We start from the raw sequence: 144,179 nt of genomic DNA on the forward strand, positions 1-144,179 counted from the left end.
TAAAGCACTTTGACTATCTGTGGATGAAAAGTTATAAAAGATCTATTATTATAACTCCTTTTTAAAAATGAAAGCTGAGATTCTTACATAATCACATCACTTAAAGAAAATCATCCGGTATCAAGAGGCTCATGATAAAAATCATTACAGCTGGCTATAGAGATACGGCATTGCTAAAATCTGATGTTTTTGCCTAGCCCATTCATAGTGTCGTCTATTGAGACTGATGGGTACCCTCTCCTACACACCCTTACTCGCATAAGCAGACCTTAATCATGTAAGTAACCCTGCTGAGATAAAAGGGATTTGTTGTTTAAGCATTTGTATGACTGGGCCTCATATTTGCTCTGGGGAAAAACATTTCGTTTTTGAAAATATTAAATATGGAGTAGTCTCATTCACTCTCACAGGTTCAAATATTGGTCTCCACAGTGACTCACCTGTTCTAGTACTTTAAGTGGACTTCATCCAGTGTTGAGTATTCTTTATTCTGTGAATGTTAGGTTCTAGAAAGTCTTACACGTTATCCCACCAAATGGTTTAATGTCCTGCTGGGAGCATTGCATTTTGGTAGCCTGATAATTCTAACCAAGCTAAACAACAGAGAGAAAGTATTGTTTGTTAAAATTTGTCTGAGGGCAGCCCTTCAGATCTGCATAAAGTAGCAAAGGGATGATTTTTCAATGGGATTTAACTTAAATCATATATGTTCGCAACTCCAAACCCTTATGGGGTGGTACCATTATCTTTTTTGATGGTGAAGGTGCTGATCCAGATTACATAAACCAGGAGACTAGGAGAACAGGTAGAACTGACTAATCTTACATACTTGCTAATTGATGAAAACAAAATAATTCTCTGGGGAACACTGGATTCCTACACAAGTAATAGGAGTTAATATCCACCATGCAACTGTTATCCATATTCTTTCTGAATCTACCTCTCCCCAAAGGGAAAATATAAACTGGATTTAAAATCTATTTGGATGAAACTGAGATCCTGATCTAGAGCCTATTGAGGTCAATGTGAGTCCTTCCATTGACTTTAATGGGTGTTTAGAGAAGGCCTTTAATCTTTTAAAATAACTACAGCCCTGTATGTACTGTTACCTGGGAAACACAGTCTCTTATTCAAAATGAATACTAGTGGCAGAGGACATACAATTCTGCATTCTTTAGTGCTGTAATTCTTGTTTTTATTAAATAGAGATCTGTCTGTGGATCTTCAAAGTTTCTGAGAGAACATTCACTCTTTTGCCCATCTGTTGTTCTTCTGGAAGAAACTTAATGTTTTTTAATACTAGATGCAGGCCTAACTTGGCTTTTTGGGGGGAGGGGGAGGGCAGGAGGAGGATTGCTATAGTAAAATAACTCCCATTTTAAACTAAATATGTTTTAAGCCCAACTTACTTGGCCTCCTTTTTGGAAGTCTCAGCAAAAGTATGAAGGGTGGAGTATGAAGAGCATGAAATTTAATTACTTACTCACTCCAAGACCTGGTCCCTTGGTGACTGAGTTGAAGTACAGTTGCAGGCAGTATAGTGGATGCTTTCATTGATAATGCCTGTGCTTCAACTGTGCTGGGGATAGAGGGCTGACCATGTGACTCCTTTCAGGAGCATTCGATTCAGTTTACAACAAACAAACAAACCCATCTTGATGATTTTTGGCTCTAACCAATGATAGAATATGAAAGGTAAAGAAATAACTATTCATCCCATGTAATGATGATTTAATGATCCCATCATGTATTTAGTGGTGGGAAGGGATACAATGTTTGGAATACAATGCAATGGAACAAAGAAAGGAATGACCAGAACAGAGCTGTTACGGCTGCCACTTCAGCTGAATTACCAGTCCTCAGTCTCTTCTCTGTAATTGCACCACCTCCGTGATAACAGCACCAGACGCATGTACACAGGCTCCTTTCCTGTACCCTCTATTTTTAATATAACCATTCGAACAACAGTGTACATGGTTTCTGAAGCCTGAAATTACAGTGATCAGCTATAAGACTATGTAATTGTCAATCTAGCCTCCTGACTGTGCATCACCATTAAATACATTGTATTTCTCTAGACATGTGAACATACAATGGTAGATCTCAAATTTGAAGCTTTAACTGCAGGAAAATATTTATCCCCAAGGAAGTAATGAGATGAAAAAGCACCATTTTCGTAGGGATAAAACTTAACTGCAATGACCATGTAACATATCTGTGAACTAAATTAATCATTTTTCACTTTAACTTACCTTTTGTTATCCAAGTTTATTTGAATGAATGCCCTTGACTCAGCTATATCTAAGACAGTAACAGTCACAATTATCTGGGGTCATTCCCCTTTAAGAGAAATTAATGTTACAAGTGTCTAGAGTTACCTCTGGATTTCTATGTGCATTTTAATCTCCAAATTGAATAGACTTTTGTTGCAGCCGGGAGGTTATAAATTAGGCATCTGGCTAGGTTCAGTTTTTGTTAATAAAAATGCTCCAGCTGGCTGGCAGCATCTGCATTTCCTGTAGTCAGTAAAATTGCTCAATTTGCTAAAAAAAATATATATTTAACCTTGAAATTTAAGAAATGTAAAACTATATTTGGAGGGTGATACAGTGGAAAAGGAAACTATGCTCTTTTAAGGTGAAATGAGTTTCTTTGGCAGCTGCGGAATCTAACCCTCATTTTAGGTTCCCAAGTTTGGCTTTCCATGCCAACTCTTCTGTTCCAGAACAGCACTAGTATTAATTTGAAAGATGGAGCCTATCAGTGTTGCTGAGGGTTTTTTCCATCAAGGATGTGCAAGGTGTTTGCCTGACTTTTTGACTGTAAGACAGGAGTGAGAATTGACATCTCTGATTAGCTGCTGGAGAGCTAGGTGTTTTGATGCCCGATTACGCTAGCAACAAAAGAAGATGGGACAGGAAGACGTTAGGTATTTAACACACAGACCAGCCACAGGCTGAAGTAGCAGCTGAACGCAAAAGAATTCAGGCCCAAAGTTTCAAAACTGCCCATTAAGTTGGGGTGGCTCAACGGCAAGTCCTGGCACTCCTGAATCAGTCCCAAGGTGTCTCAGCCCCAAACTAGCGGCCCCATCATGTCGTCTTGGGACACATTGTAAACACACTGATGAATCTAGAGGAATGGTGTGCGCCATCCCAGGGCCTGCACCCACCTTTGAAAATGAAAGTGAGAAATGTTACTGAAATCAGATGAGTGGTCAGGCTGCAGATAAAATTTGAATAGCCCCTATTGCCAGGTTTTTAAAGGTGCCTCAACTCAGTTCCCAGTGTTGGGATGGGCAAGCTGCCCTGATCACATGCTTTTCAGAGACCCCTGGTATGTACTTAGGGTAGCTACCCTGTCCTGCAGCTCATGCTGCCATAGCTACACTCTATAGAGCTAGCGTGAATATGTCTCCTCAAGCTGGGAATCACAGCCCCAGTTCCAAGTGTAGACATACCCACAGAGCAGCTCAGTTTACTGCAATCCTAAGAACCACAGGATTGGCCCCTACAAGTCCTAGCAACACACACAAGTAAGTGTAGCCCTAGTCTGGATGCAGTTGAGAGGACACACTCCAGCATGGCTTTGCTGTGTGGTTGCTCTGAGGCTAACCTGGGTGCTCACACCTGAGTATTGAGCTTTCACGTTAACCCTGTAGTGAAGACGTACCTTGAGATAGGAAAGAGATTAGCTCTAACGGCAATATGTAAGAATGTGTGTCACTCCATGCACTGGGTTTGTTGTAAACCTAGGTAATACAGTCTGAAAACATGCGTGCCATTTTATCAGGTATTAAAATAATGGTAAAGGTTTCATTGAGACTAAACCGCCAGGCCTCCAAGAAAATCAGAATTAAAAGTAAAGTTTGGTTCCTCAGCTTACCTCTAGAACTAGAGATGTACAAAGACACCACCTGGCTAAACTTCTCAGTGAGCCTGGGCTGAATTTCAAGTAAACCTATTAATATTTTAAGGTGAAAGCCATGTGACACTTGGTGAGCTCATCCTGCATCCAGGCTCAACCTGGCAGCTGTGGCTCAGTGTTTTTGCACCGTTCTGACACAAACTTCTGCAATACACATTGCATTTGGGGGAGTTGGAGGAGCGTTTGCCAGCTGGAGAGCCAGAAGTGGAGGGGGTTGGCGGCTGGTAGGGGATTTAAACTGGGTGCTTGGTCCTGTGGAGCTAGAGAAGGAGGAGCTCCCCCATCCATCTCTCAGGGAATGGCCAGGGAGCAGAGGATCATAGGTGTCTACTGAGCCTTGGTGCTGATGGAGCAAGGCCCCTAAGCATGAAGGGACCTGTGGGGCTATATTTTTGCCACATGACACAGGGCCAGCACTAGTTTCCTAGTAATCTCTGACTTTGGACAAACTGGAAATGATAAAATACCTTCTGGAGAAGTGTGTTTGTTTGTTTGAATTTTTCCTTCATGGAATGGCTAAAACGAGTTTAGTTCTTATTTTATCTGAACTGCTTCACCTCATCCCAGTAATCACTGAAAATATATGACCAATTAACAATTATTTATCAGGGTCTAACTCTTTCTTGCAAATACACTAAGAACATCCATACTTGGCCAATATTGTATCCATCGTATACTAATATGTAACTGTAGGTATAAATCCCCTTCTTGATTTAAAATATATTACCCAGACCCACTGAAAGATTTAAGAGAGAAAAATACTCAATGGGCCAAATTAATCATTCATCTAATATTAGAAATCATATTGTTTCTAGGAGTGAAGCCAGAATGTCCATAAAAAAACCAGTGCTGTGTATTACAAAGCATAATAGTGTGCCTGCGTTAAAAATGCTTTTATGATGCTGGGTAAATTAATGATTTTTAAAACTGCCAGTATAGATTCAATTCAGATGAATCACCTTAATTTTCAAGACATCCTGGTTCTGACACAGAAGAGCCAGCAAGTACATAAAGATCCAGCAGTCTAGGGTCTGATGTGCGGTTGCATACAATACACTTATATAGCTTCCTGCAAAAGAGGTGTAGGGCACTTTGTACACTTCACTTTTAAAAAAGGAAATGTAAAGCAATACCAAAAGTTTTAATGATTTCCTATGCAGAGGACCCAGGTTCACTCGTGGGAGTGGTGAGCTAGTATATGCCTACAAGATGGAAGCATGTCCCCTATAGTTGGTCAAAGCCAGTAGCGTGGTCTGACGTCTATTATTGAGAAGAGTTGTAAATGTTTACAGACTAAGTAAAAAAGCAGTGGCTAAGCCTTTGCTCAATAAGTCACTTGATATGGTCACAACTGATGTGTCCAATTATTGCCTTGTCTCCAGCTTTCCCTGTTTGGGGAAGATTATTGAAGCATAGCAGGGTAGCTCAAGGGTCATCATCTGGGTTCTTTTGGCTTTGTGGGATTGTGCTTCAGACCTGGGTGTGGTATGGAAATTAATTTGGTATCCTTGGTCCTGATGATCCTTCTCCTGATGATGAACTAAGATCAAGAGTCTGCTAAGGGCTCTGGCATCTGGCTTTGACATGGTGGATCGGAAGGTCTTGTTGGCTTGCTTACAGGCTCTGGCAAGACTTGATGGTTTGTTTTTCAGTGGCTCTATTCCTTCCCTTTTCAGAGAACTCACAGGTGGGTCACACTAGACTCCTTTCTGTCACCACTCACATTCAGTGTTCACTTCACTGCTGGGGTGGATTGTGCTGCGATTTGGACTGCAGTGGCATCAGTATGCTGGTGACCTTCAGCTCTACATCTCTTTCCATCAAATCCAGATGGTGTAATTTCCTTTCTTTCCTTGAACCTGGCAGTATAGAAACCTGGATAAGAATCAGCTGGCAGATAATTGGGCAAGAGAATGAGGAGGTATGAGAATGCTGGCCAGGAGAAACAATTCCAGGAATGGTTAATGGTTGTGACTGCTCCATCTATCGAGTATGTTCACTCTTGCCAAAGTTTTGCAATTCCAGAGGATTATTGGCCTCCTATCTGCTCTTGAATTCTCAGGACAGCAGTGGCTCTCACCATTTATTTTCATCTGTATTTACATAACAGGTTACAACCTTCCCTTGAGGATGCTGACTTGGTGCTAGTCTTTCATAATTTCATCACCTTCAGGTTAGATTGCAACATGCTGGTTTTGGAACTACCATTAATGAGCAATGGGAAGCTTAGTCTAATATAAAATAGATAATTTGAGAGTTTGATTGATTAACAGAGTAGGCCAGCAATATTACACCTGTGATCAGTCAAATGCACTGGCTTTCCATCTACTTCTGGGTCCCATTTATCTCCTCCGTTCAGTCCGCTTCATCTTAATATCTCCAAAGTATAAAAAATAGAAATAACAGTTCACGATGCTAGTTGAACTGGGTTTGGGATCTGGCTAACATAACGGTCTCATCTTTTTCTATACACCACAGTGGCTGAGATCAGTTGAGATGGTTTTCCTAAAGCATAACTGTCAGGGTAGTAAAGCACTGGAATAAATTGCCTAGGGAGATTGTGGAATCTCCGTCATGGGAGGTTTTAAAGAGCAGGTTAGACAGTCATGTCTCAGGGATGGTCTAGATAATACTTAGTCCTGCCGTGAGTGCAGGGACTGGGCTAGAAGACCTCCCAAGGTCCCTTCCAGTCCTACTATTCTATAATTCTATCTCTATGTGTGCATTTTTGAGGATTGTGGATACAAAATGTCCTGGAATGGGTGGAGCCATTTTTCTTTGTGTGGTCCACTGGCTCCAGAGTTTACCATCAGACATTTTTTTTTAAATGCAGACAGATACTATAGTTATTGGTGCATAAAAATTAATCACTACAGCTGGGGTCTTCAAAGAGCTGAAGGGAGTTAGGCACCACAACTCCCACTAAAATTCAATGGGATTTGGATGCCCCTAATTCCAATAGGTGCCTTGAAAATCCCAGCCTACAAATACATGTCACTTTCAGTACTGGCTTCTTCTTCTTCTTTCGTATGGCTTGGGTAGGTAGCAACAACTACAAATTTATATCTAGGTTTGATAGCCAGCACGTTGCCCCACCAGTGAGCTGGTGAATGTTCTTTTGGCTCCCGGCAAATGAATGAAATATGATGTGCTCTATCATTTGTGCCTGGTGACCACAATCACATACAGGTATTTGCCTCATTTTCTATTTAAAGAGGGTTTGTTCACATCTCCCATGACATGTCCCGATGCAATTCAATCTGCACCAGTCTCTCCGACATAAATCAAAACCCAGTGGTTCCTCAACAGAATCAACGATGAGCTGTTTGTTTTGAGCTGTTGAAGTGCTCCATGTGACTCTCCACGGAACCTCAGCATCAAAGTTGGGTGAAAGGATCTTGATACAGTTCCATAGAGGGTTGAGGGATTTTAATCTCATCTTTGGTGGGTTCTGCAGGTCATGGTGCAGTGGGATCCTCGTATTTGCACTGACATGGTGTAACGGGGTGGTTACCCCGCTCCTGCCCTGAAGGGCTTAAAACAGCCCTGGGAGAGGACTGTGGCAGGGAAAGCAGCTAATAGGCTGATTGGGGAAGCAGCCGCCGCTGGGCCACACCCCAATCAGGCCTCAGATGGCCCTATATAAGAGGCTGGGAGCTAGGAGCTCAACAGTCTTTCTCTAGCTGTAGGGGGAGATGGACCTGGCTGAAGGGACCGGAGTGGAGTACCTGAGTGGAGCAGGGCTGGGGAAAGGCAGAGGAGCTGGGGATGCTGCAGCCTGGAAAGCTCCAGGTTGCGGCCTAGCACAAGGCCAACAAGTACTGGGGGTTGCAGAGGGCAGCCTGGAGTAGGCAAAGGCAGCAGGTCCAAACTCAACCTTGCCGGTGATGAGTAGGCTGATACTGCAGTCTGCCCCAGGGCGTGGGGGCTAGAAAATGACTGGCAGTAGCCTTACACTACCTCTGAGGCGAGGTGGGGATAGTAGTGGGTGGGGGCCTGGGAAGGGGAGACCCTGAGACAAAGGGGTTGCTGCCAAGGAGCAGCACCCCAGATAATGGGGCACCGGGTCTGGGAGGGACACGAGGGCCAAGAGGCAGTGGGACACCAGCCTGCAGAGGGCACTCCGGAGGCTAGACAAGCTAATTCCCAGAAACAACCAGCAGGAGGCGCCACAGGGGGGAGTCCTGAATCACTACACATGGTTAAGGAAGCAAGATGTCTGAGCAGCTCTTCTAATCTACCTGGATGTGTGGTAGGACTGGGAGCCAGTCAACTGGAGTAGATTTGAGTGTCCCCGACACTATGCGCATAGCATTATTGAGTTGAGTGTCAAGGAGGTTAGTGTGATTGCTATGAGACCACACTGGTGCACAAAATTCAGCTGCAGAATATACCAAGGCAATTGTTGTGGTTTGTAAGGTCTGTGGACTGGAGCCCCGTGATGTTCCGGCCAATTTTCTGATAAGCACGACACGAGACTTGATCTTATTACAGGTGTTCTTGAGGTGTTGTCGAAAGGTCAAACTCCAGTCCAGTGTAATGCCAAGATACTTTGGATTAGCTTCACGGCTGATGCTTTCACTGCAGAACTGCACATCAAGTTTGGTATTAGCCATTTTATTGTTCAGATAGAAAGCGGTTACCAGGGGTTTTTTTGGTTTTTTTTTTTCGAATTAGGCCTAAGTTTCCAGTACTGGAAATAATCAGCCATTGTGCTAAGATCTCAGGTTAGGGTGCTGCTGATGGTATGGAGACTTGTATGCTGAACAGCTAGGGCATTATCATCTGCATACATGAACTTCCTTGACTCTGTCACTTGTATATCCACGTTGTATAGATTAAGAAATATTGGGTCCAGGACAGAGCCCTAAGGGATGCCTGAGTTAAGAGTTCTTGGTCTACTGATCTGGCCATGAAGGTGTACCTTAAAGCGGTGATCCCCAGGCATAACCGTCAAGAGGCGGATCGTTTGCCGGCAGTGAATGAAGTGGAAGACCTTGAGGAGGAGGCCCTGTCTCCAGACAGTGTCCCATGCTGAGGACAGATCAACCAGGGCAAATCCTGTCTTCAACTTACGTTGGAATCCTGCCTCAACGGGGCTGATAAGTGGAGCTACTTGGTCACAGCAGTTCCTCTTTGCTCAACTGGGAGGCTGTCTTCAATACTATCAGACAGATCGTGGAGCAGCACCTGTTCCATGAGCTTGTTGACAGTTGAGAGGAGAGAGATGGGGCAGTAGCTGGCTGCGTCCTCTGGGAATTTTCCATGCCTCAATAGGGCAACCACTGTTGGCCGAGCTTCAGCAACAGGAAATTTACATTTATCACCAGTTTCATCTAACCTTGTTCTTCACCGGTAGCTGAAATGAAATAAAAAGAAACTATGAAAACTCTGCCACAGGCAGGGCCGGTGCAACCATTTAGGCAACCTAGGTGGTCGCCTAAGGCACTGGCATTTGAGGGGCGTCATTTTCTTCGGCAGTGACTGCGGCGGCCAGATCTTTGGCTGCCCCGGTCGCCACTAGCATTTAGGCGGAGGGAGCTGGCCAGGGGAGTGCAGGGAGGGCTGCCTGCAGCAAGTAGGTGGGGGGCGGCTCACAGGGGAACTCCCCATCCCAGCTCACCACTGCCCCACCTCCTCCCCGAGCATGCTATGGCTGCTTCACTTCTCCCGCCTCCCAGGTTTGCGGCACCTAAGCTGATTGGCACCACAAGCCTGGGAGGTGGGAGAAGTGAAGCAGCCACGGTGTGCTCAGGGAGGAGACGGGGCAGGAGTGAGCTGCTTCACTTCTCCTGCCTCCCAGGCTTGTGGTGCCAATCAGCTTAGGTGCAGCAAGCCTGGGAGACGGGAAAAGTGAAGCAGCGACGGTGTGCTCGGGGTGCCCATGGTCGTGCGCGGAGCAGAGATGAGCTGGGATCGGGGGGGTGCCTCAGGGCGGAGGGTGGGGGGTGGGGAGCGGGGAGCTGCTGCAAGGGTGCCTCAGGGTGGGGAGGAGCTGCTGCGGCGGGGCGGGGCCTCAGGGCGGGGGTGCGGGGCGGGGGGAGGGTGCAAGGTAGAAGTTTCACCTAGAGCGCGAAACATCCTTGCACCAGTCCTGGCCACAGACTTCATTTGAGCCCTAATATATTGCAAGAAATCCCTGCAGGATATTTGTCTGCTTTGACCTAATGGGGTTAAAGGAGCTTACATGCCCATTGAGATAAAAACTCAAGTGTGCAAATGTCCACCTGAATCTTAAATAAATTATGTATTTTAAAGTTGCAAGGAACATTATTCAAATAGGTTCCCCAGAAAGAGAGCCGGCTTTAGGAAGTGTGGGGCCCAATTCGAACATTTTTGGCGGGGCCCCGGCAGGGATGACTAAAAAAAAAAGCGTGAAAAAAAGCCTTTAATTTCTTAGCAACCGGTTCCCTGTAAAAAGTTTTTATTTAAGGGATGTGCCACAGTATGTATTTTTTGTACAATAGGGTTACCATATGTCTGTATTTTTAAAAATTCCTCCCAGATGGCGATTTAAGAACCAAAAAACTGGACACGTCCAAGAAAATAAGGATGTATGTTAACCCTACCTAAAGTTATTTTTTAAAAAGATGGGCCTGAACTAGAAATGAGCTCCATTTCACATGTGTGGGTCCCCACCACTCCCTGGGGGTTTGCTAGGGTGACCAGATGTCCTGATTTTATAGGGACAGTCCTGATTTTTGGGTCTTTTGCTTATTTAGGATCCTATTACCCCCCACCCCGTGTTCCAATTTTTCACACTTGCTGTCTGGTCACCCTAGAGTGTGCACATGTGTGGGTTCCAGCTGCTTTCTGCCTCCCTCATTGAAGTAGGTGTGCAGGATTACTGCCCTGGGAACTGCAGGGCACCCATGGACATGGGGCTGGCTGGAGGCAGGGCAGGGGCTGACTGGAGGTAAGGTCTGGCTGCAGGCAGGGCAAGGGGTGTGGGGCTGGCTGGAGACAGGGGGATGTGGGGTGGGATGGGCTGGCTGGCTTCAGGCAGGGCCGCAGGGGTGTGTGGCATGGATTAGCAGACTGGAGACAGAGAAGTGCGGGACTGGCTGGCTTCAGGCAGGGTGGGGTGCAGCAGGGGTTGGCTGGAGACAAGGCAGGGGGTGCGGGGCTGGTGCGGGCAGGGCAGGGGGTGCAGGGCTGGTGCGGGCAGGGCAGGGGGTGTGGGGCTGGAGACAGGGCAGGGGGTGTGGGGCTAGTGCAGGCAGGGGGTGCAGCAGGGGCAGGCTGCGGGCAGGGGGTGCAGGTACAGCCTACTCTGTTGGGTAAGAGCCCCCTCCTCCTCCCTCCCCCACCAGGGTAGAAGCAGCAGCCTGGGGCTCGGGGGGCTATTTAAAGGGCCCAGGGCTCCCCTGCTTCTACTGCCTCGGCCCTTTAAATAGCCGCGGGAGCCCTGGGAAAGCGGCAGGGCTCCGGGGACTATTTAAAGGACTGGGATGGCAGAGGCAGCTGGAGCCCACCGCTACCCCAGGGCTCTGGGGGCTATTTAAAGGACCCGGGGCTCCCCTGCTTCCGCTGCCCCGGCCTTTTAAATAGCTGAGGGATCCATGGGGAAGTGGTGGAGCTCCAGCAGCTATTTAAAGGGCTGGGATGGTAGAAGCAAGGGGAGCCCTGGACTTTTTAAATAGCCCCCAGAGCCCTGCAGCTCTACCCCAGGGCTCCAGCAGTGGGGCTCTGGTGGCAATTTAAAGGGCCTGGGGCTCCAGTCCCTGCTTGGAGCCCCAGGCCCTTTAAATTGCACCCTGGAGAAGCTGGGCCACCCTGGCACAGCGCACCAGCAGGGCTTGGGCGCGGGGCCCTCTTAGGCACGGGGCCCAATTCAGGGGAATTGGTTGAATTGGCCTAAAGCCGGCCCTGCCCAGAAAGCACCAAAAATCTCCTTTAAGGGAAGTATCAGAGGGTAGCCGTGTTAGTCTGGATCTGTAAAAGCAGCAAAGAATCCTGTGGCACCTTATAGACTAACAGACGTTTTGGAGCATGAGCTTTCGTGGGTGAATACCCACTTCCTCAGATGCATGCATCTGAGGAAGTGGGTATTCACCCACGAAAGCTCATGCTCCAAAACGTCTGTTAGTCTATAAGGTGCCACAGGATTCTTTGCTGCTTTTAAGGGAAGTAACTTCATTTAGCAGACGGGGCATGAGACTATGAGTTGGGATATTTGGGTTCTAGTCCCAGCTCTGTGACCCCGGTTAGCTATGTGAATTTGGGCTAAAAATACTAAACAGTGTATTGCATGAGCATCCTGCAGGGTCAGTTATACTGAATGTCCACTTCTAGGGCCTGATCCTGCAGGGTGTCAAAGGGAGCTGCTTGGGATCTTATAGGGCTGGGTTTATGGTGAAGATATTCACTGGAGTGGGGGGAAGACAAATGTGGGTGGAATTCAGAGAGGGTGAGCAAAAGGCCAGTGCAGCATTTAAATTTTATTTAACATTTTAGGTGAGACCTAAGCAGTGCACAAGCCCGCTGGCTCCCTGCACAAAGGTGAATTTCCCCCTAAGAAGGTTCCGCATAGAGCCTTGCCTACAGCGATTCCCTATTTACTGGATTGTTGACTTCATGGACTCCAGCTGGATAAAATACAGTAAAGTAGAAGAGGCTTTAAAGCAAGTGATTCAAAAAAGGCAAACAGACACAGATAAAATAACTGCTGCTCTCTCTGAAATAGCCACTTACTAACTTTTGTCTCAGTCAGAAAAATGGGAAGAGAGTGAGGGTGGGCAGGAGGGAACAGAGGCAATGCTTAAAGAGGCTCTCCTCTTGCTTTTAGCTATCTGGGCCAGTGAGCCTGAAAACAACTCATGCCTGACACTCTTTGTCAGCATTTCTGCTCTTCTCCCGATAGCCAGATAAATCTGCAACCTTGTTTACTACTGTAAAAAAATTTACTGTTTTGTGTCACCCCCCATTGCACAATTCTGCACACAAGTGAGAAATCAATCAGCGGCACAGACAGAGCAGAGGCTCTGTGCCAAGACAACGAAAGGCTAAGCCAGAGCCTCTGTATGGCTGCTGCTGTTCTGTTTCCTGCAAAGTGGTTAAATTGAGGGTGGCAGTGAGGGAGGTACAGTGCTGCAAACCTAATTTACCCACTGGAAGCCTTGTCAAACGCCTGATTGGCTGTGAGTCTCTACCATATTAGGAGTGTGTGAAGCAAAGATTAGAAGCCTGGGCCACACAGCAGGAACTCTCCTGTCAATCTGAAGACCAGGATCTATATTTAGTAGCAGGCCCCTGGGAATAGCAGTTTAAATGTGGGAGGGGGCTGTTGGAATGCAGATTTTTGGGTTTTCTTTTTTTTTAATCTACTAGACACTTGACGAAAGCTTTAAGTAAAAATTCAGATCACATATTGCACTTTCTTCAGAGAGGATCTCGTGCATAAATTAATTTTCATTATTTTATTTACTTTTGTATTAAAACAGGAAAGCTGTCTGGCTATTATGCACGTTGACCACCATAGTTTAGATGACTAATAATGATGATTACACTTCAAAATAAAAACCCTGTTAAAAGTGTTTGTTTACCCTCCCCCCCTTGTTTCAACAGCATGCAAATTAATCAGCAAAAGTGCATTTCATTTAAATGCAATTATGGCAGTAATTATGCTGTGCAAAACAGTTTTGTTCCTAATAGACAAAGTACTGCTGTGACAGCCCTCTTTGTTGAGTTTAAAGGGGCATTTGTTTAAAAGGAGAAAGAGATGTCTGTGGTGTTTTAGAGGTTCTGGGGCCTGCTTACACACACCAGATATGGTTGTTTTATTGTACTATTACTAAATGAAGGGGCTTTAGTTGCAATTATTGTATGTACTGATGTTTTGTAACAGAAATTAATTGGCGTAAAGTACTGTTATGATTAAACAAGCAAAAATCTTAAATGATAAAACCAATACAAGCTAACCACTGAGCTAAGGGCATAAATTAATTTGATGAAATAAATATAAACTTCATTTTCCCATAGAGATGCACCTGTGTCGCATGCGTGTATTTACCCAGGAAAGCTCAGATGCAGTAGCTGGGCTGATTGCAGCTCAAGGAGATCAAGTCACTGCTGGAAGGTCACACACAGTGAGTCAGTGGCTCAGCTGAAATTAGAAGGTAGGATTCCCCTGGCTCTCACTCATTTGCAATTGCCATAGATCATGTAACCTCCTGTGAAAAGCATGTGGGTCCAGATCACTGTACCCATGGGAAAAACTTGTGGGAGGGGACTTGAGAGGAGGGAAACTGCTAAATTTCCCTCATGGAATTTTCCTCAACTCATTCCATTTGGGGGAGGGAGAAGGGCAGGAGAAGGAGGTTTGGTTCTGTGGGGATACAAATAGGGATTGGCATTTGCCTCAGGATTTCTGGATCCTCTGGCAGCCTGGAGCCTTCTACATATAAGCTCTGTGTTTCTGTTCTGCATCTGGAACCATCTGGCCGGCTGCTAGCAGCACAACATTAAAACCATGCTGCCAAGGTTTCATCTGCTGGCATCTCCCCTGGCATCTCCCTTTGTTATGGCAGGGGCCTGTGAAAAAGCTAATACAGCTTAAGGTAGTATTAACATTTTCAGATTCCCTGTGGGGTTTGGTAGAATTCCCTTCCCTTACATATCTGATTTTTTTCCCTTCAAGTGACACTGTCTTTGCTCCTGTTTTCCTATCATGTAGGGCTACCTCCATTTTAAATACATTGATTTAATACTTTGTGCACATATAAATTGCCTTTCTAAGCTACAGCACATCACTGCTGAATGTTCTGTAGTAAGATTAATGTGTGTTGTTTATATTTGTGCATCCATTAATTAATGCATCTTACATTTGGTTTGTTTTGTTCATTATTGATAATGGGCCTGCCACCTGTAAGAGAAGTGGAACCTTCTTGATGAAGTTGTGGTTTAAAAAAAAACAAAAAACTAAACCCCCTAACCTTGGAAGGCTAGGGACCAGTCCTGTTCAAACTCTGACAAGAAAGACTGTGTATCACAGATTTGTTATGTACTAAAACTGATGCCGGATAAGGCAGTTGACTTCTGAGACCTTAGGTAGGCAACGAGACAAATAAAATCACAATAACTGCAATGTGTGCATTCAGAGGAGAGCAAAATGGATTCCTGATCCAGTTACTAGGGCTAATAATACTACTGCTAATAGCTGGGTTGAAGTTAGCCTTTTATTATAAATGCCAATTTTGACCACATAGTTTCACCAGAACTAAACCCATTCACCTGGTACTTCACAGATGTGTTCTCACATCAGCACAGCATTTTTCCAAGAAGCTGGAGGCAAACCAAGCAAGGCATTTGGGAGATATCAGAATTTTAAAGTGAGGTGATTTCACTCTGAACGTGTTTTGGGGGCTTTTCATAGCTCTACATTTGCTTTAATTTGTTGGTCTTGAAGAGGACTGGTGCCTCTAACTAGCTTTAGGGGTGAAATGTAAGCAGTTATTTCAGTTTCATTAATAAAGTAGTTATCTGTTTCCATTGTGTGAGGTGCTGCTCAGGCAGCTTGGTGTACAGCGGTGCTTTGATCCAAAAGTTAGTTGTTTTCCTGTTGTGGGTAGCTAATTCTGAATAGTGAGGCTTGGTGCATACTGTACATGCCTATGGATTGCTACAAAATTTTCATTAGTTGTATTTATATCTTCCACGTTCATCCATGTGGAACAGATGTAATATTGTCTTGTATTTGAAACTGGGGAGTCCTGTTTTGTCCTGTATCAAAATAGAAACTGAGCTTTCTTACACAAAGCTAGGGTGACCAGATCGAAACACTAAAATATTGGGACACATTGGGGTGCCATCAGCTCCGCCCACAGTCCACTCCCACTCCTCCCAGGCTCTGCCCCAGGTCCCGTCCCCTCCTTGCTTGCCTCCCCCCCACCGCGCCCTACCTCATCCCCCAGTCACCTACTGGCTTGCTGTGTCCCTTCTCAGTCCCCCACCCACCGCTTGCCTCCTCATCCTCCCCCCCACCCGCCTGACCTCTACATATTTATATAAATAAATTGCAGGGTAGCACGTGAGTTCACAAGAGTGGTTTGTCATATTAACAAGTTAAAGTGCTGAGCCTTTGAGGCATATAAATAATAATTAGCAGCACGTTTCAGGGGAGGAGGGTTGTCACCCACATAGTGGGTGTTTTGGGACAGGTGCACTCCCAATCAAAATACAGTTGACCTTATGAGGGTTCCAAAATGATACTACTGCAGGATTTGGGGAAATTGAGAAGGGCTGAAGCTGAGTCTCTTTTCAGGCTTAGGGCCTCTGTGCCAGTATACGGTGCTACACTAAGGATTAATGCAGCCATGTTTAGTGAGGCAAAGTGCAGATTCATAGATCCAGCCCCTACTTTCCAAGTTTTCTGTATTATATCTGAATTTTGAGATGCATCTTGACTGAACAGATGAACGCTTTCTAAAATTCAAGTGCATTAAGTTAATTTTTTTAAAAAATGTTCTGACATGCCACCATGAACAGAGCTTCAAAAACTTACTGAAAGAAACATTTTAATGTGGCACTTGGTGACTTACAGGTTCAAAGCCATTGAACAGTTTAGCTGCAGAAAAAGGTTAGTTTTTTTTCCTCCTATATCACTAATCAATTACTCTAATGAAAAAGAAAAGAAACAGAAATTGATCTGTTTAGGAGTATTCATTTGTATCAGATATATGGGTGATCCTTTGATTTCTTTCGGAACCTACTTAGTGATGAGAATGGAACAGGAGTGAAAATCTTCTTATACTAACTGTGTGTGTGTGTGTGTGTGTTCGGGGGTGGGGGAGATAATCTAAAGGCTCCTTCTCTATCTGGTAAATACATCCTGAAGGACTTTTTGGAAAGGGCATTTCAAACAGGGATGTGACACATTTCTGTGTTGTAGGAGAGCTGCATGTCACTGATACATTTTGATTATCAGTCATCCTTGCTTTGCCCCAAAATGGCCAGGGTGTTTCAAAGAGACATTCTTTACTTTGTTTAATACATTGAAATGGTTGTATAATTAGGAGATTAAAAAACGTTCATTTCTAAGGTAACAAAAAACACAGGAAGTGGAATAATTAATACTAGTCAACTAGAACTATGACAAACTTTTCTGACTTTTCTGTCAGTCACAATGCTTGTCAGGTATCAGACAGCGTTTCATCAAGTATGGCATTCAGATTCCATCCAGGAGAAAGCAATGGAAGGCTTTTTCCGTGGTTAGTATTCGTCTTTTCATATGCTAGGCCATTTGGGTACTTGGATTGAAGGGGCATAAGAGACAATGCCAACTTGTATAAGCACATAGTGGATGGAAGTGGATAGTTGGACAGATACAGTGTTCTTGGTTTTATTGCTTGTTTGGTCTACAACACAAATGTTGGTTTTTTTTTTTTAATGAATTATAAAAATCTTCATGTAAAAAGAAAAACAATATAAGGCCTGATTCTTCTCATAATAAAGTCAATGGGAATTTTAATGTTTTTCCACTAGAAGCAGGAATGTACAGAGAATAATCACATGCAATGTATATATAGAAAAGCCACAAGCAAGTCATTAGAGGTAGGCCCACACACACGATAACAGCCCTTTGAAATAAATATTGCTGGTGTTCAACTGCTGTGGTGGTGAGGACGACACAAGTACCTGGGTGGATGGGTAGACAAAACACCATTCAGAATTCTGGTTAAGTTGGAGCCAAAGTCTACTCTCCTTATTAGCCCTTGTCATAACATTTTTTCCCAAATCTGGACCTTAGCATCCAAAATATGGGTGTTAACATGAAAACCTCCAAGCTTAGTTACCAGCTTGGACCTGATAACGCTGCCAACAGCCAGGGATTTATACAGTGCCTAGCTCACTGTGGTCTCCCCAAAACCTTCCCTGGGGGACCCTCAGACTCAGAGTCCTTGAGTCTCACAACAAAGGGGAATAAACCATTTCCCTTCCCCCTCCTCCCCTCCAGGTGTTCCCTCCCTGGATTCCTGGAGAGATATACAGAAGCAAGCTCCGTGAATCTAAACAGAGGGACTCCACCTTCCCTGTTTCCAGTCCTGGAAACACAAGTACCGAGAGAGCTAATCTTTCTTCCCCCCTCACCCAGCGGGTATGCAAAGTCAGGCTTAGTAAATCTAACACAAAGAGATTTTCCCCCTGACTTCTTCCTCCCACCAATTCCCTGGTGCTGCTGCAGACTCAATTCCCTGGAGTTCCCACTAAAGAAAAACTCCAACAGGTTTTAAAAAGAAAGCTTTATAAAAAGAAAGAAAAATACATTAAAAATAGTCTCTGTATAAGGTGAAAATATACAGGGTCAATTGCTTATTAACCCTTTTACAGGTGAAAGAGACATTAACCCTTAGCTATCTGTTTATGACAGCCCTTCAAGACACAAATCATTCCACCTTCTGTTTTTCAGTATGTTTTGAGTAGAGGAACAATGGAGGAACTTGTGTGAGGAGCAGGATTTGGCCAGAGTTATTAACCAGAATAATTACAGTGTTCAAGTTATACAGACAGCAGTCTTTGTTTCAAAGGACTCAGTTCATCTGTTTGGTTCCATAATTAACAATTTGACATTGATTTGATTACTGACTCCTTTTTAATATTGAATTCTGGCTCCCTCCTACCCCACTTGTTGGTCTTTTTATCTCTGCCATGGGAACATCACAGGCCATTGAAACCAAAAGCTGTTTCCATTTATTTCAGTAGGCTTTGGATCAGGTCATATGGGACTACCACTTCTTTTCTTCTTGAGGGATTTCATTTCTTCAGTATGTATTCTATGTGGACACTTAGGTGGGGGACTTCCTGACATTCATGAGGTTTGGCTTGGCTTGGTGGTATGGCCCGACCATTCCTTCTTTATCAGATGATCACTGGCTCCTAACTTAGAAAATCCTCCTCTTGTATGCCCTATTATCAATCTACTCACAATGTTTTTCTTACAATGTAGTAACCAAATGAAAGGAATTCTTTGATGGTGGTCTCATTCCATGTCCAGTTGTCTAGCTTGTTATTTTAAAATTAAATTCCAAAGTTTGTAAGTACTTTGAAACTGCAAAGAGCAGTATAAATGCTAAGTAAAATAAATATAATACACCATTTAAAACTATTAATAAAATGCCTGAACACTCTTCCAAAAACTTTAAATAATCCTCCTTTCTGAAAGAAACCTCATTATGAAGAGCCTGTGCTGCCCAGGAAACCAGCACACCACAGTTTACATAAAGCGGTGTAATTTGAAAGATGTACAAAATGCTGCTTGAGGGAAGGTTTCCCACTGATTGCATCTGGGCCTGATCCAGCCCTATCTGAAGTCAATGGAAAGGTTCCCATTGACTTTGATGGGCTTTGGCTCAAGCATTTAGTTCCTTTCTGCAGACATACCTCAATGACCATTCTCCACTGTCCTCTACTGAAAGAGTGGCAGTGTGCCTGTTTATAGATGTAGGAATACAGTATCTGAGTGGTAAAATCCCACATTTTCCAGGGGCAAAGCCTAGCCATTGCTGTATTTCCTTACAACTACTTCATCTTGTAGGTAGTGGGTTTGAGGAGGGGAGGGATGTTTTTTGTTTTCTTTTTATTTATTAAATACATACTATATATCCCTGCTTGTTGACTGCAGTCTACTCGTGTACTCAGACATACAGTGAGACCCACTGTGTTCTGGCCACCCTTGTCTCATGTTTAGACTGAGGGTGGCTGGTCTGTCTCCTGTTTGAATTTCCACATGCTGTAGGGTTTGGTGCATCTCACAATGCATACCGCACTCTTTGGTAAAACTCAAACTGGAACTATTCAGCATGGTGCACAAAGGGATCTGAGGGCAGGTACTCTCAATGTAAAAGCTAAGGAGTCCTTAAAATCTGGACATTTGTGGACAGTGGAGGGATGTAAGAGACATGAGGGGCAGATCAGGAGATCTCCAGAAGGGAAGAGGGTTGTCTGTGCATTCTGGGAGGGGAGAGGAGCCATTCAATCTTACAGATGCTTCAAAACTGTTGCTTTATGTGGGTATTGGATTAATTCTGACCACAAGTCCTTAATTCTATGCATATTAGGAAACAAAAGTTTGAGGTACAAAGTGGTGATGGGGGGGGGGAAAAGTTTTCCCCTAGAATGAGTGATCAATATGAAATTCAGGGAGGGTGCTGAGGAATCATCCATTTGTAAAGATGTGACTAATAAGTTCAGCTAGATTTTTTTCCCCCTTAAAAATATTATTCTCCCAGAACATATTTTCCCAAAATGTCCAGCTCCTCTATTATTAGCTGTTCCTCTTTAATTTAGTTAGCTTTCTGTTCTATTACATATTTTTTGAAATGCACAGCATTCTTTCATTAAGAATGGTACATTAGCAATTATCCAAACTGTTTGTAACAGCTTCCCCTACGACATCCAGGATGGGTAAGTTAAAAGGAATAGAAGCCAGCTACATTGTGCTGACATGCTTCATTGAAACCAGTGATTACTGTGTGTGTGTGTGCGTGCGCGCTGACAAACACGAAATCAAACGGACTACAGCAAACGCATTAATTCTCTTTGCCGTACACATCCAAATTCCTCGCTGTGGGTAACTCCTTTTGACTTTGGCAGAGTCACATCAGCAATGAATTTGGACCATTTTGTTTACTGTAATCATTATGTAGTTGCACATGTGTGTAAGTACTAAATACTCAGCCAAATTGTGACATAGTGTGGCCAGCTGCAATTCCATTGAACTCAGTGGAGCTGCACCTGCTTACACAAGGTCTGAATCTGGCCTAGACGGCAGTGGATGGTGCTAGGTGTCATTGCTTCATGTGTGGTATTTTTGACTCAGAGTACCCTGATTGTCCATGTACCTAAAAATAATGACACCACAATATATTGGAAAGACAAGGGGGGTGAGGTGGTCTTTAATTGGACCAGCTTCTGTTCTTCAAAGAGACAAGTTTGTCTCTTTCGCCAACAGAAGTTGGTCCAGTAAAAGATATTACCTCACCTACCTTGCCCCTCTCATATCCTGGGACCAACATGGCAACAGTAACACTGCAAACAACTGAAATATATTATAGTTTCGAGTAACCAAAAAAAGTTAAAGAAACTTGTAGGTGTCTCTGTCATCTTAATGGATCCTTGAGTGCTGTTTTCATTAGCACACTGAGAAAAGTAGTCATGAAATTTAAGACTGTCCATGAATGCAGTTAGAAGATGCATTTGAGTTCACATGCATGAATGGATTTACCTAGCCCTTATCCAAAGTCAGAGTAGAAGTGAAAGCATTGTATTTATTGCTTCAGTTACAGATTCAGCCTCTAAAAGTCGATAGATTACTGTAAGTGCCTTTTGTTCCTATCTTATTCTTGTAGTATAAATCAAATCACCCTTTTTGTGAGCTATAATCTTTACTGATCAGGCTCCCACTTAACCTGCTAATTGCTAAAAAAAAAAACAAAAAAACCCTGTAATTACCCTCTAACCTCTCCTTTCCTTCTCTTTTAGCACAGTCTTTGATATGAGCCTACTAATCCAGACACCTACCTGCATTAAAGCCCATTCAAATTGCTTCTGGTATAACAGTACCTCTTTGTAACTCATAAAAGTAGCGCCAAAGGGTATTGTGCTAATAGAATGGGGTTTTTTGTCCCTAGAAATGGGTTTCTTAGATGGAAGGCAATACCTGCCTGCAGGTGTAGTAGAAACTATTGCTTAAATGATTAACACTAATATTACAATATATTGGAAAATTCACTAGCTATTCCACAAAGTGCAAGCTGGGATAATTTGGAGTTCAGTCATGGCTTTGCATAGTCAGAGAGCAGAAGGCAGACAGCAACTCAGTCACAATCTGTTTTCTGGGTTCCCCCTTGCTTTGAGGTCTGTAGTGCAGCACAGTGTACTTCCTCTGGCATGCTGGTGTAGCTGCATTAGCTGGCAAACTGGAATGAGAAGGAAGGAGAAGAGGAGCCAAAGCCTAGTCTACTCCCCACCCTGTCCATTTGATCAACCCTGCAGTGATTCCTCTCCTCCCTGTGCTTTAAACCCCCTTACTCCCTGCATGTCTGCGCAAGCCAGACCACAATTTGTCCCCAAATAATGGACTTAATATTTACCTCTTTTTATCTATTGCTTCCTAGTGTTTCCCTTGGGTGTGGGTATGTTGTTGTGAATGAACAGGGGACTTTGTTTTTTGCCAATTTTTTATTCTTTTATTTTTTGGAAGTGGATGATGGTTCCAGGCTGAAGGGTCCAACTGATTTCAGTTATCCGAAGGCATGTACAGTTTCCAGATGCCTTCCATGGGTGATTTATAAAGCAATAAATGAAATTAAAATATTTAATCAGGAGGGAACTGTCATGAGTGCCCATACCACATGCTTGCTTGCTTTCTCTCTCCGGCTGTCTCCTCTTCCTGGGTATAATTATAGCACTTCTTCCTATGTTCCCTTAGCAACAAATGAAAAGGTGCCTGGCAGCATTTCTGTCTTGGTCATGGGTATGTTGTGCTGCCCCAAGAGCCCTGAATTCCATTCAAAGCTTTATCTACTTACATATTAGGACTAGACCAAAGAACAAAGGGGAACTTGACATTCTACAGAGGAAGATCTAACACTGTAAGCAAGACAAAATCCCAGTGTTCCTGGTGATGTTGCTCTGAAATACCAGACAAGGCTGATGAGGCTATTGCTTGATTTTCAAACAGTCACCGTACTACAGAAGATTACTCCTATCATTGAAACTCTGTCAAAATGTAGATGAAAAACACCAAAACCCTGGTTCCTAGATCTTGCAGGCTTTAAAATTTTACTGCTGTCCTCCTCAAACACTTTGTTTTTAATACTAGTCAGCTCCCCTGCCAGTTTCTCTGACCTCTGGCACTCCAGCAAATCACAGGAAGGGAGGGCAGACAGTGTTTTGCTGTCTGCTCTACCTAAGGGATTCTGGCCTGAGAGCTCCATACGAGCTGCTCCAGTAGAGGGAGGGGTATGGGCTGAATAGCATGTACTCTAGCCAGCCCTACCAAACTAGAGGTGCTGGGGGTCCTGCAGCACCCTATGGCTTGAAGTGATTTCCATCATATACAGAGTTTATAGTTTAGTTCAATGGCTCTCAGCATCCCCACTATACAAATTGTTCCAGCACAGCTGACCCAAACTCAGAGATGCGGTGAACCCTCATATTCCATACCCCAAAGCACCTCACCTCTGGCGGGTTTCCTGGTGGAGGAGAGCCTGGACTTGGGGTGAATTTAGCCCCTGAAAGAATATAGTTTTCTGTGAATTGCAACAAAGTGTATGTTTCACTGCAATTTTTATGTGATCAAAGGGATTCTTCTTAAACTCTAGCAGTTATCTACAGATTATAAATCTTAATAAGACCTAACCCCATTTCCAGAAAACATATTCACAAAGGTCACACCATGTGATGCCATGACAAAACAGCATACTGACCACCATTGTTATTTACTTGTATTGCTATGGTACCTGTATCCAGGAAAATCCCTTCATTATAAATGAACAAGGAAAATGAATTCTCTGGATCCACTAACCAATGGGGATGGATAAAGGAGTTGGCAAAACTGACAAAATTGCGGCCATATCCTCTCTATGTTGGCTGCTTTCAGGCCCTTCCCCGGAGGCCTTATGCAATTCTTAATCACCCCTGGGTCCTCAGTTCATTTGTTCACTGAGCCTTTATCTTTACAGCCAGGCCTATCAGCAGATCAAAGAGATGGGGGGCAGGAGGAGAGTTGTTAGAGTGGGGGGAGGGGGAAGGAAAACAATAGCTATGAATTATGTAGTTTATAGGCAGTATAGCCCATAGGTTACACTGTGTCAGAAAGAGGGTAAAGGTTAAGGAAGCATCCAGACAAGTATGCAGAACAGCCTACTTGCCCTAGGATAAATGCTTCCGGGACCAATATCATGCTTTTCTTAATGACATTTTTAATTCCAATACCAAATGATGCCAGTTTCTGGCATAAAAAAACCAGCATGAACTATAATTGACAGTTCTGCTCAGTCCAGGAGAGGGAGCATCAGAGCCAGCTACAACTCTCTGAATTTGTGAGCTGGTCTGTGCCAGGCCCAGCAGGGCATTCCTGTAACTGGCTCTACTGGCACATGTTTCTTAAGGGAGCATGACAGCTGAGGACTCGTAGAATGGGCAAAGCTTTGCCCTGCAATCTCCCTGTCCCCAGCCGTCTTCATGCCACCCTTGGATGCCTCCCTCCCACGCTGGAATGGTGGGGGAAATTCCCATCTGACTAATCAAAAGCTAAAATCTGACTCCTCTTCACTACAGCCAAATTGGAAAAAAATCTCTTTTATTCCTGGCCAATAGTTCCAAGACTGGGGCTCTTGTATTTACTATGTCCCTGGTCACAGAGCACACAGAAGCAATATGAAAATAAAGACCCAAGTAGCTCAGAAAATCTGAATTCCAGGGCTAAAAGAACACATTGTCATTCTCAGTTTCTTAAGTTTAGAGAAACACAGCCACTCATGTTGAAAGGAGCCCTGTCAAATCAGATCAAACCAAACCAAACCTACTCTGTTCTTAAACAGTGCCTGGTACGATTATTAATCATTCTTTTTTGTTCTGAACCAACTGTTTGTGCCACTCAAGACTTCATTATTATGTTTCCCTAATATCTAAAGGCTTCAGCTTTTTAGAGCTCCAGTCATCCAAACCACTCTGTGGTTTTCTGCTGTATATGTGTGGAAGCCTTCGGTCTAGGCTTTGCATGCATCTGGCCTAGTCATTAGAAATGAGTTTGGGTCATGAAGAGCTGAAACAAAGGCATTGGACTTTAAATAAATAAGATTTTCCACCTCTGCTTGGTCCATGAAGGCCAAAATCTGTGTAACAGTGTAGTACTTTAAAAAACAAAACAAAACAGGCAAGCAGTCTGTGGCTCTATAGTTATGCATCACCTGCCTGCCTTGTGTCTCTGGCTGGCAAGATAGGAAAGTATCTTGTTTCCCTCAAAAAAGAATAACATCTTTATGTAACTAAGGGGTCCAGTCTTCTCTCAAGGGCAATCTGACATTAATAAAATTCTTGCTATTTTGACATTTATAAAAGAGCTGGTACTGTAAAGCTGCTCAGTCCAAGATCTCATCAGAGATCAGTGTTTAGTGGAGTCTGTCTGATTTAATTAAAACCAACTAAAATCCATATATGGTCATAGGGGAAAGCTTAGCATTCACTGGAGGGGGTCAGGGTGGAAAGAATGTTCAGCCAAATTTCCCATTTCCTTGTAGGTAGTGATGTTGGACCTTAGAGGAGCTAAATTAAGGTTGAGCTCTTCAGGTGTTATGGCACAAACCCTACACGCACAGCACTGTGAATCTGGAAAAAAATCAGTTTGAAAAAATCAGGATAGTGCCCATAGTAGGTAAAACACACTGGAGATCCTTTATTTATTTCCCCCTGGTCCCCTTTGGGGGATTGCTTGAAGACAGATGTCACATGGTTGTGAAGTTTTTGGAAACATCTTGTGTGGAGAACTGAGCTGTGGACTACAGTGTTTGAATCAGATTTGGGTCAAAAGAGCTGGCCAAAATAAATTCTGACAGCCTATTGACCATGAACAGGAGTAGCCAGCTGTTGGGAGTACTGAAATCATCTAAAAAATGTGCGTTTCCTGATGCAGCTTGGCTCTGTCCCCAACCCCCGCCCCCAACAGAGAGTGACAGCTGTAGACAAATCTTTGGAGAGGCTCAGTGCTCCTTTTCCCACTTCCAAAAACAGAACTGGCCTTGGCTAACATCCTCTGAGGGCTGCATTGATTTACATGCCAAGTGCTGCATCCAGAATACTTATTTGGTCCCAGATGACACATAAACAGCTACAAGATTAGATCTGATAAGCTGCAAAGTTAGGCAGCTTTTTGTACTTCAATCTTTGTTATAAATAGATTTAATACTTTCTTTGAAATCCACATTTTATTTGTCCTACGAACCTCTCAGTGCTGGATCTTTCTCTAATGCTCTGAGAGGGTGGCATTCTTCAACATGAAGAGGCTTTGATGGATTTAGAATTCCTTAATTTAGTCCTTTCCTGAAAATTTTATAGTATCATAGTACAGGGGGTGTTTGGAAGCTCAGCTCCCCTCCCACCCTGAACACACCCTGCCAAAAAATATGCTTGTCAGGACATTCTCCGCATAACAACATAAATAAATGTTTGTGTTCTAGCCTGTCAGTATGTTACAATGTCCACACGCCCTGTAATATTGATATCCCTTATCTCTGGGGTCCTCACCTACAATTAATAGATTAGAAATCAGAGCTCTTCTATGCTGCCCTCACCCCTTCTCATTCCTTGACCAGGTTATATTACTTCAGTACAGTACCAAGAAAGGAGTGGTTCAGGACTACATTTCTATTTTTAAAGCTATAAATATCTACTGAATACTATAAAAGAACCAAGTGCAACCTTATATGTGCCTCAATAAAAGTCTGCTTGAAATTATAATAATCCTGTAATATATATTAAAGGTCTTGACCCTGCATGGCAGGTATTCATGGGAAAAGGCCAACTCCCTGGTATGATTAACCTTTGAAATATATTAGAAATGACTGACAATAGTTATAGGGATAATGCTGGACCTCCACTTTCTACCTTTTGCACATTTTTTTTTAACTAGAGGATTTATTTAATTAATACTAAGAAAAGATGGATTCAGTTTGTTGTTGGGTTTGTCTCAGCTGAGCATCTTTATTTCTCTGTGCTCACTGCAGCTGCTTTAATTAACCCTTTCACATAGGTTATGAGCTGGCAAGATGAAAAAAAGCAGGGTCTTTTTTTCCTTGCACTTACTAATACTCTCAGTTGTGGGGTATTATCATTTCCCATTCTATTTTATCAGAAAGGGTATTTCTAAAAAAAATGTTGTAAACATTAAACTAGGTGGCAAATGTTAAAATTAGATGCCCAGTATCTGTTGAGGCACTAGAGGTCTGTAAAGGAATAGTTGGAACATTTTTCCAACATTAGCACAACTGCCTATTTTTCCTAACTTTGTTCTCAGAAACACTTGAACTATTTTGCACTGAAACTTTTTTTTTCTTTAAATGTAGCCTGACCTGGAGAATCTTCATGGAAAATTTCAGCTTGATTGGTTAGAGTTCAGCGAAGTTTTATAAGCAACTGAGAATAGGGGCTTATACTGCAAAGTGTCAGACAACCTTAACGATGGGTGTTGTTACCGGATTTCTTTACATTAATAACTTTTCTAAGTAAGGAATTTGTTCATATGGTGGAAAAGTTGGAATTTCAAAATATGAATGACTGAGGGTTGGTAGAGTTAGTGCAGTTAGTGGAGGGAGGATATCTGGCCTGCTTGAGATTTGGTGCATTGTGAGTTCTGGCCCCCCACTCTCTCTGAAGTGAGGATAATATAGGTAATAAATAGAATCTTGCTGCTGGCAAGCATATATAATCTGAGGAGTAGGGCATTGGCTATAGTGTATTTTACATATGTATATGTATTAAATACACTGTATATGTTGTGCATACCTCTTAAAATTATCCATGCTCACTAGCAGTGGGATATTCTTTTTAATATCACTGAGAGATTTAGGAGCAAAGTCATGAATTATGGGTTCACCTTCTCAGAAGTTTGTATAGTGTTTTTGGATGTGTACTCATATTAAAGGAGCGCGATGCCAGATTGTCAGAGTTCACACACACAAAATGAATTGCATTTATATACAACATTTATAATAAGCTTGTCATAGCCACTGGAGCATACGATCAATATAAGCCAGCATTTCTGGACTGCACTTTCATGTCTCAAATTATAGTTAAACTATCCCTCTGTAAAATGACTATAATGTTTACCTGTCTCTCTGAGATTGTGTGAGACTTAATAATACTATTTCATAAGCAGCTCCTCATCCAAAACAGTGCCAAAATCTCCACAGCAGTTATGGAATCTCTGTATGCAGGGTGAGGCTGGATGTATTGTAACTAGTGGATTTCTTTCCACCAAACAGGTGGCTTTTGAATCCTGTCTGTACATGATAAAAGTCACATGGTATCTGAGTTTCCCCTCATTACTTCTGACCAATTTCACATTCTGTATCTGGTGTTAGATAAGCCTCTCTGTTGTGGCTTCATCCAGTTTAGAATCCTCAAGGTGATTCATGTTTAATTTTTTTCCTGTTCTGCTTTGTTTCATTTTAATTCTCTAATATTTAGCATGCTGGTATTTTCCATATTTCAAAATGGGGTATCAAATTGGTGTTCTGTGTTATCGTCGCCTATTTTGGGATGTGCAGTACTTGCTAATAAAATAATCTAATTCATTCAACACTGTAGAAATATTCAGTTTGTGAATGGGGAAGGGTGTGCTTGTGCTGACTTGAACAAGTATTTTTCTCGGCTTGGCAATGTATTACCACATTTTGCTTTTCCATTTTTGGCATTAACTTTGTACAAAGATGGTTCTAATTTTTGCTGCGTACACTTTGCAGTCTACCCACTAACCCTTCAAAATACCAAAATGCCCTTCTGCTCAGCAAGGCAGACAAAACACATTTAGTTTCTAGGCCAAGACACATTTGGAAACATTAGAAACCTTTTTCTCCCCTGCTCTGTTTTCCTCATCCTTCTCTTCTCTTTCTGTTCAGCTAGTCTCATTAAACCCACAAAAATAAAAAATAAAATGGAGAATTAACATGATGTTTGCCACTATTATGTGGACGTCTCTGCTTCTATATTATACCCCTTTCCTCTACCCTGTGTCTGTCTTGCCTATAAGCTTTTTGGGGTAGGGATTGTCTGCTACTGTGTTTGAACAGAGGCTAACACAATGGGGTCCCAGTCTTGGTTGGTCTGTACTATCTTTTCATATAAGGCTTACTGAGTGTTATACTTTATTCTCCCAAGCTACTCTACAGGTATCTATGTTATCCACTGTATAAATATAACCTGACAGAAGTTTTGATTTGAAATAATGTTTGTATTTAATTATTTCTAGGCACTGTGGTAAACATTTATAAAGAATACATAATGGATGATCTCTGTTAAGGATATTTAGGGTTTGTTTCTACTGGCTTGCAAGTGTGCTCCTGTAAAGCATCAGTCCACATACATTTGGTCTTTTTTTTTTTTTTTTTTTTTTTTTTTTTTTTGGTGTGTGTATGTGGTGGTGGTGGTGGGGTTCTAAGCCCCAACAAGTAGGGGATCTCTGTAAACAAAATCCTCAGGACAGAGCTGCAGTCACCCAAATTTAAATCTAAATTAATGAATGTATCTAGTGTAATGGGGTATTCAGGATGTTTGAGTATCATGAGGGGAATCCTCTTGAGTCAGTTTCACCCTGTTTCAGGCATGCCTATGAGAGGGCAGGAAGAAGCTGTCAGTGAGGAAGGAGGAAGTACTTTGGGGTTTATTTAAGAGTCTCTTCTGTTGATCCAGGCTTAAAGCTCTCAGGCTGGAGTTGGGTGGAGGATCTGGAACTCCTCTCACTTCTCAGAGGTGGAGGACAAGGCTAACTCTTGGATTTCCCTAGTAGTCTATTTTTCCAGCATCCAAGGGAGCAGGGCAAACTGGGAATTTTAGTCCATTGTGCCAGCCATTTAGATCTAGTTGGAAAATTGTAATTACTTTCCATTAAAAATGTGACAGAAAAACAATTTTCCTTTTGTTCAGAAATGGTCATGTAATCGTTCAAGTTTTTGTCTATTAATCTTTTTTATTTGACTCAAAATGAATATGAAAACCATATTTCTAGTTCTAGCTTCTGACAAGCACTGTTGGGGAATGTAGCTTTTTATTTTATTTAAAGTGAATGTAGTGATGTATTACCCCACACTGGGTTTGGCTCCAGTTGCTACAGTTTCAAGCTCCACAATGTGAAATTGCCCCTGGTGCTTTTCTGAAATGTGGAGACTCTAGGAACATATAAAGTCCAAAGATAATGACTACAGACACAATCACAAATAGAGTCTTATCTGTTCTACAAGTTTTATTAAAGCAATAAGTTACAATTACCCATACATATAGCAATCCTATAAAAACATATGCAATAATTATAGCTGTAGTCATATTCACATCGGCAATGATATTCTACGGTCTGATGGACCACTCAATAGACAATCATCGCTAGAGGGATGGTACCTGCTGGGGTTTCCTGTGGGGGCATCCCTTGGATCTTCCCACTTTTACCCAACAATGGAATCCTCTTTTATATTGTAATTCTGACCAAACCTAACACCTCATGAATATGCATAAAGGTGTCAACCCTCTTTTCCTTATCTGTACTTCCACACCCCATGAATATTGAGGTTCCCCCTTTTTCCTAGGTTGTTTGTAATTCCTTTTATTCTCATTAGCATTTATGCATGGCATGTATCCTGTGGTCAAGACAGACATTCAAAGATGTTACTATCACGTGTCTCATGGTCTTGGACAATACATTGCGGTCTTTTGCAATCACCTAGTGGCACATCTTTACAGCAACCTTGTGACTTTATGCACATAGGGTTACTCCTAGATTACTCACTCATGTTAAGCATTCTTAAGTCTATGGCCTAGTATGGCTAAGTTAAATCTTACAGGTCTCAGCCTGCAGGCCTTGCGTTTCAGCCATGCTTTACTTATATACCTACTACACACTCATCACTCCTAAATACTTATCAGTGCTATACTTCTATATCCTACAACTTAAATCTCTTTAGCATACATTGATTGTATATGCTATTTCATATATAATCAATTGACCATAACATTACATAATACAATAACAAATGGATGATAAAATGAACTAATTGGATACAGGAAATAGATGATGTAAATAAAACAGAACTCAGAGAGATTTGGAAGAAGTGGTCTATCTGGGTGGGGCATCAGTAAATGTTTTTTTCATCGCGGTTAATTTGTAAACCTTTTCTGTGCAATTGTTTTGGGCCATGCACCTCCAATGATCCATATCTGGAAAGTTCCATGAGTTTTTCTCTCTGTTGGAGGAAATAAAAATTAAAATACCCAGCCAAGAGAAACTGTTCACATAACACATTCCAAGGACTTGCTTTTATGTTGTTAGTTAGCCTGCAACATTAAGAATCCAGATATTTTCCCCTATATTCAGTTTTCTGAACTGAAGCTAGCTAGAGGTTTTTAATGGAGAATTAGTCTTGCTACACACACTCATGTTTTCTAATGTAAAAGCTTTCTTTTTGTCCTACAAAGTCAACATTTACCAACTGTCACCACAAAGTGGTATCTGGCTATCCTAAATATGGTATTTTCACAGATAGTGCTGTGTGGTAACTCATGTTGAATGTTAACCTTATAATGGGAGCCACTTGCCTGTTGTTTGACTTTATCTTGGTTGATTTAATCAATTCATACAAAGGTATAGGGAAAGAAATATAAGGATGCGCAGTCTTCTCAAAGACTAACCCCAATTTTTTTTTCTAGGACACCTGTAGGGCAGCTTTTACAAGGAATTTAGGGAGAGAGAATGGTGATTTATTGTTGACTAAATACAAAAAATGGGGTACATCTTTCCATTAAACTTGTCAATGTATCTTGGCATGAGAATGAGGATCCTTCATAAGAGACTGTATATGCAAAAGAATGAAGACATTCAATAGCAATCCCTATGGAGTGTATCAAGATAGCGATCTAAATCGTTCTTTGTATTAACTTAGAATCAGCATGAATGCAATGGAGACTTTCTTTGGAACTCAGCATACAGTGAATGATAGCCTGTCTGTGATCCATGGCAATTGAGTAATGGAGATAACATATAGCACCAATATCCAAAGAACCGCTAGTCAAGCCCGACAAATAATGTAGCTTCACATTGATTGCATGCCATTTAATCGGAGTGATGCTCCTACAAACTAAAGACATTCAGGCAAGCACTATTAGAAAGTGACCCTATTAGCACAATACACATGGAATATATCTTCCAGATTTCAGATCAATACTATCTCAGGCAGAAACAATATTTAATTCAGTCTGAAATCAACTTTTGAAGTTGAATGTAATTTAAAAGTGTGTGAACAACATGTAATATTGTAAAACCTACATTAAGGTGGAAACCAGAGTTGACTATGTTTGATTATTGCAATGCAACAACCTTTTTCACCATAGTAAAATATGGGGAAAGCCATTCAAAAGGAAATAGTGGCTCTGACTGCTCTGGTCTCTTGTGAGGCTTTGCAATGGGTGTAAAATTAACCCAGTGCACCTCTGTCATTGAGCCTGCTGATTGCTTTAGCAATAACAACTGAGGGGCAGAGCATTTTCTGGGGATTAATGACAATTTAGGAGGGGTTGATGATCCAGATCAGCCTATTAACTCCACTCAGTCATTAGTCCCTGAAACATAGCTCTCAAGTCATTATTGTGATCATAGAATATCAGAGTTGGAAGGAACCTCAGAAGGTCATCTAGTCCAACCCCCTGCTCAAAGCAGGACCAATCCCCAGACAGATTTTTTTTTCCCAAATGGCCCCCTCAATGAATGAACTCACAATCCTGGGTTTAGCAGGCCAATGCTCATTATTGCTTGTTATAAGATGAAATGAAGGGGAAGGGAAAGGAAGGTGAAACAGGCATACAGATATGTTTAATGAGATAATTTTAGTTTCAGTCGAATTTAGAGCTTGGCTCAACTCAGCAAAGAACATATCCTTATATTAAGCATGAATGAGTTCATCTGTATTCAGCTAAGCATTTGGGGCCTAAGCCATAGCCCATTGAAGTCAATGGAAAGACTCTAATTCACCTTAATGGGCTTTAGAGCAAGCCCCTTTAAACAGGTGAGTAGTTCCAGTAACTTCAATGGGACTTACTCATGTGCTTAATAGTTTTGCTGAATCACAGGGCCTCAGTGATTGAATGATTTGTGCATTACACTAATTTATCAGATTACTTGACCGTCTCAATGCCTCTCCGCATTCAGCTGAATTTACGGTGGTCCTATACTAGCTTTTACAATACTTTAGGTAGCCTAGATCTTCATTTCCTTTCCATGTAAAAGTATCGCTCATTTTAGTTCCATGAAGTCAGTATAGCACACTTTCTTGAAATTGCTTTGCATTTCTTGCTGCAGGATGAGAGCCGAGTTTTGCCATTCTTGTTCAAAACTACTGTTCAAAATGAAAAAATGATGAGGACTGTCTCACAAAGTTACATATATTTTACCAAAACCCTCACTTTTAAAAAAAACCCTGGTATTTGTATATAAATCAAAACTAACGGGCATTAGCAGGAGTGATACTTCCATAGAGATTAATGGCTTTGAAACAATTTTCCAAGATAAATTGTGCACAAATTTCCCATTAAAAAGATCAGCCATAATTATTTCTTTTCCACAGTATTTGGACTTGGATGAAGAAAACATACCTATGATGGTATCACTACCCTAACAATCCCAGTCTCTATAAATACCAACATTTCTCTTTGTTTCCATTATACAGCATCACATGGGAGTGATTGTGTAAGAGGAACTTGTTCGTAGCCCTAATGTCTTGTGTTGGAAAAACTCCCTAGAAGACTCCAGTGATATGTAACAGTCAGTAGGATTATTGTTGTACAACATTATTTCCATGTTTTGGGGAAACTAAGATTTATATTCCTTTTTGTATGGAAAAATTCAGGCCAGCCCTTGAGAAATAAGATGCTACAGGCCTGCTAAGTACCGTGCATTACAGACGACTTCTGAAAATGTGGGCCTCCATTTTCTCATATCCCTTGCACACACTGATACTTGCTCTGGAGGATGAGATAACCATAGCCTTTCTGACTTCAGAAATGACAGCATTCATTGAAGGGCAGGAGTAGGAGTAGTTTCTGGATCACTAATTTAGTCTGAATTCTAACAATTTCTCTGCTTACTCATGGGGGGCAGCCACCTGTCTGTTTCTGACATCACATAATCTGTTCCCCAATACATAAGAACATAAGAATGGCCCTATTGGGTCAGACCAAAGGTCCATTTAGCCCAGTATCCCGTCTTCCAACAGTGGCCAGTGCCAGGTGCCCCAGAGAGAATGAACAGAACAGGTAATCATCAAGTGATCCATCCCCTGTCGCTTATTCCCAGCTTCTGGCAAATAGAGGCTAGGGACACCATTCCTTCCCATCTTGGCTAATAGCCATTGATGGACCTATCCTCCATGAATTTATCTAGTTCTTTTTTTAACCCTGTTATGGTCTTGGCCTTCACAACGTCCTCTGGCAAGGAGTTCTACAGCAGCAAAAAGGGAGTCCCCTTATTTAAAATCCATACAATGTGCCATTAGTCTAGCCTAGCCAAAGACTAGAGAGGAGAGGCCTATTTTGGGATTAGTACAATGCAATCATTGTACTTATCCTAATATGCAGAAGATCCATGGGAAATGGTCCAGTCTTTTAATTTGGGGGTGCAGTGTGAGTGGAAAAGCAGACTAGAACTGTTGAAATGCAAATAAGCAGCACACTACAGGTAAAATTTTCAAAAGTACCTAAGTCTCATTTCCAAAAGTGACTTGGGCCACATTTTAAAAAGGTATTTAGGTGCCCAAAGATGCATATAAATGCTTAATGGGATTTTCAAAAGCACCTAGGTACCTAAATCAGACACCTAGTCAGACATCTAAAGAATGTTGTTTCAAAACCAGAACCCAAATCCTTAGTTTATGTCTGACCCTCTCTCTCTGTATAATGGGATGAACTCGGGTCTGAACACCCTCAAATTTGGGGTATTTTAAAATCTAAACCCATTTCTAGTTACATAGACTGTTACCATAGAAGAATGGGTTCATGTTCCCACAGCCCACAGATGCAGAGATATTTATTTCCAGAGCTAGAGACCATGAAAAAAATCTTGTCTTATCAGACATAGTGAGTGGACAGAGTGGAGAGTAGAAGGGAATGGAGCAAAGCAATCCCTCACAAAAATATTCCAATTGTATAGAGATAGGTTGGGGATCCCATACCTCAGCAATATGATAAACAAGCTTTTCTTAGTATATTAGTGATTGTTTGGTGAGCACATTGCCTGCTTGTAGCTGGCTCCCAGCATTAGGCTTTCACAGTCCTGAAGTTTTAAAATTCCACCTGGTCTTCAGGAAAGAAATGTTTGCAGTTCTTTGTTTTTGTTCTGTTCTGTTTCCATTTTTTTTAAAAGGAACTTGGTGTTATCCAGAGAAATTCACTCTAAAAGGTGGAATTTTCAGGCTCCAGGAGTATATACATGTGTGTGAGGTTTCTCTCCTACTCTCAAACAACAAACTGATGACTGAAATCTGAGGGAGGAGCAGAGACAGCAGCAGTTAAACCTGAAGCACATTTAAGGAGAGGGCAAAAGGCATTAACAGATCATAAACTCATCAACATACCAACTGCAACTAAGTAACCGGGTCTTGCACAGAGATCGCTTTCTCAAGGACATTCAGTGCCAGAATGCACACAAATTTAATGTATGAAAGAAATGGCTGTTTTTGTTTAGTTCACCTCAGTCTTGTTTTCCAGCTTGTTTTCCTCAGATGCCTTAATTAGCTTTCCTTCTGCCAAATTCTCTCCATCTCTATACTAATTCTTTGTGAAGCTTCCTGACTGTGGTGCGAACGTTAGCTGCTAAATGAGACCAACCGTAGGCCATTTGTCAAGAGCCCCAGCAAGGTGGACAAATATTCCCAGGTGGAAAGCAGAACAGAGTAGTGTGGAATGAATTCCCACCATGATGGCTTTACTACATGCCCTACTACTCATTCTGCTGTAAACCTCTTGTCTTCCACATGACCCTGTCATTAACTGTACTGCATAAAGTAACAGTTAACTGAGTTGGGGAGACTTAAACTAAACAGAAACCACACCACCTTCCCCCCGCCCCCAAATAGTCCTAAATAAATCATCTTGGTGAAGTAATCAGTCTAAGCACATTGTAACAGTATATCTCTATAATATAATGTTTTATATATACTGAAACAATCCCAAAAGGGTTGTCTGGAGGGTTTCCTCTTATCTCTGAAAAGGGTTTCTTTATTTCTCATCTGATATAGGAATACAGTCCAAATGGAAAGAAAGACACAGTTATAACAAAAATTATTAAACATGTCCATAAGTTGCAAAGCAAAACATGTAAATGAATCATTTTAAAAAAAAATCTGATCCGCTATAATGAATATGAAATTTAATGCCACCTGATTTTTCCACATGTACAAAAAGCTTTAAAGACAGATTGGAAAATCATAACAAATCGTTTTTGTTTGCTATAGCAAAACTGTTCATCTTGTCGTCTTTCTCATTACATACCGAGTCATATGCCCCAGAGGAAGTAAAAGGAAGCATACCATCGTTAATGTATGTTATAAATTATACCTTAGGACATGTTCCACTTCCAGAGATGAAGCTATAAAAAACAGTTTCTCTGAATAAAAGTGCCTGCCCTGCGATCCACTGTCACTTGGTTTTAGAGCCTCAGCATTTTGAAAAATGATACAGTTTGGGATAGTGCTGAGACATAAAGGGCGACATGCACAATAATAAAATAGGTCTTTCAAAGGGTATAAATTAACTGGTCCACCAGTCTGTATCTACCTTCCACAAAATGTGAACTTTGTATTGGTAGCTGACTTGATATTGGGAGTTAAGTCCAAGGTCTTAAATTCAGGAAGCCTGTGGCAGAATCAAGGATAGAATCCAGAACAGAATCCAGGTCTTCCGGAGCTTTAGCAACAAAGATGTCCTTTCCCTGGTGGAGAATGGGGGGAGTAATGACTGGGCGTTGAAGTGAGCAAGGTTCATCTTTTAGCTTTGACACCAAATTTATATGAAGACAACTACCTTCCACGTGGGGCGGCCATGTAAAGCTCAAGCAGCAGCTTGCACCAAAAGGGATCCTGCCCTCAGTCTGAGGTGCCAGCATCCTGGAAGGGGAATCTGCCACAGAGAAGGACCTACCAAAGCTGGTTTGTAAAGGGTGTGCTATTTTATTTTTTTACTGCACAAATTTATGGGGCAAACATTAAGCAGGAATATGGTAGGCCAGATCCAAGGCTACCAAAGTCAACCAAGAGCCTAACACTGACTTCAGTAGGGTTTAGATAGCAAGGGGGAAAGAAAAGTAATATATGACACAGAGCAAATGGCATATGAGTTTCTAATTACAGGTCAAAGTCAAAAGGCAACTTCTTATGGTAATCTTGTACAACGTTATCATCAATTACTGTAGCTGGAATCTTCAACTCAGATCAGGGCTCCATTGTACTAGAGACTATACAAATATCCATTGAGAGACCATCCCTTTTTCAAAAAGTTTACAATCTAAATAGACAAGACAGACAAAGGATGGAAGGGGAAACAGAAGAGCATAGGTTAAGTGATTTTCCCAAGGACACATGGTAGGTCAGTAGCAAAGCAGGTCTCCCAGCTCCCAGTCTGATGCCCTCTACCATTAAGCCATGCTACCCTAGTTACACAGCCTAATTATGAAATCTTCACTAGATTTCTTATCTTTATTTAAAATCACAAGGACAGTTTCTGATATCTACCAAAAATCATCTGAACATTCTAATTAACTGCTGGGATTGTTTTAAAATTGATTTTTCCTAAATAAGAGCGATCTGTGGGTTTTTGCACTGCAGGCCTAGACTTTGTTCTGCCCTTTTTTGATTTTCCATGCACGTGTCTTCCTTGGGGCTATTGCTGCATTTTTATATAGCATAGTACAAAACAGAATTTGGTTTAATATAGCACTTCACCTATTCAAAGTATCCCAAAGTGCTTTGCAATAATGTATTACTAATTAGCAGTGCAATAGCTTTACAGGCAAATCTGACACCTGATATATGCTCAGCAATTGATCACATACAACTGAGGACATTAGAACGTGTTGTATTGTGAGGGAATGTGGGCCAAACACTAGGTTTATTCCCCTGCTCTTTATTTTTAATAACCTGGGATATTTTATATCTGAACAGCCATCAATGTTGGGCTGTAAGGTTTAGTAATGATTTGAAAGACAAAATTTCAAAGTATGTATCAGTCCATTAATATTGTACTGTGTATGATATAAACCCCAGGCAGCCTGTCTCCCCCCTCATGCAAGGGTTTAGATTATATCCTCCTGCATTTCAATGTGAGATATAAAATGACCCCCAAAAAAGCATGATTATGCATGAGACTTACTTTTAGATAGTACTTTTCAACCATAAACGTCCCAAAACACTTTATAAAATGCTCAGTGCACTTAATGAGGCAGGAGTTCTGTGGAAAAAGTAGTATGTGATCATGTAATCACTGTATCATAATGCATATGCACAAAGGGGCCTAAAGAGGGTTACACAGATAATAGGTCCCTGGTGGCTGGCACAAAGAACGATATGGAGATGGGATCCAGTGCTAGGGGTTGTAGGTCAGAGTTAATATTTGAGTTTACATTTTCATTGATATAATTGAACATATTGTGACATTCCATTCCATATTCCTTATGAAATATGCTTATGATATGAATATGACATACCTGAGATGTACTTTGGATAATCACATTCAGTAAATCACAATTTGTATGCCTGTATAATTTCTGTATGTGAAGTTAGGAATATTAACTATGTATCTGTATTAGGAATGTGTTACTTTGGGTGTTAACCCCAACCAGCCCATCAGGTACAACAATGGAAAAGCTAGACAGGGCTAATGGGCCATTAGCAGAAACAATGAATTGTGAAAGAGCTTAGTCTTCTTGTGGACGCTGGAGACAGCCTATGAGCAATGGTTGCCATAGCCATGCAGAGACATGGGTCTGAGTCATCTGGTGCTGGATAGTGCTCCTCCCCTTTCGGAATGCTAGTGCAGCGGCCTTTCAAAGACTTTCTGTCATCTGCCTACAACAATATCTAGGCTGAAAAATACTATTTATAACCAATTTCTTTAGTAAAACTAGCTTAGTTTGTGTGTTTAGGTTTCATTTGCTTAGGGTACGTCCACACTACCCGTCGGATCGGCGGGTAGCGATCAATCTATCGGGGATTGATTTATTGTGTCTCATCTAGATGTGATAAACTGATCCACGAACACGCTCCCGTCGACTCCGGAACTCCATCAGGGCGAGAGGCGGAAGTGGAGTTGACGGGAGAGCCATGGCCATCAATCCCGTGCCGTGAGGCTGGGAGGTAAGTCAAAATAAGATACGTCGACTTTAACTACGCTATTCCTATAGCTGAAGTTGCATATCTTACATCGACCCCCGCACCCCCACCCCCCCAGTGTAGTCCAGACCTTAGTAATCAGCTTTGTTCTGTTTGCTACCCCTTTTACCACTTAAAATCTGCCTTTTGTAGTTAATAAAATTTGTTTTGTTTATAATATAACCCAGTTTCTGTAATTTCTAACTGGGGGCGGGGGGAGAAGTTGTGCATACCTTCCTCCACATTAAGGGAGGAGGCAGATTTCTTAATATACTTCTGGGCCTTCACTCTAAGGGAGGTGGACACTTGAGTGCTGAAGCAAGTCTCTTAAGCTGAGACTTCCCAAAGCTGATCTGCAGCTGGATGTGGCCCTGCCTGTGTGTGTTAGAAGGGGCTGTAATAATCCTGGCTCAGCAAGACAGGTTAAAGGGGGCCCATGCTGGCAGAAGAGGTAGACTCAGTGGTATCTCAGCACATCAAGTGGCTTCCTAAGGGCATAAACCATCACACATATTTAATTGGAAAATATGATTCTATTTTCTGAATAAGTTTCCTTGAAAAGATTATGTGTTTTAAACTGCCATTGAAGTCAGGATTTGTTGTAAATCACAGTGGAGAATGTGTATCATTCATGATTCATCATGCACAATTGAATTCTAAATTATTCCTTCCATTATAATTTCACTTGCATGTTTCTATGGAAGCAAGAATCAATATACTCAGAAATAAAGGCATAGTACATTACTTTTATTGCATTTCTTTGGAAGATGTCATTTATAACGACAGCTTTAACTCCCAGCAGCATATAAAACTGCCCCAAATAAAACATGAATCAATCAAATTGTAAAAACAAATACATATTAGACCCATGACATACATCCAGATTCAGGACTGCTAGATTTGCTTTGGCTAAATCTTGTTAAGGGCTCAGTTCTGCAAGGGGCTGAGTACTCTGGCCTCCTCCAGCAAAGCACTTAAGCACATGCTTAACTTTAAGCTTGATCGTAGTAGCATTAATTTCTCACTTTGGGACATTAAGTAAATGAGGCTACTCACATGCTTAAAGTTAAACATGTGCTTAAGTGCTTTGTTCAGCATCCCGCCGGTTTGAGCTCAGATTAAAGTGATGAAGATTAAAAACATTTGCGGTTGAAGTCATTGAGTGCTACTGCCAGATCTTTACTAACTGTACCTGCCACCCATTTGGAGTGTGTCTTTACCTTTCTAAGGGTATGTTTGCACAGTAATGGAAGGTGTGATTGCAGCTATAAGCATATCTGCATTTGTTTTAATCTAGCTAGCACAGTTAAAACTACCAGTGAATACACGGCTGCGCAGACTTCAGCGTGGGCTAACAATGTACCCTGGTGCTGTGCAGCCCATATGGATGCCTGTGCTGCCATGTCATCACTGCTACTTTGAGCTGTGTTAATCAAATTTAAAGCCAGTGTGGTTATGTGAGCTGTAACCACACCTTCCATGACAATGTAGACATACCTTGAGAGGCATCACCTGCCAGGACCAATTTTTCAAAGATATTAAGGTCGATCATTTTGAAAATCCCACTAGGCACCTATCTTCACTTTTAGGCACCTAAATAGCTGTAAAAATCTGGCCCTCAGAGCATAAATGAGTGAAGATCTCCATACCAGTGCAGAGGTGTGTGTGTGATGGTTCTCTGGGCACCCAGGACTGCGAGTCAACTTGTTACTCTGCAATGTGATGTTGACCCCACAATAGGCTGGAAAGGGTTAATGAGGCTGAGATGGGGCCAATTAACCAGATAGAAGGCCTAAGCAACCCCAATTGATGGAGCCCAACTGAGACGGAACAGGAGGGGCTGGTATAAAACCAGGAAGTTGGCAGCACAAAATGGCTGCATGTTAGCTAGAAACAGGTTCTTAGAATGTGTTCTGGAGTCTGTGCATAAATCAAGCCTGCCCTAGATAAAGGAATGTGGATTCCCCTCTCTGACTGGCAGGCAAAGGACAATTAAAGGATATTTACGTATGAGGTAAACAAAGCCATCAAGCTAACAAGCAGGAAAGGAAACAGCTTAGTACAGTCTACACCCCTAGAAAGCTTTTCTGGCTCTTCAGGCAGAGACGGTGGACTTTGGGTAAAATAGGGGATGCAAAACATCATGAATTATCCATTACTTAAAAGACAAAGAGGCCAGATCTCTTGGAATGTGTGAAAGTTGGATCCTTCAGCCATTTGGGTTGAAGTATCTGGTTGAGAAATTGTCTGGGACCAGGACTGCAATCTGTTAACCCTTAGACCCCAGAAAACTGAATATTTTTGTTTTGTTTGTAACCATACCTGTCTCTTTCTGTTGCTTAGTATCACTTAAATCTCTGCTCTTTATTAATAAACATATTCTCTTTTTATTTAAAAACCACCTCTGTGCTATGTATTAATGAGCGGTGTGAATCTTCAGCTAACCTAAGAGGCTGCTGTGTGCAATGTCTCTTTGGAGGCTGCAAATTTAATAATTTCTGGGAGTGTTACAGTGAGAGAGCCTGGGCACTGCAGAGGCCTGGTCCACACTACACAGTTAAATAGATTTAAACAGCGTTAAATCGATTTAACGTTGTACCCGTCCACACTACAAGGCACTTTAAATCGATTTTAAGGGCTCTTAAATCGATTTCTGTACTCCTCCCCAACGAGAGGAGTAACCTTAAAATCGATATTACTATATCGATTTAGGGTTAGTGTGGACGGAAATCGAAGTTATTGATCTCATTCTTTTACTGTAGCTATCCAGAGTGCACCGCTCCGGAAATCGATGGTAGCCTAGGACCATGGACGCACACCACCGAATTAATGTGCCCTAGTGTGGACGCATAAAATCGATTTTATAATATCGGTTTTATAAAACCGGTTTTAGTAATTTCGATTTTATGCTGTAGTGTAGACGTAGCCAGAGAGACGTCTCTGGGGAACTCAGAAACTGGGGTTCACTGATTGTTACCTGCAAGGCAAGGCTTACGCTGGCAGCATCACAAGGAGTTTGCTGGTGAGGAAGACCAAGTGATTATGGCAGGGAGCTGACACACAGCCTAACCTCCAGTAAAGCTCACTCTCTCTGAGGCAGAGAGATCACATTGGCTTACAGATCTGGGCTGCCCTGAACAGAATGTCACAGCATTCCCCTGGGCTAACCAACCCTGATACTGACTACTTACAGAAATTTCAGATCCTCTATCCCCAAGGGCACAGTGTGTCCTAATTTACCAGTTTTATCTTAAACCACCACTCCTGTAATCCACACAGCACTTGTGAGCACTTTATAATAAAATGAAAAGTTTGCTTAAAAACTAAAGATTTCTCTAGAAATGGTGGAAACAAGGGGTTACAACACAACAACCATAAAATGCAAACCTGGATGTAAACTTCTCAATAGTTATCCTTCCTACCTAATAAAGGAGATTCTTTTCCTTCCACCACCACCCCTTCCCGCCCCAAAAGAGTTCAGTCTGTTGCAAAGCAGGCTGGCTTTTCAAGAACCAGGATCTGAATGTTCATGAAAGACTCTCGCTGTCCTACCAGAGATTTTCCTGTGTGAATGGCTCCAGAGTGCCTTTCTCTATATTGTTATACTGCAAGCAGTCTTTCTGTTCACAGGCAGAGTGAATCCCTGCCTTATTGCAGAGTTTCTTTTCTACCTTTAAGTGGTTTGGATTGTTGTTGTCTCTGGTTTTCCATTGACTGTGGGGAGGGTAGACAGTACCTTGTATTACCTTGCTGGCTGACTAGGGAGGGGTGATAACTCCCTCTTACTTTGAATGGGTCATCATCAAGCCATGTTACCTACTGGTGACTAATTTCTATTCCAAGTCTATAAAGCAAACTTTAAATATAAATAGATTATTCCTTAAATATTACCCCAACATACATCTCCCAATGACTGTGTCTTGACAAGATATGAGCCTTCTGCACATAGCTTACATGTTACTCTTTATGGACAAATATCCTGTAAGATGTTTGGTGTAAAGAGTTTGTCGGGTCTGAGGTCAGAGTTGATTGCAAAGAACAGGGGATCCTTTCCCCTTTTCCCAAGACGTCTCTATCACAGGGCTATCTTCAGAATCTAAGCTTGGATGAAGTTGGTAAGATGCTGTTATGCCTGATTTTTTCCCCTTGGCTTGCTCCTTCATTGTTCTTGGCCTATGTTATGTGGAGATGATGTAAAGAGATAGCTGTATGCCATTAACTTGTTCATCTGAAGATTTTTTAGTTTTCTAACTGAGAAAGGAAGCTTGCTAACTGACTTCCCAGTGGGAAATTGGCTGAAGTGTCTGTATACTACGGACTAGTGTAAAAGCCACCTACAGAGAAATAATTCAGCACTGAACATATGTTTAAAATTGATTTTTAATTTAGCCGTAACTGGGGATTAACTATTATCACTGAAAATGAGTTCTAATGTCTTTAAAGGTGGTACAGGGACTTCAATCAGAGAATTTACTCATGTAGAGTCTTGGGATTTGTCTACACTTGAAATACCACAGTGGCATTGCTGCAGCTGTGCTGCTGGAGCACTTCACTGTAGACACTACCTATGCCAACAGAAGGAGTACTCTCCTTGGCATAGGTAATCCACCTCCTGAGAGGCAATAGCTAGATCAATGGAAGAATCTGTTGAGGGTAGGTCAGTTTAGCTACATCATTCGGGGGAGGTGTGTGTGTGTGTGTGGATTTTTCACACCCTGAGTGATGTAGCTACGCCACTGTAAATTCCTAGTGTAGACCAGCCCTTAGTAGCTCATGCAAAACCAACCTCCCTCTTCCCCACAAAAAAAACCAACAACAACTCATCTTAAACTCTTGCATATGTCCCTAAGTGCCCCTGGCAGTTGAACGAGGACTTGGTTAAAAAAAACTCCTTTCCTTATGATTGCTTACTTTGCAAGATAGAGGAAGCTACAATGTAATAATCTCAAACTTCCTCTATTTTTATTTTCCATGGACTCAGTTAAACTTAGTTTCTAATTTTGTTCTTATAAATGGAAAGTATACAATGAAACTAAAATTACATTGTATTAAACACAGGTGGTCTTCAATAGAATATCAGTATCTTTCTTGAGTGGATTTATGTACAGGAGCTTATTTCCTATAGGAACCTTTGCAGGTGTGTAGTGTATTGATCTGTAACTGAATCGATTCAATAAACAGCTCTGGACTCCAACACTCAATGAGTCTCTTTTCAGTCCTTCTACAAGAGCACACTCTGACCCTTCACAAAGGGAACTGAGGCTGGCCGCAGAGTGGAAGGCAACACACTAGGGGTGAGATTTTCAAAGGAGCCTTCTGGAGTTAGATGTCCAAATCCTGCTGATGTTCAAGGGGAGCTGGGTGCCTTTGTCTTGTTTAGGCTTCTGTGAAAATCCCAGAAACTATCCAGAATTTTTCTTGTTATGAAATCAAGTAAAAACCCACAAATATTCCAGCTGTGGCAGAAATGCTATCTGTGATTATATGGCTTAGTTTCACCAGGTCATCTGGGAGGTTTTAGGCCCAGATCCACAAAGATCTTTAGGCACCTAGATCCAAGATTTTGGCTGCACTATAATCCACAAAACCCCTATTTGGTTGCTGCCTAACCCTGTAGGTGCCTAAATTCACTCAGGGCCAGTGGTCCCTCTAATTTTTCCCACCCATGTGCAGAATGAATTTTGTTATGTGCACCAATATGGAAGTAATGTGTGACACATCACCTCCATATTGGTACACATAACAAAATTCATGTAGTGAGGGTGGGATCAATGGGTTTGGACTGTGGGAAGGGTCTCAGGGCTGAGGCAGAGGGTTGGGGTGCAGGGCTGTAAAGGTTCTGGCTGGGGGTGCGGGCTCTGGGGTAGGGCTGGGAATGAGGGATTTGGGGTGCAGAAGGATGCTCTGGGGCTATGGCAGGGAGAGAGGACTCTCCCCAGCTCTCTTTCCCCACAGCAGCACCTGGGCTGGGGGAGAGAGGTGCCTCTCCCTGCCACAGCATCTCCGGGGCTGGGACTGCAGAATAGGCTGGGTTTGGGCTGGAGGAGGGGCGCAGCAGCAGGTTTGGGCCAAGGCAGAATTGGGGCCTGGAGAGGGATGCCCGGGCCATGGTAGGTCTGAGCCGCAGCAGAATTGGGGTTGGAGGTGGGCCATCCCTCCCCCAGTCATGGCAGGTTGGGAGCCAGGCTAGGTAGAGAGGTGCCTCTGGCCTCGGCAGGTCCATGAGTGGGTTCCCTGAGCACCTGTGCGGCACTAAATAGGCTGCTGCACGGCCGCACAGCTTACAGGGAACTTAGCTCAGGGCCTAAATTTTCAATCTAAAAGCTCACTTTGTTTCTGCTTCTGGGCATGTGTACTGCTGCCCCATTCTAGGCATCTGCAGTCCCAGTGCAATCCACAAACAAGGGGAAGATAGGTGGAGGAGTGCCTGTTTTGCTTGCAGGACCTGATCTGGTAGATGTGCTCAGAGCTTACCTCCCAGATCAGGCCCTATTCAATAGCCGAGACTGGTGGTGGTTCTAGTGCTGGTGCTAGTGCTCATTTTATACTCTTAGCTCATAGGTTAGAGTGCTAACCTAGGATGTGGAATACCAACATTCAATCTTCCCCTCAGCTTGATGAGGAAAGTATAGTAGAATGCTAAACTCTATTATCCTGTTCAGACACTAGGTGGCGCTGTGTGTAAAATGCCTTATTTAAATAAACCTCAGCCATACCCGGCAGAGCATTAAAGCAGTGGTTCTCTACGGGGGCTAGGTATGCCCCTGGGGGTATGCAGAAGTCTTCCAGTGGATGGATACAACTGATCTAGATCAGTGTTTCTCAGCCTGGGGGCTGCAGCCCCCAGGAGGGTCAAGCACAGGTTATGGGGGATCGCAAGTGCAGGTCCGGCATTAGGGGGTGGCAAGCAGGACAAAACTAAGTTAAATGCTTCAGCCCTGTTTCCTGGGACTCAGGCTTCAGACCAGGCTCACAAGTGAAAACCAGGCTCAAATATCACACTGAAACTTAAGTGCAATATTTATATTCCGAGCAACTTATTTTATACATATATGGTAACAATGAGAAAGTCAGCAATTTTTCAGGAAAAGTGTGACTTTTTTGTATTTTTGTGTCTGATTTTGTAAGCAAGTAGTTTTTAAGTGAGGTGAAACTTTGCGTACGCAAGACAAATCAGACTCCTGCAAGGGGAGGGAGGGTGTAGAGTAGTCTGGAAAGGTTGAGAACCACTGCATTAAAGGATCTTCTGAACACCTCTGGTGAGTATAAGCAAGCCCTGTGATCATCTTCCTACCTACTACAGGAACATAACAGGAAGAGGATTTAAACAGGGCTCTCCCATCTCTCAGGAAAGTGCTCTAAACCCTGAGCTATGGGATATTGTGAAGTGTTTGGTTCTCTATTTCTCCTATTGAAGCTATTCAGCTTTGGATGAATACTTAGTCACTGGGCCAGAAAGAGAGAGCAAGTGAGAAAATAATTCTGTAATCCAGTGGTTGTGGCACCTAGTTGGGAGGTAGGAGATCCAAAGTCCAATTTCCCTGCTCCAATGAGAGTTTAATTATTTATAGAAAGTGGAATAGCTTCCACATTAGAAAATGAGGGCACACTTATTGGAATGTCCCATTGCTCAGTGGTTAGGAAAAAAGTGCTCTGAATAGTGGGAGATTCCCCCCGCCCATTCAAATTCTTTCTAACAGTCCTGTAGTGCAGGGTATAGAGCCCAGGTCCCCCACATCCCACATGAATGCTCAAACCACTGGGATGAAAGTTAAGATGGGCACTTCCAGCAGTCATTTGATGTGGAGCAAGGCAGGCACCTAACCCCTTGTCACAAGAAATGACTTAGGCACCTAAGCTGCCTGACCCCAGGAGAAGGGCCTTGGCTGTGGATTGTTAGCAGACGTAGGTGTAGCCTGGGCTGAGGGCTTGTCTTCACATACAGCGGTGCAGCTGCACTGTTGTAATGCTTTAGTGAAGATTCTCCTTTGCCAATGCGAGAGCTTCTCCTGTCAGTGTAGTTAATCCCCCTCTGAAAGAAGTGGTAGCTATGTTGATGGGAAAAGCTGTGCTGCTGACCTAGCACTGTCTCACCAGAGGTTAGTCTGAGCATTGCAATATCTACTCCTGAGGACATTCTGCACCAAAAAATTAAAAATCCTGTGCACAATATTTTTAAAGTCTGCAAATTTTATTTGTCAAATAAATGTGGAGGCTCTAGCGTGGCATTGGGGAGCACAGACCACAGGCTGCATAGAGGTGGGAGATTACTGTGCAGCTCCCCCTACCCCCAGGTGAGGTTGCACTCAACCCTGACACAGGGCAAGGACTGGGCCTGCCCCAGAATCACCCCAGGGCTCTGCTCCCCCGTGCCAGGTGCACCGGGTGTTGGGCAGGCAGGCTCAGCAAGGCAGGATCCAAGTGTGGAGGGGCTTAGTGTAGGGGGATCCAGGTGTGGGTTAAGAGGGTGCTGTGGGGGGCAATCTGGGTGTTGATGGCTTAGGGGGGATCTGGGTGCAGGGGTGGATTTGGATGCACAGGGGCTTGTTGGAGGGCTCTGGATGCAACAGTAATGGGACTTTTCAAGGGGATCCAGGTAGAGGGCTCATCAGGGAGGGTCTGGATATGGGAGGGATAGAAACTGGCAGGGGGGTCTTGATGTGTGGGGGTCCAGATGCTGGGGGAGTGGGGCTCAGTGTGGTGGGGATCAAGGTGCAGCTGTCTGGGGCTTGGTAGGGTGGGGATCCAGAGGCAGGTGGCTCCTTGGGGTGGTGCAGGGGGAGTGGGGCTTGTCGGGGGGTTCTGAGTGTGTGAGGCAGTGAGGCTCGGTGGGAGGGTCGGGTTATGAGGGGGTCTGAATGCACAATGCTTGGGCAGATGGGGGAGCAGCTCCCTGTACAGTGATCTTTCCCCCTTAAGCTGAGGAGCGATCGGTGCAGGAAGTGCAGGTAGGGGAAGAGTTTTCAGAGCTTCCTACAGTCAGGGGAGAAATATGGGGGTGGGTCTGACACGGCCCCAGATGCCATGCAGGGAAAGAGGAAGTCCAGTCCTCCCCAGCCCAGCTGGGACTAGCAGCTGAGCTCGGCGCAGGGTAGGAGCCACCAGCCAGGTCTTGCCCAGTCCCGCCCCTTGCCCCACAGTGATTTACCTCTCTGTTGGCTGCCCTGGGCACGTGAAAGATACTGCTGGCGAGGGTCTTGTGGCCACTCTTGTGGTTTTCCTTTGCTTTCCCATCAGAAAGTCATTTTTCTGTGGGGAAGCAAAGAAATCTGTGGGTGACATAAATTCTGTGCATGCTCAGTAATGCAGAATTCCCCCAGAAGTAAATACCTAAATCCTTTTGTGGGTCCCATCCTTAGCCTGTTTTAGGGTTTGTCTAAACTGGAGCTTTGTAGTTTTAGCTGTCTTCTAGTGGCTACTGCACATGAGAGGATAAGAATCTACCAATGTGACTAGCTGCAGGAGTTGCTCTTTTTGTTCAAGCCATAGAGGCTCATGCTGTTTAGCTTTGATACTCCTAGGTTCAAACCAAGCAAGAGGAGTCTGCATTGGTAATTTTGTTGTAGTAAACCTGTATGACTTCCTAAAAAAGATAGGAAATCACAACAAATGCTCCCAAATTAGATTCACTTACATTTTTTTCTTCAAAAAATCAGAGCTGGAAGAACTGCTCAAAGTGTCCCTCTCCTTCCACCGAACTCTGAAATGGCATCTTCTAACATCCCAATGTAAGGTCTTAGTCAGTGGGCTCAGATTCAGGCAGCTGGGCAATGTGCATTTGAGGGGATAGTCTCTTGAATAACTTTCTGTCATACCAAGGAACTCACCATAGTACATTCCCTGTGAAAGTGGAGGAGGCTTCCTCTGAAGACATACTTGCTATACCTCAGAATATATGGCAAAAAAATAAAATAAAATTGCAGCACTCATCAACCGGGTATCTCATGTAAAGATTAGAACTCAGCATAATTCTAGCACTTACAATACTTGTAAATTTGCCCTAGTGCAAGTGTGATCAAGTAGAGGTGTTAAAAGTTGCCAACCATGCTCCCATGGTGCTTAGCTGTCAAAAAGTCCAAATTGTTAGAGCATTAATCTATTGAGATAATCTATCAACTCTGTGCCCATGATTATCAACTCTTACTGTAAGTAAAATACCAGTTCTAAATATATTCTTCTGCTCTTCTATGCATGCCAACAAAGAGAATGAAATATTAAAACAAAGGTAACACCTGACATCCTGCATGAACTCACTCATTATGTAGGTTGAAATGTGAAAGGTTTATAATCTCTATTACATTTAAATATAATAAAAGTTAGACTTTTTGTTCAAGCTGTTGTATGGCCAATTGTTTTCCAGTGGTAGCTTATTTAGAATGTTTCTATTCTTAGCAGAATAACTGATTGAACCCTCTAAAGCCATTTAATAGGTCAACTCCAATATGTTTCTTATTGTTAGAGTTCCCAATTGCACATGATGTGTGATCAAGTTCAAGGAAGACATTGAGCAGAATATGTAGATCATGCAGCACATATGGTATCTTATATATAGTGCCACAGGCAGGTGTGTGCATGCACACGAGCGAGAGAGGAAGAAAGAGAGTCAAGCCAAGTAACTCAAACTGATTCTCATGCTTCTGTGGAAGGCTGATTTCATTGTAGTATTTTCCATGTCTGCTAATACCCAGGGCCTCATGGTTTTTGGTAAGGGCAGAATCCTCAGCCCAGTGCAAGGCTTGAATAATGAGACTGTGGTGTTTCAGGGAAAAGTCAGCTCCCCAGGCTGTGGCATGAGAACCAGGCTGCTCCCTGGCTGAGTTTGTGGTCTCAGAACAGCAGTAGCCTCTATGGTTCCTGCTCCATGGATAGGTGGGGGGAAATGACCAGTGAATCACATACTGGTAATTCCTCTGGCCTTGTCCTCAGGAAAATCTACCTGCAAGTAAGCCATAATAAGTTCCTGGAAAGCATGACTCTGCAGATTGCTGAGGGAGGGGAAATGGACACCTTGAACATGGCACTGGCAACCTGTCCACTTTCCACAGTGGAGGCATGTAGGGCAAGATTTGCTCCTAGATACACATTCTAGATATGGTGGAGGAGGCAAGTGCTGAAGCAGGCTATTACACTGTGACTTACCTGGCACTAGCCCTTGCATGAATTTTCTGCACAGTGTGAACTCCGTGCCCTTTAGCTTGCTTAGGACACATCTTGAGTCAAAGCACAGAGGCATTTTAACAGCTTTCATTAGAGGGCATTTATGCAGCAGCGACTCTAGCTTTTTGCCTCCCCAAGCACAGCAGTCAGCCAGCCTTCAGCGGCTTGCCTGTGGGAGGTCTCTGGTTCTGCGGATTTAGCAGCTTGCCTGCGAGAGGTCCTCCAGTCCCACGGCTTCGGCGTACCCGCTGCCGAATTGACACCAAATCCGTGGGACCGGTGGACCTCCCGCAGGCAAGTCGCTGAAGGCTGCCTGACTGCCACCCTTGCAGGGACCGGCAGGGAGCCCCCCAAAGCTTGCCGCCCCAGTCACGCACTTGGAGCGCTGGTGCCTGGAGCCGCCACTGCATTTATGTACTTATAAAGCATGGACACACCACTCATCAGTCATACCAGTAAAAGACACATCCATATTCTTAGCATCCCTCTCTTACTCAAAGATCATATCTGTCTACACTGCATCCGGGACCATGCTTCCCAGCACAAGCAGACAGACACATGCTAGCTCTGCTCAAGCTAGTGCACTAAAAATAGCCCTGTCGCTGCGGTAGTATGGGCAGCAACTCAGGCTAGCTGCCCAAGTAGGTACCCCGGGGGATCCAGGCGGGTTTGTACTCATGCAGCTGACCCCAGCTGCTGCCCATGCTAGCCCTGGCCACACTGTTACTGTTAGCTCAGTAGATACTGTTGTCTTAACTTTGATGGCGTATGCACCGACAGTGTTAATGTAACCCAGTCACTGTCCAGTGTTAAACAGTGTTAAACAAGCTCCAGGGTTTCGTATACAGGGATGTCAGCCTGCGTAGAACCACGGCAAACATACCGCTAAAAATCCTTTTGATCCTTTCTTAAAGCTACAGAGGAGAAGGAAAAAGACTGAAAGCATTTGAAATGCAAAGTATTCAGTAAGACTCACTTTAACGTTTCTTGTTCCCTTTCCCTTTAGCTGGGGAGAGTTTTTAGAAAGAACATATTTCTTCTTTGGTATCCTCAAAGGTATCAAAGATGGTGGTAATTGTCCTTTTTGGTAATGGAAATTAGTTGAGATGAGCTGGAGCTGCTGCTGTTGTTGCTGTGAAAGTTTAATCCTGTTTCATCTTCGGCCGTGGTTGGGCTTCATGTGGAGCTGATAGGGGGTGTAATAGAGAACTGGAGGATAGGGGGTGTAATAGAGAACTGGAGGATAAGGGAACAGTTCCTTTTTCCTAGGATACTATTTCATTTACAGCCTTTTATTCTGCTGCCTGACTGTGCTAGAGGAGAGTAAAGAAAATCTTCTGACTTGTATTTAGTCCTGAGTTCAGACACATTTGGACATTTCTCTGGCCCTCCAAGGTACTACCATGGCCTTCAAAGTTATTACATAGCACCCTCCAGAAATCTCTCTGCCACCTTCCACTTCATTTGCTGGCCAGCTTTGATCCGTCTCTGCTAGTTCATGTTTTCTTTGTTGTTCTCCCCTGCTCTCTTCAGCTACTCCGCTGGCTGATATGTATAGTTGGCAGAATTTGATTTTTATTTTTAAATGGACTGGGGGAGCTGACAGACTGTGGGAGGCTGACTTGGGTAGAGTGGTTGGGAGGAGTAAACTTGAGACCTATGCTATTTTAACCTATAGCTATTGCCGTTATCTGAGCACCCTGCTTTATTTTATTGATGCATTTGATGTAAATCGTGTAATGTGCCCAGGTAAGAAAGACAGTCACTAGATACAAATAAATACATAGCCGAGCACCCAGGGACAGCACACTGTAAGGCATGCCAAAATTCCTCCAATTCTTGTTTCCACTGGGTCCCCTCTGTCCCTGCCACTTACCTAGTCAACTCCCCAGCTGTGCTGTGAGCTCAGCAGCAAGACCTGTTCTATTCAACAGCAGCTGCTGCTTCTCTTGGTCCTAGGATGCAGCTGTGTCACAGTAGCGCATCTGGTGAAGACGTGCTATGCCAACAGGAGAGCGCTTTTCTATGGGCATTTCTCCATCAAATGGAGAAGTGTCAACTATATCAGTGGGAGAGCGTCTCCTGCCAACGTAGTGTCGGCGTGAACAGCACAAAACTTGCATCACTCGGGTGGGGGGTTCACACCCCAAGTGATATAAGTTAGATTGACCTGCCCTGGCTCTCTGCAAGAGCAGAAGGAAGCAGGCTGCCTCTGGTTGCTTTTAAGAACTTGCATTCATCAGAGATCAGCCTGACTTTATACCACATGGAGCTTTCTGCCTTATGCTGGGAGGACCTTTGGGAAACTTGGAGTCCATGTGTACAAAAGCCCCAGGTAAGCTAGGGCACACTGGCAGGTTCCCTCCCCCTTGCACGAGGAGAGATATGGGTCTACCAAAAAAAGCGAGAGAGGTGAAGGAAACAAACGTAGAGAAGATAAAGAGAGGGGAAAAGGAAGAAGGGAGGGGAGAGAAGGAAAGGAAAAGCAAAGCACAACAAAAAAGTGCACACTTAAAGTAAATTGTACTTATGTTTCACCCCTGTTCTTTGCAACCTGAGTTAGCTCCCATGCTGAGAGCTGCCCCTATTAGAGTTGTGGTCTGTAAACAATACATTCAGTAGCATTTAAACATTGCTGACCTCTTTTGTTTTCCAGGAGAGGGGGCACTCAACAACTGTTCACCAGGGGCACCACTGTCCCTAATGTCTGGCCCTAGTTGTGATGCAGCTATGAATGCGGGGTTGGGGTGGGCAAAAGTGGAAGAAAAAATGTTGAGAAGCTTGGGTTGCAAATGTTCCCTGTTTTGATTCAGGTTATTCCATGCCCCTGGAGGTGTGCTTTTGACACCATCTGTTTGGACAATAGTCCAAAAGTATGTGCAGGTGGGCAGTTGTTTTTATTTTTTTGTTTTACTTTGGAACCTGAGAAAATGACACATTGCTCTAAATTGTATGTCTGAGCAGAACTGGGATTCCCTCCTCATCAAGTTAAACAGAAGCCTGTGGGGAACAGGGGCTGAGCTGGATTCCTCAAGGGAAGAGGATGTGGGGGTTTCTTGTAGGTTCAAGTTTTCTAAAATGTGCACTTCCAAAAGCACTTACAGGGGTTTATCCACTGAGATCCCCTGTGAAAGGAGCCTGAAGGAGTGGCTCAGACCCAGCAGTGAGGAACACGCTGAATATTTTCGGGATGTTAGACTCAGGTCACAACCCAGGATGGAGGTGAGGGGCAAGAGGGAGGACACATGTGGCAAAGTTGGCTGAGGAACTTGCCCTTCATTCTAAATGAGACTCTGATTTGAAATGAAAATTTGAAGCATGTCGCCAGAGAACTGCAGCTTCGTTATGGAATTTGGAGGAGAGGAATAAAGGGAAACAAGAAGACTTTTTATCAATACATTAGAAGCAAGAGGAAGACCAAGGACAGGGTAGGCCCACTGCTCAGTGAGGAGGGGGAAACAGTAACAGGAGACTTGGAAATGGCAGAGATGCTTAATGACTTTTTTGTTTCGGTCTTCACTGAAAAGTCTGAAGGAATGTCTAATATAGTGAATGCTTACGGGAAGAGGGTAGGTTTAGAAGATGAAATTAAAAAAGAGCAAGTAAAAAATCACTTAGAAAAGTTAGATGCCTGCAAGTCACCAGGGCCTGATGAAATGCATCCTAGAATACTCAAGGAGTTAATAGAAGAGGTATCTGAGCCTCTAGCTATTATCTTTGGGAAATCATGGGAGACGGGGGAGATTCCAGAAGACTGGAAGGGGGCAAATATAGTGCCCATCTATAAAAAGGGAAATAAAAACAACCCAGGAAGCTACAGACCAATTAGTTTAACTTCTGTGCCAGGGAAGATAATGGAGCAGGTAATTAAAGAAATCATCTGCAAACACTTGGAAGGTGGTAAGGTGATAGGGAATAGCCAGCATGGATTTGTAAAGAACAAATCGTGTCAAACCAATCTGATAGCGTTCTTTGATAGGATAACAAGCCTTGTGGATAAGGGAGAAGCTGTGGATGTGATATACCTAGACTTTAGTAAGGCATTTGATATGGTCTCACATGATATGCTTATAGATAAACTAGGAAAGTACAATTTAGATGGGGCTACTATAAGGTGGGTGCATAACTGGCTGGATAACCGTACTCAGAGAGTAGTTGTTAATGGTTCCCAATCCTGCTGGAAAGGTATAACAAGTGGGGTTCCGCAGGGGTCTGTTTTGGGACCGTCTCTGTTCAATATCTTCATCAATGATTTAGATGTTGGCATAGAAAGTACGCTTATTAAGTTTGCGGACGATACCAAACTGGGAGGGATTGCAACTGCTTTGGAGGACAGGGTCAAAATTCAAAGTGATCTGGACAAATTGGAGAAATGGTCTGAGGTAAACAGGATGAAGTTCAATAAAGATAAATGCAAAGTACTCCACTTAGGAAGGAACAATCAGTTTCACACATACAGAATAGGGAGAGACTGTCTAGGAAGGAGTATGGCAGAAAGAGATCTAGGGGTCATAGTAGACCACAAGCTTAATATGAGTCAACAGTGTGATACTGTTGCAAAAAAAGCAAACATGATTCTGGGATGCATTAACAGGTGTGTTGTAAACAAGACACGAGAAGTCATTCTTCTGCTTTACTCTGCGCTGGTCAGGCCTCAGCTGGAGTATTGTGTCCAGTTCTGGGCACCGCATTTCAAGAAAGATGTGGAGAAATTGGAGAGGGTGCAGAGAAGAGCAACAAGAATGATTAAAGGTCTTGAGAACATGACCTATGAAGGAAGGCTGAAGGAATTGGGTTTGTTTAGTTTGGAGAAGAGAAGACTAAGAGGGGACATGATAGCAGTTTTCAGGTATCTAAAAGGGTGTCATCAGGAGGAGGGAGAAAACTTGTTCACCCTAGCCTCCAATGATAGAACAAGAAGCAATGGGCTTAAGCTGCAGCAAGGGAGATTTAGGTTGGACATTAGGAAAAAGTTCCTAACTGTCAGGGTGGTTAAACACTGGAATAGATTGCCTAGGGAAGTTGTGGAATCTCCATTTCTGGAGATATTTAAGAGTAGGTTAGATAAATGTCTATTAGGGATGGTCTAGACAATATTTGGTCCTGCCATGAGGGCAGGGGACTGGACTCGATGACCTCTCGAGGTCCCTTCCAGTCCTTGAGTCTATGAGTCTGTGAATATTCTGCTCTACCAAGTCTCAGGTTTTGGCTGTGACACAATGTCTAAGACCCTGTCAGAGGAGATTACTTATTTCATATGGTAATCAGCACTAGCATCCTAACATTAAACGTTTTTTTGATGAGCATGACTTGCACTGAAATAACTCAAGGTAGAACATTCTCAAGGCATTTGCTTTACTCCCTCAGAGCATGTCCTTTCAGGGGCAAAACTGGCCTGCACTTCCCCCTCCCTCACAAAGGAAAAAATGTTCTTTAAGGGAGAGAACTGGCAAACTGCTCCAGTTTGCCAAGATGGAAATCTGCCAGTCTAGGAGTGTTTTTCCTTCGAAACTGACCTCTCCAGATGAGTGTGGATCAGACAACAGGCTCAGTAATTACAGAACCCTAATTCATTCACTGAGCACCATCCCTCCTGTGCAGCGAATAAGGCCGGGGTCCTGTGGGAAACAGTTGTATATGATCAGGTAATCAAAGACTAGCATAAGGCATAGGCACAAGGGAGCCAAACTAAGGTTTCATGGGCAACCTTAATTCCGGCATTTCCTAACTTTTCAGTACCTTTCCCTGCAGTCTTTACATTCCTTTAACCTAGTTCTTTTGCATGTGGTTTCAAAGGTTTTTAAAATCAAAGTGAAAAATCAAATTCCATTATGTGGAATCACGCAGGCACCAGTATGGTTCCATTCCAGAGCAGCAATGATAAAAACATTAGATGCACAGCACAGACCTCTGCTGCTTGAGCCACCAGAGTAACTTAGGCCTGGTCTACATTACATGTTTAAACCGATTTTAGCAGCGTTAAACCGATTTAACGCCGCACCCGTCCACACTACGAGGCCCTTTATATCGATATAAAGGGCTCTTTACATCGGTTTCTGTACTCCTACCTGACGAGAGGAGTAGCGCTAAAATCGGTATTACCATATCGGATTAGGGTTAGTGTGGCCACAAATCGACCGTATTGGCCTCTGGGCGGTATCCCACAGTGCACCACTGTGACCGCTCTGGACAGCAATCTGAACTCGGATGCACTGGCCAGGTATACAGGAAAAGCCCTGCGAACTTTTGAATTTCATTTCCTGTTTGGCCAGCGTGGAGCTGTGATCAGCACAGGTGACCACACAGAGCTCATCAGCACAGGTAGCAATGCAGTCTCCTGAGAATCGAAAAAGAGCTCCAGCATGGACCGCACGGGAGGTACTGGATCTGATCGCTATACGGGGAGAGGATTCTGTGCTGACAGAACTCCGTTCCAAAAGATGAAATGAAAAAATATTTGAAAAAATTTCCAAGGCTATGATGGAAAAAGGCGACACCAGGGACTCAGTGCAGTGCAGAGTGAAAGTTAAGGAGCTCAGACAAGCCTACCAGAAAACCAAAGCAGCAAACGGAAGGTCCAGGTCAGGGCCGAAAACATGCCGCTTCTACGCTGAGCTGCATGCAATTTTAGGGGGCTGCGCCACCACTACCCCACCCCTCTCCATGGATTCCGAGGTGGGGGTTGTAATCTCAACCATGGGTGAGGATTCTGCGGAGGGGGAAGATGAGGAAGAGGAGGAGGATGACCTTGCAGCGAGCACACAGCTCTCCATTAGCCCCAACAGCCAGGAGCTTTTTGTGACCCAGACGGAATTACCCTCCCAGCCATCCCAAGCCACTAGCCCAGACAGTGAAGCCATGGAAGCGACCTCTGGTGAGTGTACCTTTGTAAATATAAAACATGGTTTAAAAGCAAGCGTTTCTTAATGATTGATTTGCCATGAGGGCTTGGGATGCATTCGCGGCCAGTAAAGTTACTGGAAAAGTTTGTAAACATGTCTGGGGATGGAGCGGAAATCCTCCAGGGACATCTCCATGAAGCGCTCCTGGAGGTACTCCAAAAGCCTTGGCAGAAGGTTTCTGGGCAAGGCAGCCTTGTTCCGTCCACCATGGTAGGACACTTTACCACGCCATGCATGTAGCAAGTAATCGGGTATCATTGCATGACAAAGCATAGCTGCGTATGGTCTCGGTGATTGCTGGCATTCAAGAAACATCCGTTCTTTATCTCGCTCTGTTATCCTCAGCAGACTGATATCGTTCATGGTAACCTGGTTGAAAGTCAGGAATTTAATTAAGGGGACAGAGATGGCCATTTTTCTACTGGGCTGTCGCTTAAAAGAAATCCTTCCTTGCACATAGCCAAGCGGGGGGAGGGGAGGAAGGATAGCGATGAGCTTTTTTGCGTTTGGCTAGCAGGAAACTTCCCAGCTACCAGCCACACGGTGGGGCGGGGAAAGGGGGGTGATTAGCAATGATCTTCCATGATACCAGCCATGCGGTGGGGGAAGGGGTAAAGCAATCATCCTAGAGAATTGGATGGGGAGGGTTGGCTTCTGCTGCTGCATGTTAACAGGAAAGAAGCATCAGAGGGCACTGTGTATATGAAGGCTGGAGAAGCCGAAAGACAATAGCTTACCACGGCCTCATGCAAGCTGAATTCTGGTGCCCGGACCTGCGTCTGTGAGATCTGTAACACCAGAGCCACAGGCAGTCAATATTAAGATGCAAAATGTGACCTTGTAGTGAAATCACATGTGCTATGTAAGGTGAATAGTGTTGTTCACTGTGAAAGAGTTTAACCATTGTTCTGTAAAATGTATCTTTTTAAATACTTCTCTCCCTTTTTTCCCTCCCTCATGCAGCTGCACATTTTTCAAGTCTCCCTACTCCATCCCGAAGGCTATCTCAGATAAGGCGGAGGAAAGAGAAGATGCAGGACGAAATGTTCTCGGAAATCATGGAAGTAACCCGCAATGAAAGCGCTCATCTGAATGAGTGGAAGGACGTGGTAGCAAAGTACAGGAAAGATGCCAGTGAACGTGAGGACAGGAGGGACCAACGTGAGGATAGGAGGGATGAACGTGAGGATAGGAGAGACGCTCAAGATGAGAGGTGGTGGCAGGAAGATCAGAGGTGTAGGCAGGAAGATCAGCGGTGGCGGGATGCAACGCTGGAGCTGCTGCGTGATCAAACTGATATCCTCCAATGTCTGATGGAGCTTCAGGAAGAGCAGTGGGGTCACAGAGTGCCGCTGCAGCCCCTGTGTAACCACCCTCACCACTAACCATGTTCCATATCTTCCTCACCCAGACGTGTAAGAACGTGGGGGAAGGCTTCGTGTACCCACCCGCTCCACCCCCGTGGACAGTCCAGCCAAAAGGCTGTCATTACATTGAAATGTGTTTAATGGCCTTTTCCTTCCCTGCTATCCTCCTCCCAAACCACACCCGGGATACCTTGTCAGTTCTCTGCCTCTTTTTATAATTACTTTTTAATAATGAATACATGATTTTTAAACGATAGTGACTTTATTTCCTTAAGCAAGCTGTAATCAAAGGGGGAGGGTGGGTTGCTTACAGGGAAGGAGTCAATAAAGGAGGGGGTTCATGAAGGGGAAACAAACACAGCAGTCACACCGTACCCTGGCCCGTGATGAAACTCATTTTCAAAGCTTCTCTGATGAGCACCGCTTCGTGGTGTGCTCTCCTAATTGCACTGGTGTCTGGCTGCGCGTAATCAGCGGCCAGGTGATTTGCCTCAGCCTCTCACCCCGCCATAAAGGTCTCCCCCTTACTCTCACAGAGATTGTGGAGCACACAGCAAGCAGCAATAACAAAGGGGACATTGGTTTGGCTGAGGTCTGAGCGAGTCAGTAATGTGCGCCAGCGCGCCTTTAAACGGCCAAATGCACATTCTACCACCATCCTGCACTTGCTCAGCCTGTAGTTGAACAGCTCCTGACCACTGTCCAGGCTGCCTGTGTATGGCTTCATGAGCCATGGCATCAAGGGGTAGGCTGGGTCACCCAGGATAACTATAGGCATTTCAACATCCCCAACTGTTATTTTCTGGTCTGGGAAGTAATTCCCTTGCTGCAGCAGTTTAAACAGAGCAGTGCTTCTGAAGAGGCGAGCGTCAGGAACCCTTCCTGGCCAGCCCACGTGGATGTTGGTGAAACGTCCCTTGTGATCCACCAGTGCTTGCAGCACCATTGAAAAGTACCCCTTGCGGTTTATGTACTGGGTGCCCTGGTATTCCGGTGCCAAGGTAGGGATATGGGTTCCATCTATCGCCCCCCCACAGTTAGGGAATCCCATTGCAGCAAAGCCATCCACTATGCACGTTTCCCAGAGTCACAGCCTTTCGTAGCAGCAGCTTAATGATTGCTTTGGCTACTTGCATCACAGCTGCCCCCACAGTAGATTTTCCCACTCCTAATTGATTCCCGACTGACCGGTAGCTGTCTGGCGTTGCAAGCCTCCAGAGGGCTATTGCCACTTGCTTCTCCACTGTGAGGGCTGCTTTCATCTTGGTATTATGGTGTTTCAGGGCAGGGGAAAGCAAGTCACAAAGTTCCATGAAAGTGCCCTTACGCATGTGAAAGTTTCGCAGCCACTGGGAATCATCCCAACCCGCAAAACTATGCGGTCCCACCAGTCTGTGCTTGTTTCCCGGGCTCAAAATCGGCGTTCAATGGCTAGAACCTGCCCCATTACCAGCAGGATCTCCAAAGTGCAGGGGCTCGCAGTTTGAGATAATTCTATGTCCATGTCCTCATCACTCTCGTCACCGCGCTGCCGTAGCTGCCGCCTCCTCCTTGCCTGGCTTTGCAGGTCCTGGTTCAGCATAGACTGCACGAGAATGCGCGAGGTGTTTACAATGTCCACGAATGTGGTATTGATCTGAGCAGGGTCCATGCTTGCTGTGCTATGGCGTTTGCACAGTTCACCCAGGAAAAAAGGCGCGAAATGGTTGTCTGCTGCTTTCAGGAAGGGAGGGGTGAGGCTGTACCCAGAACCACCCGCGACAATGATTTTTGCCCCATCAGGCACTGGGCTCTCAACCCAGAATTCCAAGGGGCGGAGGAGACTGCGGGAACTATGAGATAGCTACGGGATAGCTACCCACAGTGCAACACTCCAGAAATCGATGCTAGCCTCGGACTATGGACGCACACCATCGAATTAATGTGCTTAGAGTGGCCGCGTGCACTTGACTTTATACAATCTGTTTTACAAAACCGGTTTATGTAAAATCGGAATAATCCTGTAGTGTAGATGTACCCTTAATAGCAATATGTTGTCATTCTGAGTCAGCCACTAGAGGGAGATGAGGCAAACACACTGCCATTGGGTTTCACAGCTATTTGCTGTCAGCAGAGGAATGGTAAGACTCAGGAATCTTGGATATTGTCCAGTGTCTGAAAAGGGGGCCATAGGTTACCCTTCTGCCCCTCACTCCCTCTAGCATATCTTGTTTCCAGTGTGCCTCCTCCCCCCCCAGCTCCTTGTTCCACTCCCTCTTTCCAGCCCCTTACCATCACCCATCAGCTTCACATCGTAATTCCCTAGCCCCGTCCCAGCTCCTCAACTGCACTTCTTGTTCCCTTCACCAAGCTCCTTGTCTCAGCCTCCCCTGAAACATTCTCAGCCCTTTGGCTCCATCTCTCCCCAGGCCCAGCTCCACTCTTCTGCATTCCAGCCAGGCTGCTTCCTCCTCCTCACTGCCTGGGCACTAGCAAGGGAAGCATTGAGACAGTCCCCCTGCTTCCTGTGCATAGTGGCCCAGTTTCCAGGAGGATCAACTGCAAGGGAAAGTCCTGGTCAGCCTGTGGAGCCCCCAGAGGAAGCAAGTTCAGTGCAGACAAAATCTTCAGAAAATTTAGCTGCCCAACTCCAACAATTCTGTACTGAGTATATGTTAATAGGTGTCCAGAGACTCATAACTTGAGCAAACTTGTTTGGATTTTCATGGGGATGGCAAAAGACACACCCCTGATACTAGAGTGACCCCCTGCCAATTTAAAGTACCTGCTCCAAAGCATGGAGGCTCTAACAATTCTCAATAAAATGGCTGTAAGATTTTTTTTTTGTTAACTTGGGCAAAATATTTTTCCTTAATCTTATTCTGAGAAATGGGTGAACTGTATTTGCTGAAACTTTCCAAAGAAGTTTAGCCCAAGGCAAATAACTGGCATGGAAAACTTCAGCCCAACAAGTTAGTTTCGCAAAGTTATAAGCAACTGAAAAAAAGGTCTTTGTAATGGAAAGTGTTGGACAATCTTAACTAGGCATCACTCCCTAGCACTAGCTGCACCTTTCCTATCTGTTCAGGCATTTGGCTCAAGCTCTTTGTCTGATAACTCTTCTTCAGCTCTGAAATTCAGTCCTGGCATATTATGGTTGCAGTGTCAAAGTTCAAATACAGACTTGCTGCTTTAATCCTGTTTCATGTGAATATAATTGTAGGTGTGTGAAGTTATTGACGTGAACTGTGACCATACAGATCATTGTTGCAACCAGTATATAGTTGTATCAAATCTTGTACAAAGGAGGCCAAATAAGGTGTCTATGAAAAGGTTGTAATTTGATGGTTATGATTATGCTGTTTGTATGTGTGTGTCATTTTTGTATGTGAAGTTATAAATATGGGCTATGTACTTGTATCTCAATGTCTTTGTAGCATTAGTGAAGCATTTGGTCAGCTTCTTGAGAAAGAATTCTTCAGATTAAGTGCTCAATCAAGAAACACTTAACTGACAATGGACCTTGGGAGATTCCAATCCACATATGAAGAGCCTTCCTGGAAACATTCAAGGTAGCATGTGAGCAATGGCTGCCACCTGCAAACTGAGTCATGCATGGACATGTGACTTGTCCATGTGACTCCAAACTCCATCTTGCCGCTGTGATTTTCCACAGTAAGAACAAAGGGGTCCTTCCACATGGCAGAGGATATAAAAGGCCCTGGAAGCCCCTCCATTTTGTCTTCAATCCTGCTTCAGACCTCTGGAGGAACTGTGCTTGAAGCTGAAGCTCTGAACAAAGGACTGAACAACCCATCCAAGGTGGGATGTTTGTACTCCAGAGACTTAATTGGTTTAAATCAGCAATAATCCTGTCAAGTCTGAAACAAGCCTGAACTAAGAACTTTGCAATTGTTGTATGTATTTGATACCATTAAACAATTTTAACTCTTATCTATATTTCTTTCTTTTTATGAATAAACCTTTAGATTTTAGATTCTAAAGGATTGGGAACAGCATGATTTGTGGATAAGATCTGACTGGTATATTGACCTGGGTCTGGGGCTTGGTCCTTTTGGGATTAGGAGAACCCTTTTTTGAACTGGGGTATTGGTTTTCATAACCATTCATCCCCACCATAACGAGTGGTGCTGGTGGTGATACTGGGAAATTGGAGTGTGTGAGGGAATTGCTTGTATGACTTCTGATTAGCCAGTGGGGTAAAACCGAAGTCCTCTCTGTTTGTTTGGCTGGTATGGTGTGCCTTAGTAGTGAAGGACCCCCAGCCTTGGGCTGTGACTGCCCTGCTCTAAGCAATTTGTCCTGAATTGATACTCTCAGTAGTGTCCTGCCAAAGGCCACTTTGTTACAAGGTGTTATGTATAATCTGGCCTGAGACTACAGTATGGAGGGTTTTAGATAAATGCCAGTGTGTACTAATGGAAAGAAAGTGAGGCATGATATAGGTCAAACAATTACTCTTGCATGGAGTTCCACTGATTGCAGGGCAGGGGCTATAGCTTTTTTTTTTTTTTTTTTTTTTTTTTTTTTTTTTTTTTTTTTACCTAGGGAAAATTAGTAATTATTTTACCAGTATAAAGTGAGTGCTGATAGGTTATATTTATGGATTTAACATTTCCTTTAGGAAGATGGGATTATTTGTTAAATTGTTAATGGACTTGCTTTATTAGCTGAAATTTCCTTCTTGTTGGCTTCTTGATTTCTTCTTGGCTTCAAGTGAAATTAGGAAGTGAGTAATTTGTCATCACTTACTACTGTATTATACCTATGACTAGAAGGAATCCTGGAACCACCTTTATCCTACAGCGTGTCTTTGTAATCCTCTAGATAATGCATAGGGCTGGAAGTCAGAAGATCTATGCCCTATTTCCAGCTCTGCACAGACTTCATGGAACACATGGTTCAACTTTTCTGTCCTGTTTCCCCATCTATAAAATGGAAATGATACTTTACCACTTACCTCCCACACAGGTGTACTGTCTTCATTAATATCTCTACAGTGTCTTGAGACCCTCATATGGAATGTGACATAATTTGCAATTGTATAGATTTATCACTTTAATAAACAGAAGTCAAATTCTCATGTAAGTGCAGAATACTATTGTACAAACAATGCAGTTGAAATTAGCAAGCTGAAGTTTATGCCATCTAAAGAATGAAAAACTTAGGGGTGTTATTCCTTTCTTATTTATACCAACAAATTTCCATTGGCTTTGTTTTTGTTTAGATTTTAGTTTGCTCAGATTATTGGAAGTGTTTACTTCATCCTAATGCATAGGGACCAAATTCTTTGCTACTGTAAATTGATGCTGCTCAATGAACTGCATCATTTTACACCAGCAAAGACTTTGGCCTAGGATATAGGTCTTGGAACACCTGTCATAAGTTTGCATTGTGCCTAAAAGAGCGAGGTGCAGGAGAGAGAAAGAAGTAAGTTATTTGTATTCTCTTCCTATAGTGTCTTGACATCTTGGGAAAAGAAAACAAAGTTGCCCCAGGTAACTGTAATTTACTATGTCCATTACTTACTCTGCAACTCATCATAACATAGGTTTCACTCAGCTTGGCAGCATTACAGGGTTATATTTTCACACCCAGCTGCTTAATGGCATGTTACCTAGGTTATAGTGGCCTAGGATTCACACTCTTAAGCTGCCGTTCTCCATTTTTTATTCAGATGGTCTTCCTGTCTGGAGATCAGGGTTCAGTGTAATAGTCTCTCTGAATATCACCTAGAAATGCTATCTCTCTCAGCCTCAGGCTCTAACTTTGTCTAGCAGGTTATAGGATACCTTCCAATATTCTGACACCTTTCATTGTAGCGTCCCTTCTTCCAGCACCCTACAAAACTAACTTTTGATTAAGATGCATATGCAACTCCAGACTTTGAGCTGGATTCACTAGTATGTGGAAGCTCCTTTGCGGTGCTTCAACAAATAAATTGGAGAACTGGGCTATAGACAACAAAACGAAATTCAACAAAGACAAATGTATGATGCTACACTTAGGAAAGAAAAACCAAATGGACAAATACAAAATGGCGGGTAACTGGCTTGGCAGCAGCACTTCTGACAAGGATCTGGGAGTTGTGGTGGATCACAACCTCAACATGAGTTAGCAATGCAATGCAGTTGCAAAAAAACACAAATGCAATTTTAGGTTGCATTAAAAGAGACATAGCATGCAAGTCACAGGAGGTGATAGTATTGCTCTACTCGGTTCTGGTTAGGCCTCAGCTGAGTACTTTGTCCAATATTTATCATATATAATTATGATGCATTTTGTACAAGATGGGTCATGTGAGGTGTCATTGGAAAAGTTTTGATTTGCTGAATATAATTATCCTATTTGTGTGCATGTATCATTTTTGCATCTGAAGTTATGAATATTTACTATGTATCTGTATTTCAAATGGACTTACTCTGGGTAACACCCACAACTAGCCTTCAGGTACAACAGTGAAGAAGCTAGACAGTGCTAATGGCTTAGCAATGAAGACAATAAACCAGTGTTTCCCCAAGTGTGGTACGCGTACCCCTGGTGGTATGTGAAAGGGTTTCAAGGGGTATGCGGTAGAATTTTTTATTTTACTTTATCATAGTTTTCTTTTTAGCAGCAGAAAACAATGCACTAAAATTTAATATATAAGAATGGTGTACACTTGTACAGTAGAATTACACACAGGTTTACATTGTAACTAATATGATAATACATTCAGTAACATCAAATAGCACAGCAGAGCCGACACAAACCACGTGTGCGCGTTACTGCAGCTCGGGCAATACACTTGCCTTTGTGGCATGTGCAGAAGTCATACTGATTGATAAAAGTGAATAACTACTCATAGTAGTCTAAAGATCGTAGCAAGTACATACATTGTTGGCTAAAAATGGGAAGTTTGAAACGTACAAAAGAAAATTATGAAGGAAATATGAATGTTAGTGATAATTATACTGAAAAATGCAGTGATATGGCTACATCAGACAATTATGACGACAAAATTAGTGAACTGTATGAACCATCTGTAAGTTTATTGAACATATCAGCTGCAAAGAAAATGAAAACCCCGCAAATATATTGAGAAATAACTTAAACTGGGATTTTCATGGACTGGTGATGAGATGGAGCCTGTTCCACTATGTGTGATTTGTTACGAGACTCTCACAAATGAAAGTATGAAACTATCCAACCTAAAACGCCATTTCAATAGCAAACATAAAGAATATGAGGGAAAACCTGTAGAATTCTTTGAAAATAGGTGCAAAGATCTCCAAAAGTTCCAGAAAACAATTCGTAATGTGATGTGCGGTGAAAATATGAAAGCTTTGGTAGCTTCATATAGTGTGGTGTACTTAATTGCAAAGTCTGGAGCTGCTGAAGTGATTGTTGAGACATTAGTAAAACTGCAGCCAAAGTAATGGTGCATGTGATGATTGGAGACCAGGCTAGCAAAACTATAGATTGTGTCCCCCTCTCAAATAACACTGTTCATCGTAGAATCACAGATATGGCTGAAAACGTAAAGCAGCAATTATTGTAAAGAGTACAAAAGAGTTGCTACTGTGCACTTCAAGCAAATGAATCCACTGATTATTGTGAATTTAGCTAATCTTTTGTTGCTTGTCAGATACAAGCTAAATAATGAAGTCTCCAATGATATTTAGTTCTGCCAACGTATGCCAACACATACAACTGGAGAAGCTATTTTTTAAGTTACTGATGACTTTGTCAAAAACAATGACTTGGATTGGAGTTGGTGTCTTGGAATAAGCACAGATGACACCAGAGCCATGATTGGCTCGAAGAAAGGAGTTGTTGCATGTATTCAAGCTGTTGCGCCAGAAGCAAAATCGACTTGTTGCATTCACAGGGAAGCACTTGCCACACAGAACATGCAGGCAGATCTAAAGCAACTACTGGATGAAGCTGTGAAAATAATCAATTTTGTGAAAGGCTGCCCTCTGAATGCCTGGCTGCTTTCTCAGCTTTGGGATGAGATGGGCAGTGATTACACACAACTCCTATTTCACACTGAAGTGCTTTGGCTTTCACATGGAAAAGTTCTAAATTGCCTGTTTGAGCAGCGAGAAGAACTGCAAGGTTTTTTAGATGAAATCTTTAACCTGCGAGACTGTATACACGACTGGAAATGACTATGCAAACTAGCATATATTGCAGATATCTTTGCTCATTTAAACAACCTCAATCTATCCTTGCAAGGGAAACTCATATCCACATTCCATGTTCAAGACAAAGTCACAAAATTGAAACTATGGCATAAACGTCTTAGTCATCGTGAACTGGATTCCTTTCCATCTCTTCATGACTTAGTAATAAACTCGACTAATGAACTTGATAGTGATGTGTTGCAAACCACAAAGCAACATTTGGAAAACTTGCAGAAAGATCTTCGTAACTATTTCCTTGAACCAGATGGCACCCTTGAATGGATAAGGAACCCCGTTATCATCAATGTTCAAACATTGCCAAATAACCTCTGCTTCAGAAGAACAGCAGCTCTGGGAGCTGGCTTCAGACAGCTTCCTGAAAACAAAATTTGAGCAAAATACACTGATGTCATTTTGGTTGGGGGTTAGCTCTGAATATCCAGCTCTATTGGACAAAGCTGTCAAATATCTTCTGCCTTTTCCTACCTCGTATTTGTGCGAGGTCCGATTCTCTGCACTGGTTGGCATCAAAACAAAAAAATGAAATAGTCTTATTGATGTGGAGCCCATCTTCTTCTTAAGATCACAAACATGGAGCCAGATAACCTCTCGATAGTGTCTGGTCAAAAGCAGTCCCATCCCTCACACTGAATAGTTTGGTTTGTACTGAAAATTTTTCAATACCAAAATAGTAAGTATTAAAACTAGTCCCCCTGCATTAAGAATGAGCTCTCCTCGTTTACTTTAAAAACATACAGTACATATACAAAAACTACTACCTTTGCAAGACAGCTGCAGATTTTGCAATTAATACAGAAGAGCTTCCACTAAACTGATTACTTAATATGGGAGCTTGCATTATTTCTGTTATAATACAGAATGGCTTCTGTATTTGTGTATTTGTAATTTGAGGAGACTTGCACTCGACACTTGCAACATAATCTCTTGAAGGGTCTTGAAACACAGATGGCTGTATAGTCTGTCTGTCTGGGTTGCACAACACAGTAACATTTCATCGAGGAGCCATATGCATGACTGTGAGAGCAAAAGCACTTGGAGACCAAAAGCACTGCTGAAATGTCATGCTTGTTCTCCATTAGGGAAAGATGCCATATATTCTGCTCTTGAAACACAATCCTAGGATGATTAGTAGAGCAGGATTAATAGTAGCCAGGAGAAAATCATTTTGATGGCATATTGCAACAGGAGTAATGCAAAGCAAATACTCCAGTGTTCTATCCACTGGACCAGACTGATGGAATAATGCCAGATTTATACTGGTATTTAGTTCAGTCCAAATCTCTCATAATAAAGGTTAGATTCAAGTTATCGCTGCTCAGTCAAAAACTCTTCCAAGTTCATCTTAGTAGGAATGGGCGAGGTAGTCCCGTCTTGGTAAGCTTACAGCACCAACTGTCTGCTGAGCCCTACATAAGCTGGTCCAGTGCAGCTGCCAGCTGTGCAGTGGTGATGGGAAAGGGTACTACAGTCACCTGAGTCAAACTGTTCTCTCTGCCTTCTTTGTTAGCCTCCAGATTCATTTATTTGGGGCCTTTATTTTGCAGCATGCCACTACTGCCTAATGTATCTTTAATTTCTCACAATTGTCAGTAGAGTAAAGAACACCCTTCAACACCGCACCACATGCAAGGACTTTATGACGCCTCCCCTCTCACCTCTGGAATGCTGGGACTTTGAATTTCCCCATCAGCTTAATCAACTAACCATTCCTTCCCAAATGTTGAGAAATAGCAGTTGGGTAAGTCTGTTCCACACATGTAGACCTAGAAATATCACATTCTCTATTGGGGATTTCCAGAGATTTCCGACCAATGCTGGAAAGACTCTGGATCTTCTCATTCTGCTTTGATTATTTAAAAGAGGCCAGATTCTCTGGCCTGTCACTCATGGTCAGTGGCACCTTGCTCTACAAGCAGTCCCATTGACATGAAGATATGTAAAGGTGTCAGAACATGGCTGCAAGTGAATTTAGTGCTTGTGAAGAACTGAGAACCCTAGGGAGTTCATACTATAGTCATCTAGGGCATACTGTATTGGCCTTCTGTACAGGGTGAACATAAGGTCTATGAACTACTTTGGACTTAAACATTATCCCTCTGCATCTGGGTGAACTTCTTCCCCGCAGAACAGATAGGGCAATGGAAGAAGCAGTGCAAGATTCTGCACTCTGCCCTGCTGGTATCTTTCTTCTCTGACCTAGAGAGACTTCTGTGGATAAGAGCAATGCTGTTTCAATTCTCATTCACTCCTTGGTCTTTCTCCCACTACTGAAAACAAGGATGACAAATTAGCTATGATTTTTGTGATGTAGACACCTGTCCACTGAGACCTGGACTGAACTATATACCAGTATAAATCTGGCATTACTCCATCAGTCTGGTCCAGTGGGTAGAACACTGGAGCATTTGCTTTGCATTACTCCTGTTGCTATATGCCATCAACATGATTTTCTCCTGGCTACTATTAATCCTGCTCTACTAATCATCCTAGGATTGTGTTTTTCAAGAGCAGCAAATATGGCATCTTTCCCTAATGGAGAACAAGCATGACATTTCAGCAGTGCTTTTGGTCTCCAACATCCTGTTTGCTTTTTTGACTGCCTCTACGCACTGCATGGACATCTTCAGAGAACTATCCACGATGACGCCAAGATCTTTTTCCTGACTCGTTGTAGCTAAATTAGCCCCCATCATATTGTATGTATAGTTGGGGTTATTTTTGTAATGTGCATTACTTTACATATATTCACATTAAATTTCATTTGCCATTTTGTTGCCCAATCACTTAGTTTTGTGAGATCTTTTTGAAGTTCTTCACAATCTGCTTTGGTCTTAACTATCTTGAGTAGTTTAGTATCATCTGCAAACTTTGCCCCCTCACTGTTTACCCCTTTCTCCAGATCATTTATGAATAAATTGAATAGGATTGGTCCTAGGACTGACCCTTGGGGAACACCACTAGTTACCCCTCTCCATTCTGAGAATTTACCATTAATTCCTACCCTTTGTTCCCTGTCTTTTAACTAGTTCTCAATCCATGAAAGGACCTTCCCTTTTATCCCATGACAGCTTAATTTACATAAGAGCCTTTGGTGAGGGACCTTGTCAAAGGCTTTCTGGAAATCTAAGTACACTATGTCCACTGGATCCCCCTTGTCCACATGTTTGTTGACCCCTTCAAAGAACTCTAATAGATTAGTAAGACATGATTTCCCTTTACAGAAACCATACATATACATTTTCTAAGCATGTAAATCTGCAATTACTCAGAAAATGGTATATTTATCAGTTTGATCTAGGGTTTTTTAAATAAAAAAATGGCTTATAACTCTTGTTTTTACAGATCAGCTGATTTTTAACACACTAAAAAGCCAGTCAGAATGCGTATTTTAAATTGTGGTACACTGTGCAACTCTTGCTTCACCACCACCATGTGCATCTGTCAAATAGAACAAGAGCAGCTGAATCATAAATCATTTGGTACAACATTAGTAAAGTCTTTGTATCAGGCCACTGTTACAGAATAAATGTTTCCCCCTTTGAAAATAGATTTCTTGCCTTGGCTTTGATGTTCGGTTTGATAAATGATTCGACTTTGCCTTAGGATTTCTGTGGTAGTGGGAGACCATTATTCCACAGCAACATTTAATTTCATTGATATTATCTATTTATTTAATTGTATTTGAGGCTTGTGACAATCCTGAATTTGGAGGGGGGAGGGGAAGATGCTAAATTAACCTGTTACACATCAGGCTCACAATACCAGCAGCTCATTAACCTTAGGAAACAAATTTCTACCTAAACTAATATTTTTGCTCTTTGCTATTCTTCAGTATTATTCTGATCATCTCAGGCGCTACTGGTAATGGGGAATGGGGCACCACAAGCAAATATACTGGGGAGTGTGCTAATGCAAATAAAAACACATTCTGTGCTGGCATGCTTCCTGTGCATGGGAAGGCCCTGTGAACTTGTAGACAGGTAAATCAGGGGACAAAGGTACAAGCCAAAATTTCAAACAAGGTCTCTGAGTTTTAGGGTATGTTGGGCCAGATTTTCAGAGGTGGGACCACCTGCAGCTCACAGTGACTTCATTTGGAATGATGCATGCTCAGCACTTTGGAAAATTAGGCACTAGATATTTTAAGTTGGGAGCCCAAAGTCACAGGCCGCTTTTGAGAATTTTGGCTTAAATTGCTAGTCACACAGGAAGTCAGTGGCAGAACAGTAACAGAAGGCAGATGTCCTGATCAGCAATCCAATTCCCTATACATTATTATACCAGTCTGCCTACCAGTCTCCTATTCTCCACAGGCTGCCTTCTGCACTCTTTGTTTATCTTTTGCTGCTGAGCTGAATGATTCTGTGCAGGCAGCATCTTGCTTTGCATGGGACATTTCCAACATGCCCTCGGTCACAGAGTTTTTAATAGTGCTAACGAGATCAATGCCCAGAATTTACTTATTAATATTTAATGCTGAATTCTAGTAGGGTGACCAGACAGCAAGTGTGAAAAATCGGGATGGGGTGGAGGGTAACAGGAGCCTATATAAGAAAAAGCCCCAAATATTGGGACTGTCCCTATAAAATCAGGACGTCTGGTCACTCTAAATTCTACTATAGCTCTGTGATGCACAGGGATCCCAAACAAGGAAGGCTTTCTTATCAGATACTTAAAATAACTCAGCAGAGCTTTCACACATATTTTAACAGTAACAGAAAAGTGCAGATGAAGATGAAGGAATGGAATACCAGACGCTTGCTGTTGGCATGAAAATTAGATACAGCAAAAATAATAATGTAATGCAAATCAAATATATCTTTACAAAATGCATGGATTCAGAAACTTACATCTAGTAAAAGGTTTTACTTAGTGAGTTAACTAAACGGTAATAAACAATTAGAAAATGTGATTTACTTTTTTGCAAAATTAAATTCAAGTTTAAGGCAGTATGAAGGGACAGCCATTGGGAAAACATTCAATAACCAATGCTGAGAATTATATTTAACCTCCAGCCATTATAAAAAAGTTTGCATTGTAACATCTATATTTCATTATTTGAGACTGCAGCATAAACTATGAAAATAGATGACTCTAACATATGGTACATGATTTGCATTATTTTGTGCATGGTAGTAATACAAATATAAATACACATGCCTGAACATATCAAAATGATATAGCAGACAGGGAGGAGGAAAGATAAAATTAGCTTTAAAATTGACCAGTTTGTGATAACTTGAGACACTTCAATGGCACTGGCCACTTTTAAGATAGCGTTTGAATTTATGTTTATGAATTTATTGGGGCCAGAATCATATTTCTTATCAAAGTAGTGGGCTTTAGGAAACAAGCATGAAAGGGGAAAATGTGTTCTTAGGAGATCTTTCTAATCAGATCAAAGAAAGAACTGAAGATGAGCAGCATGGCTTCATTGTTAGGGCTATATGAAATGTTTGCATGAAAACCAGAAACTGCATGAAATGTTCCTGACTTACAAACTGAAAAGCACAGCCCTAGTTTATCAAGAGGTTTGCTAAATTTCTTTAAATTTAAGAGAACTTGGACCAGTTAATGATTTTTCATCCAAAGTAAGGAAAGCTCATCATCTTGACATAAAACCAGGTGATGACTTCAACTGGATTGAGTTTTTGTGTATGTTTGCACCAAAATTTGAAGTGAAATTTATTGGATACAAAGTCAGATTAACAGAAACCCAAAAACTTTATTTGCCCAGTTTTTCATTAGGCTAGGGCCATGTCATAGATGCCTTTGCTATGTGGGAGCTTCCCTATGCAGGACCACAAAGGAGTGCATTGTGGGAAAGCAAGAGAAGTGGCAGGGGTATAGGCAGGATGTGCCTCCAGTGTTGATTCACCTGTCCAGATGAGTTTGGATGCACAGTGAACCACTTCCATTGTTCCTTCCAATATCCAGGGGTAGAGTGAATAATGGATTTGTTTTTGGCTCACTGTTAATTCCAAAACATTTGGGGGGAAATCATTTCAGGTTACACCAAAAACTTTTTTTTTGTTTGGTTTTTTTAATTAAAAAACTGGGGGAGGGTAATGGTTTTGATTTTCTCTGCATTTTTTTAGTCTTTTTTTTTTAACAAAACAATTCAGTGAAACTAGTACAAATATGTGAAATGTTTTGGTGCCACTGAATCTTCATTTTCACTGATGAAAATTTCACCCCATTCTATCCAGGAATAGTAATTGCCAAACCTGACTACACAGGAACACTGGGCACTTTTTGTGAATTGCAATAGAATTCAATCCTTCCTGCCCCTGGGATTTCACTACACAAAGCATTTTACTCTGCCTGTGTGCTGGGGACCAGGATTTATTCCAATATCTTCTACTGATGCTCCACTAACAGGAAAAATTGTATTTGGCTTTTTTCCAAATTTGTTAAAAAAAAAACCTGTGTGTAAGCAGTTTCTGCCCAAAATATGCTTTTCAGAAAGACAATCTGCAAACAAGGACTTTAATGAAAAGTTCCTTGTCAGTCTTCTATCAGCTCTCTACCTACCTACCATAGTCCTCTACTTCTGAGCTGCAGATGGACCATAATGTTCTTTTATTTTGATGGAATTCCATGAGTTCAAACACGGTGGTTTGCCTGGGGTGAATCAGAAGACTTTATTAGCTTTCCTTGTCCGTCTAGGACTCAGCACACAGCGCTTTCAGAAGTAGATCATCTCAGGTGTCCATTTGCCAGCCTCAGTGATGTTTCAGATCATCCCAGTGATTATATATCACAATGAAACGGGAAGAAAAGAAACCATTGTCATTTCTGTAGTGGCCTCTCAAGGTAATTTATGGCTATTAATGAATAACTAAAGGTAAAAACTTTTCATCCAGCCTAATTCAGACTGGGTGAAATTTGCTCCTTCAGACCGATCTGAACAACTGATTTAACTACGTAGCCTGGGGAAATCTGGGCACCATCAGAATAACTGAATTAGGCACATCTCTGACAACTTAAGTTCTGCTTATCTTTACTCTTCACTTTTAACCAGATATAAAATGGAAAGATTTAAATATTGCGATAAAAGATGAACAGGATAAAATGGATCAGCAGTAATAGTGTAAGAGACCTTGTCACAAGCATGTACTTTTGACATTTTCTAATCTAAGGTATTTTATTTTGACCAGGCATACAAACAGTTAAAGTCCTTTATGCATTTCTCATTTAAAATCAGTATATCTAGGTTTTATCTACACTGTAATCCTATCTCTTAGGTGCTGTGTATCAGTTACATAATCTTGGGGAAAGACACTGTTGGTGTCAGACTAAACGTGCTGTCAGCCAAAATAACAGGATTTTTGCTTACTTCTGACATCACTTAGTCATTGTTTGTCTCCAATTTTTATTGGTCTGATCTTGCTTCCATTGGGCCTGTAGTGGGGAGGCTGCCCCACTCCCTGAGAGTGTGGGCTGCAGCAGGCCAGTGGTCCTACGCAGACCGACAGCCAATAAGAAAAGGGATTACAATGGGCCAATCAGAGCCAAGATTGGAGACAGCCAATCAGGGCTCAGCTTGGCCCTATATAAAGGCTGCCCAGGAAGGAAGCAGGCAGTCTGTCCCAGGTCTTTGATAGGGGAAGGTCAGTCTCTAGAGCTGGGAGACTAGTACCGCAGACAGTGCAGTGCTGGCCAGGTTTGGGGAGCAGAAAGGAGCTCTAGCCTGCCAGGCTGCAGGCCCTGAAGGGAAGGACCTAGCGGGTGCAAGGGGCCATAGGGGAAGCGGCCCAGGGAAGTGGACAGATGAGGGGAGAGAAGGAGGACAGTGAGGCTACTGCCAGAGGGTCCCTGGGTCGGGACCCAGAGTAGAGGGTGGGCCTGGGTACCCCCCTTGCAGTACACCCCGCCATCGGCCATGGGGAGTGGCCATCACAGACTACGCCAGATCCCTGACAAGAAGGATTAGACTTTGGGGATGCAGTTGGACATGGTGGCTGGGGTGTAGGAAGACTGCTCATCACCACTCCCCCAACCCTGGAAGGGGATGTGGGTGGACTGAGGGGCACTTCTGGAGGGCAGTGGTTCTGAAGAGGATGCTGCGAGCTGGTGAGCAACACGGGCTCTGATGCCAACCAAGGGCAAGACAGCAGGTGGGACCCCACCAGGAGAGGGAGCTCCACTGGACTGAGCTAATTCCTGGAGACAACCAGTAGGAGGCTCTGCGATGGTGAGTCCCAACCTTGTCACATGGCCCTATTCTGCTTTCTTTATACTGAATAGCACTGCAGTTCAATGCAAATACTCATCATTTAAGCTATAGAGGGCAATGATGTTTTGCAGAGCCTAATATGCTTTGCGTTTTTTTGCTCAGAAGAGGTTCATGATTCTGGAGCAGCAGAAGAGATGCTGGTCACAAAGGAAGAACTCTACCATTGCTGTGTAGGAACTAGCATAACACCTGTGAGCACCATGACTGGAATTCTGGGCCATAAAAACAAGAGAGAATTAATCTATGAAATGTTAGGTTGGGTGATTCTTTAATAATTTAAAAAATACATAAAAATGCAAGATGCAATAATAATCAACTAGAATCTCAGGGTTAACCAGAATTTCCTTGATAACATTACTCTGTTTAACATTATTTTAATTAAATGTACTATAGTACAGATGCAGCTACACTGAGAGAGAGAGAGGCAGTGTTCTTTCTCCATTAATATATACAGTTAATATAGAGGCAGGGTTGTCACAGTGAGAAGGCAAAAGGGCATTAAGACCAAATTCAGTAATAGAATTGAAGGGTCCTATGCAGGAAAGTGGTTAATTTCAGCATTGCCCTTAAGAAGGAGGGTGATTGACTTCCAAAATACCACATTTAATATGTGTTCTCCTGCAACTATAAAAATCTTTCAGGCCTTTTGCCAACAAGTTTACTGCGAGGGATCAGGTCACAGAAGGTATGGGTCCCATGCAGTATTATTCCTGCACAGCTAAATTCAATAATCCAGAATAAACTTTTACATTTTAACTGTACAGGTTTCAAAGTCTCTGCATGAAGAACCACAAATGCTCCAAATTGAATAGGAGCATCTTCAGTGTGGCATTTGGGTATTACACAGAGAAAATCCATATTAACAAAAACAAGAGGTACACTCTTAATAACTCCAGCTGGCACCGTCCTGAACGTGTATTCCGAAGGGTTACTTCTTCCAAGAGTGGGGTTGTGTTTCCATGCTCACAGAACTGTCCATGCACATAATAGTTCATGTGGAGACTGGGTAACTGCTTGTGAAACTACCCTATTTTCATGTGCAAGTCTACAGGACAACTTGAGGCTGGCTGCAAATGTGGCCTTGAATGTTTAAAAACTAAGGGCATAATATGGAGAGAATACAGTATACTTTTAAAAATGTTATACAGCTGGACTGGGAATACTTACAGTTTAACTAGGTTATGAATTAATACTTAACTGCATTAGTGCAGCAAAGCCATGACCCTCATCTGGCCTTGGGACACACTGTACAGTCTCCTTTAGCTGCCATTCTGCTGAAAATAATGGGGACATGCATAATACAGTCCTGGAGTGCAAGGAGGATATTGGAGAGAGACAAGGTTGATGAGGTAATGTCTTCTATTGGACCAACTTCTGTTGGTGGGAGAGACAACAAGCTTTCAAACTACAAATCCAGAGCTTTTAGGGACTGGATTCAGATACCTTTACGCCTGCTCAACAGTACTTTACAACACAGATCTGGGAAAGGTACTCAGAATGTCACAGCTAAATACAAGGTCAAACAGATGGCATAAGTACTTAGGTCCCTTACAACATGAGCTAACTACTTATGCTAAACTATCTGTTTGATCTTGCATTTAGCTATGATACGTACCTTTTCCAAACCTGAGGAAGAGCTCTGTGTATGTAGCTTGAAAGCCTGTCTCTTTCACCAACAGAAGTTGGTCCAATGAAAGATATTACCTCACTCTTTCTCTAAGGTGTATCGGTCATCTGATGTCCTCTGCCACTGTCTTGCCACACCCTGCCCAAATGTGACCTTTTGGGAGAAAGGAACAGCAAATTTAGACCTCCAGGAGCTACACCAACAAAATTTGTCCTCCAGCACCTAGAAGACTCAGTAGTGAGTAGAAGTCAATCCAGGCACAGCAGGTAAGGTTAAAAAATTGGGCTTCTTCCTCCAGGAATAGTTCAGAATAAAGCTGGAACAGGGGAAAAAGGACCTCCCTGGTCTTAACCCAGAAACCTGATTTAGTCAGGAGCCTAACTCTGATTGTGCCTTTTGACTGAACCAGTGAAAAACTGTTGTAGAATTTAAAGCCCATGTGGTCATCTGGAGTTGGGTATTGTCTGCTGTAAAATGAAAGAGCTTGAGACACTCCAGTGATTCAAGCGAATCTGTGACACAGCCCCATGATGCCTGCTTGGAAAGACTATATTATTAAACTCTGCTTTATGGCGATCAACAGATGGCTCAGGCAGTGGTGCTATAAGGAGGGCTTTGAGATGTACAGCCACTGGGAAGCATTCATGGACAGAGGACTGTTCTCTTGGGATGGACTTCACCTGAGTGAGGAGGGAAATAGACTTCTAGGATGGAGGCTCGCCCAACTGATTAAGAGAGCTTTAAACTAGGAATTTGGGGGAGATGGTTGGGAGATGTCCAGGAGATCTCCACACTGGAATTTAACATTGAGAGGGAAGAAAACAAAGTAAGAGAGGATACAGCTGTGGGCAGAAGAATGGACATAAGGAGGAAGAGTAGTGTAGATACCAGTCTAATAGGTGATACTGATGGTAGAATGTCTGTGCCTAACCAGGTAAAGAATGTCCGTGAAGCCAAACAGCAAAAATTAAGATATCTATACATTAATGTGAGGAGCCCAGGGAACAAAATGGAGGAACTAGAGCTACTGGTGCAGGAAGTGAAACCGAATATTGTAGGGATAACAGAAACATGGTGGAATAGTAGTCATTACTGGAGTACAGGTATTGAAGGCTATGTGCTGTTTAGGAAAGACAGAAATAAAGGCAAAGGTGGTGGAGTAGCATTGTATATCAGTGATGAGGTAGGCTGTAAAGAAATAAGAAGGGATGGAATGGATAAGACAGAGTCTGTCTGGGCAAAAATCACACTGGGAAAGAAAGTTACTAGAGCCTGCCCTGAGATAGTGCTTGGGGTGTGCTACAGACCGCCGGGATTTGATTTGGATATGGATAGAGACCTCTTTAATGTTTTTAATGAAATAAACACTAATGGGAATTGTGTGATCATGGGAGACTTTAACTTCCCAGATATAGACTGGAGGACAAGTGCTAGTAACAATAGTAGGGCTCAGATTTTTCTGGATGTGATAGCTGATGGATTTCTTCATCAAGTAGTTGAAGAACCAACAAGAGGGGATGCCATTTTAGATTTGGTTTTTGTGAGTAGTGAGGCCCTCATAGAAGAAATGGTTGTAGGGGACAACCTTGGTTCGAGTGATCATGAGCTAATTCAGTTCAAACTAGATGGAAGGATAAACAAAAATAGATCTGGGACTAGGGTTTTTGACTTCTCGAGGGCTAACTTTAAAGAATTAAGGAAATTAGTTAGAGAAGTGGATTGGACTGAAGAACTTGTGGCTCTAAAGAGGGAGGAGGCCTGGAATTACTTCAAGTCAAAGTTGCAGAAACTATTAGAAACCTGCATCCTGAGAAGGGGGAAAAAATCATAGGCAGGAATAGTAGACCAAGCTGGATGAGCAAGCATCTCGGAGAGGTGATTAAGAAAAAGCAGAAAGCCTACAAGGAGTAGAAGATGGGCGGGATTAGCAAGAAAAGCTACCTTTTTGAGGTCAGAACATGTAGGGATGAAGTGAGAAAGGCTAAAAGGCATGTAGAGTTGGACCTTGCAAAGGGAATTAAAACCAATAGTAAAAGGTTCTATAGTCATATAAATAAGAAGAAAACAAAGAAAGAAATGGGACCGCTAAACACTGAGGATGAAATGGAGGTTAAGGATAATTCAGGCATGGCCCAATATTTAAATAAATACTTTGCCTCAGTTTTTAACAAGGCTAATGAGGAGCTTAGGGATAATGGAAGGATGACAAATGGGAATGAGGATATGGAGGTAGATATTACCACATCCAAGGCAGAAGCCAAACTCAACAGCTTAATGGGACAAAATCGGAGGGCCCATATAATCTTCATCCAAGAATATTAAAGGAACTGGCACATGAAATTGCAAGCCCATTAGCAAGAATTTTTAATGAATCTGTAAACTCAGGGGTTGTACCGTACGACTGGAGAATTGCTAACATAGTTCCTATTTTTAAGAAAGGGGAAAAAAGTGATCCAAGTAACTATAGGCCTGTTAGTTTGACAACTGTAGTATGTAAGGTCTTGGAAAAAATTTTGAAGGAGAAAGTAGTTAAGGATATTGAGGTCAATGGTAATTGGGACAAAATACAACATGGTTTTACAAAAGGTAGATCATGCCAAACCAACCTGATCTCCTTCTTTGAGAAGATAACAGATTTTTTAGACAAAGGAAATGCAGTGGATCTAATTTACCTTGATTTCAGTAAGGCATTTGACACGGTTCTATATGGGGAATTATTAGTTAAATTGGAAAAGATGGGGATCAATATGAAAATTGAAAGGTGGATAAGGAACTGGTTAAAGGGGAGACTACAATGCGTCGTACTGAAAGGTGAACTGTCAGGCTGGAAGGAGGTTACTAGTGGAGTTCCTCAGGGATCAGTTTTGGGACCAATCTTATTTAACCTTTTTATTACTGACCTTGGCACAAAAAGCGGGAATGTGCTAATAAAGTCTGCAGATGACACAAAGCTGGGAGGTATTGCTAACACAGAGAAGGCCTGGGATATCATACAGAAAGATCTGGATGACTTTGTAAACTGGAGTAATAGTAATAGTATTAAATTTAATAGTGAAAAGTGCAAGGTCATGCATTTAGGGATTAATAACAAGTTTTAGTTATAAATTGGGGACACATCAGTTGGAAGTAACGGAGAAGGAGAAGGACCTCGGGGTATTGGTTGATCACAGGATGACTATGAGCCGCCAATGTGATATGGCTGTTAAAAAAGCTAATGCAGTTTTAGGATGCATCAGGCGAGGTATTTCCAGCAAAGATAAGGAGGTGTTAGTACTGTTGTACAAGGCCCTGGTGAGACCTATTCTGGAATTCTGTGTGCAGTTCTGGTTTCTCATGTTTAAGAAGGATGAATTCAAACTAGAACAGGTTCAGAGACGGACTACTAGGATGATCTGAGGAATGGAAAACCTGTCTTATGAAAGGAGACTGAAAGAGCTTGGCTTGTTTAGCCTAACCAAAAGAAGGTTGAGAGGGGATATGCTTGCTCTTTATAAATATATCAGAGGGATTAATATCAGGGAGGGAGAGGAATTATTTAAGCTTAGTACCAATGTGGACACAAGAACAAATGGATATAAGCTGGACACTAGGAAGTTTAGACTTGAAATTAGACAAAGGTTTCTAACCATTAGAGGAGTGAAGTTCTGGAACAGCCTTCTAAGGGGAGTAGTGGGGACAAAAGACATATCTGGCTTTAAGACTAAGCTTGATAAGTTTATGGAGGGGATGGTATGTTGGGATAGCCTAATTTTGGCAATTAATTTAGCAATTGATCATTGATTATCAGCAGGTAAGTATGCCCAGTGCTCTGTGATGGGATGTTAGATGGGTTGGAATCTGAGTTACTATAGATAATTCTTTCCTGGGTGCTGGCTGGTGAGTATTGCACACATGCTCAGGGTTTAACTGATCGCCATATTTGGGGTCTGGAAAGAATTTTCCTCCAGGGCAGATTGGCAGAGGCCCTGGAGGTTTTCACCTTCCTCTGCAGCATGGGGCACAGGTCACTTGCTGGAGGATTCTCTGCTGCTTGAGGTCTTCAAACCACAGTTTGAGGACTTCAGTAACTCAGACAAAAGTTAGGGGTTTGTTATAGAAGTGGATGGGTGAGATTCTGTGGCCTGCATTGTGCAGGAGGTCAGACTAGATGGTCATAATGGTCCCTTCTGACCTTAAAGTCTGAGTCTGAGGTGAATTTTCTGAGCACAATATCTTTTCTGCCCCATGAATATTCCAAAGCATTGACTGTTATTACCAAAAACATTTCCTCCAGAAGATGGTGTGTAGTGCTATTACTAGAGACTAGAACCCAACATTGTTCGGCTTCAAAGGGAGCAACCAATCAACAACTCATGACTGTATCTGTAACCTGAACCTGTCTGTCTTAATCTCTACTGTTTAAGCCATGTCGTCATTTAGGCCTTGATTCACTGATGCTCTGAAGTACATGCTTGACTCCATCTCTGTCCAGCAAAGCACTTAAAGACCTTCTGTAGATTAGGATTTAAAGGTGTGGTGTTAGAAAGGATTAACAAACAGAGGTTAGACAAGGATGTGTAGCCTTTTCCATATGGTAAGGAGTATCTTTAGAAGGAAGACATGGATAGTGAGCGATCAGCTGTTGTGACCTGCTCAGAATGTGCCATGTTTGTCTTTCTCCGAGAGGACAGAAGCAACTTCGTCTGTATGAAGTGCATGCTGGTCTGCATATTGGAAGATAAGGTTAAAGGACTAGAAAACCAAGTATCAACCCCGCTTTGCATCAGAGAATATGAAGATTTTCTGGATAGAAGTCAGTGTTTGCTGCTGGAAGCACAACTTGCTGAAGAGACTGCAGGGCAGAGCGGGGAAGATTACTGGCAGCATGTGGCCTCCAGCAGAAGAAAGGGGGGGGAGAGATAGCATCAGGGAGCATTGGCCTGCTAAACCCAGAGTTGTGAGTTCAATCCTTGAGGGGGCCCCATTTAGGGATGTGGGGCAAAAATCTGTCTGGAGATTGGTCCTGCTTTGAGCAGGGGGTTGGACTACATGATCTCCTGAGGTCCCTTCCAACCCTGATATTCTATGAACCTATGTACCCCCAATGCAGATAGAGATGCAAAACCATTTTCAGGCTCTCTGTTCAAGTACTACTGCAGAGAAGGATTTGGAAGAGCCCTCTGAGGAAAGGGATCAGAAGGAGACCCGCATGGAATGCGTTGCCCTAGGGATGGAGGCTCCATGACCACCACTCCCAAAAGGAGGAGATGGGTGGTTGTGGTCAGGGTCTCCCTCCTAAGGGGGATGGAGTCCTCCATCTGCCAACCAGACCAGGAGATCTCGAAGTGTGCTGCTTGCCTGGAGTTAGAATCCAGGATGTGACAGGGTGTTTGCCGAGACTGATCAAGACCTCAGACCCCTACCCCTTCCTACTTCTCCACAGGGGCACCAATGATACTGCCAAGAATGACCTTGAGCAGATCACTGAAGACTACATGACTCTGGGAAGAAGGATAAAGGAGTTCGAGGCTCAAGTCATGTTCTCATCCATCCCCCCATTGAAGGAAAAGGCCCACGTCAAATTGTGGAGGTGAATGCATGGTTACGCAGGTGGTGTCAGAGAGAGGGCTTTGGATTCTTCGACCATGGGATGTTGTTCCAGGAAGAAGGATTGCTAGAAAGAGAGGGAAGAGCATATTGGCAGGCAGGCTTGCTAACCTAGTGAGGAGGGCATTAAACTAGGTTAGCTGGGGGATGGTGACTTAAGCCTAGAGGTAAAGGGGGAAGTCAGATACCTAGAAGAAACACAAGGAGGAAATACAAGACAGGAAGCCTCCTGATTCATATTGAGAAAGTAGGGCAATCGGCTAGTTATCTTAGGTGCATGTACACGAATTCAAGAAGCCTGGGAAACAAGCAGGAAGAATTGGAAGTCCCTAGCACAATCAAGGAACTGTGATATTATTGGAATAACAGAAACTTGGTGAGGCAGTTCACATGACTGGGGCACTGTCATGGATGGGTATAAACTGTTCAGGAAGGACAGATACGGGAGGAAAGGTGGAGGAGTTGCATTGTATGTAAGAGAGCAGTATGATTGCTCAGAGCTCCAGTATGAAACTGAAGAAAAGTCTGAGTGTCTTTGGGTTAAGTTTAGAGGTGAGAGCAACGAGTGATTTCATGGTGGGCATGTGCTAGGGTGACCAGGTGTCCTGATTTTATGGGGACAGTCCCAATTGTTGAGCCTTTTTTATAGGCTCCTATTACCCCCCCACACCCCCACCCTGATTTTTTTACATCTGCTGTCTGGTCACCCTAGCGTGTTCTATAGACCATTGGATCAGAAGGATGAGGTAGACGAGGCTTTCTTCAGACAACCAACTGAAGTTTCCAGTTCACAGGCCTGGTTCTAATGAGGGACTTCAATCACCCTGACATCTGGTGGGAGAGCAATGCAGGAATGCACAGACAATCCAGGAAGTTTCCAGAGAGTGTTGGGGACAACTTCCCAGTACAAATGATGGAGGAACCAACTAGGGGCCATGCTCCTCTTGACCTGCTGCTTACAAACAGGGAAGAATTGGTAGGGGAAGTAAAAGTGGATGGCAACCTAGGCAGCAGTGACCATGAGATGGTTGAGGTCAGGATCCTGACAAAAGGAAGAAAGGAGAGTAGCCAAATACAGACCCTGGACTTCAGAAAAGCAGACTTAAACTCCTTTAGGGAACTGATGGGCAGGATCCCCTGGGAGGCTATATGAGGGGGATAGGAGTCCAGGAGAGCTGGCTGTAATTTAAAGAAGCTTCATTGAGGGTGCAGGAACAAACCATCATGATATGCAGAATGAATAGCAAATATGGCAGATAACCAGCTTGGCTTAACAGTGAAATCTTCGGTGAGTTTAAACTCAAAAAGGAAGTTTACAAGAAGTGGAAATTTGGACAGATGACTAGGGGAGAGTATAAAAATATTTGCTAGAGCATACAGGGGTGTAATCAGGAAGGCCAAGGCACAATTGGAGTTGCAGCTAGCAAGGGATCTGAAGGGTAACAAGAAGGGTTTCTACAGGAACGTTAGCAACAAGAAGGGGATCAGGGAAATTGTGGGACCCTTACTGAATGAGGGAGGCAACAGTGACAGATGATGTGGAAAAAGCTGAAGTACTCAATGCTCTTTTTGCCTCAATCTTCACAGACAAGTTCAGCTCCCAGACTGCTGCACTGGGCAACAGGAGGAGGTGAGCAGTCCTCAGTGGTGAAAGAACAGATTAAGGACTATTTAGAAAAGCTGGACATCCACAGGTCCATGGGTCCAGATCTAATGCATCCAAGGGTGCTGAGGGAGTTGGCTGATGTGGTTGCGGAGCCATTGGTCATTATCTTTTAAAATTTGTGGCGATCGGGGGAGGTCCTGGATGATTGAAAAGGCAAATATAATGCCCATATTTTAAAAAGAGAAGGCAAAGAACCCAGGGAACTACAGACTAGTCAGCCTCACTTCAGTCCCTGCAAAATAATGGAGCAGGTCCTCAAGGAATCCATTTTGAAGCACTTGGAGGAGAAGAAGGTGACCAGGAATAGTTAACATGGATTTACAAAGGACAAGTCATGCCTGACCAACCTGATTGCCTTCTATGATGAGATAACTGGCTCTGTGAATATGGGAAAAGTGGTGGATGTGATATATCTTGACTTTAGCAAAGCTTTTGATACCATCTCCCACAGTATTCTTGCCAGAAAGTTAAAGAAGTATGGATTGGATGAATGGACTATAAGGTGGATAGAAAGTTGGCTAGATCGTCGGGCTCAAAGGGTAGTGGTCAACGGCTCGATGTCTAGTTGGCATCTGATACCAAGCGGGTGCCCTGGGGTCAGTCCTGGGGACAGTTTTGTTCAACATCTTTATTAATGATCTGGATGATAGGATGAATTGCACCCTCAGCAAGTTTGCAGATAACACTAAGCTGGGGGGAGAAGTAGATATGCTGAAGGGTAGGGATAGGATCCAGAGTGATCTAGACAAACTGGAGAATTCAGCCAAAAGAAATCTGAGGTTCAACAAGGACAAGTGCAGAGTCCTGCACTTTGGAAGGAAGAATCCCATGCACTGCTACAGGCTGGGGACTGACTGGCTAAGCAGCAGTTCTGCAGAAAAGGACCTGAGGATTACAGTGGACAAGAAGCTGGATATGAGTCAGCAGTGTGCCCTTGTTGCCAAGAAGGTCAATGGCATATTGGGATGTATTAGTAGGAGCATTGCCAGCAGATCGAGGGAAGTGATTCGGCACTGGTGAGGCCACACCTGGAGTATTGGGATCAAAACTGGACAGTCCACTACAGAAGGGATGTGGATAAATTTGAGAGAGTCCAGTGGAGGGCAACAAAAATGATCAGGGGGCTGTGGCACATGACTTATGAGGAGAGGCTGAGGGAACTGGGGTTATTTAGTCTGCAGAAGAGAAGTGTGAGAGAGGATTTGATAGCAGCCTTCAACTACCTGCAGGGGGGTTCCAAAGAGGATGGAGCTAGGCTGTTCTCAGTGGTGGCAGATGACAGAACAAGGAGAAATTGTCTCAAGTTGCAGTGGGGAAGGTCTAGATTGGATATTAGCGAACACGATTTCACTAGGAGGATGGTGAATCACTAGGGAGGTGGTGGAATCTCCATCCTTAGAGGTTTTCAAGGCCCAGCTTGACAAATCCCTGACCGGGATGATTTAGCTGGTGTTGGTCCTGCTTTGAGCAGGAGATTGGACTAGATGACCTCCCAAGGTCTCTTCCAACCCTAATATTCTATGATTCTAAGCTGTGTTAAACCAGGGGAACCTAGGTTTGAATTCAACCAGCTTAGCTTTTTTAAAGTCTATGCTTCTTTATCTGTATTAGACAGTACAATAGGTTAGCCAATAATTTCCAGCAACGCACCTGTGGGTCATGAAGGTTTTTGACTTTAAGCATGTGCTTAAGTCCCATTGGGACCTAAGCACATGCTTCAGTGCATTGCTGAACTCGAACCTTCGATTGTAAATTCATTGGGGCAAGGCCATGATCTTTGTGTGTAAGTGTTTTTGATGCTATAGAAATTAATAATAATACAAAAGGGAATGACACCAAAACAGCATACAGAGGGAGTATTCTGGTACTGCATATCAATCCCAGAGATAAATCGGCACCATAGGCCAAAATGATGAGAGAAATATGGCAGGGAGGTTGTGGCACCTAACTGCAACAATTTACCCCTCTTGCTGACCTCCTATAATGCGTTTTTTATAGTTATTCAGATCAGTTTGGCCCCTCTTTACTGCTTCCAGTGTTATGCTTATAAGAAGCACATGGGATCTTTTTTAGGGAAAAAGGCAATGCACTACATTTATTGAGAATACAGCAGTTAGCATATGCTTTTCAGTCACACATATACACACACTATGCACACAGTCCTGTCAGTTGATGTTTATAGTTACCAGTCTGGATCAATCTAGTGGCCAGCCAGATTGGTTGCAAAGGGGAGCCAGGCTCTGTCGGTCACAATCCGATGCTGCTGGAGTTGTGGCAAGATGAACCCAAAGTCCCATGCCAAGCACCCTGTTCTCATAGTCTTTTTTTTTTTTTTTTCCTCTGAAGTCTATGGATTTTGCTGTGTCAGTCTGTGACTGGCTGCTCCTTAATTGGTGTTGTGTTTTGGTGCTAACATTCCAAAACACCTCCGAGAGGGTCATCCTGTCCTGGTTTTGGTTTAATCAATTGTCTTGTCTTCAGGGGTCTCAGCCTTCATCTCAGGGTCATCAGTCTGTGCTTCCTTCATTATGGATGCACATTGATGGTGTCGTTAAGTCTCTTTACTCCTTCCTTGACCATCTGGCTGTAACAATGGCCTTTTCCTGATGCATACATTCCTCATTCGCACAATCTTTTACAGAGACCTTCAAAGGTATACAGCAGTTTTTAATGCTGAGCAAGAAAAGGCATTGTAAATTAAACCTTACTAAATCTTGTAATCAAAACAGTTCACATTGTGGCCCAGGCCTTCAACATTCCTCTAATCTCCTTAACATAGACACAATACAAGATCCTGTCTCTTACTTACTAAACCTTAAAACAAATAAATATACATATTTAACTAGAAATAGGAAACCATAGTAGACATTATAATTTATCCTAAAACAACAGGGTGACCATAATCAGTCATAAGGATTGTTCTGGTCTGTCCCTGCAATAACGTCAGTACAGACGTTGGCAGTCTGTCGGATGCATTTCTACTAGTGTCCCAGAGGGTCATTCTTTTCTGCTATTCAAAAAGGGTGGCTGGCAGGATGATCAAATCATACATTAATTCTTATAGTACAAATATAAAATCCCAGGAAGGGTTTCAGTGCCAGCTATGCAGATTTTCCAGTTGCTGACATATTTCTGGAAGTGCCACAGTTCAAGATCGTTACAGTGCAGTCAGGGACATGGCTTGTCCCTCATAGGGAAGTGGCAGCTTTGCCTGTGGGTTGGCATTCGTGGCCAAATCTTTGCTAGGAGACGGAGAAGAGTCCTGTGACATCTGTAGTTGGACCATCTGGTTCAAAACTAAGGGCCTAATTCCAAGCTCACTTTCACAATGGAGTTACCTCCGTGTAAGGGAGTGGAGAATCACACCCTACCAGTGTAGACAAAATTTGTCATGGAGACAGGGTGACCAGACAGCAAATGTGAAAAACTGGGATGGGAGGTGGGAGGTAACAGGAGCCTATATAAGAAAAAGACCCAAAAATCGAGACTGTCCCTATAAAATCGGGACATCTGGTCACCCTACATAGAGAAGCAGCAAGTAATTTCTGCATGGGCCTGCCACATGAGATTAACACTGTTCATTGCAGTTCGCCAAGGGCTAAACACTCACGCTGAGACACATCTTACTCCACTAGTTGTCAGTGGGACAACTTGCAATGTAAAGTACTGTTGAGTATGTGTAAAGGCATCTGAATCCAGTCCTAAAAGCTGAGTTTCTCATCACAGTTCATGAAGGAAGGGAGAGTGTCCTCTTAATGACAACTGTTGCCTCTTTAGAAAGACATCTCCTTTCCCAAAGCTGAAGTATCTCCAGTGCATTCAGGCAGCAATGTCCTCCAGCTCATAAGGACTGAATTAGCAGGGCCTGTGGGAAAAGATAGATACTGTTAAAGAATTGTACTTGTTTATATCTGAGTTTGATAACTGGACATTGAATTAATCCAGTGTTGAATGCATAACACAAGAAGATAAAAATTATAACAATTTTGAGACAATGTGCAAAATTACAGGTGCTTTGCTGCAAATTAATTAAATATTTTATTTCTGTTTGAAGACAGACCTTCTTGAACAAGTGACACTCATGCAGTTATCTAATTAGAAGAGATCACAAAACAGATCTATGTTGAAATAGCATGTAATTACTAATTAAGTAAACTAATTACTGCTTTAAACCACTGTTTCATTAAATTCTAATACTGAGCTGGGAAAAGCATTCTGCACACCAAGCAAATCCAATTAATTCTGGTTTTGCAGTGCTGTGCAAAGGTGCAATTTATAAAACTGGCACCAAGTGAAAAACAATATTTTAAATGCTAAAAGCCTGTGTTGTCCCCGTGCAGAATCCTCACTGCAACACAGAATGACTCCAGTCTTTTATGGAGTGACCGCACTGGCTTAGGTGATCTATGCAATGATGAGAGACCCTCATCATCAGGTTCAGACAGGCTCCTTCTAAACACGTAGGACATAGAGCTTTCACTTGGGCATTGAACAAAATTCTGAAAAAGCAAAGGAAGCCACAACAAATAGTTGTTTCTCTCTTTGTTCCTTGTGTTTTCATGTGTGTGTGACTCTATAAGTTCAGAGATTTTTTTGAAACGATGACTTTTTTTATTCATTATGGCCATAGAACCCATTGAAAAGGCTTTATTGGAAAAATGTTTTGTTTACACTTTGATCTGAGCTGGGGCTCACTCCGCTATCTCAGGGCAAAATGTTGCGTAGCTGGGTTCCCAGCATTGAGACTAGCCAGGCAGGTGCTCAGGTTATGGCAATGTGTTGCCATTAGATGATTATCTGTGTTGCATTTACTTCACTCATCCAGAAAGCAGGCTGAAAATCCTGTGAGAAAAGACAACATTTGTCTGGACAGGAGTTTGCAATTCAGGTCAGGCTTCAAGAAAAGATTTGGCTTGAAATAAAGGAGTTGCCATGCCAGAACAGACACATTAGTCCAGAGCATTTGGTCCTAAGAAAGAAAGAAAATGTCAATGAGAATGCTGAGTCATTCTTTTGAGTCAGGAATGATTAAGCTCCTTTAGAAAGTAGTTTTGCAAATTCATGTCTCTCTAGTTTCATATTCTATGGCTGCACCCTATGATGTCTTCAATAAAATGTATAATTATGCTGTAGGACTTCATTTAGGCAATATAACCTTAAATTTTAGCTCAGAGAATATTAGTTTTCACTTGCTTTATGTTCAGTCTGGATTATAATTAGATTCACTAGTGACACCTAGTGACAGAGACCAGAACACAGATACATCCAAGAGATGTTTGCATTAGAGAGGCTGATGCTGTGTAAAGTATGAAGTGCAAGCATACTGCTTGCCAGAGATTCTAGTTGGGGAGAAAAATTCTAGTCATTCTTTCCTAGTAAAATAATTAAAAATAATTGTCCAGGCTTGAGGCTTGCCGCATAATAAAGTCAGTTGTGGTTGTGAATGTCATCCCCTTGATTAGATTCTATGAGATAGTCAATGGCCTTCAAGCATGAGGCCACTGCACCGGGAAGAGACTGAACATGGGAGTGGGGTGTGAAAGAGCCATAGGGAGGGAGGCAAGATGAAAGCCCTGTGAAGAGCATAGGGGGTAAACCCTTTTTTTTTTTTCTTCAAATCGAAAGTGCTGCTGTTGCCATGGGGGAAAGAAAGAGTTTAGTCTAGAATTGGAAGCGGATGGGATACTCTTAGCTCCTGGGGAGGCTGCACAGGGCATGACCTACACATGGAAGATGTTGGCATATGAGGCAAGGGTTGGAGAGTAGTGGAGGCTTTAGGGGGTTGGGGATGAGAGAAGATACCTGCTACATGCAATTTTGCAAGGGCTTGCCATTTTCTTAAATGACAGGCTGGATTCTCTGGTGTGCTGAGGTCACCTTGTGAGAAGTGTGTGAATGGCCAGTAGGGAATTATACAATGCAGAGAAGCTGCCTTCTAACAGAAAGCTGGTGGAATCAGCTGTACCACATCCTACACCAGCAAAAAGAAATGACCCATGGACAGCCTGTGAATAGGGAGGGAAAGATTGTAGTGGAACGGAGCTACCTGCACCCAATCCATCACTGACATATGGTCCTGTGCAGTCCTAACTTGCACAAGAGCAGGCCATCCCTGAAATCAGGGAACTGCAGCTGGATCCCTCAGGGCCCACTCTCCTCTCCATCTTTATGTAGCTGTACATTCAGCTCACACAGATGTGCAGATCTTACAACTTTTGCTGCCCTCTACATATTTATATTAGTTTGGAATAATTTCAGTGCACTGAAAGCACCTTAAACACTTTTACTGTAGAATAGATTCAGGAGGAAGCATGGCCAGTTTTCTTTTTAACTCCAGAGTATGGTATGTATGACTGCATAGGATGAGAATGTAGTGCAATGAATAAAATGGCCCCTAGAGTTTGTTCATATCTTCCACCAGAAAAGGGGAGAGGGGCTGGGAGGCAGAAAAGTCCATAGTGAGAGGGGAGAAATGTAGGGTGTCTCAGAGGCAGCTGAGCCCCACTTCTCCATGTGCAAATGATTGGAGCCTGTTGCAGTGGATTCCCTCCATGTGCAGAGCTAAGAGGGCCAGTTAGCTTAAACTCTTTGGGGCAGGAACCATCTACTACTGTGTTTGTACAGTGCCTAGCACAATTCTTACCACTGGATGTTCTTGGTTGGCTTTTAGGTACTGCTGTAATAAACATCACTAAGCAGTTTAAGTGGAAAAGATCACTATGACAGTGCAACTGCTATTTAACAATGGATTTATTTTTATTATTTGTGCATACCCACTATTCACTGACATTTTCACTGGCACTCATCCAAAGACTGGAATAACAGAAATGAAATTCAACAGTACAAAGTGCAAGATCATGCACTTACGATCTGAAAATAAGAACATTTGCTATAAGTTGGGCTTATCAATTGGAAATGACAGAGGAGGAGAGACCTGGGTGTGTGGGTCTATCACAGGATGAGTAAGAGCCACAGGTGTGATGCAGCTCAAAAAAAGGTTGATGCAATTGCAGGATGATGTAGCAGGCAAGACAATTCTAATAGAGAGAGAAATATTAATGCGATTGTACAGGGCACTGGCAGGGCTGCCCAGAGGATTTAGGGGGCCACGGGCAAAGCAGTTTCAGGGGCCCCTTCCATAAAAAAAAGTTGCAATACTATAGAATACTATATTCTTGTGGGGGCCCCTGTGGGGCCTGGGGTCTGAGGCAAATTGCCTCACTTCCCCGCCCCTCCCGCGGGCGGCCCTGGGCACTGGTAAGACTCTTCTAGAATACTATGTACAATTTTAATCGCCCATATTCAAGGAAGATGAATTCAAACTGAAACAGGTGCTGAGAAGAGCTGCTAGGATCATCAGGGGAATGGAGGGCCTAGCTTATGAGAGGAGATTGGATGTAGGCTAGCAAAATAAAGGCTGGGAGGGGAGATGACCATTCTCTATAAATACATTAAGGGGTAAACACCAAGGAAGGTGAAGAGCTATTTAAGCTAAAGGCCAAGGCTGGCACATGGACAAATGGGTTTAAACTGTCTATACACAAATTCAGGCTGGAAATTAAAGGGTTTCTAACCGTCAGAGAGGTAAGGTTCTGGAACAGCCTCCCAACAGGAGTTGTGTGGGCAAACAATTTAGTTTTAAGAGTGAGCTGGACAAATTTATGAGGGGGGTTGTATGACAGGGTTACTTGTGATGGTGCCAGCAGGGCTCAACAGCCCTGGGAGTCCCTTCCATTTTATGTCCCATCCAGTCATGCTTCAGGGTTTCAGCTGGTCATCTGGAAAGGTTAGGAAGGGTTCCCTCTACCCCCCACCAGTGTATTCTGGTTTGTTTGTTTGAGTTTTTCTTTCTCCTTCCTCTGAAGCATCAGAGATGGCTAAAGCTGGAGATGGGACACTGGATCAGGTGACCAATGCTCTGAAGTGGTGCTGGCTGTTCCTTGATCACATGTTTAGGGTCTAACTGATCGCCAGATGTGGGAAAGAATATTCTCCAAGGTCAAAATGGCACTGGCCTTGGGTTGGGGTGGGCTCCTCTTCCTCTGCAACTTGGAGCATGTGTCACTTACCAAGATTATCCAGGTACATCTCGCTTAAGCAATTCCCTGCCATTGCAGGGGCCATGGGCACTGATGCATGTCCTCAGTCCCTTCTATTCTCTGCTGTCTAATCTCCTGTAGGCTGTAATATTTGGTCTGATTTAAGTTGCTGGGTTGTGTTGGTTGCCTGCGATATACAGAAAGGTGGAGTAGATGATCTGGTGGTCCCTTCTAGCTTTAACTCTTTGGCTCAAATCTCTGGCAGGTTTTCTGTCTTGGCATCCATTTGAATCATACAGGATGTAGTGCGGGGGGGGGTGGCCTCTTGAGGATCTGGAGTGGGAAGGCCCTTGCGCTGAGCTCTGGTGGGCAGAACCAGGGTTTAGTTGCCCCTCCCCCAAGAAGTGGATTGGAGGGGCAGGAAGTATAAAAGGTGGCCCAGAAAGCTCAGTAGGGAGGCAACCACTAGAGCCACCAGATGCCTCCTGTGGCCTCCCGAGCTGGGAATCAGCAGAGGGTGCCTAGGGAGCAGAGGACCGAGGACAGAGGGTGAGTCAGCGTGTTGCAGCTTGGATACTCACTGACCCAGTGACAAAGCACTTTCCCACTGCTAGGACAATGGGCTGGGATGCAGTAGAGTCCCCTCTGCCACCACAACCCAGGGTGGCAGTCCCCCCTTCCCCAGACAGACGCTAGAGCAGGGGGTCTGCAGCCTTTCAGAAGTGGTGTGCCGAGTCTTCATTTATTCACTCTAATTTAAGGTTTTGTATGCCAGTAATACATTTTAATGTTTTTTAGAAGGTCTCTTTCTATAAGTCTATATTATATAAATAAACTATTGTTGTATGTAAAGTAAACAAGGTTTTCAAAATGTTTAAGAAGCTTCATTTAAAATTAAATTAAAATGTTGATCTTATGCAGCCAACCTGCTCAGCCCGCTGCTGGTCTGGGGTTCTGTTCACCTAGGCTGGCAGTGGGCTGAGCGGGGCCTGTGGCTAGGACCCTAGACCTGGGGGAGGGGTTCAGGGGTCAGGGCAGAGGGTGGGGGGGATTGAAGACAAAAGGCTGGGTGTGTGTGTGTGGGATTCAGGGGTCAGGGAAGAGGGCTGGGGTGTGTGGGAGGTATAGGGCAGTAGGCTGGGTGTGTGTGGGGGGTTCAGGGGTCAGGGCAGAGGGCTGGGGGTGCAGGGCTGAAGGGTGTGGGGGGTGCAGGGCAGAAGGCTGGGTGTGGTGGGGGTCCAAGGGTCAGGGTAGAGGGCTGTGGGGGGGGGGGATGCAGGGCAGAAGGCTGTGTGTGTGGGGGGGGGTCAGGGCAGAGGGCTGGGGTGCTCGGCTTGTATGGGTGCTCCCAGCCCCCTGCCCTGAGCCGCTCAGGGCAGGGGGCTGGAAGGGATATGCCCTGTTCCACCCCTTTCCCCAAGGCTCCATCCCTACCTCTCTGCCTCCTCTACGGAGCTGTGTGCATGCTGCCGCTCTTCCCCCTCCCCCTCGCTAGGGCTATCAGCTGATTGGCACAGGGAAGGAGAGGGGGAGGGGCAGGAAATCACCATGCTGGGGGAAGAAGCGGGGGAGGGGGGAAGCTTGGCTGCCGCAGGACCAAGCTTCTGCCTCCTGCCCCCGCAAGGGAGAGCAGGGCGGCGGGGAGGGGGGGGGACTGAGTGGGGCTGGGGGCCAGGACCGCGGCAGCATGCCACTCAAAATCCGCTTACGGGCCATGTTTGGCATGTAGGTTGCCGACCCCTGTGCTAGAGCCTCAGACTCTTTGTCACCTCACCCTGATCCAGGGCCTGGGCTAATTGACTGACTGTTTGTTTTCTGCTCAGCCTGCTTACGGGCCTGAGCCTCAGACTCTGTTGCCCTGGCTTGTTCCAGGGCTGGGGTCCATTGACTGTTTGTTTTCTGCCCAACCTGAGCACAGGCCTGGGCCCCAGCTGCAAGCAGAGATTGCTTCGTTCCCCCCCAGTGGCCGATGTAGCAGGGTGGCCTCCTGAGGACCTGGAGTGGGAGGGCCCCCACACCAGGCCACTACACTTCGTGAAGAATGTGGAAATCAACCCAACCCCTGCAAAAAGGGGTCCCGTGGCTGCCCCTGACGAGTTCTTGGAAAAAATAAAAGAGAGAGAGAAAGGGATGAAGCTGGACAAGCTCCTTCAGTCCCTGGCTGAAAGCCAGCAACAGCAACTGGTGCAGCAGTGGGGACCCAACAGCAAGTCCTCTGGGAGTTGGGGGGACAACATCAGAAGCTGCAGCAGCAGTGCCTCCAACAGCTCGTGACCTTCCTACCCCAACCTAGTAAGCTCCCATCTGGGGAGGCCGTCGGCCCCACTGTGGCCCCGGTGCCCGTCAGGATCTCCAAGATGGGAACCAAGAAGTGTTCGTGGAGACCTTCTAGTGGATCACTGTGGTGGCCGGGTGGCCCCAAGAGCAGTGGGCAGCCCTCTTGACCCCATACTTGAGTGGAATCACCCAGACTGCTTACCAGGGGCTGCCAGTTGAAGATGTGCAAGGGTACAGGCGGGTGAAGACAGCCATCCTGGACGCCCTGGATATTACGCCTGAGATCTTTTGTTGATAACTCTGAAAGGCAACCTACCCTCCAAGGGCCCAACCTTGCACCTTTGCCCATGAGATAAAGGACCTTTGCTGGCAGTGGTTGCTCCTAGAGTGGCATTTGGCGGGAGAAGTCGCCGAACAAGTGGTCCTAGAGCAATTCACCCAGATTCTCCTGCCCTGCGGTAGGGCATGGGTACTCCGACATCACCCAAAAATTTTAAGCATGACTGTTACCTTGATGGAGGACTTCTTGGCTGCTGAGGATCCCATTGGGCTGGGGGCCTGGGCTCTGGGCACCACAACTAGGGGAATAACCCCAGCGTCGACGCAGAGACGCGTACCCAGACTTGAGCAATGCTCGGCACCTGCAACTCAGAGAACTGCACCTACAAACCCCGCAACCCCCCAGTCATTCACAGGGCACACCTCTCGAGGATCCTTGAGCTTGGCAGGCCCGAATTTATCATCAGAGCCCATCTCTAAAAGCAGAGCCCCTGGCAGCGCATTCCAAAATAGGGCCCTGCTTCACGTGTGTCCGTTTCGGACACTCCCAGTGGGAATGTCTGGAGATGGACTGTAGCTTTGGCCAGGTCTGCACTGAGGAATCTCGGGCCTGTGAGCCATCCTCCCTGAAGCTGACAATGCCAATGGAAGTGGTCCCCAAGCCTGTCATAGCTCTCCTGGATTTGGGATGTTGGCAGACCCTCATACAGCAGGGAGTCATCCTGAACCCTAAAAGGACTGAAGAAGAGATTCGACTCCAGTGTGTTCATGGAGACATAAAAGTATATCCCTAGGTCCGGGTACTTTTAACAATAAATGGGGCTTCCCTGAGAGCTCCTTACTGACCAGGGGGCCAATTTCACATCCCGATTACTCTGTCAAGTGTGCGCCCTGCTTGGTATTTGGAAGCCGCAAACGTCTGTATACCATCCCCAGACAGATGGGCTCGCTGAACACTTTAATAGAATGCTCAAGACATTGCTGAGGAAATTTCCTCCTCAAGAACTGCAAAAGTGGGACCAGCTACTTCCGCTGTTGCTCCTGGTCATCCGTGAGGTACCCCAGTCATCCACTAAGTTCTCCCCCTTTGAACTCTTGTATGGAAGCCAGCCCCATGAGGTACTGGATCTGATGAGAGAGAGAGAGAGAGAGAGAGAGAGAGAGTACACCCTCTCAACATCCCAGGGGCTCCTCCAATATGTACTGCTATTGCGAGATGAGCTTGACCAATCTGGAACCCTCGCCCGAGAAAATCTTCAGGCGGCCCAAGGGATCCAGGAGCGGTGCTATAACCACAGGGCCCGAAAAAGAAGCTTTGCACCTGGGAACTGGGTACTTCTACTTCTCCCATCAGACGAGTTGAAGTTCCTGGCCCTAATGAGATGGGTCCTGTCACCTACGAGGTTCACCAACTTGACTGGAGAAAGAAGAAACAGGTGTACCATGTGAACCTCCTTGAAACCCTGGCATGCCCGGGAAGGATTGCTAATTACCCCCTACCCACCTGAACCAGCCCTTGGGCCCCAAGTGCCTGAGTTTAACAAGATGGAGGAGTCTCAGTTGGGCGACATGCTGTCGACTGATCAACAGAAACAAGCTCAGTGCCTCCTGGAAGCCTTCTGGAAGACTTTCACTACACGCCCTCGCCAGACCACCATCGTATGGCACACGATGCAGATGACCCCGGGACACGTGGTCCAAGAAGTGACCTGCCCCCTCCCATGGTAGATGCAAGAGATCATGCAAAAGGAGATCAAAAATGATGGTAGAATTAGGCATCATAGAACAGTCGCAAAGCAAATGGTGCAGCCCCATTGTACTGGTCACAAAACCTGATGGGAGCCATCACTTCTGTATCGACTTTCAGAAGGTAAATGCGATCTCAAAGTTTGACACCTGTCTGATGCCTCAGATTGATGAGCTCCTCGACCATCTTGGAACCGCCAATTACATCACCACATTTGATCTCACAAAAGGGTATTGGCAGATCCTCCCTGGACCCACATTCCAGACAGAAGACAGCGTTCACCACTCTGACAGGGCTGTATCAATTTGTCCAGATGCCTTTTGGCCTCCATAAGTCCCTGGCTACCTTTCAGCGCATGATGGATCATCTTCTGAGTCCACATATCACCTACGTGGCCGCTTACCTAGACGACGTTGTTATCTATTCTCATCATTGGGAAGAACACTTACTCTGGGAAGCGGCAGTCCTGTGGACCATTCAGAAAGCTTCGCTCCTAATGGCAGCTGACATATCAGTGATATAGTGAGGCGGGGTGGCCTCCTAAAGACCCAGAGTGGGAGGGCCCTGTGAAAGTAAAATAAATTATATTGTAAAAATAAAAAGGATTAAAGAAATGCTGCCTGTACCTTTAAGTAAAACTGTTGGAATGCTGCAATCCAGGTGTCAGGAATACAAACATTCACATAAAACAATTGCACCATTTAAGGGCAATTGGTGAAGTATTAGCCTTAGATCAATAAGAGTTAGTAAGGAAGTAGGATATGGGTGCTATGCCCCTGGTGAATTTTACTGTTTTGCTTTCTTTGTCCCTTTGTCTGATTCCTGCTCTTTTATCTGTATAAATAAGACTGTTTGGGTCTTGCATGGCCACTCACATTATCTGGGTGTTATTGGCGGAGCGCTGTGCTAATAAAACAAAGTGGTCTGACAAATTGTGAGTCCTGTTTCTAACTTTGACAGCCCCTACAATGAACCACTACACAAGAAGTTTCACCTTGCTCTGAAATCCATTTAAACTCCCTACAGTAACACAAGGTCTGTATAAAATAGTTTTAAAAATAGCTGAAAATCAATGTTATAGATTTACCCTTTGACCACCCACATCTGTACATTCATCCTATGTGTGTCTTAGGGCTCATCTAGATGAATAGTTAGTGCACAGCAAGCAGGGCTGTAAATCTAAAATGCACTATCGTACTGCGCACTAACTGTCTGTGTCGACTTTAGAGTCATAGAATCATAGAGGTGATCTAGTCCAGTCCCGTGCATTCTAGGCAGGCCTAAGTATTATCTAGACCATCCCTGACACGTGTCCCTGCTCTTAAAAATCTCCAGTGATGGAGATTCCACAACCTCCCTAGGCAATTCATTCCAGGGCTTAACCACTTTGAGAGTTAGGAAGCTTTTTCTAACGTCCAACCTAAACCTCCTTTGCTGCAATTTAAGCCCATTGCTTCTTGTCCTATTCTCAGAGGTTAAGAAAAACAATTTTTCTACCTCCTCCTTGTAACAACTTTTTACGTACTTGAAAATTGTTATCATGTCTCCTCTCAGTCTTCTCTTCTCCAGACTAAATAAACCCAATTTTTTCAATCTTCCCTCACAGATCATGGTTTCTAGACCTTTAATCATTTTTATTGCTCTTCTCTGGACTTTCTCCAGTTTGTCCACATCTTTCCTGAAATGTGGCACCCAGAACTGGACTTTGCTGCCATACAATAAAATTTTCCTAGACTGACCTATTCTAGTTTCGAAGCAGAGCAGATCAAAGCACACGAGGGAACTTTCAGTGTGCAGTAGCAAGGTTCACATGGGCAGTTAGTGTGCAGCAGGCTAGCGCATTTTAGATTTGCACCCCCGCTTGCTGTGCACTAACTGTTCATCTAGACAAGTGCTTAGTAGCTCAGCTTACTGTTCCAGTAGGGGAAGCCACCTTAAAATATCCTATTGTAGCTTAATAGATCTTCCAGATGTGACCATTCTTGGTGGAAATGGTTGGGTTGTAGTCTTTGTTCTACCTCCAAACTGGATGTTTTGCCAAGTGCTGTGACAGCTCAGACTGCAGAGCTGCCAGGTGCAAACAATTGATAAATGGGGAAAAGATACAGAGCAACTGAGTAAAAACCAAGTTAACTTAGTGCTTGAGGTGAAAGCCAAGTGCATCATGTCCAGAAATTCTATCCTTATAGGAGGGAGCAGGGTCTAATCTCTTTGCTGTCTATAGAATTTGTTGCTGCTTTGCAATAATTGCCCATTCCTGAAAATCACAGGACAAGCTATGTTCCTGATCCAGAGGGTGCTCCATGCACAGAAGTGTGTATGCTGCCATCCACTGCACCTTTAACGTGAGCAACGTATACAGGCTAATAGGAGCAATAAAGAGTGCTCACAGCATGGTAAGATCATCCCCTGGAATCCTCCCCTGCACTGGCAGGATTCCTTCTAATCAAGTGCCATCTGTGTCTTTGGTCTAAGTCTCTCCATGCAGCCCTTTGTGTACATAGGTATGGCTAGTTTGGAAAATCTGACTAACCCCTCTGTTGTGGGTGGCTCCCAGAGCTTGGCGTTCCACTGCTTCTAACATGATGTGTAGTGGTGTTTCCACTTGTCAGTCAGGGGTTGTCAGGGAGCCAGGCAGCACTGGCCTTGGCATACATTAGGGCAGCCTCCAGGCTTCTCTAACTTACGCCATCAGTGTATGAGCTCTAAGGGACCACATGCTAGCTGAAAATCAGTCTAGCATAGCTCCACCCCAACACCCCCTCATGCTGGCTTGTGGAAAAGATGGTCAGGCGAAGACTGTTGGTGGCATCCAGGACCTTGTAGGTGGTACAATCAAATGACTTTGCACAGGGTTCTAGATTTTCCTGAGTCAGCCTTCTACTCAGGTAGGATTTGGCTTTAATAGCTCTTATTTTAATGGTATTTAAATAGCATTTCTGTGAGTGTCAGTCGTTGACAGGAAATGGAAGTTTTTTCCTGTGGTTAACCATGATTTTACTGCTGATACTGCAGCTTAAAATGTGTCTTTATTAGCACAGATGGCTTTGTACGAGGGCTGTCAAACCATTAAAAAAAAATCACCATTAATCACAGTTTTAATTGCACTATTAAGCAATAAGAGAATACAGTTTATTTAATATTTGTGGATGTTGGGGGAAGTGTGTGTGTGTGTATGTCTGTATTGGGGGGAAGTATGTGTGAGAGAGACTGTGTGTTGGGGGAGTGCGTGAGAGAGACTGTGTGTGTGTGTGTGTGTGGGAGAGGAGTGTGTGTGTGTGTGTGTGTGTGGGAGAGGAGTGTGTGTGTGTGTGTGTGTGTGTGTGGGAGAGGAGTGTGTGTGTGTGTGTGTGTGTGTGTGTGTGTGGGAGAGGAGTGTGTGTTGGGTTGGGTGAGAGAGTGTACTGTCTCTTTAGGCAGAGCACTCACCAGCCTGAAGGCTTGTTCAGACAGCAGCAGCCACCTCCCACTTCTCATCCAGAAGCAGCGGCACAGACAGGCTCCCTGTCCCTGCACCTGAGCTCAGTGGAGATTGTGTACTTGGGTGGAGCGGGATGGGACACACTGATATCCGTTTCCACACACACACCCAGCTCTGCACAGCTGACAAGTTCCAGGTCCCCAGCACCTTAGCCGGGGCAGCTTCAAGGTGTGTGTGTGGGGGGGGGGGGGGGAAGGCAGCAGAGGGAGGAGGGGCTCCCCTGCTCTAGAGGCACCCCCCTGAGCATGGCACACTGGGCTGTGGCTAGGGTGACCAGATGTCCCGATTTTATAGGGACAGTCCTGGTTTTTGGGTCTTTTTCTTATATAGGCTCCTATTACCCCCCACCCTGTCCTGATTTTTCTCATGTGCTGTCTGGTCACTCTAGCTGTGGCCCAGTCCACTCACAACCCTCCTGTGCCCACACCCCTCCTGTTCCCCGACCGCTGCTCAGCAGGGACTGGGTACACTATCAGAGGGAAGGGAACATGACGGCATTAGCCCCACCCCACGCTGCACAGCTCCGAGTCTAGAGCAGCTTGGCCAGAGTGACTAGAGGGGAGGGGGGCACCTCTGCCGTAGAGGCACGCAGTCCTGCCCCTCTCTGAGCACGGCACCCTGCTGTGCAATCAACGCTTGTTAAAATATATAATGTGTCTATTTGTTTTGAGTTAATCACATGCATTAACTGCGATTGACTGACAGCCCTACTTTGTACCCAAGTGCCTCCCTCCTGGGCAGGGCAACTCTGTTGGATTCACACAGTCAGGGCTTCCAGCTGGTGGCTGCTCCTAGCACCCCTCATCCTGACCACGGAGAGGGTCCATGGTAAGATGATACAGCCAAAGGCTGTATCCACAGGACTGGTGGGAGGATGTTGTGAGTCCTGTTCAAAACCACCAAACCTTCTGGTCCCTCCACTCCTGCAGCTCCCTGGAGTTCTTTGAGGCTGATCTGCCATTTCGCACAGGGTGGGAGATCTCTGTGCAGAGGGTATCCTCCATTGTCATAGACAGATAAGTAAGAGTTAATAGAACAGAAGTACTTCATATCTCTTTTGCCTGGAAAGGGTTAACAAGTCCAGTGAGCCTGGCTGTCACCTGACCAGAGGACCAATCAGGAGACAGGATACTTTCAAATCTTGAGGGAGGGAAGTTTTGTGTGTGCTGTTAGTTTTTGGTGGTTGTTCACTCTGGGGGCTCAGAGGGACCAGACGTGCAACCAGGTTTCTCTCCAATGTCTCCGATACAGGTTCTTATAAGTTCAGAATAGTGAGTACTAGGTAAATAAAGCAAGTTAGGCTTATGGTTGTTTTCTTTATTTGCAAATGTGTATTTGGTTGGAAGGAGTTCAAATTTGGTATTTTGCTGAAAAGATTTTAATTTGTACTTGTATACTTAGGCTGGGAGGGTATTCCCAGTGTCTATAGCTGAAAGACCCTGTACCTATTCCATTTTTTTAAATTTACAAAGATAATTTTTACTGTTTTTTCTTTCTTTTAATTAAAAGTTTCTTGTTTAAGAGCCTGATTGTTTGTTTGTTTGTTTTTTATTCTGGTGTGAGACCCCAGGGGACAGGGTCTGAATCCACCAGGGAATTGGTGGGGAGAAAGAAGGGAAGGGGGAGAGAGAGGTTATTTTCTCTCTGTGTTAGGATTACTTTCTCTCTCAGGGAGAGTCTGGGAGGGGGAGACAGAAGGAGGGGGAAAGGTGAATTTTCTTCTCTGTTTTAAGATTCAAGGAGTTTGAATCACAGTAATCTTCCAGGGTAACCGAGGGAGGGGAAGCCTGGGAGAGGCAACGGTGAGGGAAAGGGTTTACTTTCCTTGTGTTAAGATCCAGAGGGACTGGGTCTTGGGGGTCCCTGGGCAAGGTTTTGGGGGAACCAGAGTGTACCAGGCACTGGAATTCCTGGTTGGTGGCAGCGCTAAAAGTTCTAAGCTGGTAATTGAGCTTAGAGGAATTCATGCTGGTACCCCATCTTTTGGACGCTAAGGTTCAGAGTTGGAGAATTTATACCATGACATCCATACACCAGTCTTGGAAGCGTGGTTGGACCTTTAGTTATTAAGTCCTTACCCCAGAAAAACATTCCTCACTAACTGCAGTGCAGTCCCATTGATTATGGTCCCATTGCACTTCTTTGCGTATGTGCAAAGTGCCTCAGGTGACCATGATTCATCCACCGCTGGTTGGGTCATTAGCTTCCCTGACCCAGTGCTGATGGGGAGTGCGACATGAACACTGACCCATGCCCTCCCCCACAGTTGCACTGAAGTACCAGGGCAGGAGAATTTGGCTGAACGAGAGTTTTAGCAAAGAAAAGGCCGAGTAAGAATTTGGTACATTCTGATTAAATAAAAGCAGCAAAGAATCCTGTGGCACCTTATAGACTAACAGACGTTTTGGAGCATGAGCTTTCGTGGGTGAATACCCACTTCCTCAGATGCATGTAATGGAAATATCCAGGGGCAGGTATATATATGTGTGCTAGCAAGCAAGCTAGAGATAACGAGGTCAGTTCAATCAGGGAGGATGAGGCCCTGTTCTAGCAGTTGAGGTGTGAAAACCAAGAGAGGAGAAACTGGTTCTGTAATTGGCAAGCCATTCACAGTCTTTGTTCAATCCTGAGCTGATGGTGTCAAATTTGCAGATGAACTGAAGCTCAGCAGTTTCTCTTTGAAGTCTGGTCCTGAAGTTTTTTTGCTGCAGGATGGCCACCTTAAGGTCTGCTATAGTGTGGCCAGGGAGGTTGAAGTGCTCTCCTACAGGTTTTTGTATATTGCCATTCCTAATGTCTGATTTGTGTCCATTTATCCTTTTCCGTAGAGACTGTCCAGTTTGGCCGATGTACATAGCAGAGGGGCATTGCTGGCATATGATGGCGTATATTACATTGGTGGATGTGCAGGTGAATGATTAAATAATATGATTTAAAATGAAGTTCTCGCAAGATTTCAGCCCCTTCTGATCTGGGAACAGAAAGTAGGCCCTTTCCATTTTAAATCAAAGCAAACATCCTAGGGTGGGCACAAATATGGGGATTTGAATTGGAACCCTCACCAACTCCCAAAATTCCAAAGGGCTCAGCTTTGAGGTTTCATTTTTGACTTGTATAATGCAGGCTGAAGTAAGCATCCTGTTGCTGCTGTAAAGGACCTGGCCATTACTGTACTACTTGTGCTCACCTGAGTGGGGCTAGCAGTGCTGGCCACCCCAAAGGGGGCAGGGAAGAGTGAGGAGGTGGGGCAATGGACCTGCACCCTCTGTGCTGGCCAATGGAGATGAGTGCATGCTTTAGGGGTGAAGCAACAGGCATATGCTCCCTGCACATCTGGGATCCCTAAGAGGCACTGAGGAAGCCTGATGCCAGCTCTACACTTAAAACTTAGGTCAACATAGCTACAGCACTCAGCACTGTGAAAAATACACACCCTTGAGAGCCAGAGCTGTGTTGACCTAACCCTCATTGTAGACACAGCTAGAAAGTTAGGTTGATGTAAGTCCATTTGCATTGATTTAGTTATGCATGTGTCTACACTTAAATGTGTCTCCCACCAGTATAAGTGGCATACTATACTTCCCTGAGCAGTGAAGAGCCAGGCTAGACCTACAGAGGTCAATACAGTGCAAGAGTAGATACTATATTAGTTGTGTCAACTCTAACTATCCTCCAACACCTAGTCCATAATGCCCCTGTTCCCATGACAGTGACTGCTCTGGGCACAATTTTGAACTCCACTGCTCAGGGGTCACAGAGACCACAAGCCCATGCCCTCCTCCTGCTTTAAAACCACTGTTTTTTTTAAAATGCCTTGTCCTGATTGCCCAACTTGGCAAGCTGTCATGACTGGGATGTGGGCAGTCTGACCTAGTAATCAGAGCAGGCATCAGAAGCCAGGCTAGGTCAGATACCAGGTGACCAGAGTCTGAGATATGCCGGAGGGAAGATCGATAATCAGGTGCCAGGAGGCCACTAGAGTCAGGTTACTGGGAGATGAGTCAGACAGTAGGAGCAGGAGGGAGGCAGTCTGAAGTGGGGGAAACCCAGTTGCATGGATGACTTCCTGTTCCTTTGCTTGGTTTCAATAGAGATATGGAGGGTGAGGTAATATTTTTGTATTGGACCAACTTCTGTTGGGGAAAAGACAAGTTTTCAAACTTACACAGACTTCTTTGTTAGGTCTGGTTTAAATAGAAGCAGGGAACCAATCAGGACCTCCAGAGTTCCACCAATCAGATCCCAGGGCTGGAGTCATCTGTCAGAGTTGAGCTTCTAGGTCTGGTGACTGTTAGCAGGTCACTGGTTGGCAGGTTGGAACTTACTGGTTTGTAAGAGCCCTGTGGACCATGTAGCAGCTCACCTTTATAGTGTGCATCCAACTGCCAAACCAAACATGCTGGCTCAATGCACACAGAGAGCTACTAAATGCAATCCTGCTTGGAGTAGGCAAGCAATACTGGATTTCCTTGACCTGTGGAGAGAAGAGGCTCTGGAAGCACAGCTATGGATAAGGCCCTACCAAATTCACAGTCCATTTTGATCAATTTCATGGTCGTAGGATTTTAAAAATAGTAAATTTCATGATTTCAGCTGTTTAAATCTGAAATTTCATGGTGTTGTAATTGTAGGGGTCCTGACCCAAAAGGGAGTTGTGAGGGGGTCTGCAAGGTTATTGTAGGGGGGGTTGCGGTACTGCTTCTCTTACTTCTGCGGTGCTGCTGGCAGCCACACTGCCTTCAGAGCTGGGCAGCTGGAGAGCAGAGGCTGCTGGCTGGGAGCTTAGCTCTAAAGACAATGCCACTGCCAGCAGCAGTGCAGAAGTAAGGATTGCATGGTATGGTATTGCCACCCTTGCTTCTGCACTGCTGCCTGCAGAGCTGGGCCCACAATCAGCAGCTGCCACTCTGTGGTTGCCCAACTCTGAAGACAGCAGCGCAGAAGTAAGGGTGGCATAGTATGGTATTGTCACCCTTACTTCTGCGCTGCTGCTGGCAGGGCGCTGCCTTCAGAGCTGAACGCCCGGCCAACAGACGCCGCTCTCCAGATGCCCAGCTCTGAAGTCAGCACAGAAGTACAGGTGGCAATACAGTGACCCCTCTGCAACTCCCTTTTGGGTCAGGACCCCCAATATGAGAAACACTGGCCTCCCTCATGAAATCTGTATAGTATAGGATAAAAGCACACAAAAGACCAGATTTCACAGGGGGAGACCAGATTTCATGGTCCGTGATGCATTCTTCATGGCCATGAATTTGGTAAGGCCCTAGCTATGGACCACAGAACCATTGACATCTACAAGTCGATTGTGCTGGCAAAGGGGCATGACAGAGATTAGCAACAATGACATGTGAAAGTGAAGGAACTACATGTAAGCAGGGGAAAGGCCCTGCCATTGTGTGGGAATTTTCCTGGCTACTATATTACCCTGGTGAAATCAGATGGCAGAAGGATCTGAGTCCTCACCCCAGCTCCCTTTACCTGGATGCCTGCCTGACCTCAAGGAGTCCTCTTTCTCTCCCCCATGCGGCGAAGTGCTTATAACCGCAGTAAGGCTTGGCCCAGAATTCCTGGGGGCTTAGTCCCCCATCTCATTGTGCTTCGCTCAGGATAGGGGCTGGAGTGTCCCCACTCTGGGGTACTCTCTCCTCACTGATCACTTCCCTGACCCAGTGATCACTACATTGAGTTTAAACCACATACAATTTTTTAAACAGCAATTGTAAACAAATAAGGGAAAAACTGAGATGGTTAAAGGATCAAGGAACCCCACACTACAGGCATAGAGACACTGTAAACAATAGTCTCTGGAACTCGAGAAGATTCACAGTCTATTCCTTACACTTCCCAGCCTCCTTCCTAGGCCTGGATGTGCTGCGGTGATACCATGGGTAAGACACCTGCTCTGGTGTGGCCACATGCTCTCAGGTAGTCAGTGACAATGACCCTACTCTCCAGTATCAGCCCTTCCATTGGGTTCACATCTCCCTTCTGAGTCCAGTCTTCAAGGCCCTCTTGCCTGGCCACATCTCCCTCGCTTGGGCCCTCTCTACCTAGAATCCCCATCTCATTCTTCCTAGCCACTCACTGCACTTGCTGCATGGTGGGCCTTCCACTATCCCAGTTCTGGTCCCGTGACTCTCCACTGTAGCTCAGTTTCGGCTCACCATCAACGTAGCTGGTCTCCACTGCTCCAGGTCCCCCAGTTCTGGTCTGCTGCTCTGGCTCCCCTCGCTCGGCTCTACTCTGGCCCTGGCAGCCCCAGCTCACATGGAGGATGGGCCCTGGGCTCTCGACTCCCTCATTGGCTTGCTAACCCTGTCAATCTGGCTAACTTGAAGTGCTGATCTCTCTCTGTTAGCCCTAGGGACCAGTCAGTCCCAAGATCCTGACTCCTCTTTGACCCTTTGTCTTTCTCCTGGAATTTGGAGATGCCCATCCAAAAAACCCACTAAGTTTCAGTAAGGGGCCAACAGACCCATTATGTACGCGAGGCACACCAGAGTGAGAGAGGGCAACAAGAGAGCTGGTGCTCCTCTGCAGACCTGCTGCTTTTACAGTGACCCCTCCAATACCCCACAGATCACTGGAGGAGTCCAAGATGGAGACCCCTGCTGTGAACAATGAGGAGGAGGAAAAGGGGGGAGATGCAGCAGAGGACTCAAACCATGCCAAGAGCCAGGCACTGTTTGAAACTCCACAGGAGTCTAGCTAGTGCCCCCAGGTGAGCGCAGAGGAGCCTGCTGATGAAAGGGAAGGGAGCCTGGGTAAGTGTGTACATGCATTATTCCTGGCAATTGTTTTTTTGCTTTTCCTCCCTCAAACTTCACCGCCCTTCCTACCTCCCCCATCACCTTTGTTCCCCATTTAGAAATGCTGTGCCAAACCTCCTTACCTCTCTGTGATGAACACAGGAGCTGGTAGATGTCCTAAGGCAGCAAGCTTGCACCTATTCCTTTCTGGGTTGGGCATTTGCTTACGTGGGTCCAGAAACTTCTGACTCAAGAGGAGTTTTGTAACCATTTATATACAAAATTATTAGGCAAGGGAATGGGTACAGACCAATGGGCTGGAATGGAGCTGGGAAATTTAAGGGAGTTCTACAACAACAATGAAACAATAATACAATCCCTTCTCCCACCTCCAGATGTGCCTAAAAGTGTTACCCGCCTCCCAAGGCCCATCTCCACTGGTGGTGCGCATCAAGCTGAGATGGGCAGTTGCCCACAACTGATCTAGACCACTCATTATACAATCCGTTCACTCAAGGGAAAATACTCTAGTGAAGACCAACCCTACAAGGCATGATAGAGCCATGGAAAAGCCAACATAGTGAACATTATTGAGTTAATAAATAAACTCAGCAGTATAGGAAGGCTTCTTTGTGTATTCACAAAGTATTGGAACATCAGTTTCCAACAAGAGAGCACTGCTAGCATTAGTGGGAGACTGTAGAATTAATTCTGCTGCTTCTGTAGCCTTTCAGGCAGGAGCAGTGAATCAAGCCATTTAGCTATCACAACATTCTTTTAAAAAATAGTCTAGGGCTCCCACATTCTTGGCCTCCTTCCCCAGCATGCTTCATTTGAGGAGAAATTCTTTCACACATGGAAAATATTAGGTTTATCTAAGATATTAAAGGCATGAGCAGTTTTAAGCCAGCTCCAGTATGAGGCGATTGTGGTTGGCTTTTTTCTGTATTGGTTGTCAGTGATTTATGTCTATTTAGGGACTTTGAACAGATGGAGTAATTGTGGCTATGTCAGGGTGGACTGATTTAAATTGAAGTGATTTAAGGCAACAATTTTAATCATGATTTAAATTAGCAAGTAGGAAGCCTTGATTTAAATGATCAAATTTAATCATCTTTTGCATCTGTACTGTTTAGTTGTTCTCCTACAGAAAGGTTGATTTTTATTGGTTGATAACCATTAAAGCATGTTGATTTACAACTAAGCATTGCCTTTAGGTAACCCACCCCTCCTGGAGGTGGTGTTCTGTCCCTTGGTGTGGCACTGAGACCACTTAGAGATTAATGAGTCTGTTACAACTTTTGCTAAGAGCTGTGTGGCTTTTAGCTCATGCTGTAGAAGCTCATACACTAAACTTCTGAGGTCCCAGGTTCAAGCCCACCTGCTAACTTTGTTGGTGTTACATTTACACAAAATTTAGTGCTGCTTTTTGCTAACCTGGAAGACACACTATATCTATATCTATATCTATTACTTATCTATATCTATATATCTATCTAAAGCACATGTATTTAAGACTTACTTAAAATAGCTTAAATACATGTGATATAGATAGATATCTATTTTATTTATTCAGATTCTTAATTTTTACCTTTTTTATTATGTTTTAGAAGATGGTAAATGATGGATTTTTTATTTACTAGATGATTTTTTTATTGTGATTTGTATCACATTTTATTGGGATAGAAATTCAAATTCAATTACAATACAGAAAAACAGCATTTTCATTTGTATATTTAATAAAACTGCCTTAGACGTGCTTGATGCATAAGAAAAAAAGTTTATGAAAGCTTGTTTTGCATTTAAAATTAACTGATTTATTAAATAAAGGAAGTGTTATATATGGTTAATGAATTGAAATGATTGTTTCTGGTCACCATGTCCTTGAAGATTTTACAACTAGTAGATCTCACCCTATCATCTAGTTCTTTTTATTCATAGATTGGAAGAGGAAAACAAGCTCTCCTGCTTTTTCAATTCCTGATTGGTGTCTCAACTTTGAATGCACTAGACATTGAACTGAACTAGTTGAATAAACTGAAATAAAGAAAATATTCTTGCTGAAGGAGCTACTGCTGTCAAAAGCTGGTTTTGCACTTAACAAACTCTGCTTCCAAGTGATTAGCCAGTGATTTCCATCAGTTAAGTGCTTTGACTTTAAAACTGAGCAGCAAGCATGTACTGTTTAATATTATTTTCTGTATTACATTTAAATGATTTTAATAGATTAGAGTAAGTTTAGATCTAACCTTAATTTAATTTTAAGTAGGTTTATTAAAAACAACCCTGTATTTAATTTAAATTTAAAAAAAATCCAATTAAGTAAAATAAAACTGATTCTTTATTTAAATCATTGATTTTTATCCACCCTGGTTTGTATGGGCTTCTTAGGACCTTGAAGAATCAAACTGGACCTCAAAACTGTGTTGTTTTAGCCATGCCAGTCCTAGGATACTAGGGAAACAAAGTGGGTGAGGTAATATCTTATATCGAAGCAACTTCTGTTGGTGAGAGAGACAACCAACAGAAGTTGGTCCAATAAAAGATATTGCCTCACCCACCTTGTCTCTCGAAACTGAGTAACACTTTAACCTCCATTGGGTGAGATGCTTTAAATGATGGTCAAAGCAATATTTTCAGGTAGTTCATCCAAATGCTTTCCCTAATGCCAACATCACTTTCCTTTTGCCTAGATTAAGCTTTAGGCCACTGCTTTTTATCCATGTTTCCACTTCATTCAAGCAATGTGTCAGGAAGGAACTCACCATTTCCATGTACTTTCAGGTGGTGGTAAAGCTGGGTGTAATCTGTAAATTGCTGGCATGTAAGCCTGTATTGTCTCCCTATCTCCCCTAAGTTTTCATGTGGATCTTGAATAAGAGTGATGATATGCTAATTCCCTGTGTGACTCTGCATATATGGGTCCTTGTAGAAGCAAAGTTGTCTTTTCAGGTCTACCAACAAGAAATGAGCAGAGTCCGTTTAATGCAACTCCATCTAAACTTGCTAGCAGCAGTAAGAGAGTGAGTATCATATCATGGTCCCTGGTGTCAAAGACTGCTGAAAGATTGAGCAGAATGAGTGTTGACATTTGACATGAGGCCGTTATCCATCATTGCTGTGAGTGCTGTCTCTTGATTGGAAGGGATACAAATTACTGAGCAGACCTGACTGGTGGCAACTTGCCACTTTCAGTTCCAGGAAGAGAGAACTTAATTAAAATGAATGTCTCACTGAGAATTTTGAACTGTCTCCAAATCCCTCCATCATACATATTTTATGCTGTTTTTTAAAATATAACAGGATATTTTATATGACTTTATATGACAGGGAAAAGAACTCAGGATCAGTTAGACTATCTATGTACAAATAACTGACAAGCATCCAGTTGAAACAATTGGTTACAAAATCCTATGACTGAAGCAGCCTATTTAGTATAGTTTTACATGCAACTGTCCACTCTTGAAAGTTTTTGAAGTAACTGGGAGCTAACCCCTTTGCAAATCTGGCCACTCAGTTAGATGCTTCTCCAGAGCAAGGCCTCTATTACAAACAAACACAATACCAACCAACCAGATAAAACGCAACTTTCAAGAGTGGACAGTTGCATGGACAACTATAAGCAACAGGCTGCTTCAGCCATATGCTTTTGTAACCAATTGTTTCAACTGGATGCTTATCAGTTTTAGTAATTGGTGGTGGTTGCTATCTGCCTTGTCCATTTCATATGCTTGGCCAAGTTCTCTGCCAGATCTGATCCAAACTCAGGAATTTTCATTCTGACAGTAATTCCAGCAGTGTGAAATTTTCTTTTAGCTCACATTGAAATGAAAAATCAAAATTTCCCCAAAGATGAAAGTTCCCCAAATTTTTCTTGTAGAAATAGCAAACATTGTTCCAATAAATCAAAATACTTTGTTTTGACCTTATCAAAATGAAGCACTTCCATAATTTTTCATCAGCAATTTTGACAAAATTGATATGTTCCTGTGAAACATCTCAAGTTAGTTGGATTGGCATTTTTTGGATGGAAAACTGTTCAGCTGGAAAATAGTTGACCAGTTCTCTTCTGTGCATCTGCCTCTTCTGCACACAGGGGCTGAGGAAACCAAGGACAGGTATGGCTCCTTGATTCTCTGCCAGGCATAAAATTGGGGAAGATGTGGGGCTATTTTGGGCTAGCTATAATCCCACAAAGGGAGCCAATTTGGAAACAGACAATGTATGTCTGCATGTCTGTCCAGCAGAAGCAAAGGGAAGAAACAGTTAAAATGTCAGAGAGAAAAATCAAGATAGCTGACAAAATACATTTAAAGGGATTTTACTTTGCAATGGAACTGACTACACCTGACTAAATGATTTCACTGGGGAGGGCGAAATTGGAGATAAGGATGCATGTGATGTTGTCACAATACAGCGGCTCCCTCCCTCATGGGGTCCCTGGGGAGGCAGATCAGCATCGTATGTTGCTAATGCTGTTGTAAGCATTTTGGGAAGGGTTAAAGGTATGAGTGTGGAGTGGAAGATTCCTTTGCAGGATGCGAGAGGCCGAAAGGGGAGGAAGGGAGAAGAGAATGGGTTAATGTGACGACTCAGCTCAGCCCGAAGATAAGACACCGGCTCCAGTCCAAGGTCATTCACTTGAACAGACTCTTTACATCCAAGAAGCCTGAAGCCGTACCTGGGTCTTACCCAAACCCAGAAAAATAGGGAGACGGTGAAGGCCAGTGAGAGGAAAAACAATTGTCTCACATCCCTGAAACCAGTGTGTTTTGGGAACGCTGAGGAGGGCGCAGAAAGCCAGTTTAGACTAGTACAAAGAGCTTGGGGGACAGAAGTCCCCAAACAAAATGCCCCCCCAAAGACCTCAGGACTTAAAACCCTCTTGAGAGCTGAAGCAAATCAGAGATCAACAGCCGACCCTGGATGACCTGTGCACAGGACAGAACACTCATCCACCTCTTCCCCCCCCCCTTTTTCGTATGTTACACTCAGGCTTGGCCAGCCCCGGATAGTGCATGTGTGAGTATGAAAGTGGGTTAGGGTTTGGGGCACTAACACTTTCTTCCTTCCTCTGAGTGACATGGGGAACCCCTAGTACTCTCCGCTGTTATTTTATTATTTTATTAATACAGCTTTAAAACTTAGATCTTTGGTGTGCTCCTTCATCTCCTCCCCTAAAGATCCTGTGGCCTCAGCCTGATCACCTGATGCCTCAGGCAGATTGGTAACAGAAATCTGTCACAGTGTTTCTGATCCAAAATCTTGAACAGCATGTAATTGGCAGTTTTGCGCTTAATTATCATGAAAGACATCTCATGAAACAAAAAATACTGAAACAATTTGCTTAGTCACATTGCTTAAATACATTATAAGCAATTTGGATCATCTCTAACAGCTTTCATCTTGCCTCCACCATTCACTTCCTATATATTTCGTTTCAAAGAATCTGCAGAACAAAACAAGGAAAACAGTTCTCTTATGAAGCCAAAATCCAGATAAGCTCTCATTGTTCTTTTCAAATCTTGTGCAGACTATGGTACAAGAACCACCAAATCTTAGAACATTTCATGGAAAGATACATAGTCATATCAGGGAATGGACACAACTCTAGATTTCAGTATAGCGGAGACTGGCAGGCTCACAAGAATAATTCCAATCTTCCCTCCATGTAGCTTGGCCCCTCTTTGCCCTTCCACAATCTGGCCCATTGTTTTCATCATCTGAATGTTTTCACACACAAATAGATGATCTCAAAGAAGCTGTTCTGGAAACATGCAGCTTCCCAAGAATGTAGCTGTAATGTCAGGAGATTGTCAGCCTTGTGGTAAAGCTGCTTTTAAAAAGCTCAAGCCAGGAATCCATGGCAGAGAATCTCACAGAAAAACAAATCAAGGACATGGTTAAAAAAGCCTAATGGACATACACTAGTATGTCTCTAGTGTAGTTCCATGGAAGTGAACGGAGTGACATCAGGGATGAATGTGACCAAATAGCTGGAGTTAACATTCTCTTATGTTTTTTTTTTTGAATGAATGAGAGATGTGTCTATTTAGTTCATCTGGGATATTAATAAGGAAATACAGGCCCAGGAACCAGCATATAATAAAAAAAATAAAATTAGAGTTCTCCTAGTTATTCATCTGAAATGCCTTGTAAAGAAAAGTGCCTATAAATCTGATAGCACATTCATATGAAAAAGGAAGTAATAACCATACTGTATGTGCAATAAAAATATATTTTCATGGTAAAAAAGATGAATTCTTAAATGAACATGTATCTCCCTAGCAAAGTTTGATTCTTTTTAGAGACATATTAACTACCCTCAAAAATTGGAATCTCAAGGAGGGCACAGTTCTGCCCTTAATTAAAACCCATTAAACTCAAAGGGATTATACATGTGTAAAGGAGGGCAAAATACAACTATGAATATTTGTAACAAATGCATGTGTAAACATTCCTTCAAAGATTTTTAAATGAATTTAAATGTGCCTTGCAAATTGTGGTGTTGCACTCTATGATTTTTATGAAAATATGCTAATGAGTGTGAATATAATGTAATTGGAATATGCTTCATGCAAAAGGTCTCTTGTAAGGTACCATTACAAAGCTTATAATCTACTAAGTCTGGTCATCCTATTTGTATACATGTGTCACTCTTGTATCTGAAACTAGAAATATGAAATATAACTCTGAGGGCTTATGGTAGTTATGCAAAATGTGGGCCATTAATGGTGGTTTGGAATCTTGATGGCTCCCATCGACCAGGACAATTGACTGTCGATGGCTCTGTTTGCTTGCAGGCCTTCCTGTGACTCAGGCTGGGAGGAAGGAGGGCCTGAAGTCTTACAGTGACATGTGATCAAGTCACCTGAACTGGAATCCATCTCTAACCTGGTGCTTTTCCATTTAGAAGGAGGAGTGGGAACCCAGAGAGGGACAAAGGATTCCTGCCTTGTGCAAAAGCTTATATAAGAGGGTGGAACAGAACAAAGGGGGCTGCAGTCATGAGAAATCCCCTAGCTACCACTGAGCTGGAACAAGGACTGAACCAGGGGAAAGGATTGGGCCCAGACTAGGAAGGTGTCCAGTCTGTGACAGAAGCTTATTGAAACATCTGAGGATGAGATTTTATCTGTATTCATTTTTCTTACTGTACTAGGTTTAGACTTGTGTGTTTATTTTATTTTGCTTGGTAATTCACTTTGTTCTGTCTGTTATTACTTGGAACCACTTAAATCCTACTTTTTGTTTTTAATAAAATCACTTTTTACTTATTAATTAATTCAGAGTATGTATTAATACTGCAGGAGGGAGGGAAAACAGCTGTGCATATCTCTCTATCAGTGTTATAGAGGGTGAACAATTTGAGTTTATCCTGTATAAGCTTTATACAGGGAAAACGGATTTATTTGGGGTTTGGACCCCATTGAAAGCTGGACATCTGAGTACTGGAGACAGGAATACTTCTTAAGATGTTTTCAGTTAAACCTGCAGCTTTTGGGGGCATGGGTCAGACCTGGGTCTGTGTTTGTAGCAGGCAAGCGTGTCTGGCTCAAACAAGGCAGGGTTCTGAAGTCCCAAGAAGCCAGGGAAAACAGGCTCAGAGGTAGCCTTAGCATATCAGTTGGCAGTCCCAAGGGGTGTTCTGTGATCCAACCCATCACGCAAATATTACCATATTTTCTGAACTGAGGTGTATTTTTAAATAAATACATGCCAATAGAAGGTTCACATTCTACTTTTTTCTGGCAGGCACAAGTAAGCCTCTTTGCAGATTTTGTCAGCAGTCCTTTTTCCTAGTTTCAAACTTGGGCTGACTCTAGCATCTTAAGCGCTTTTCAGTTACAACAGCTGCAAATGAATCCCATGTACATTTTTTATGCCATCCACCCCCAAATTAATTGTGTTCACATTTTTGTTTTAAACTCAAAGCTTTCTAAGTGTTATGATTAATTGTTTCTGGCAGACTAATCTGGATGCATGGATAGACTGGCTACTAGATTATTAACATCCTTACAGTCCTAAAGTTGGGAGCACTTTATAGGTGGGACATCTTTTTTTGTCCTACTTAACCTCAGCAATGTCCTTTTATATGAATACAAGCAGTGGCATTTTTGATGAAGATAGTTAATTAATTAAGCATTAGTTAATAATTGAATCCTGTTTTATTTATTTATTTTTCATATATTGTGCTTTTCCATGGGAATCACAAATTATGTCAACAAGTGGCAAGAGAAATATCTTCAGCTTGTAGGCTGCAGAACATGTTCTACCATTCAGTTAATTCATGACAATAATTTGGAAGGATTCTAAGATGGACACAGCTGGTGTGCAATCAGTGCCTCATTATTAACTGAGCAAAATATGACAGTAATCCCAAATTAATTTCTGAGAACTATCCATGCAAATTGCTTTGCAATAACCCATAATAATGTAAAAAGGAATTGCTACTAAGATACATATTTGTAATCTTTCCTGCATCGTAGTGCATATTGAATTTAATAAATATGTACAAAATATTATGGAACATACAATAGAAGTAGAAATTTGCATTGGAAAAGTGGCAGTTCTTACAGATTGTGATTGGAGCCCTGCAAATATTAGGATTAATTTCTCTATTCATAGGGCCCAATATGCAAAGATTCATATAAGTGCTTAACTTTAAGCATGTGCATAGTCCTGTTGAGTTCAATAGGACTTCTCCCATGTGTTATGTTCACACCATATGCGCAGAGAAGTTCAATAAAAACATAAATTCTCTTGCTGCAAGATTACAACATAACTCTATCTTAGTGGATAGCTCAGAGGTTTGAGCACTGGCCAGCTAAACCCAGGATTGTGAGTTCAATCCTTGAGGCGGCCATTTGGGGATTGGTCCTGCTTTGAGCAGGGATTTGGACTAGATGATCTTTTGAGGTCCCTTCCAACCCTAATAATCTATGATTCTGAGAATTCACGATAACACAGAAGAACCCAAACACAGAGAGAGGAAAAACAGGTTGCTCCCTAAGGCAGTGAGGCACAACTCACCCACCCTTGCTTTAAGCTGGTTCTTTCTAGACAGGTCATCTGCTGACGGACTCTGATGACCCAGATCACATGTATTTCCTAAGAGCCCTATAGCCTGCAAGCAGGACCAGGAAATCCATCACACTTAAAATGATAGCTCATTAACTTGTCAATTTTTAACCAGTTTCCAGTACACCACAACAGGCTTAAAGTTTAAGCATATGCTTAAACCTTTGCAGGATTGACGCAGTAGGGTGTGATCCAAAGCCCACTGAAATTAATGGCAAGCCTTCCATTGACTTTGATAGTTATCGGATTGGATTATGCCCTTAATGAGCATTCTGTTGGATGGCTCTGAAATTATTCGAATAATTCAAATGAAAACAAGGGTAGTCCCCTGGCATTCTTTACTTCAGCATAGGCGCCACAACCTGTGTAGAAGAGGAAGAAGGCCTCAAAGGTAACAGACTGGTACAAGAAGAACCCAATTACTAATAACTGTTCAGATCAGGGTTTAACCACTTCTTCTGAAATGGAGTTTACCATAGTTTGTTCTGTCTTCATTTGAAGTTAAACTCTGCTCAGGACTTGTGTTGTTATAGCCATTTCTGACACCCATTATCAACAGTGGGTAATTTTCCTAATGCAACCAAGATTTTTGTGTGCTGCAGAACAGTGAAGCACTACGCCTGTGTCTCTCTGCCTTCTCAATAGTTGATGGGAGCAGGGATGCAGCTAGTGGATCTGCAACCAGATGGATCCACTGAGCAAACCCTCACTAGGGAGGAAAGCAAAGGAGGTACAGATAATCTTGCATCTCAGAGACTGCAAGCACTCCCATGAAGCAGCAGGGGAGCCATGCCAAACCTATGAGAAGGATTCCTTTCCCAGTCCCCAAGCTCCTGCATGGAATTTCTGCACTAAAACTCTTTTTATTTGGGTTTTTCATACTGTTCAGGATTTGCTGCTCGGTCCTTAGTGGCAACAAGCTTTCATTGAAGTCAGATAATATTTAGAAGGTATTTTGAACAAGAAAAGCACAGTATGAATATGATTATTAACTAAAACTAAGATTGTTATTTTTAAAAGCAAATTTAAGGTAAGCTTGAAAGTATTATAGGCTTGTCCTCATTGTAAATGTACACTAGTATATAAGTGTAAACATATAACACTGCTGTACAGCCAAAATGCTTCTGAAATAAATGTAGTCCAACTTTACTAATTCTGGGTCACTGAGAACGAAAATGATGCTTAAAATTGTTGATTGGCTCTAGTTTTTAAGATATGCTATTGGGTCAGTTTATACGACCCTTGACTTGAGAATGGCGGAGGATAAGTGAGTTATAAAGGGAAGGGATCTCAATTTAAACCAGAAATGACTAAAATAGATCTTTGACTGGATCTATGAATAAATCTATGACTGGGTTTGGACAGTACTTGCTTTTTAGGCAAAACAATGAATGATGCAATCTGAAGCTGGTATTGCGTCATACATGATATGAATTGCGTCATGTTATTCCTAGAAGTCATGGATGATGCAATCATAACGAAGCTTACATCACTCTGCTGAACAAATTGCCCTATATCAGCTCTAGAAATCATACAGTGTCATGCTCTCTTAATTGTCAGTGTTTGATTTTGCAAAGGGACACATTTCTGTTTAGCCAAAGTGAGCAGAGATGCCTCGTACTTGTGTGAACAGTGCGGATAACTTCTGCTATGTTTGTGGTGAAGTGACTTTTGCATCACAAAAGCGCAGTATAACCACTATGGTTAAGAAAGCCTATCACCTTTATTTTGGCTGCAAAATTGGAGATCAGGACAAGAGGTGGGCCCCACACATATGCTGCAACACTTGTGCAACAAATCTTTGCCAGTGGTTGAACAGGAAAAGGAAATCTATGCCTTTTGCAGTGCCAATGATTTGGAGAGAGCCAACAGATCATACTAGCAATTGTTACTTCTGCATGGTGCCTCCAGTTGAGAAAGGTGTGTCAAAGAAGAAAAAGTGGACTGTGCGTTATCCAAACATTCCATCAGCTATACGCCCAGTACCCCACGGAGAAGGATTGCCGGTTCCTGATGCACCAGAATCATTTTCACTTGAGTCAGACGAGGAAGAGGAAGAGGGTGAAACTTCTGGTCCTGAACCATCAATGTCACAGGACCCACATTTTCTCCCATCCTCCTCCTCTGAACCACACCTCCTAACACAAGGTGAACTGAATGACCTTGTCAGGGATTTGGATCTACCCAAGAGTAAGGCAGAGCTGTTGGGCTCCAGACTACAGCAGTGGAATCTCCTGGCAGGCTATCAGGGCAAAAGGAGCCCATCAATGCTTGCAGACTATTGCTGGACAGTGACAAGAGATGCTTCATTTAATGAATACAAGAGACAAGCCAAGAAACGCCGAGTAGACACTGAATAGAACTAAACTATGTACATAATAGTTTGTTGCCTTTTGTTTCATAATAAATTTTATTTATATAACCCTTTTGCTGATTTTTAAAGTGTTACATAAAAACAGGGCAGGTGAAATATTATCATGTAAAGCAACCATAAACACATGAAAAGACCTAGGTTTACAATTTATGACTAAAACTCTACTATCTACACAATATACATAGACATAAAATGTAAAAACTTAAATATCTTAGAAACAGTAGCCAATCAGTTGTTTTAATTGTCATTTTTGAATTCAGCACATCAAAATACATAATAAATATCACATTTTATCTCTGAAGCAGACGACTTCTCAAAAATTGTAGACCAGTATAACCAAGTGTAAAAATATAATTAGGCAGTCCCAAAAAGAGTTTGAAGAGCAACTAGCAAAAGCACAAAAACTCATGCTAAACATGTGTAAGTACATCAGAAGCAGGAAGCCTGCCAGATTATCTGGAAAAGAGGGTAAACAGTGAGGTGGCAAAGTTTGCAGATAATAACTATCTTGAGTAATTTTGTAAGTCCAAAGCTGACTGCAAAGTGTTACAAATGGATCTCACAAAACTGAGTGACTGGGCAACAAAATGGCAGATGAAATTCAGTATTAATAAATGCAAAATAATGACCATTAGGAAACAAAATCCCAACTATGCATACAAAACAATGGGGTCTAAATTAGCTTTTCCCACTCAAGAAAGAGAGCTTGGTGTCATTGTGGATAGTTCTCTGAAAACATCCACTTCATGTGCAGCAGTAGTCAAAAAAGCAATGTCAGGAGCCATTAGGAAAGGGATAGATCCGTGATACTCAGACTGAGGCTCGCAAGCTGCAAGTGTGATTTAATTATTAACCAATCTAAGTTATTAACCAATCAGAATGCTTTTACTATGTTCTTAACCAATTGTAGTTGATAAAATAATAATACTTGATCAGTCATTTTGCTGTGAGAATAATATATATATAAATAGTAAATGAACAATGAATTCACACTACTGTCTCTCTTTTGGATAATGTTGATTACTAATTTGGCTCTTGAACCACTGAGGTCCGTGTGCTGTAGCTGGCAGTTGGAGGTGGAGCTACTAGGAAGGTTTGAAAGCTAGAAGCCTCTGGTAATTGGCTGAGCCTTAACCAGTGGGCGGGGCATTCACTCAGGCCAGGGCTTTATAAAGCTGCGCACAAGCGACCAGGGAGCTTAGCAACCAGGAGCTGCTAACAGGGAGTTTTGCAAGGGAGTTTGGAAGGGGAGTAGAAAGGAAGGGGGGTCCCTTGTCGGTCTCATCTGTGACCCATTGGTCCCCTGAACCTGTACACTGAGCCACATCCAAAACCTTTCTGTTTACAGCAGAGCAGAGCGGACAGGGAGCTGTAGACGGGAATTTGAGAGAGTTTGACAGAGGGAGGCTTACAATGGTGAGGAGGACCCGCAACACCTGTGCCAGCACTGCTTCTGTCTCCTCCACCTGCGCCTGTAGCCAGACAGAGTACCAAAGCATGGATGCTTTTACCCAGATTCTGGTGTGGGCTTGCAAAGACTGTAATTTGCAATTTCCACTTACTGATATCCAGGCTGCGGGTGGCATTCAATGTGAAAGGTGCCTACTGGTGGAATCTCTCAGGCAGCAGGTGGGAGAGATACAGGAGGAGGTGGCTAGGCTGAGGAACATCCATATCCATGAGCAATTCCTGGACAGTATCCATGTGGAGACAGCTGACGGTGCTGTCCCAGTTGACAGGACTACCGACACTCCAGTGGAGGAGGAGATGCCTCAGGGTGTATCTGACACACCAGTGGAGGAGGAGGCTCAGGGTGGACACAGCCAGCTGGTTACTTCTAGCAGCAGGCAGTGCTCCACCGCTGCTGCGAACCCTCCTGCTGTGGTAAAAGATAATCATTATGCTCTTATTGATACAGGAGAGAAGAAATCACCCCCAACAGTTAAGGGGGTGAAGCCTCGTACCCCTAAGGCTGGGAGGTCTGCTGCCACCACTGATAAGAAACGTAGGGTAGTGGTGGTTGGAGACTCTCTGCTGAGGGGGACGGAGACACCCATCTGTCGCCCTGACTGTTCATCCCGGGAGGTATGCTGCCTGCCAGGGGCCCGTATCCGAGATGTTACAGAGGCATTGTCAAGGATTATCCGGCCTTCTGACTACTACCTCATGCTACTCATCCATGTGGGCACAAATGATACTGCGAGGTGTGACGCTGAGCAGATCAAGAGTGACTACAGGGCTCTGGGAGTACGGGTTAAGGAGTTTGGAGCGCAGGTGGTATTCTCTTCAATTCTTCCTGTTGAAGGTAGGGGTCTGGGCAGAGACAGATGCATCGTGGAGGTGAATGCCTGGCTGCGAAGATGGTGTCGCCAGGAGGGCTTTGGCTTCCTCGACCACGGGATGCTATTTGAGGAAGGACTGCTAGGAACAGATGGCGTTCACCTTTCGAAGAGGGGAAAGGCCTTATTTGCGCACAGACTGGCTAACCTAGTAAGGAGGGCTTTAAACTAGGTTCGACGGGGACAGGTGAGCAAAGCCCACAGGTAAGCGGGGAACAAGACCTGGGAGATGGGTTGGAAACAGGAGGGAGCACGGGCTATAATGGCAGAGAGGAAGGAGGGTCAGGGCAAAGCTGGGAGGCAAGATCAAACCAGTATCTTAGATGCCTATATACAAATGCAAGAAGTATGGGTAATAAGCAGGAAGAACTGGAAGTGCTAATAAATAAATACAACTATGACATTATTGGCATTACTGAAACTTGGTGGGATAATACACACGACTGGAATGTTGGTGTGGATGGGTATAGTTTGCTCAGGAAGGATAGACAGGGGAAAAAGGGAGGAGGTGTTGCCTTATATATTAAAAATGTACACACTTGGACTGAGGTGGAGATGGACATAGGAGATGGAAGTGTGGAAAGTCTCTGGGTTAGGCTAAAAGGGGTAAAAAACACAGGTGATGTCGTGCTGAGAGTCTACTACAGGCCACCTAATCAAGTGGAAGAGGTGGATGAGGCTTTTTTCAAACAACTAACAAAATCATCAAAAGCCCAAGATTTGGTGGTGATGGGGGACTTCAACTATCCAGATATATGTTGGGAAAATAACACCGCGGGGCACAGACTATCCAATAAGTTCCTGGACTGCATTGCAGACAACTTTTTATTTCAGAAAGTTGAAAAAGCTGCTGGGGGGAAGCTGTTCTAGACTTGATTTTAAGAAATAGGGAGGAACTTGTTGAGAATTTGAAAGTAGAAGGAAGCTTGGGTGAAAGTGATCATGAAATCATAGAATTTGCAATTCTAAGGAAGGGTAGAAGGGAGTACAGCAGAATAGAGACAATGGATTTCAGGAAGGCGGATTTTGGTAAGCTCAGAGAGCTGATAGGCAAGGTCCTATGGGAATTAAGACTGAGGGGAAAAACAACTGAGGAAAGTTGGCAGTTTTTCAAAGGGACGCTATTAAGGGCCCAAAAGCAAGTTATTCCGATGGTTAGGAAAGATAGAAAATGTGGCAAAAGACCACCTTGGCTTACCCTTGAGATCTTGCGTGACCTACAAAATAAAAAGGCGTCATATAAAAAATGGAAACTAGGTCAGATCACTAAGGATGAATATAGGCAAATAACACAGGAATGCAGAGGCAAGATTAGAAAAGCAAAGGTACAAAATGAACTCAAACTAGCTATGGGAATAAAGGGAAACAAGAAGACTTTTTATCAATACATTAGAAGCAAGAGGAAGACTAAGGACAGGGTAGGCTCACGGCTCAATGAGGAGGGGGAAACAGTAGCGGGAGACTTGGAAATGGCAGAGATGCTTAATGACTTCTTTGTTTCGGTCTTCATTGAGAAGTCTGAAGGAATGTCTAGTATAGTGAATGCTTACGGGAAGAGGGTAGGTTTAGAAGAGAAAATAAGGAAAGAGCAAGTAAAAAACCACTTAGAAAAGTTAGATGCCTGCAAGTCACCAGGGCCTGATGAAATGCATCCTAGAATACTCAAGGAGTTAATAGAGGAGGTATCTGACCCTCTAGCTATTATCTTTGGGAAATCATGGGAGACGGAGGAGATTCCAGAAGACTGGAAGGGGGCAAATATAGTGCCCATCTATAAAAAGGGAAATAAAAACAACCCAGGAAACTACAGACCAGTTAGTTTAACTTCTGTGCCAGGGAAGATAATGGAGCAGGTAATCAAAGAAATCATCTGCAAACACTTGGAAGGTGGTAAGGTGATAGGGAATAGCCAGCATGGATTTGTAAAGAACAAATCGTGTCAAACTAATCTGATAGCGTTCTTTGATAGGATAACAAGCCTTGTGGATAAGGGAGAAGTGGTGGATGTGATATACCTAGACTTTGGTAAGGCTTTGATACGGTATCGCATGATATCCTTATAGATAAACTAGGAAAGTACAATTTAGATGGGGCTACTATAAGGTGGGTGCATAACTGGCCGGATAACCGTACTCAGAGAGTAGTTGTTAATGGCTCCCAATCCTGCTGGAAAGGTATAACAAGTGGGGTTCCGCAGGGGTCTGTTTTGGGACCGTCTCTGTTCAATATCTTCATCAACGATTTAGATGTTGGCATAGAAAGTACGCTTATTAAGTTTGCGGACGATACCAAACTGGGAGGGATTGCAACTGCTTTGGAGGACAGGGTCAAAATTCAAAGTGATCTGGACAAATTGGAGAAATGGTCTGAGGTAAACAGGATGAAGTTCAATAAAGATAAATGCAAAGTGCTCCACTTAGGAAGGAACAATCAGTTTCACACATACAGAATGGGAAGAGACTGTCTAGGAAGGAGTATGGCAGAAAGAGATCTAGGGGTCATAGTGGACCACAAGCTTCATATGAGTCAACAGTGTGATACTGTTGCAAAAAAAGCAGACATGATTCTGGGATGCATTAACAGGTGTGTTGTAAACAAGACACTTGAAGTCATTCTTCCGCTTTACTCTGCGCTGGTTAGGCCTCAACTGGAGTATTGTGTCCAGTTCTGGGCACTGCATTTCAAGGAAGATGTGGAGAAATTGGAGAGGGTCCAGAGAAGAGCAACAAGAATGATTAAAGGTCTTGAGAACATGACCTATGAAGGAAGGCTGAAGGAATTGGGTTTGTTTAGTTTGGAAAAGAGAAGACTGAGAGGGGACATGATAGCAGTTTTCAGGTATCTAAAAGGGTGTCATCAGGAGAAGGGAGAAAACTTGTTCACCTTAGCCTCCAATGATAGAACAAGAAGCAATGGGCTTAAACTGCAGCAAGGGAGATTTAGGTTGGACATTAGGAAAAAGTTCCTAACTGTCAGGGTAGTTAAACACTGGAATAGATTGCCTAGGGAAGTTGTGGAATCTCCATCTCTGGAGATATTTAAGAGTAGGTTAGATAAATGTCTATTAGGGATGATCTAGACAGTATTTGGTCCTGCCATGAGGGCAGGGGACTGGACTCGATGACCTCTCGAGGTCCCTTCCAGTCCTAGAGTCTATGAGTCTGAGTCTATGAGGTCTGAGTATCACTGGGATAGATAATAAGATAGTAAATATCATAATGCCATTATATAAATCCATGGTACACATGTTGAATATTGCATACAGTTCTGGTCTCTCTATCTCAGAAAAGATGTATTAGAATTGGAAAAAGGACAGAGAAGGGCAGCAAAAATGATTAGGGGTATGGAACAGCTTTCATATACAGAGAGATTGAAAAGACTGGGACTGTTCAATTTAGAAAAAATGTAACTAGTAAAGGTCTATAAAATCATGAATGGCATGGAGAAAGTGAATAAAAAAGTGTTCTTTACCCCTTCACTTAATACAAGAACCAGCGATCACCCAATGAATTTCACAGGCAGCAGGTTTAAAACAAACATGAGGAAGTACTGTGACGTTGTACCCCATAATGGTTTAGGGGAATATGACATAACTGGAATATGTTTTGTGCTGCTTATGCCATGTAACATATCTCTGTAAAAGTTATGGTCTACTATATCTATTCATCCTATTTGCACACGTATATCATTTTGTACTTGAGGTTAAGAATATGGGCTGTATACTTGCTTGGTTTCTAAGAGGCATTTGGTCAGCTTCTTTAGGAAGGAATTTGCAAGGTTAAGTACCTGATCAGGAAGCACTTGGGGAACAATGCATCTTGGAATGCTCCAGTCCACATAAGAAGTCTTCCTGGAGACATACAAGATACCATGTGGACAATGGCTTCTGCCTGTAAAGACTGTGAATCATGCATGGACATGTGACTTGCCCAGGTGACTCCAGAACTCCATCTTGGAGCTGGACTTTGCATAGAAGTGAGGGAGAGTCTCCACCCACAAGAGAAAGTTTATTTAAACCCCTGGGAGACCCTTCCATTTTGTCTTCAGCTAGCTAAAGAGGGAGCCTCTCCACCCCCCAGGGATACTTCAAAGAAACTGGAACAAAGGACAGTAACTACAGTGGGTGTGAGTGATTGCTGGACTCAGGGTAAAAGGAGATTAGTCTGTAAAAGGGAGCATTCTGGAACTGGTGAGGATCTTATCTGTATTTAGTTTGATTAGACCTAGATTTGCACATTTTATTTTATTTTGCTTGGTGACTTACTTTGTTCTGTCTGTTATTACATGGAACCACTTAAATCCTACTTTCTGTATAAATCACCTTTTACTTATTAATTAACTCAGAGTATGTATTAATACTTTGGGGAGCAAACTACTGCATATCTTTCTATCGGTGTTATAGAGGGTGAACAATTTATGAGTTTACCGTGCATAAGCTTTATACTGAGTACAACGGATTTATTTGTGTTTAGACCTCATTAGAAGTTGGGCATCTGAGTGCTAAAGACAAGCACACTTCTGTGAGCTGTTTTCAGATAAACCTGCAGCTTTGGGGCAGGTAATTCAGACCCTGGGTCTTTTTTGGAGCAGACAGGAGTGTCTGGCTCAGCAAGACAGGGTGTTGGAGTCCTGAGCTGGCAGGGAAAACAATAGCAGAGATAGTCTTGGCACATCAGTTGGCAGCTCCCGGGGGGTTTCTGTGATCCAACGCGTCACAAGTACTTCTTCACACAATGCACAGTCAACCTGTGAAACTCATTGCCAGGGGAATATGTGAAGGCCAAAAGAATAACTAGATATAAAAAAGAATTAGAGAAGTTTATGGAGGATAGGTCCTCAATAGCTATTAGCCAAGATGATTGGCAACACAACCCTGTGCTCTGGGTGTCCCTAAACCTCTGACTGCAAGAAGCTGAGACTGGATGACAGAGCATGGGTCACTCAATAATTGCCCTGTTCTGTTCATTCCCTCTGAAGCAACTGTCAGAAGTCAGGATACAGGACTAGATGGCCCATTGGTCTGGTCCAGTATGGCCGTTCTTACATTCTTATAACCAAATGGTGCATATGCAAAGAACTTGGAAAAACCAACAAAATTTTCAACAGCAAATGTAAGTTCTAACAGCAAAATACTGTATTATGCACTGTTAAGAATTATTCTCTCCTTAAGCCATGCCTTTGTACCGGGATTCACATCAACAGTCATGAAAACAACATGGACATTGAATAATAAATAATACTTATAAATAAACAACAATAATGATATATAATACGTTTAATAATAAGTAATACCTATACTTAACATTTTACATTTTCAAACCATTTAAATATTTGGGGTCAAATTCTCCACTGCTTTGTGCCTTGTATTATCGTGTACAGTTGTCTGCTCTCCTGAGATCTGGCACAGCAGCTATACTCTGCCCTCTGTATCAGCAAGCTCTCTGGCCTTGTTTTCATTAGGAAAAAAAGAACTTTCTGTAATAAAAAAAAAAGTTTGACAGAAAATTTTTGACTAGCCCTACTTAGAAGCACAAGACTCAGTGAAAGCCAATGTGACTTGTGCTCCTAAGTCTCTTAGGCACTATTGAAAATTCTACCTAGTATTTCTTGTTTTGTCTACTGGTTTCACCCTCCCCAGGGTTGTGACTTAATGGCACAATCTCAATCTGAACCTAACAGGGATATGTTGACTTAAATACTCCTTGGGTAATCTCTGCAGGAGTTATAAACCGCCTGTGTGACAAGTGTTACTTTCTAATTTGAAAATGTATACACAACAAAACCACAGAAGTCTGTCCCCTGATACTGCTGTAATGTCCAGCTACTGTAAGTTAATTGATCTCCCAAGGGCCAGTGGAAACCTACATTTGGTGAAACTTTCCTTTCCAGATATGCAATTTTCTCTCTTTACTAAATATAATTCATAATGGCAAGAACATGAAAATAAAGTGTTGTTTATTTTGCAAGTGCTGTCTGAATAGTGTATACCTCACATTGCTCTTAGGAAAATGCCACCATGCAATCTGATGTTAAAATGCCATTTTATTCTAGTAAGTGACCATAGGGTTGGCATCCTGATGTTCCATTTTCATTGTCTCACAATGATTTCCATGCACGCTGTGTACAGGTAACAAGGTATTGTTTCTGACTGCCAGCCCTGCAAACTCAGTTTGGGATCTGACAGTGAAGCTGTTCTTTCTTGTTTATCTACCATCACTGCTAATTGCACCCAGAGTTACCCTTGTGCGACTCTTTGGGTATGTCTATACTTGGAGCTGGGGTGTAATTCCAAGCTTGAGGAGACTTACTTGGGCTAGGTCTAGTCAAGTTAGCGCACTAAAAATAGCAGTGTTGCCATGATAGCCTGGGCAGCAGGGAACCACGGGAGGGGATAGCCACGCCGAATACAAATCCTCCCAGATCCTACTTGTAGTCAAGTGGCTAACCTGAGCCGCTGCCCGTGCGACTACAGCCACGCTACTATTTTTAGCATGTTAGCTCAATGAGAGCAAGAACAAGTATGTCTCCTCAAGCTTGGAATCACACTCCCAGCTCAGAATGTAGGCATACCCTTAGTCTTCAGATTCTACTCTCTGTGACATCTGGCAACCCCCTGGCCTTCAGTGGGTTTGCCCAGATGTGGCTGATTGAAAATTTACGAAAAATTCTATTGATGAGAGAAGAAGGAAGAAAATCCAGCTCACTCTCTCTTATCTCTGTTGGTTCTGTTTGTAATGCTCATGCAGTTAAGAGAGAGCCTTATAATTGTTTAAGGTATATTGGTATAGAGAGATAAAGATGGATCTAATTCCTCAGTTAGAGTTCACTGAATTGTATAGAATAAATGATTAATTACCAATCAGTTGACCAGCTCTCTAGAAGCTAGATTGTGCCTTTAGGCCCACCTTTGAGCAAAGGGTGGTATGTAAATTACACCCCCACAAGGAATAGCCCAAGGACCATTGTACTTCAGAGACATCCCTCTGAGATACAATTCCCTTCCTGCTTTCCCCTCGCTGTGAGGGGGTAGTAATTTGCTGCTAGCTTATACCAACAGCAAATTATGGACACCCCTCATAGCAAACTCAGTTGCATTTGCTGATGTGTTGGAGGAGGACCCAAAACTCAAGCAATTCCCTTCTACTAACTACCTACGTGCTCCTGGGGTGTGACAACAAATACGCATGTTCTCTTACTCCTGTGTGCCTGGCCCTAAGGTTCAAGAAGGCTGTGTGTCGGCCTACTTCCCCTTACTCCCCTCTATACGCATGCAGACCAAGTCACAATCTATTATTTTTATGTATTATTTGTATTGCAGTAGTGCCTAGGGGCCCCAGTCTTGACTCATAGATCCTAAAAGGTTATAAAGCCAGAGGCACCATTGTGATTATCTAGTCTGATCTCCTGTATAACACAGGCCCGAGAACTTCCCTGAATTAATTCCTCTTTGAACTAGATCAGAGCATATCTTTTAGAAAAACATCCAATCTTGATTTAAAAATAGACAAGGACCCTATTGTGTGAAGTTCTGTACAATCACACTGTTTGTGGACTAAAGTACCTGAGTACCCTTCATGACTTTGTTACTGTGCCTTGATTATTTATTTGTATAGTGCCACTAAGGACTAGGGTCCTTTCACTGAACAGTTTGACTGCGTCATCCTCCTTCAGTTACTCCACAGTGTTAGTAACAGAGAGAAAAAATAAATTATTGGCAGCTATAACAAGGCTCTAATTCTGTCACGTGCTGTTGTGCTCTCATAAACAATAACAGCAAAGGAGTCTGTGGAGTCACCAGAGCCCGGTGATGGAGTAGTAGCCCCATAAAATCAAAATTCCTCTTAGTTTTTATTTTATCTAATATGTAGCTCTGACAAAATCTAGCTGACAAAAAAAATTAAATTGAAAAAACAGAAGGAAATGCTAACCCAGGGCCATGTTCTCCATGGTAGCTCAGGTGCACTTGATGCTTGTTATGTCTGGGGCTACCCTGAGCTGGTCCATTCCCCAATACTGGCTAGAAAAGCTGGAAGGTTACTCTAATCTGCATTAGCTGACAATTTTTCCCAGAGGCTATTACGGCACCTAGGAATTGTGGGAGTGCAGGACAGCTCCAGCCATGACCCCTTTGACCAATTGTGCCCCCTGTTCCAGCTATAGGGAGGGAGTGCATAGGTGGCTTTTCAACACAAGAATCTTTGCACACAGGAGAAATCCTCCAAAGGCTAGATCTATGGGGTTTAGGGCTGTTTCGTGACTCTGCAGCGCTGCAGAGTGGCTAGAGGATGGGCCATGATTGGTGCCAAACGATGCACATTTGCATGTGTAGACTTCACATATTTTATGGAGATTACTTTTTTTGTACATTTTCAAATTCAGCTCACAATATGAATGCAGAACAAGTTAAAGGAGAATTGTTCCAATATTTGTATATTTTTCCACTATGTAATTGCAAAAATTCAGATAATTTTCAGATATGTAGCATTCTTCTAGGCACAATAACATACATTTTGCAATGAAAGAAATTGCTGCTTCATCTTGTTTTTCAACAGATTGCACTTGTAAGTGGTAAAAGTGGTAGTTGTACATTAAGCCAGATGCTGTATTGCTCTGCAGATAATATCTCATCTTTTGCAATGTATTCGGTTGTATGCAGGATGCCCTGCAACTTGATTCATTTCAGGTGCTGCAGAAATCTGTGTTAATAATTACGAGGGCTGTCGATTAATTGTAATTAATTCACGATTAACTAAAAAAATTAATCGCAAGTGATCACAGTTTTAATTACATTGTTAAATAACAGAATACCAATTGAAATTTATTAAATACTTTGGATGTTTTTTCTACATTTTCATATATATTGTATTCTGTGTTGTAATTGAAATCAAAGTGTATATTATTTTTGCTTACAAATATTTGCACTGTAAAAATGATAAACAAAAGAAATAGTATTTTTCAATTCACCTCATACAAGTACTGTAGTACAATCTCTTTATTGTGTAAGTGCAACTTACAAATGTAGATTTTTTGTTGATGTTACATGACTGCATGCAAAAACAAAACAATGTAAAACATCAGAGCCTACAAGTCCACTCAGTCCTACTTTTTGTCAGCCAATCGCTAAGACAAACAAGTTAGTTTACATTTAAGGTAGATAATGCTGCCCTCTTCTTATTTACAATGTCACCAGAAAGTGAGAACAGGCGTTTGCATGGCACTTTTGTTGCCGGCATTGCAAGGTATTTACGTGCCAGACATGCTAAACATGAGTATGCCTCTTCATGCTTCAGCCACCATTCCAGAGGACATGCTTCCATGCTGATGACGCTCATTAAAAGAAATAATGCATTAATTACATTTCTGACTGAATGCTTTGGGGGAGAATTGTATGTCTTCTGTTCTGTTTTACCTGCATTATGCCATATATTTCATGTTATAGCAGTCTCGGATGATGACCCAGCACATATTCATTTTAAGAACACTTTCACTGCAGATTTGACAAAACACAAAGAAGGTACCAATGTGAGATTTCTAAAGATAGCTACAGCACTCAACACCAAGGTTTAAGAATCTGAAGTGCCTTCCAAAATCTGAGAGGGATGAGGTGTGGAGCATGCTTTCAGAAGTCTTAAAAGAGCAACACTCTGATGTGGTAATTACAGAACCTGAACCACCAAAAAAGAAAATCAACCTTCTGCCGGTGGCACCTGACTCAGATACTGAAAATGAATATGCGTCGGTCTGTACTGCTTTGAACTGTTATTGAGCAGAACCTGTAATCAGTATGGACGCATGTCTTCTGAAATGGTGGTTGAAGCATGAAGGGACATATGAATCTTTAGTGCATCTGGCACATAAATATCTTGTGACACCTGTTAAGACAGTGCCATGAGAATAGCTGTTCTCACTTTCAGGAGCCATTGTAAACAAAAAGCAGGTAGCATTATCTCCTGCAAATGTAAGCAAACTTGTTTGTCTTAGTGATTGGCTGAACAGGAAGTAGAACTGAGTGGACTTGCAAGTTTTACATTGTTTTATTTTTGAGTGCAGTTTTTTTTTGTACATAATTCTACACTTGTAAGTTCAACTTTCATGATAAAGAGATTGCACTACATTATTTATATTAGGTGAATTGAAAAAATACTATTTCTTTTGTTTTCTACTGTGCATATATTTGTAAATAAAATAATAATACAAAGTGAGCACTGTACACTTTATATTGTGTATTGCAATTGAAATAAATATATTTGAAAATGTAGAAAACATCCAAAAATATTTAAATAAATGGTATTCTATTATTGTTTAAAAGTGCGATTAATTATGATTAATTTTAAATTGCTTTACAGCCTTAATAATTGCTATTTTCCCTAGACCGTTAGCTGCAGCTTTTTGTCATTATTGCAAATAGAGTAAATGATGAGCTAATCTATAGTACAGTTACAACTTAACATGTGAAATTAAAACAAAGACCTAAGGCTCTATGGGCACACATGGTGTACACCAATTAGCTGTACTAAACAGCCCTTTTCAAACTACTTCTTCTAGTTCTGCTCTGAATATCTCAACAGATAAAACAATGTCTTGGGAGCAAAACATATTGGGCTTTCCACTTGGCATTAATTTCCTTTGTCATAGCGACAAGTCTCATCACTTGTCAAAAGTAACACACGCATGCCAAAGACAGCAAGATATCAAGCAGTGATAATTTCCTTCACCCAGTTTATTGTGTAGCAGTTCAGAATCCTTTTTAACACAAACATGGAGACAGATGAATGAAAACAGCATCAGAAAGAAGCCAGAGTTGCTTTAACAAAGGCTATTCTTAAGTTGCTGAAAACTGACTGCTTCACTGAACTCACTAAGACCTGTAGGTGCTCACCACCTCCCAAAATCAGACCCTCTAAGACTATGTTGCTATTCTGGGGGGGCTTGGGGTAAGAAAGAAACTATGTTTCATGCCAGTCTTGTCTGTTTACTGTACACCCCTGTTCTGTAAGTCTGGGGTTAAGAGAAGTTTTCAATTTTCTAGCATTTAATTCGTTAAAGTTTTATTGTGGACTAAGACCTACAAGCCTTTTGGAAGAATTTTTTTTTAAAGGAAAGACCAGGATGGGGAGAAGGGGGAGGTATGGCAAACTAGGTAAAGGGGATCCAGTCAATCACAAGATCAGCGCCTTTGAAGACGAGTGAAATATGAAAGACTGGCAGAGAAGAATACAGTCAAGTACACACACACACATCTGAAATGACAATGCGTGGACACAAGGGGTAATGAGGATAAGTCATATGTCTTAGGCTGAGCAAAAAGGGCAGTATCAAGAGCTGAAAACAGAGTAGGCAGCAGCTAAATTGTGGAGGGCCTTGAAGACCTTAAATGTGAGGAGAACGATGAAGAGGAAGTCTGTGCCGGTATTTGCAAAGTGGATGGACATGGTCTCAAGCAGCAGGAAAGGTAGAAGAGTTTTGCAGCAGAATTACATTGCAGAGTACAATCTGCTAGGAGCCTCTACCTCTACCTCTTCCCCCTTCACACACCCCCAACAGGCACTCTCTCTTCTGCCCAGCACTTTTTAACTCCACTGTCGGTATTGTAGTCCTGTTAAATAATAACAACATTACCTTCACTCGCTTTCTCCTTTGTAAATAAAAGAGGATTATTTAAAAAAAAATCACAACCTTAATTCACTGCATTCATTAGCATTTGCACCCAAAGCATAACAAAGCACTTGATACTTAATTTCAATTGCTTAACTGGAATTTATTACTAATTGTGACTGCTACTGGGAAGTTAAATAAGCAGCTAATTTAACTGTGGTAATGTTCTCATCAGCTGTACTAGCATCTCTGCCCTTGCACTTTCTACACTGTTAAAAATCACAGCTGTAGTTAAATCAATTGAAGCCATCTGTTCATAGGCCTAATCTCAGCAGCTTCTGTTTGACCTTATCTTCCAATGGCTGAATACAATAGTTCTATTTTTTTCATTAAATTATGGTAAATTGTCAAAATATCAACATAATACAAACATCTAATACAAGTCTCCAGGGCCAATATTATCACCTTGAAACAAAAGGAAACTATGCCAGATCTGACGAGTGGCCGATTGATGCTACTCCGCATTACCATGTAGCAGATATGTACAGTAATATTATTAAGGCTGTCCCTGCAACTTCTAGAAGGCAAAATGAATGATGTGAGCACATCTGCTATGCTGTCCAACAGATAATAGCGGAAAGACAGGCAAACATAGGTGGGGGCTATGTGCCCCATTGAAGTCAATGGGAGTTTTGCCATTAAATTCCAGAGAGCCAGGATGTCATGCATAGCTTATTTTTTGGAGCATCATCAATTTCAACTAAAGCTAATGGAGGTGCAGACATTCAGCACAGGGGTCTATTACAGGAGCGGGTGGGTGAGGTTCTGTGGCCTGCAATGGGCAGGAGGTCAGACTAGATGATTGTGATGGTCCCTTCTGACCTTAAAGCCTATGAGTCTATGAGCATCTCTGAAAATTAGGGCCATACACAAAGGAGCTATGCACAGAATCATAGGACTGGAATGGACCTCTAGTTCAGTCATCTAGTCCATTCCCCATGTCTCCTGGCAGGACAAAGTATTATCTAGACCATCTCTGACAGGTTTTTGTCTAACCTGCTTTTTAAAATTTCCAGTGATGGAGATTCCACAACCTCCCTAAGCAATGAAGTTTTTCCTAATGTCCTAAACCTCCCTTGCTGCAATTTAAGCCCATTGCTCCCATCCTCAGAAGTTAAGAAGAACAAATTTTTCTCTCCTCCTTGTAACAACCTTTTATGTACTTGAAAACTGTTATCATGTCCCCTCTCAGTCTTCTCTTCTCCAGTCTGAACAAACCCAGTTTTTTCAATTTTCCCTCATAAGTCATGTTTCTAGACCTTTAATCATTTTTGTTGCTCTTTTCTGGACTTTTTCCAATTTGCCCACATCTTTCCTGAAATGTAGCACCCAGAACTGGGCACAATACTCCAGTTGAGGCCTAATTATGCAGAGTAGAGAGGAAAAATTACTTCTCGTGTCTTGCTTACAACACTCATGCTAATACATCCCAGAATGATGTTTGCTTATTTTGCAACAGTGTTACACTGTTGAATCATATGTGGCTTGTGATCCATTATGACCCTCAGATTCCTTTCCACAGTACTCCTTCCTAGGCACTCCTTCCTAGGCACTCATTTTCCATTTTGTATGTGTGCAACTGACTGTTCCTTCCTAAGTGGAGTACTTTGCTTTTGTCCGTATTGAATTTCATCCTATTTACATGAGACCATTTCTCCAGTTTATCCTATCCTCCAAACCACGTGCAACTCCTTCCAGTTTGGTATTGTCTGTGCACTTTATCCATTACCTAAATCATTGATGAAAATATTGAACCAAACCGGACCCAGAACTGATCCCTGCGGGACCCCACTCATTATGTCCTTCCAGCATGACTGTGAACCACTGATAATTACTCTCTAGGAACGGTTTTCCAGCTAGTTATGCACCCACTGTATAGTAGCTCCATCTAGGTTGCATGCAGCAAAAGGGAGTGTAACTCCATGTAAGCTTAGGAGTCCTAAGCGCCACAGTAATTCATTAATTATGTTCCAACTCCATAGGAAAATAACTTAATGTTTATTACAAGACCCAAAAATACTTCCTGCTCACTTGTTTTAAAAACAAGAACAAATGACATTCATTGTCATGTAAAAATCCTCAGGACAAGTAGCGCACAGCAGATCTTCTGTACCTCAAAAACAACAGCAGCTGAAGAAGTGGGTGTTTTTACCCACGAAAGCTTATGCCCAAATAAATCTCTTAGTCTTGAAGGTGCCACTGGACTCCACATTCTTTTTGTGGATAGAGAGTAACACAGCTACCCCTCTGATATTTCTGTATCTCAGTTACTGCAGAGAGTGAGGTAAACAATTATACAGCAATAGTTTAAGTGTATTTCCTGTTTTTTTTACAGTTCCCCCCCGCCACACACACACCTCCACCACCTTTTGCAAAGTAAGTCTGTCTATCACAAAACAAACCGTGAACAGGAAAAGTGTTACAAGTTCAAACAGCAAGTCCCCATGTTTACAGGGATCTTCTTGAGACTAGACAATCGTTGAATCAAGAAAAAAGCCAGAATCTGAACATGGCAATGAGAACCAGGAGGGCTCCTCTGAAAGAAAGATAGAGATGATCAACTAAAGCCAAAAAGTGAGCAAGGCTCATTTGTAGTTGAACAAGTTGTTTAGTTTCATATTAAATAATAGGCTCAATCTTGCAGGTCTGGCACCGGCAAAAGTCCTATTCTTTGCAACATCCATCTGATTCTTTAGCGATGGCAGCAGGTCTCAAACTTTAGCAACCTCCATTTTGATTTGAAATTTTTCGCAGACTCCCAAGTTGGCTTCTAATTTTGCCAGGGGGTGCTCAACCCTCTGCTCAGCCCTGCCCCCACCCACTTCACCCCTTTTCTCAAGGCCCCATCCCTGCCCCACCTCTTCTGACCCCCACTCCACCTCTGCCCCTCCTCTTCCCCACCTCTTTCCGACCTCTCCCTTGAGCACGCCCCATCCCTGCTCCTCTCCCTCCCTCCCAGTGCCTCCTGCACACCACTGAACAGCTGTTCCCCAGCATGCAGAAGGCACTGAGAAGTAGAGGAAGGAGTTGATCAGCTTGGCCGGCGGCCCTGGACATGATTTGCAGATCCCCTGGAGTAACCTTGTGGACCCCCCAGGAGTCCACTGACCCCAGTTTGAGAACTGCTGAGATATGGTATTTTTCTAAAACTAAATTTTCCATGATCTTTTCATTCTTAAACAAAACAATTCAATGCCCCTATATGTGACCCCTCCTATTGCGACCCTACACACTACTGCAATGATATTTGTAAAAAATATGCTTTGTGAGGTATCATATGAAATTTAATAACATGCTTGTTATTAATATCATTGTAAAATGCATGTTAACCTTATTTGTGAAATTATGAATTTCCTCTGTATGATGTTACTAGAACATATTTAAGACCAGACATTCTAGCCTAGTTAAAGGTGACAAACTGGTGTGTCCTAGACAAAGGAATATGGGATTGTCTCATTTCATATATTAGCAGCAAACAAAGCTGTGGAGTTAAACCAGCAGGGGCTATCCTGTTCCTGAACTTGAGCGACAGAAGATTAACATGGCTCCTGAACACAGAGAGAGCAGGGATGAAAATAACTTAAAGGACTTACCGGTACGTCGGAGTCCTGAGCAGGGGGCGTGGCCTTGGTTGGAAGGGGCGGGGCGTCCACTGGAAGAGATGGGCCTTTAGAGCCCTGGGCCCTTTACATTGAGATTTAAAGGGCCCGGGGCTGCAGCTGCTGTAGAAGCGGCTGGGAACCCCAGGTCCTTTAAATTACTGCCGAAGCTACCAGTTGTGGAGATGGCTGGGAGCCCCAGGACTCAGGGGCCATTTAAAGGCCCAGGGCTACCTGAAGTGGAGTCCCAGGCCCTTTAAATTACGGAAGGAGCCCCAGGGGTCTTGGCTACCTCCGCTACCCTGGGGCTTCAGCAGCAGGACTCGGGCATCAATTTAAAGGACTTGGGGCTCCACTGCAGTAATAGCAGCTGGGAGCCCCTGGCCCTTTAAATCACTGCTGGAGCCCTGTTGCTGGAGCCCTGGGGTAGCAGCTGCTGGGCTCCAACGGTGATTTAAAGGGTCACAGGCTCCCAGCTGCCACTACTGCAGCGGAGCCTGGGTCCCTTTAAATCATCAACGGAGCCCAGGGGCTCCAGCAGCAGGCTTCTGGTGGCAATTTAAAGGGCCCAGGGCTCCAGCAGGTGCTGGGAGCCTCAGGCCCTTTAAATCGCCACCATGAGAAGCCGGTCTGGTATGGCACACCGGCTCTTGCCGGTACACTGTACTGGACCGGACCAGCTTATTTTCATCTCTGAGAGAGACACAGGAAACTGAATCCCCAGGAGGCCTTCCTGATTTGTAAAACAAAGACAACCCTTTGGGAGATGTAAGCAACAAGAAAGACTCCATCCTTATCCTTCATCTGAGGAGACAAAGAAACCAAGTGATTTTGTGATGGTTCCTGGTCGAGTCAGCCAGTAAAAAGCTGGAAAGGAGATTGTGGGTAAAAGAAACCATCTTGAACAAAGACTGTATCTTGCTGGATTAAGTTTTGGAGTTTTAGATGTGTGTTTTCACTTTTATTTGCTTGTAGCTGTCTCTACCTTTATCACTTCTCCTTCTTATCACTTAATCCACGCTCTTTTCATTTGTTTTTCTTTTAATATAAATTGGTTCAGTACTGTGTTTAAAGAAACAGGTGTATTTACCCCCAGTTAAACTAATATGATGTACTGACTCTTCAACAGAGCAGCAAACTTAATATCTTCTGTGAATGCACAGTGGCAGGGGCCATGCATTGCACAGAAATATCTCTGAGGTGCTCAATGGCTGGAGTTCATTGATTGTTACCTGCTAGGTGAGGTTTGGGCTCAGAGAGTCTTAAGGAATTTGCTGGTGAGGAAGGCAGATTGCTATGACAGGGAGCTGAGATACAGTCTAATCACCAGCAAAACTCACTCTTGCTGAGGCAGAGACATAACATGGAGTATGCCTGCACTGAAGTAAAATACCCACAGCTGGCCTGTGTCAGCTGACTCATGTTTGTGGGCCTCAGGCTGTGGGGCTATAAAATTGCAGTGTAGATGTGTGGGCTCAGGATGGAGCCGGGGCTGTGGGCTCCTGCCTCCTCACAGGGTCTCAGAGCCTGAACATCTACATTGCAATTTTATAGCCCTGTACTGAGCCCTATGAGCCCAAGTCAGCTGACCCAGGCCAGCCACAGCTGTTTTATTGCTGAGGAGACATATCCACACTGGCTCACAGCTCTGAGTACACCTAGCAGTGTGCTACAGTGGCACGGTCAAACAGAGTTTACACACCACTTGCTGTTTTAACTGAGCTGTAGGCTCGAAACATTGGTGAAATAGTTTTAAGTGATTTTCAAGTGATGAGGCTGGGCACAGTCAAAGAAAGGTTACAATCAGGGCCAACTCCAGGCACCAGCTTATCAAGCAGGTGCTTGGGGCGGCTGCTTCAGAGCAGGGCAGCAGGTTCAGGTATTTACCTGCAATTCCATGGAGGGTCCCTCACTCCCACTCGGAGTGAAGGACCTCCCGCTGAATTGCCGCAGATCACGATTGCGGCTTTTTTTTTTTTTTTTTCTGGCTGCTTGGGGCAGCAAAACCCCCGGAGCCGGCCCTGATTACAGTTTTATGATTTTTTGTTTGTTTGTTTTGGGCAAGGGAAATAGAACAAAGGAAGTTTAAAATGAACCACAGTGAAACTATCACTAAGCTAGAGCAGTCTACATTGGAAAAGGACCAAAAAGCCCTAAAGAGAGAGGCTGAGAAAGCCGCGGGAGAACATCAGAAATGGGAAGCAGAATGAGAATCAGATTGTGAATACTGAAAAAGGGATAGAGGAGAGCCAAAGAGCAAGAAGCAGCACACATGTGGACCCTGGAAACAGAAGCAGCTGTCCACCAATGAGCCATGGAGCTGAAAGAAGCCCTGGAAAAAGAGGAGGAGAGGCTGTATAACCTGGACATCATGGAAAGGCATGGACAGATACCACAGCCCACAAGTCCTCTCTTTCCGCAAGGGACACCCAGCTGGGAGCAGCTGTGCCCTGCAGACAAATAAGCAGACTGTACTAAAGAATATTTTACCACTTTTGAAAGGCTATTTGAGGTGCATAAAGTTCCAGAAGACAAGAAAGTCTCAGCTTTGGTTACTTAAACCCTCAGGGAAAGCCTTAAATGTATTTAATGAAATAGAAATTGAACAAGCACTGAAGTATGGTGAATTTTAAAAAGCGGTACTGTGAAGGTTCCAGATTACTCCTGAGGTGTATAGAACAAAATTTAGCACCTCAAAATGAATTACAATGAATTCAGTTTTCACCAAAAAGGTTAGTAGTGACTGGACATCAAACATTGTGAATGCCAGTGAAAATAGGGTAGGATCAGAGGCTAAAGCAGGGAAAAAACAAATTAAAAATTATTTAGACAAGTTAGAGGTCTTCCAGTCACCAGGGCCTGATGAAATACATCCTATAATACCCAATGAACTGAGTGAGGAAATATCTGAGTGATTATCTTTGAAAAGTCTTTGAAGATGGGCGAGATTCCAGAGGACTGGAAAAGGACAAATATAGTGCCGATCTATAAAGAGGGGAATATGGAGAACCTGGAGAATTACAGACCAGTCAGCTTAACTTCAGTACCTGAAAAGATAATGGAGCAAATAATTAAGCAATCGATTTGCAAACATTGAGAAGATAATAAGGTGATAAATAACCGTCAACATGGATTTGTCAAGAACAAAGAGTGTCAAAACAACCTAAAAGCTTTCTTTGACAGGGTAACAAGCCTTGTGGGTAGGGGGGAAGTGGTAGATGTGGTATATCTTGACATTAGTAAAGCTTTTGATACTGTCTTTCATGCCCTTCCAATAAACAAACTAGGAAAATATGGAGCTACTAAAAGGTGGGTGCATAACTGGTTGGAAAACCATTCCCAGAGAGTAGTTATCAGTGGTTCACAGTCAAGCTGGAAGGGCATATTGAGTGGGGTCCTGCAGAGATCAGTTCTTGGTCTATTTTTGTTCAATATCTTCTTCAGTGATTTAAATATTGGCATAGAGAATACACTTGTAAAGTTTGCAGACAATGCCAAGCTGGGAGGAGTTGCAAGTACTTTGGAGGATAGCATTAAAATTCAAAATGATCTGGACAAACTGGAGAAATGGTCTGAAGTAACTAGGATGAAATTCAATAAGGAGAAATACAAAGTACTCCACTTAGGAAGTGTAATTCTTCTGCCAGTCAGAGTTGGCAGCAACAAGGGCCGGGTTCGGTATCTAGGGGTTCCTTTTCAACAATACAACACAAAACTGGCTTGAGCCCCCCACCCAGTGACCTGGGACAATTACACACTGCACCATGGGTGTCTCTAGGAGGCAATACTTCCCCTCTTGCAAGCACAGAGTCTGAGTGTAGCAAAAACTTTTAATAAAAGGAGGGAAGTAACTCAGCATTAATTTGGGAAAACACCTTGTCATAAACGGATAGTTAGGAGTTAATGGAACAGAAGTACTTCCTATCTCTTTTGCCTGTAAAGGGTTAACAAAATCAGTGAGCCAGGCTGTCACCTGACCAGAGGACCAATCAGGGGACAGGATACTTGCAAATCTTGAGGGAGGGAAGGCTTTGTGTGTGCTGTTAGTGTTTGGTTGTTGTTCACTCTGGGGGCTCAGAGGGACCAGACGTGCAACCAGGTTTCTCTCCAATCTCTTTGATACAGTCTCTTATATGTCCAGAATAGTGAGTACTAGGTAGATAAGGCAAGTTAGGCTTATGTTTGTTTTCTTTATTTGCAAATGTGTATTTGGCAGAAAGGAGTTCAAATTTGTATTTTGCTGAAAGGATTTTACTTTGTACTTGTATACTTAGGCTGGGAGGGTATTCCCAGTGTCTATAGCTGAAAGACCCTGTAACATAGTCCATCTTAAATTTACAAAGATAATTTTTTACTGTTTTTTCTTTCTTTAATTAAAAGCTTTTCTTGTTTAAGAACCTGATTGTTTTTTTATTCTGATGTGAGATCCCAGGGGACTGGGTCTGGATCCACCAGGGAATTGGTGGGGAGAAAGCAGGGAAGGGGGAGAGAAAGGTTAATTTTCTCTCTGTGTTAGGATTACTTTCTCTCTCAGGGAGAGTCTGGGAGGGGGAGAGAGAAGGAGGGGAGAAGGTGAATTTTCCTCTCTGTTTTAAGATTCAAGGAGTTTGAATCACAGTGATCTTCCAGGGTAACCCAGGGAGGGGAAGTCTGGGAGCAGCAACGGTGAGGGAAAGGTTATACTTTCCTTGTGTTAAGATCCAGAGGGACTGGGACTTGGGGGTCCCCGGGCAAGGTTTTGGGGGGACCAGAGTGTACTAGGCACTGGAATTCCTGGTTGGTGGCAGCGCTACAAGTACTAAGCTGGTAATTGAGCTTAGAGGAATTCATGTTGGTACCCCATCTTTTGGACACTAAGGTTCAGAGTGGGGAATTATACCATAACACACCTTAACTAGAGTTCATAAACATAATACATGAGCAAAAGACCAACCCCCAAGTAAGTTGAGCAGTGTCCTTTTGCCTTCAGGATCTTAAGTGCAGCAACTCAAAAGCCCCTTTAACATGCACATCCTTCTCTGCACCCCACTAATAGTCGCTGTCCTTGGGCAGTGCAGCCCCAGTATTCAGAAGTTCATCCACAGAGTTTACCTCCCACCCTGTGTGGAAGGCAAGGGGGGCAGGTAAGGAGGAACCTTACACACTGCACTGCTCGGGCACTCGCTCATCACCCCAATGGCCAATTGACACATCTCTGCAGGCTCGCTCTGGCTCTCACCGCCGGCCACCCTGCTGGCCACTCACCAAGATGTTCATCAGGCCCCCACACACACTTAACACAGCCCTTAGTGGGGAGTCCTACTACTGCTGCTGCACACTGGGTAGTCTCTTGTAATGGAGACACTGTCTCAAAGTAGATCTAATACTTAGATCTAGGTATCAGTGGTTTCAGCTCTGCAGCATATAACAAGATTCTCAATTGAATCTAAACTAGCTTTTTATTATGCCATTGAGCTAGGACCAATCAGGTAGCAACAAAGCCCTTTTATAAGGACCCACACCATCCCTCTCAACTCATAAGACTTTGGAACCCATGTCCCCTGCCTAGCCAGTGCTATTCAGTTGCGGGTGAGTCCCTCCATCGGGGTATGCCAGGTACAGTTCTCACTCAGATCACATGACAAGGATAACACCACTTTATTTTTCCTGCCCCAATAACAAGGAGATTGGGGATCCAACACCAGCCACAAGTGATCATTTGGGCAAGCAATCCATCATGCTGAGCACCTAGGCAGGGCGTGTCTATGCAAATGAGATAATCTCCTGAAGTCTTTTTCCACAACTCACTACTAGATGGCAGAGGAGAACTCATTCAGACTCTGCTTATAGAAGGAACAATCAGTAGCACACATACAAAATGGGAAATGACTGCCTAGAAAGGAGTACTACAGAAAGCGATCTAGGGGTCATAGAGGATCACAAACTAAATATGAGTGAACAGTTTAACACTGCTGCAAAAAAAGGCAAACATCATTCTGGGATGTATTAGCAGGAATATGTAATTCTTCCACTCTATTCTGCACTGATTAGGCCTCAACTGAAGTATTGTGTCCAGATGTGGGTGCCACATTTCAGAAAGATGTGAAAAAATTGGAGAGAGTCCAGAGAAGAGTAACAAAAATGATTAATGGTCTAAAAAACATGATCTATGAGGGAAGATTCGAAAAATTGGGTTTGTTTAGTCTGGAGAAGAGAGGCCTGAGGAGGGACATGACAACAGTTTTCAAGTATGTAAAAGGTTGTTACAAGGAGGAGGATATAGAAAAATTGTTTTTCTTAACCTCTGAGGATAGGACAATAAGCAATGGGCTTAAATTGCAGCAAGGAATGTTTAGGTTGGACATTAGGATCAGGGTCGTTAAGCACTGGAATGAATTGCCCAGGGAGTTTGTGGAGTCTCCATAATTGGAGATTTTTAAGAGCAAGTTAGACAAACACCTGTCAGGGATGGTTTAGATAATACTTAGTCCTGCCTAGAGTGCTGGGGATTGGACTAGATGACTGGACTAGAGGTCCTTTCCAGTCCTATGATTCTATGATACAATATGGGTCCTAGAGAATGTGTATAAATTGTGTCATTTGATTGAAAAAAATGAGTTAAGGAGGAGGGGGCAAAGAGCTATGAACAGTTTGATGTTTTTGCACAGGAGCTGTTTCTGAGCATATGTTCTGAAGAGGTCAAACAAGCTATTTGGGATAAATCTCTAGAGTCTGTCCAGAAAGCAGCAGATCTGGCTGATTCCTATGTATTGGCAGAGCATTCAGTGAGCAAAAGCCACAGAAGGAAGCGCAGAAGCCCCTTGTTAAGGGGGATTTTGTCCCTGGAAAGAAAGATGGTGCCCAGGCAACCCTAGAATCTATTTCCTCCTAGAAATCACACTCACAGATCCCCTGTACCAAGAAGATGTTTCAGGTGTGATTCCACTGAGTGCCTGAAGAATAATTGCCCTAAAATAAGGAAAGCTAAGCCCACACACTGTCCAACCCTGGTTATTACAGCTGTCATTAGCACAGAGGTGCCTCCAGGGCCTCTGATTAATTTGACCCATTGGAGATGAACATAGAATTTATTAAAATTGCCAAGGTGAATGACAAAGAATATCAAGTGTAGAGAGACACTGGTGCCCAGATTTCTCTGGTTAGGGAAAGCATGATCAAAGAGGCTCCTTAACAGTGCAGTGAACTTAATATCTTCTGTGAATGCACAGTGGTAAGGGATGTACGTTGCAGAGAATCATCTCAGGATCTTGGGGGCTGGAGTTCACTGATTGTTACCTGCTAGGCAAGGTTTGGACTGGGAGAGCCATGAGGAATTTGCTGGTGAGGAAGATAAACTGATGTGACAGGGAGCTGATACACAATCTAATCACCAGTAAAATTCACTCTTGATGAGGCAGAGAGATAACATGATGGCTCACAGCTCTGGGTATCCCCAGAAGGGTGCTACACCTACATTAACAGACAAGTGGATTTGGGTAAGATCTGAAATATTCATTGACTTGGTGGGCAATGTGTCCAATCTCATGGGATTGGTAGAACTTTATATATAGTGAATAAGATTTAAATAATCTTCACCATGTCTGAATTGGCTGACTGGTTGGGAGCCCAAGGCTGGATTGGTCTAAGGGATCTGTATTTCTGGCTTCTGGTATTGTAGAAGCTGTTTTGTTGCTGGCTTGGTGAATCTACTTATTAAAATAGCCACCAGTTTCAGGGATTGTCTTCCCCATCCTTTGCAGTGTGCCCCGATTGAGCAATTTCAGTGTGGTTCCTCTAGTGACCACAGCCACAGGAGGTATCCTTCAGCTGTTACATACCAAAGGACTGGACTCCACACGAACACAGTGATCCATTAGTGACTTCTGCAATGGCGTCTGTGCAAATAGAATTGGGACTATCTGTGGAATGGGCAAGTGCTGAGAACACTCTGTTCTCATTGTAAGCATAGAATTTGGAACCACAATAAGCAGGGACTCCACTTACAGAGAACTTTTCTCAACTTTCCAGTGACCATCAAAAAGGACAACTTGACATCATGCATAACAAGTCACCAACCACGTTTGCTTTGAAGCTCACTAATCCACATCCTTCAGGTTTCAAGCAGAATGCTAGCTTCATATAGAAAGATCTGCTGCCCATACCAGTAATACATTTATCTCAGCAGCAAGGCCTGGTCTAAGATCAGGTGGAAGATCAATAACTGCCTGGGAAAATAAACAGCAACCATGCTATTCCCCCAGGTCAGGCTTGAGCACACCCAGAGCCCAAACTGCCACTGGCTGGCAGCAGCTCCAGACGTAGGATTCTATGACTGCAAATCTGTTTAGCCTGTTTAAAGGGCAGAAATATAACAGTTTCATGAGGTTATCTGCCATTTACAAACTGTCTGTTGTGCTGGATGTCACTAAGGAAGTGTGACCACAATGGCTGAGGACACTAAACAAGGGTGAGGAGAGGTTTCTCTGTGCAGCTAATGTGCAAGGGAAGGGGACTGACTGGGAAGCAGCAAAGCCCTATCAGGGGCTAGAAGAAATTTGTTATACAGCAAGTCTGTGGGATTCAGCCTTCTGCCATCTGCTTTCCCCACTGGAAGACATCAGTCTTGTGACATTAGAAGCGCAAAAAGATACAATCTCTTCCCTGTTGTACTAGAGACATCTGCTCTGCTAGCACTACACAGAGTGAAAACATTCAGGCAGAAACATATCCCTGCTTCACTGAGTTAATGAGCCCCCAGGTACTCTGCTAATATCTTCACTGTACCATGGAGGCTGCTCACACA

The sequence above is a fragment of the Gopherus flavomarginatus genome, chromosome 1, assembly GCF_025201925.1.
Source record: "Gopherus flavomarginatus isolate rGopFla2 chromosome 1, rGopFla2.mat.asm, whole genome shotgun sequence".
NCBI lineage: Eukaryota > Metazoa > Chordata > Testudines > Testudinidae > Gopherus > Gopherus flavomarginatus.